Raw genomic sequence first — 121679 nt, forward strand, 5'->3', positions numbered from 1 at the left:
TTCAAGTGCGTATCAATGACATATGTAACTCTTACCGGAAATGTCTGATGCTCCAGCCACGGACTTAACGCATGACTGCTGCGTAAAAATACACACTGCCAGTAGCAGCTCACTTCTCAGGGTACGGTCTTGGGGACAAGAGTGTCGTAAGTGATGACAATTATATGAGGAAAAGCTTGATCGGGGGCTCGTCTGGCTCTACGTTTGTAAAGAAGCGCATAGGTTGCTTGGAACTCGTGAAATGCATTTCTTGGGCCCATGATTCCTTTCAAACGTCGTAGTTCGCGTACGATCGTCACTGGTAAGGCTATCAAGGCAAACAAGCAAAAAAAAAAAAAAATAAAAAAAATAAAAAATAAAAAATAAAAAATAGAGTATGCTATTTGGCAGAAGGGGTATACCTCACTGTGAAACCACCATGGGTTGTTACTGCATCCCTCTTCCCGCGCTGTCATCTCCCAAAGTGTCGTTGCATAGTTATTCACGTAGCTTAGGTGTAGAATCAGGCTCTCATTCTAATCCTTGTAAAACTGAGGCGCTCTTTCAACTTCTGGTCATTCCCCCTTGTCGAGAAACTTTATGTCTCGCGCAGCTGTGAAGAATCTTTTGTCGATATCACGCGGCCGACAGTCTTATCAGATCTTTATCACATAACAACGGAGAATGTTTGCGCGTCTCTAACCCGTGCTTTAAGTTGGTACACTGATTGCATAGGTGTATGTATGAGCAGTCTTTGCAGCTCAATCACGACATCCAAATTCACTGCCATTCTCGCAGATCAGCATGGAACAAGTCTCGGAGTTTTGAGCAATAGAGAGACTGCTAGAGAGGGACTACCCAGGACTTTGAACGTGCGAGTATGTGCCGCTGCTAGGAGGCTGTGACCTTGCCTTGTTGTTCCTTAGTTTCTTGTCGTGTGTTTATCATATCTAGGTAATGGCATCCTCAAATGACCAGTTAGTGATATTCATGACTTTTTGTGGGGCTCCAAGTGTGCAAGATGCAGCTTTTCTACCAGGCTCGAGTCTGTCGTCGGATCCCAGATGAAGCGGTGGGTCTTTGCCATTGCTCGCAGCTAATAGCGGGGTAGTGCTGCTGACCACAGCGGGTACTATGTTGAACTAGCACGCTATAAGCATACTGCAAAGTCTATATAAATGCACCTAAATGATGGAAGGCGGCCGCGTGTCTGAGCGCCTAGAAGAGAGCAGAAGCATGTTAAAGATCTCGCTGACAAAAGCGCTACCCAAATATCCACGATCCTTGCCAATTTCTGTCCTTCAGTCTTGATTGCTCCCCTCCAAGATGCTCTTCGCCTACTGTACTGCACCCAAGGGACACACAACACACACATGTTAGCACCAGCCTAGTTTCTCGATACCCACCTCCTCGAAAAAATTAAGCGCCTTTCCTGCCGCGCGACCAACGGCCTCCAGCCTATCAAGAATCCACTTCGATGCGACCAAGCGCGATGCTCAGGGCATCTGCAAGTGGCCCATGGCGCTCCTCCAGTGGCCTTCGAGTCCCAGCCCACCCTTGCGTCTCCAGCGCTTAACTCGAGCCAATGCAGTGTGATGCGGCCTCTCATTGGCCTGGGCGGACATCAACGGCGTTCGCCCGTCAAGATCAAGGTGCTATTTTCGGGCGCAAAGCTCACGACTAGCTCCTTTGGCCGGACCTGTTGGAGGCCAGCTCCACATGCTGTGTGCCTCTGGAGTGCCTCTGGAGTGCCTGTGCCTGTTTACACCAGCTGCTCGTCTCCCGCCGACTCGGCCAAGATGTCTGGCTACAGGCGCTTAGTCGACTGATTCGATGTCCAGGTTGCTCGCCGACCTCCTCCTCGCAGGCGGATCTACCGAGAGAAGAGGAGCGTTTATTATATCTGGTCTGGTAGCGCCGTTTTTCCTATTGCCCTTGCATGGTGCTTCTTCTGCCGTCTGTGCTCTTCTTGTTGTGTCTGCTCTGCTGGTCTCACGATGCGACGCTCAACCAACAGACAATGAAGCGGTAGCATCCTCTCAACGTTGGCCTCACCCTTTGGATACCCCAGGCGTTTCTTTTTTTGTCCTTTTTCGTGTCTTTTGCTCCACCTCAATTCGATACCCCTCGCCTCTTCCGTGAAGAAGGCAATTCTCGAGTACTGCGAGTGTATAGATACGCCATTCCGTGTTTGAATCATGGCTTCGCAATCAACCTCTGGCGGTGCCAGCTTCTCACTCTTCCCCAATCCTAATTTCTCCAAGCCTATGCCACGTACTGGCCAGACACCTCGGACCCGTCGTTCGGAGTCTCGTGAACGTCGAGTAGTTACACCGCAGCAGCAACTCCAAGACAGTCGTGCTCCAACGCCTGGTGCTTCGTCTTCACCAGTGCTTGCTCCTGTATCATCGCCTCAGAACGGCCGGCAGACGCCACAACAGAGGACACATACCCCTCTAGAGACCAATCATCCCCTTGAAGCAGTATCAGAGGCAGCTCTGGATCATAACCCTCCATCGACTACGAACATAGAAGAGCAGCCGCTTGATACACCCGGCGCGGACTCTAGTCGCCCCCGCCTGACCATCGAAGTTCCTAGGCGAGCAGATGCTCCCATTTTGCCACCTCAGGTATTACCAGGCAACAGCAGTAATCGGCCGCAGAATTATATCGCCAAACCTCTTCTATTATTTGACAGCCCGCCATCGTTTGCACCGCCGCCGGCAGCGCCGGCAGCATTGCGGTCCATGTTTCCAACATACAATCCTGATTTGCCCCTTGATCAACAAAACTACGGTCCAATTCAGATGAATCCTTCTGGAATGCCTAGGGCTGTTGTCAGTCGCCAGAGCTACTTCGAAGATCCCGAGGCTGCATCTGAACGTCCACCGGTCCGGAGTCCACCATACAGAGTTCCTGCTCGCCCTCAGAATCCTCCAGTCATTCCTGCCATTAGCACTACTGAACAGCTTCAAGACCTTTGGAAAGTCGCAAACGGCTGGCAAGCGTCTGGATCAGAGGGACGTGTTTATTGCTTAAAGTTGACGCAACAAAAAGATGCTCCTGTCTACACTCTTTCCTCCACCTCCCAGCCTTTTTATAGTCTTCGTTTGGATCCTACATCTGCTTCGGCCTACGTGTCACTCAGTAGGCACGACCCCAGCAAGATTTACAAGGCTCCGAAATCAGCGTCAGGCTCTCCCGCAAGTATTTTTAATGGCGTTCTAAGCGGCAACAACCGAGCCTCAGACAACAAACATTGGCAAGAAGCGTTAACTACAACCCTCGAAGAAGAATCTCGCAAGCATTCCCCAAATGATGGTCTTGCTGCCCTGCTTATGCCCTGCGCCGCGACAAAAATCGTCTTGGACAGGGCAGACGACCCTGTTACAGTTGCAGCTGCAGAGAGGGAGTGTGGCAGACTTGTATGGGATGACGATAGCGCAAGCCACTATCTAGTACATCCTGCCCTGGCAACGCCATTCTGTGTTACTGTTGAAAATTGCGCTGCCTGGTCTCGTGTCGAGTATACACTGGAACATCACGAATCACCACAGCACCTCGCCAAGCTCACACGGGATGGTGCCGGTAGTGGGTGGTTGGAAATCGATACTGGTGTTGCGTCAAAAATCGAGTCATTCTACATTGTCGACGTGGCTATTACAGCACTGCTTCTTGTCGCGGCCATGGAAGATAGGAACTCACCAAACACTGTCATCGAGGCATTCGAGGCGCCACCGGTACCGGAACCTCCTAGGCCATCAAGAAGCTTGAGCAGTGCATTGAGCCGACACCGTGACGATGAGAGCAGCAAGAAGAGTAAAAAAGACAAGAAAGATAAGAAACGCCAAAGGATGGAGCAATTCGAAATTGACATCGAGAGCCAGAATGATAGTTTAGGCAAGGGGAGCAAAAAGGCTGAAGCTGAAGATAAACTGCCCTTCCTAATACGGGTCATCGTTAAGCTGGCAAAGGGGCTATTTAACTGTTTTATATGGATACTTACAATTGGGTTTGCATGTGTCAAAGGAGTATTCAAGGTTCTTTATAAATGTGTGGGATCCAAGTATTAATACGACGATATATGATGATTTAATGATGACAATGAGCTATCAAACGCTTTGATTTAGCGTATTCGTGATCACTTTATAGATTGTACATACTGTATTTACTGTTTGAGAGTGTGAAGATGATTCTGGTATTTAAGTTTACCCAGAGATTTATTCATTTTGGTAGTAAGTGATAAGAAGCTATATATCCTCAGCCTCGTTGCAATGAAACGCGAGAACCAAACAAATCCATTTTTTAAACCCAAGCTCTATAGGCTCCAGTAGCCATGCCACAACCATGAACATGTTTCAAAAATATTCCAACCCGATATATTAACAGCGCTCACGATCAAAAGCACTCTTCACCATCACGCCAACTAACCCCCTTTACTCCCATCAAGCCCCCCCCGTCTTGCCTCTCCATTTCTCTCTCTCTCTCTCTCTCTCTCTCTCTCTCTCTCTCTTTTCTTCTCTTTTCTTTTCTTTTCTTTTTTTTTTACCTCTTCCTCTGCCTCACAACAATCTTCTTCCCCCTCCTCGTCGTGCCGCCCGACGTCGCCGTCTTGGCCATCTTGGCCTGCTGAACCTCGAGCTTGCTCTCGGCCGTCATTAGCGCTTTTACTTTCTTGCGCGAGTGCTCCAGCTTGCGCTTGAGCTCGCGGAGGTTTTCTGCCCTGTCAAACGCATCGTCCTGGTCCTCCATCTTCTGGGGCTTCTTGTCCTCGTCGATTTCTATGATTTCCTCTCGCTCGGCCTCGTCGTCTGCGAAGACGATTTTTCGGGGTGCGCCTGTTCGCCGTCTTTTTGACGCACCTGAGTCGTAGTCGTCAAAGTCATCGTCGTCGTCGTCGTCGTCGTCGTCGTCGTCTTCCTCATGCAATTGATCCAGACCTTTCATCAAGACAAACTGCTCTTCCAGTCTCGCCAGCTCCTTCACGGCAACCTGCTTCATTGTCCTTACGTATCCCAAGTCCTGTGTCTTCAGCAGCCGCACCGTGTCCATGTCCAAATCTTTATTTCCACGATCGCCTTCGACTCGGCCGTTCCAGGTCTTGCCAGTCTTGATTTTCGAGCCGGGGCCCTTGCGCGACATCATTCCAAAGTAGAATTCATCTTCGTTGCGGTCGGCGGCCTTTTCGCGGAGGGCCTTGAGTTGCTTCTTCTTCTGGTTGTAGTCTTTGGCACGTAGAGAGTAATCCTATGATATCCCGTTAGTAAATTTTCCATGAAAGAGACTGTACGAAATAATCTCGGTATTGGAGGGCCCATATGATGTGTTTTTTTTTTTTTTTGTGTTAACTCGTACCTTGTGCTTTTCGAGAAGACCGAGGCGGCGGCGCTCGAGGGGCTGCGCACGCTCCTTATGGTTGCGCCGCTGAATTGAATTTCGCAAAGAAGACATTTTTGCGATGGCTCTGTAACTGATGCTGAGAAACGAAAGAGCTCCCAGATGTTTTGGTCGTGAAGACGTCGCTGTAGTATGAAGAAAGTTGGCGCTCGGAGGTGGAAGAGCGGCAGAATTTTTGGGATTTTTGGCGGTGAGAGTGGATGTGGCTAGCGCCATGTCGCACTTGGGTGCTAAGTGACTTGGGCGAACACTTGAATAAACGGCGGTAATTCTTAACCGGAAAAATGAACAATTTCTTTTAAAACGATTTAGTTTTTTTCTCGTCAATTCATAATATTGAGTGTATATATATGTTGTCTAAATTGGGGCGCGATTGGGCATCTATTATACAAAACTTTGCGCAGCTTTTGCGCGGGTAGTCGTACAGCTCACTTACACGATTGTCTAGCTTATCAGCTGTCTACACCAGCCATCTAAACATATCCCCCCTAGCAGTCCTGAGGCTCTGGCGAATAATGTATTAGCCGTCCATCGTCTTATGAGGATTTTGAGCGAAGTTGTAGGCCATATGGGGCAAGTTGCTCGTTGCTGAGCTTGCTCGGTGACTGCACAAAGGGGTCTTCTCCCTTCATTGTCTTGGGAAACGCAATGACATCTCGGACAGTTGGTGTACCAGTCATCAGAGCAGCAAGACGATCAAATCCGAGCGCAAATCCAGCATGAGGGGGGCATCCGGAGCGAAGAGCCTCAAACAGATGAGAAAAATCCTTGATCCTCTTATCGGTCATCTTCAAAACGTCTCTCATGATAAAGTCTTGGACTTCGGCAATGTGGTTACGCACACTGCCTCCGCCAATTTCGATACCATTGAGAACCAAGTCATATGCAGCGCTCTTTGCTTCTAGAGGATCTGTGAAAAGCAACTCTAGGTCTTTCTGAGAAAGAGGTGCCGTAAAGGGGTGGTGAGAAGCAGCGATTCCCGCAGCGCCCTCCTGGCCTGGCTCGCCCTCCTCAACTGGCTTAAACATGGGGAATTCTGTCACCCAAGCGAACTGAAGCGATCCTGGCTCTCCGAGTCGTGGCGTCTCCATGTAGCCTGCCTCGACAAGTGCCTTCCACAGCAGATTTCGGATGTCTCCGATCTTAGTTGAGCCAGAATAGTATTGTCCAGCGGGCTTCTCGCGAGCCTGGAAAACAACAATATCTCCGTCATTAAGACCCTTCTTCTCAGAAAGCAAGTCTAAAACGCCTTCGTACTCAAAGCCCAGTGAAGAGAATCCGCATAGTGGCTTGCTAGAATCGTAGATAAGAATCTGAGGTTTGCCGTCGGGATTTTTTCCTAGAGAAGCGGGAAGCTCGTCCATAAACTTAGTGACAAACTTTTGCACTTCCGAAGGAGAGCAATCGTTGAGTGGGAATGCAAAGGCTTCGATTAGAGGATCGGACATGTGAGTTATCATGCTGACGAAATGGCGGAAAGGCTCAAGATCCGGAAGGGCATGTATCTGTATGGTGTTAGCTTTACGGTTACTTGATATCGTCTCGTTTTTCTTACCCTCAAAGGAATACGAAGATCTGGCTTGTCAGAGCCGTAAGCAGCAATGCTATCCGCAAAGGTAATATTTGTAAACTGATGAGCAACAGGCTGGTCTGCTGGTGGAGGGGTGGGAGGTATGTCGCCAACAACAGGAATCACCTCTCCTCGAATCTCCTTGTAGCTGTGTGCTGGCTGAAGAGCAGTCAGAGCAGCCAAGACAATATCATTGATATCCTTTTGCACCGTCTCAGCCCCGGCGAAAGCCCATTCCATGTCGAGCTAGTCAAGGTGGTCAGCACCGGGTCTCAGATTGTAGTCGTAGTATTCGCCTTACCTGTGAGAATTCGGGTTGTCGGTCAGCCCGAAGGTCTTCATCACGATAGCACCGTGCCCATTGCATATAGCGCATTATACCACTGGCCATAAGGACCTGTTTATACTGCTGCGGGCTTTGACTTAGAGCATAGGCAGTACCTTTCTGTCGTGTAGGGACAAGAAATTCTCTGGCTCCTTCTGGTGTGGATTTAAACAAGGTTGGAGTCTCTATATCCGTAAAGCCCTTTTCGAGTAAGCTTTGATTGAGCTTTCCTTTCAGCCATGATCTGAACTGGAGTCTGGCTTGCAATTCTGGGTGAAATCGAATTTGAAGATGCCTTTTTGTTGGAGGGAACTGAACTTCGGGCGTTACTATCAGATTCTTTGGGACGCTATTCAAGGCACGTATGCTGTCTAGATAGACGGTCTTCTTTGATGAGCTGTCGCTCGTATTTGACTCGGCCACATCGGCAGCCTCGTGCTGCTTTATGCGGATGAGAACGGGGCTGAAAGCAGGAACTTGGCGGAAGTCATCATGAGCTTTGTTGTCTCTCTCTGCGCTGGAGCAGATTTGAATGACTTCACCCGACGGTGTGGTGAGATCTGCGAATGAAAGGTGCTTTGAGACATTACGGCTCTTGCCTAACAGCCCCACGTAGATGTCCTCCGAGTTGAGTCCAAGTGATTCATCATTGGCCTCGTCTATTGCATGTTAGGTATTTTTCATGAAGCAAGAATTCTGCATGAACAAGAGCCTACATTTGTTCCAGAGATCTAATAAACTGGCCCGCTGTGTTGAGCTTCCCGCCTCATCTTTGGCCGTCTGTGAGTAAAATCGGCTGTTTCTGTAAATCACCTGGCGAGGAACGCTCGAAGCAAAGCCATTGGCGCACACGCAACGACGCAATGCCAGGCTACGGGAACCAACAAGAGGCCCCATTGCCTATTATCAAGCTCAAATAATCATTCAATTATACAAGAATGAGCTGCGCAAGGAAATATGGCTTGACTGATAAGATAAAAGATGAAGATGGACCTTTGTCGCGAGATGCTCAATCACCCGATAAATTTCCGGGTGCCCCACGTTCAGCGCCGACCTTTAAATCTCTGCCGACGCTGGAGCTAAACTTTTTTTCTTCTTTTCTTCTTTATCCTTCCATTCAAATAAACGTACGCCCCCCAGACTTGCAAATATCCTTGATCTGAACCGCTGCTAACTAGATATTGCAGGTGATGAGACTCCGTGCCAAAAATGATGCTGAGCCGCTTTCCTGACCTCTCAACACTCTCCCTTCGGGGCTTCAGGGTTTGGGGGTGATGGAGGGCTGGTTCCATGAAATAGGCGTTCGACACACCGACCTTGTTTTGCATCGAACGCGATGGAAAAAAGCTCTGACTTATGACGAATGGAAGGTTTTTCTTGATCATGTTTTCTTTTCTTTTCTTTTTTTGGTTAATTTCATGCCCTTTGTTTTTCGTCCTTCTCATTGATGTTCCTCGTCTCTGCATCTGCATTCCGCGGCTCGTGTATGCCCCATAATGTATTATATAATTAGTACGGAGTTCGTATCATAATAAAAACGGCGGAACTCGGTTCCTTAATTTGCTATTGAAATTCAGAATGTCTGTGCTCTCCATTAAATTACCTCTTGGCAAGTAGAAGTAATATAAACGGACCGTCTGCGCTGTAGATGCATGCTTAGATAACTGTTGCGCTCCAAATGCTTCTTCCACTAATAAAAGCTCGCGGCATGCCTCCAAATTATGCACATCGCGCCAAGCGTTAAAGCCCCCAACTGTCCTGTCCATCAAAAGTCAATTCCAACTCCCGTTAGCGAGTGACTTGCGCTCCCTGCCCAGCCACCGCCATTCCGTAGCTTCCGCCGCCCACGTGCAGCCTCGCTGGCGGTATCGCCATAACTTCAACCCCCAGCGCTTCACTTGCTAGTGCCCAGTAGCAACCGCCATCATCCTCCCACCAAACGAAACAAACCCGCGCCAGCTCCGCCCGGCTGCCGGTTCGGCTGAACTCCGTCCTGTCGCCCAACTTTCTTATCTACCGACCTGACCATTGTCGCGCAGGCCTGCGAGCCCGAAGAATCTCGAGTACCGCAGCCCCAGACGCAGTTCGCAACCATGAGCTCTTTCGAGAAGTCCGTCAAGGGGGCGACCAAGATCAAGGTGAGGGCGATTCCAGCGTTGGGCAGCAATGGCCATGACGATGGAGGATGTCATCTGAGGCTATGGAGCATCTGTCCATCTGAGGCTGGGGACAGGCAAGGCAGACCAACCAGATCGCTAACCGCTGCTCGTGTATGCAGAATGCTCCCCCCAAGACGAAGTATATCGAGCACATCCTGGTCGGCACTCACTCTGGTGAGGCTGGCATCGCCGAGGTCCTCCGCGCGCTCCAAAACCGACTGCACGACTCAACGTGGACTGTCGTCTTCAAGAGCTTGATGACGGTTCATCTCATGATCCGCGAGGGGTCTCCAGAGGCTACGCTTGCTTATCTGGCTCGGCACCGAAACATGCTGGCCATTAGCAACTTTGCAGACGGTCCGTCCCTACCAAAGCGATGAGGAGTTACAAATACAGAAGAGGACTGACACTCTCCATAGCCCAGACCCAAGGCCGGAACATCCGTCACTATGCGAATTACCTCATTGAGCGAGTGCGAGCGTATCGCGATACCAAGACCGACTGGGTTCGGGCGCCGGAATCGCGGCTGGAAAGACTCACGGTTGACAAAGGGCTGCTGCGAGAGACGGAGGTTGTTCAACACCAAATAACGGCGCTGTTGAAATGTGACGTATGTGGCATGCTGAAGCCCTCTCCCTTCTTGACGATGAATGCGAAGCTTACCCCTCCTGTAGCTGCTCGACCAGGAACCAGAGACCGAGATCACAATTGCAGTATTTCGATTATTAGTCCTTGACCTCTTGCCTCTGTTCCAAGTCTTGAACCAGGGCCTCATCAACATTCTTGGTTAGCTATGGATGCCCCTGCGATATCGCACCACCGTGTTTATTCTAACATCATCCTAGGTCACTTCTTTGAGATGTCTAAGCCGGATGCCGATAGAGCTATGGAAATCTACCGGACCTTCACCAAGCATACCGATTATGTCGTCCAGTACCTCAGTACTGCCAAACAATGGCAACACCATACTAGAGTAGAGGTTCCCAAGCTAAAGCATGCGCCCGTAAACCTAGGCCGTCAGCTCGAGGAATATCTCAACGATCCTGATTTTGAGATTCACCGAAGACAGTACTTGGCGGAACAGGAGGCGAAGAAGGGAGGCAAAACATTGAAGTCCAAGTCTACGAAGAACGGAGCCGACTTTCCCAAGGCGCCTTCTCCTGCGGCCAATAACCCTTTCCCTGCTCCCGGCAGCGCCAAGGCCGAGTCGAAGCCTCAAGCAAACAAGGGACCAGACCCCGACCTCATCGACTTCTTTGACTCGATTGAGCAGAACCAGATACCGATGCAAGTCACTGCCGCTGCCCAACAGCCTCCTATGCAAATGCCTATACAAACCCAGGGACCAGACTTGGCCTTCCAGGGGCAACCTGTTGGCCTAGGATTTCAACAAAACAATTTCGTGCAGCAGCCTACAGGATTTGCCCAGGGTAATGCGTTCCCGCAGCAAGATAATGGGTTTATGCAGCCTCCAGCACAGCTGCAACCGACCATCACTGGCTTTAGTGGCTTCGGACCACAGCAGGATTTCCAGCACAATGCCCTAGGTCCCATTCCTCAGAATACGGTTCCCAATTTCCAGCCTCCTATGCAACAACCTGTCGGTCTTCAGCCTACTGGTCTTCAGCCATCGCTCGCAGCTCCGCAGATGACCAACCCTTTCCGTCAGTCTATGCTGGTAGCGCAGCCAACGTCTTCATCTCAGCTGTCAACTCCCACGTCGAGCACGCCTACTCTCAACCGTCAATCTACGAATCCCTTTGCTCGATCGACGAATTCTCCAGGCCAAAACACGAGTCCTTTCCAGGCTCAGCCTGTGCAGCCCCAACCTACGAGCACCAACCCTTTTGCTCGTAACGTTCCCACCGAGACGCCGGTGCAACAGCAGTTTCCAGACCCGCAGCAACAGTCTTCATCGCTTGCTCCACAGCCAACTGGTGTTACCAATCCGTTCCGCCAGGGCGCTTTTGTGAACCACGCCACTGGCCTGGGCTGGCAGCATAACGCGACTCCCATTGGTGGTGGTATTGACCAGATTCAAACCGTGCCAGTGTTCCCTCGCCCTGCGCAGCAGACACCCTGGCAGCAATAAACTAGGACTGGGATATTGCTCGTTACTCTGATTTTTCCTACTACTCTTTTTTGAATCATGTAAGCTCTTGCGATCTGGGAGTCTGGATTTGTGTCATTCTTTTTCATCGCTTTTTCTTTCATGGGTCATCGTTGCTAGGGTTTTGCACTTTTTTTTACTCCAAATATCGCATTATCCAGCGAGGCGTTTATTGGCTTTTTCGTTTCTTTTGTTCAATAGGGAGAGGAGGCAGGCCTGTGGATTATTATTATTCTTATTAGTCAGAATTCTCGAGAAATCACTATAGTATGCAAATTCGGATAGTTTGTTAGGAGGGCAGAGGTGACAATTAGCACTTAGAGAGAAGGCTTTACTGAAGATGAACATGAACATGAACATGTAAAGGCCTGGGCAAACTGGGACGAGGGCGAGGCGGATTGTTATTGTTGCATGGTGGGCAGAGTTTGTCTTTGGCGATAGTGTCTTTGGCGATAGAGACGCAAAGAGTATGGTTCACAAACATTTTTGTTTATAACTAACCTCTTTATGTATTCTCTAGCCTAATATTAACATGTCTAGTATTCATCACGATTTGAAAAAAAAAAAAAAAAAAGAAATATTAAAAAAAATATTGTGAAAGACACCAGTCTTTAGACGCCGGCCTCCCTGAAAACATTTCCATTAGGATGGGATATTATGGCTTTCATCCTGTTATGTTTTCTTCCTGTTGACGCCAGAAAAATGCAACCAAAAAACACACGGATATACTCTTGAGAAATAGCAGAAGGGCTTCGAGAAATATCGTAACTGAGAGAGTCTCTCAGAACACATCATCCACGTCCATCTTTCCACCGACAGACACCGCAGCGCCAGCCTCCAAGGAAGCCGCCACCGTAGCATCTTCTCTGGTATCTTTATCGTCCTCAATGAAGACTCCCAAACCAGAGAAAGCTTCAAACAGCGCTCTCGTGAGGTACTCCTCAGAACTGTATCCGCCCACGATGTAGTCTTCCTTCGTGCGCGTAATATCAAGCCACTCGCTCTTATACTGCGATAAATTCTCGCCGGCCAAGTCGACTCTTTGCGGCGCCAGATCCAGGCCGCCAAACGGATCGTACGGCTTGTCGTCCGCCACAGGAGCTCGCTTGTCTCTCAGACCGCGAATCGACAGACCGCTGCCTCCCAATGCCGCAACGGCATCCAGCGTAGCGTCGCGTTTCTGCTGGCCTCGCTTCTTGAGCAGCACGCGATCGACCGCCTCTGCAGCATGTCCCAGCTCTGCGTTCTGCAAAGAGTTGAGCATCTCTTCGCGGAACCGAGCAGCGCTGGCCTTCTCCTCGGCGTCCTCTTGCAGTTCCTGTATGCGGCGCTGGCGAGCTGCCTCCTGCTCGGCGGCGAGGCGCTTCTGCCGTGACTCGTCCGATTCGCGGGCGAGTTTGCGATTGCGTTCGATTTCGGCCTTGTGCTGGGCCTCCCATTCGGCGAGCTGGACCTCGGCCTTTTTCCTAGCCTCGTCGCTTCCGTTGACGAGGTCGTCTGTGAGGCATTCCACCATGTAGAGATAGTCGTTGTACGCATCCAGGCTTTCAAAGTCATCCTCGGCCTTGTTAAACACCGCCGCCACTCTCCTCCTGATATCAACCTCCCGCTCGACGCCCAGGTCGCCGAAGAAGGCCGTCTTGAAGCCCCTCAGACGCAGCGTCTTGTGACATCCCGCATAGGGGCACTGGTTAGGGCCGTCCTTGAAGATACGCTCGACGCAGGTCTTGCACATGCGGTGGTAGCACTCGGTGTTGATGCGGAACTCCATGTCCTTGTTGAAGTAGCGGGTGGTTTTGCATACAGGACAGGCTTCGTCGTCGTCGACTGGCGGCAGGGGGGCCGAGATGAAGGCGGCGGAGGAGTTGTTGGAGGCATGGCGCATCGAGACGGTGCTGGTGCCGCCCGGACGAGACATTGTGCGGGAGAATGTGGTGGATTGGCTATGAGATTGTCGATGAGTGGAGGGAGATCGATCTGGAGGTTTAGGATGATTGCATGTAGAGTTCTGGAGTCGATCCGACCCCAGCGGCGACCGCGTTCTTCAAGTTCAGTCGAATGATAGTTTTTTTGCTATATCTGCTGTGGTTATATTCTGGCGCAGTCTATGTGACCAACAGCAAGTTGCAATTTGGCTTGGGGATGGCTCGTGATATGTAAGAAACAACGGCCCGTGATTCCATCCAAGGCTGACTATTCACTTTAGCTGATCAAAGCCAGCGGATAGCTTTCCGCCCTTGCATCGATGCCAAAGCTGCTAACCGTTAGAAGCCCGGCATGCCATTGGCTGCTTTTGGTTCAGCCGCCTAACGGGCCTCTCTATTAGCGCATTTGCCCCTCCACGCTTATTAGCTGGACTTCCACCCGCGTCCATTGTCTGCCATGCTTTAGGCCATTACAGTTGACGAAAAAAGAGCTGCAACGCCAAAACTTGCAAGTTACACAGCAGCGTTTTGAGCCATGGCTGACAAAGGTAAAGGATGCTACAATGCCTCTTTCTATTATAATGAGCTGCGATCTATCGCCTTCTTTATCATCCCCATCTGGTGACGACGAATAGCTAACCAGCTGTTTACAAACTACAGATCCCTCCCCCGCCGAAGAGGCTGCCGCGCGCAAGAAGGAAGCTGAGGAGCAGGCCGCACTGCCTTACAAATGGAGCCAGACCATCGGCGAGCTGGACCTGTCCTTCAACGTGCCCGGAAATTATAAATCAAGGGATCTCGTCGTCGATATCAAGAAGCTGTCCATCGTTGCGGGTGTCAAGGGACAAGAGCCTATCATCAAGGTATGCAGCATTCCTTCTTTTTATAATCCTGATATGCGCCAATCTTTCCAGGTTGCATAATATTCTTCTCCTTTGTTTCTTTCTTTCTTTCTTTCTTTCCTTTCATTTTATACGTCAAGAAACCCCGACCAAGCTATCTATATATATATACATCTGCTCATATCGAATGTCACTAATAGGGCGACCTCCCCCATGCGATCCGCGTTGACGATTCGACTTGGACTCTGTCCACCAACTCCGACGGCACCAAGGTTGTCGAGATCCACCTTGACAAGGTCAACAAGATGGAATGGTGGCCACACGTCGTTACCAGCGCGCCCACCATCGACGTCACCAAGATCCAGCCCGAAAACTCAAAGCTCTCTGACCTCGACGGCGAGACCAGGGGCATGGTTGAGAAGATGATGTTCGATCAGCGACAGAAGGAGCAAGGCCTACCCACATCAGACGAACAGAAGAAAATGGATATCCTCAAGAAGTTCCAGGAGCAGCATCCAGAGATGGACTTCAGCAAGGCCAAGATCCAGTAAGAAAACACCGAGGGAGGGTATTGTACGAAGGAAAAGAAAAAAAGAAAAAAAACAATAAAACAATAATGAATAAATGATTGCATAAAAATGAGGGGTATCATCGTGATTCAAGTGCTATGGCAGCCCGCTCTAAGAATGAGTTGAAGTCTCTGACCTGTCTGAGAATGCCGCCTGTAAAGCTGGACGAGCTGGCCTGCTCCGATATGCGAGACACAAGAAGCTCGAGATTGGCCAACTCGGCCTCCTTTTGTGCCGCGCGTGAAAGCTCTGGTGCTTCCCTGCCTTGTTCTACGGCAAGGTCTACATCATGCATGAGAGAGGATGCATCTAGACAATACTACAAAGCATATATTTGTTAGCATATATATTGGCCTTGCATAAGACTTCAACTATTCTTACCTTTGATTCTCTAGCATCAGCCTCATGCTTGATTCTGATAGCATCCATTCGGAGAGCAACCTGCTCTCTCTCAGCTTTGATACGCATAATCTCCTCGCGTAAAGCCATCTTCTCCTTTTGCACATGCCGTAGCCGCTTGCGCAAGGAGTGCCAGTGATTCAAGTGGATAGCCTTAAAATATTTTCGTTAGCATCGGTTCAGATGAGTTCACAATCATATCCATAGAAACATACATGCTGAAGGAACCGGGACTTGAGCTCTTCTCTGTAAGCCTCTATAGCTCGCGTCTTGATACGATACTCCTTCTTTTTTGCTAAATCTTCCGCACTAGCGGACACCTCCTGAAGCTGCTCTAGGGTCGTAGAGATCACCTCGTCGCAAACCTGAGCGAATACGTCGATAACGCTTTCTCCTCCGTGATTCATAAACGCCATCTCATTTTGCAGCGGATCTAGATCGTCATCCTCATTGCCGCGCTTCTTGAGGTTGACAAACCGCTGGACCGTGATTTCGATCATTCCACCATCACCTTCGCTCTGATCACTATGCCTCTTCTTTGTTCTTGCCTTCTTGGGCTGTGGCTGTTCGTTCTCATCATTGGCATTTTCTGGTTGTGCTTGAACTCGCTTTTTTGGTTTAACAGGTTTCGGTTTAGTAGTAGGTTGCTTCTGGTTAGTTGGGCTCTTGCTGGGGCGCCCGCGCTTTCGTTTGGGAGGAGTTGGTAGCACGGCTTCTTCCACTTCAGCTTCATCCTCTGTTTCTTCCTCTCTTTCTGGCCCAGACTCCGGTTCAGGTTCCAGGGCTTGTTGTCCTTCCGATTCTGGCTCAGGCTCTAGTCCAATCTCATCATTTTCGGGCTCAGACTCCGGCTCTTCTGTTTCTTCTCGTATATCCTCCAGTGGCTGGGAACCCAACTCTGGAGAGGGTTCTCGTGGTCTTCTCGTGCGTTTTGTCTTTGGAGCTTTCGGTGTTTCCTCTTCATCATATTCCTCAGCGTTCTCCTCCTCCTCTTCTTCATCTTGTAAAATTGTGCTTTCTTCAATAACCAAGTCGGCGGCCACCATTAACTCATCTTCTTCTAATTCAGCTAGTTGGGGGAAGCCATCAGAAGACAGCTCATCCGCCAGGTTGCTCGCTTCTTGGCCATATACTGTTGCAGCCGACCTCCTTGATGAGGCTGCGTCGCTACGGCGCAACTTATTCACGAGAGGAGATGAAGGCATGGGAATTCCATCATCTGATGATATCACACCCATCAGCTTAATACTAGAGCTTATGGTCTCGCTCACGGGCACGCGACGCCGCTTCCCGCTTCCTGGCGCATCTGCAGGAGACTCTGCCACCTCTTCGATCGTCTTCTCGGATCTGCGCGCCGAAGGCGATTGCAAAAGCGCAGCCGAAATGGCACCGGGGTGTGGCGGTAGATTTTCGAGCTCATCTTCGTCTTCCTCTATAATCATAGGAATGGTTGATCTTACTGAGCTTGAAGGTTGTGGTACTCGGGTTCTGCCAGCTCTAGGTGTAGGTTCGTCTTCGTCCATTTCATCGTGATCCAGCACTGGTTCGCTTGGCGCATCTGGCAGTTCGCTCGACGGGTTTATAGGTGGCTGAGGTCGGCCCCTTCGTCGTCGAGGGGTAGGGCTCGGTGCGTGCTCTGGAGAAGTTGTGGCCGTCGCATTTTTATTCAGCCTCCTTCTTTTTGCTGAATTTGTTGGGGAGTATTTAGCATTGGCGGCGGGGCTCGAGGCTGATGCGACTGATGATGCAATGGCAAGACCAGAGATGTTGAGGCTGTTGATGTCGAGGCTGAAAGATTCATCGTCTACATTGGCGCGCCTGTAAAGGAATAAGCAACTTTTCTGGCATATTTGTTTCTAATATGAAGCCTACTGAGCACCGCGAAGACGCTCATTCAGGCGATCCGCGCGGTTTTGTCGTCCTGTCGTCGTGTTAGAATGCTTCGAGATGGTGGCGCAAAGAAACATTTTTTGGAGAGCGACATGCCTGTAGCCATCGTAAAGGCAAGGGTGCAATTGCTATTGCACTAAATAGCCTTCTACATGTGGAATCTGAGAGACGCTGGTCAAGATGCTATTATGTTCTTGAGCAGACATAAATATAGGAGCTTGTGGTTATCGTGGCTTGGAAGTAAATTCAAGGTTGCGACACTCATAGATGCAAATCTGAGATGTACCGAGCCGGAGGTGCCAAAACTGGACTAGGGCAGCAGCTTGGACGCGACTGTTTCGAGACACGCGTTGATGGGCTCTGGCTGGATGGCGGGGTTTAGGCCATTCCGCATTTGAAGTTACACTCATTAGTACTGCAACTTACAGCGCTGTATGTGGGGTAAAATGCACATATAAGAAAACGCATCGAGGGTTGGGAGCATTCTCTTTCACCGCTTGAAACAAAATAACGCTAAAATAGTAATATTAAGGCGCGTATATACGTTATAGGCTTTTGATGACCCGACATTCCCTTCCAGGTTCCCAGCTGTGTGCCTGGCCCGCCGTCCATATGCCGTCAATTTATACAGGTGGACAGCTTTTAAAGATTAAACTGGTCCTATGATAGCATATACCAATAGGGCATGTTAGAGGAAAAAAGAAAAGAAGAAATCAACAATTAACGCCAACACCCATGCAATCTGTTCTGACAATTATAAATCTTGCTGTGCCTCCGCCTCTGCTGAAGGCTTGTCAATGGCAACCCATTTCATTGCTTCGTCGTCGAATCGATGGCTATATCTTATCAGCTGCGCCACCTCGGATAAAAACTAAGATTCATGACTTACTCGTGGAATTCTGTGTTTGTCAAAGCGTTCTTCCCATATTCAGCCTGCAGCATGTCTTGATAACGATAGGGGATCTTGCAGGGCACGCCCTCAAAGGTTGTGTCTCGTAGGGGGAAGACGTAGGTATCCTACGCGGCACGTTAGTCATGTATAATCACAACCGTTGATCTAAGGCTCAGCTATTTGTCATACCCGATATTCATGACCATATTTGTCGTATAAAATGCCTTCTCCTTCTTCGTGATCCAAATCATATCGTGCCGCAGTAATGTCGATGTAGAGTCCGTTCTGCATATCAATCCACCGGCCATCAATGACATTAGATTTGTCGTCTTGCTCTCGGTGTTTAAAGTACGGATTGATCTCAAGCTGGAAGTACCGGCCCTCGTCCATGCCGCCGTACTTGTAATAGTATACGGTCATGTTGTGATAAGCAGCGAGGTAGTACATGTCTGCCTCTGTGATTTGAACATCCGCATCATAGTCCCACGGCATAACCTTGAGATTAAGAATTAGTTTGTTGGTTACAATGATGACGAAAAATGGACGAGTAATAGAGTAGTAAAGATACCTTCTTCCCCCACCACCACCCAAGCAGAGTGCCATGCATCAGCCATGTTTGGACGCCCAAGTCTCTAAACGTTGCCAGATACGTCTGCACTAAGACCTTGATGGCCTCTCTCTGCTCGGGGTCTTCGAGAATTGCGCGGGTGAACCGGGCATCATAGTGGACATCGTAGCTACCAAAGATGTGTTAGACCTACATTGGATCCAAAGAAAAAGTGGTGCTGGCTGCAAAGACTTGATCGAGACACTTACGGACTCTCATCTATGAGAGAGAGGCTCTTGTTAGCATGGATGCCAGCGGCCGCCGCGTAATCTCACATCAAATCCACTCACGGAAATATTTGGGTACGGTAGCCTCGCTGGACTTTCCAGAAGGAGCAGCACTAATAGCCCATGCTAACGCTGCCCATGTGACTGCGACAACAGCATGCTTGAGGCTGATCGTACAGGGCTTCATCTGTGCTGTGGCAGATTTTGAAAGTCGTCAGTATTGCCCGGCCTCTCTTGTCTCCTCCAGAATCCCTTTTATTTTGCTCGACTGGCTCCTGGGAACTCTATAGAGCCCAACTAGCCCTCTCGTTAATTAATAGATCCAGCTCTAGAGTGGAACTGGTGCTGCTTCCGCGTCGGCAATTCGATGCCGCGAAGGGGGACTAGAATGCGGCCACTCGGCAGCGACGTTTCGGCGGCGGTAGGCCAAATTACATGGGCTGGACGCGCGTATGGACCCTATTTTGGCATCCTCAAGCGGCTAGAAATGCGGTTCCAAGTCCCTATCGGCGAGGGAAACGTCATGCCCGCTTGTTACTTGCTGCTTCTGCTTAGGAGAAACCGGAGATCGACACGATTTCACCCTTTGATGCAAAGCCCCTGGAGCTGACTGCTGAAAATTTCCATGTACTACTGCTATGGGTACAGGCGCGTGCTGTAGTGACATCACGCGACGCTGGCTTGAGATTCGAGAGCGTCTGAAAACGGGGCTTCAGAGGGTTATTGAGCTATAACCTGTGCGCTAGCGAGCCTATCTACCGGCTTTGGTGTACAATATTGCTCCATTGCAATCACTCGAGATTGAATGGCTTGCCTTTGGCTCGAGACGTAATAGTAACAGCCAATGAGGCGTATGCTAGCGCTCACTAGATTGGTACCTGTAACAGCAGCGGCTTTGCGGGGGGTTTGGACGATCAAAGATTTGCTGCAAGGAGCACGTGCGCTGTGCTTTCTTATAGGGATGCGTCCGAGCACAACAAATTCTTGGAGCGGCAGCAAAGGCACCGACCTGAGAGAGAGGCACGTTTCTGAAACGTGAAACGCACACGCACACACATTATTGCGTACCACCTTGCTTTGTGTGTGTGCTCCGTATCCCCAACAATTTTCGTTGTTTTCCCTTTGGAGAAAGGCTATATCGGAGCGGGCTGTAATATGTAACATTCCTATGTGCTGTTACTCCTGATTCCGTGCAGATAGTATTACCTGCCTCAGCAATTTTATACTTTTCACCCCAGCCTTTAGGTTTTTCTTCAGAAAGGGGATGAAAGCTTCAGTGCAGAGTATAACCCGGAAATGGCTGGAGTAAGCCAGAGCATCTAGCCCTCCTTTTATGACTAAGATGATATTGATGCATCTATCAGGGCATCGTCACTAAAGTGGGGGCGTGCGGTGCTTCCAGCGTTACAAGCGTGGCCAGGACCTGGGGTCTGACGCAAGCTTAGCCTCAGCTCCACGTTTACAGCTTCATCCTAGCATTTGATCCTAACAACAACAAGAAAACTCCCTATTTGCGATCGCTGCGATCGTCCGACTGGCTTCGATGCCTGTGTTCTTGTAACATTTATTGCTTGATTTCTTTTCTTCTTCTCCCTGTACCGTCCCTTCCTAGCTATTCCGTTCTAGAGTAGCGGCAAGGCTTGAGCTGCCGCGAGCCCGCATCATGGGAGCCTGGAATGTAAGATGGGATCCAGATCCTCCAGATCCTCGTCTTGAATGAGATGTCGCGAGAATCAAGCTGACTTATGCGACCTAGATCTTTCGCATCTTGGGCGATTGCCTCCATATGCTCTCCAAGGGCATCCTCATCTTCTCCATCCATAGAAACCGCAGTGCGGAAGGCGTTTCCCTTATCACACAAGGGCTCTACGCCATCGTCTTCTGCTCGCGATACCTCGATCTGTTCGGAGAGCGCTCGGCATGGAATGCTATATTCAAAGTCACATATATTGTCACATCATTCTATATCTTGGGTGTTATGCAATGGCTGTTCCCTCGATCTCGAGAACGTGAGATCTCCTGGAAGCTGGGAGCTATCATCCTTGGTGGCAGCCTTGCTCTGTCTCCCTTTGTCATGATGATTTTCGAAGGCAAGAGGAGATGGGGATTCCTAACTGTAGGTCTCAGTTGAAGCAAGATAAGGGAGGGGGTTTATGTGCTAATCATTATCACAGTGGATGTGGGTTTTTTCTGAGATCCTCGAATCCGTATGCGTTCTGCCGCAGCTGCTGCTGTTGAGACAGACCACAGTTCCAACCGTAATCGACTCGTTCTATCTCCTGGCGCTAGGCTCCTACCGCGCCATGTACTGCGTGAACTGGTTCGTGCGAGAAATGGACGTAAACGACCGACCGCCCGATGCTATTGCCGTCATTTTTGGCATCATTCAGACTGCCTTATACGTCGATTTTGCTTGGGTCTACTACACTAGACAGCGGGTTAAGCTCCGTGGCGGCGGTGTAGTTGACGCCGATGATCTGAACCGTGGATGGTTCCTATACCGCATCTTTGGAAAGCACGCTGCGCCTAATGACGAAGAAAGCGGCCACGGTGACTCGGGTGGTAGCCGGGCGAGATGGGGATCTCGTGGTATCTCAGTCAGTGCTGACGACAGCGTATTGGAGTCGGAGAGAGACAATCGTGATCATCACGAGGGGCTCGATGCCGCGGTGGATCCTGATGCCAGGATGCACGACCCCGATGAGCTGGCCAAGGCCATGGACGACGATGACGACGATGACGAAGAAAATACGCCTCTGCGTGCTGGGAGCTCTTCTCAGACGCACACACCACCAGGAATCCGAAGTGGGGATGAATGGGCCGACTAAAGCAGGCTCATCTAGTTTCTTGGATACCGTATCTCTTTTAAGAGGAGCAGTATAGGATCACAGTCACAATGTCAACACCGTAATCTACGGTATGGATAACATTTAACCAATTGTCTTTGTTTTAGGCAAAGCATGTTTTGGGATATCTCTTTTTTTTCTTAAGTTGGGTTTGGTTACTTGTACTGGAATCAAGGAGTAGTGAGAGGAAATTTCATGACTGGAAGATGGTTTGCTATATCTGAACTACGCACTCTAGTGGCATGAATATACACTTATGAATAAGAAATTTACGCTTCTGCGAACGACTTCGAGCCGCGGACCGTGGCATTTCTTTTACTAGCCGAAAGAAGATCCCCGGGGAATATGAGCCCTCGGCTGGATGGCAGTGGAATTGCGGGACACTCCCGGGAGTGCGGAGAACATGCAGGCATCAGACTTAGCATTTCACTAGTAGTAGCAGGCATGTGAACGTCAGATCACTTTTCCGAAGCAAATGTCACAATGCGCGGTAGAAAGCGCTCGCGTGAAAATTGAAACGCCGGGGACTTTTCGTCACCCCATATGTACACAATACTCAGTACATGAGAAAGCCCCCCCTTCTGAGAAACGAACAAACCCGAGGAGGCCCTCCTCCTTTGTCCTGCTTGGTCCAACTTGGTTCAAAAATAGCCTGAACCTGGAGAAGTGATTTTCCAACCACCGTAAATAACGCCTAGTAGTACCCAAGTAAAAATAAGACATAAAAACGTAACAGTCGCCAGAAATAAGCAAGAATGCCAACCGAGAAGCTTGAAAAGGCCGCTGAAGAAAATAGTGAAGAATAGTTCAAAGGGTCCCTCTCTTAGAAATTAAGCCGTTACCGAGCGAAACGGCGCTCAAAGGCCTCGTAAAGCTTGGGGCTGATCTCATCGCTGCTCATGCCCTCGACCTCGAGCAAGACACCCTTCTTGGCGTAGTGGTTGAGCAGCGGCTCGCTGTTCTCCTGGAACTTCTTGAAGCGTGCGCGGTAGGTCTCCTCGTTGTCATCCGGGCGCTGGACCAGGGGCTCGCCGGTAACGTCGTCGCGACCAGGAACGCGGGGCCGGTTGAAGGTTGTGTTATACACGCGGCCGGAAGGCTCGTGCACCCATCGGCCGGCAATGCGTTCGAGAAGAACGGAGAAGGGAGTCTGGATGGAAACGACAAGGTTCATGGGAACGATCTTGTCGAGGGTGACGGCCTGGGGGACGGTTCGGGGATAGCCATCCAGCATGAAAGACGCAGAAGGATCCTCTGAAGCCTGTGGAACGGCGTGCTCATCTATTTGGAAAGGCATTGAACTAAAGTGATCCATGGAGGAGGAGCTGTAGGAGCCTTCGGTAGAGGTTGCCTCGGCAGAGAGTGTCATGACCGGAGGTCGGTTTCCGTAAAGCCAGCCTCGGGATCGAAGCTCTCCTGAGATTAGACGAAGCATCAAGTCGTCAGCGACCAGGCCACCGGCTTTGATAGTGTTTTCAGCCATGATGCCTGAGGAGGGAATGATTAGCTTCCAGCAGTATGGGATAGTAATTACGAATGTTTGACTTACCGAGAGGCGTCCTGTTCTTGACATTGTGGCGGAGAAGGTCGCCTGTGCTGATGGCCTTGAGTTGAGGGAAGCGCTTCAACAGCCTCTCACTCTGCGTCCCCTTGCCCACGCCGGGCGCGCCAACTAGAATTACTCGTGCTGCTCTCCTGAGTTGCATTTCTAGGAAATTAAAGATGTCTTATTTGTCTACGTAGAGACGAGATTGGAACTGGCGAGGCGGATATGATTCTCTGAAGTCTAGAGGTTGGAGATGGCGAGGTATCAAACGTTACAGTGTTGCGCGTAAGCAACGCCGAAGACGGCCCGTCAAAGGAAAAAAAAAAAAAGAAAAAATAAAAATCTTGACGTAGAACAGCAAAAGTTAAACAGACATGTAGCCTGGCAGCACGACTACTGTATGTAAAACAAGCCGTCTACCGCAGACAAGGAACGAAAGGATATTATATATATAAGGTGACAAAGCAGAAAACAGAACGGGGAAATCGAGTGAGCGCGAGGGAAGGACGTGTTAATAATGTTGAGTGAGTTGTCGATAAAGACCCGGCCCTGCCATGGCGGGACGGGCGGGGGTCCAGCCCAGCATGTGGGAACCGAAGAAGCGCCGCACGGTGGCTGACGGCGCTGCATAGGCCGGGACAGACAGTGCGGTGACAGCCGATGGCACTTTGTGGGCGGCCAAAAGATGGTGGGCTGAATGTCTGTTTGCTAGACAGAGACAGCAGCCCCAGCGTTGGTTGAGAGCTTAGCTCCAAACTCCGGACGGGACACACGAGCCCAGAGGCGCCAGATTCGAGCCAAGGCGCCCTGGAACTGCGCCGAAAGCGAAGCGCTGACGGGGGCTCGGAGGGTTTTCGCCCTGGAACTTGCTCTGAAAGCGGTGCGCAGGCACGCCGCGGCGGGGAAGACTGACGCTGCCGCAACGTGCGCTGATGGAGGGGTCCCCCGGGCAGGGACGCTACCAGCTGCTAATAGCCGGTGTCTGCCTGTTCTCGATGCGCCGATTCTTGGGCCAGCGGACGGCTCAACAAAGCTGGGGCGGGTCTCGCCCGGGTCGCAAATCGCAACTCTTGTGCGACGAAGCGTCCGTCACGCCATTTATCCGCAGGGCAGTTGATTCAAAGCAGTAATTATCAGAGAGACGCTGTCTGCTGGCTGTGCGGACAATTCGGTCCGTGGCGGTCCGAGCCCAAAAGGGCCAAATGCCATCTGTTGGAGAGAGAGAGAGAGAGTGAAGCATGATACCAATGAGATTCCACTTCTGCTGCTTAGCGGTAGTATAAAGACGATGAGGATGCCCGTGCTTGTTTATTCGTCTGCCTTCCGGTTTCCGTTCATGGGCAACTGACTGGGCCTATAATAATTCCGAGACGACAATAGATGAGAACATGGGCTGTTTCTGCTGCTTGGCAACCCTTCGCTGTGTGGTAATTGGCCGGTTCCCATCTTGTCTGGGCTCATAACAATCGTGTTTCACTTTTGGGCTCCGGCGATCAGTCGGGCCACGATGGGAGCATTTACCGAGCAATCTCCAGCAAAAACGAGAGATGCCCGACAATCATTCTAAGGCGTGCGAGCTGCGAGGTAGAGGGGCCGAGAACAGCAATCAAGAGTACGAAGAATGAGCATCACTATGCCCTGCTGCCCCTGCTACAGAGCATAGAAATCCAGACTATGATTTGAGCATTTGCTTCTGTAAAATGGCCTTGTTAACTCCTTGCTTGCCATTTAATCTCTTGTCAATCCATATTATCTTCGGTATATGAACCAGCAATTGCATTGTTTCACGTTGCCGCACTGAACACATTGCCCGACACAGCACAGGTTCATGTACTGTACTCCAGGCAAGGAAACCCAACGCTCAGTCTGGGGAATAACCCAGAGCCATATACAGCCCAATGATGAGTTTCGTGCATATCTCCCCACAGATGACAACGTCTGCCAATGTCTACCAGCATCTGCTATTTGTAGGCCTGTAGAACGCTGCATGTTAGTAGCACCGACTGCGCCCTCGCATTCTCCTTAACCCCCGAAGCAAACGCACTCAATCTCTTGCCAGCAAAGCATACTTATGCATTACACTTTTTCCATCCCCCAAAGTCCGGCATGTCCGAGGCCGCGACACGCAAATCAGCGCTCTCGTATTATGTAATAAGGCCTCAACTCTCTGCAAGCCCGTCTCACTCAGGCACTCAGGAGATATTACGTCACGTGATCTCGCCTGCCGTATGGCTTCAGCCCAACGGCTCCACCAAATCTGCCGCTGGAAACTCTGATCCAGCCTATGGCATGCCAGCTCCCGGCCTCTTGACGTGTGGCGCACCAAAAGCAGACTGGATTGTACTCTTGTAGACCCTGGCCTGGTTCCTTCGATATTCTTTCCCTTCATCATCCCTCCTATCCGCCACATTCGACTTCAATTCATCCCCCCATTTCTCTGTTTTATATTTGTTGTGCCGGTTTTTCGTCGTCGCTGTAATCGAATCTTGTGTCTTCCTCGGTCTGTAATTCTCACATCTGCTCGCAATGAGCGCCTCATCCAGCCTCGCCCGCAGGGCTGTAGTTCGCAACCCCTTGCTTGGCCCATGTAAGTTTGTTCCATGTCTCCTTTACAGGACCGCAGTGTTTGTTGACTCTCTCCGAAGCAAGACATCTATCCAGAGGCGTTTCGCCAGCTCTCATCACCAGACATATTGCTCGACAGACCCAGATTCCCGCCTTGGCCCTGCTGGTCCCATTGCGCCAATTGGGAACCGAGCCTCATCGACCGGATGCGCCGTCTGGACCGCCCCCAGGATTCAATGCCGAGCAGGCTAAGAAGCCGCTGCCAAAGGACCCCTCGAGTGCTGCTAAGAAATCTGATGCCGATGCAAAGACAAAGGATGGATCAGTGACTGCTGCGCAAGCTGGCAAGACCGCCGATGAGGCATCATCGACAGAGCTGGCAGCTAAGAAAGACGAGAACGCTCAGCAAAAGGAGCTCACAAAGAAAAAAGAAGAGGAAGTCAAATTGACGACCTGGCAAAAAGTTAAGAAAGAAGCCCAGCATTACTGGGATGGAAGCAAGCTCCTTGCCACGGAGATTCGTATCAGCTGGAGGCTAGCACTCAAGATGGCCGCCGGCTACGAGCTTACCCGCAGGGAAAATAAGCAGCTTCAGCGCACTGTGAAAGACCTGGGCCGGCTCGTTCCCTTCTCCATCTTCATCATCGTCCCCCTGGGTGAAGCTCTGCTGCCACTGGCCTTGAAGCTCTTCCCCAACATGCTCCCCAGCACGTTTGAGGGCCAAAAATCCAAGGAGGCAAAAGCTACCCTGTTGCGGTCTACGAGGAAGGAGGTCAGCAGCTTTATTCGACAGACACTGAAAGAGACCGGCCTTCCCCTGAGCCAGGCGACAGCTCAGAAGGAAGAGTTTGCCAAGTTCTTCCGCAAGGTCAGATCTACTGGAGAAGCGCCCACTGACCAGGACGTTATCAAGGTGTGCAAGGTCTTCCGCGATGACATGACTCTGGATAACCTGTCACGGCCCCAATTGGTGTCCATGTGCCGCTACATGGGTCTCAACACCTTTGGCACAGACGCCATGCTGCGATACCAGATCCGTCATCGCATGCGTCAAATCAAGCGCGATGATAAGGCTATCGCCTATGAGGGCATTGACAGCCTAACCGTTGCAGAGCTGCAGCTGGCATGCGCTGCCCGCGGTATTCGCACACACAGCGTGTCCCCTGCTAGGATGAGGGCTGATCTGCAGACTTGGCTGGACTTGCGTCTCAAGGAGGGCGTTCCCTCTACGCTGCTGGTCCTAAGCAATGCTTACATGTACGGCCAAGGATCCGGCGAGGGCTCGAGCCAAATTGAGGCCCTTGTTGGTGTGCTCTCCTCCATCCCCGAGGAGCTCTTCCACGAGATTGAGCTGGAAGTCCACAACGCTGAGGGCGCCGCTACCAACAAACAGCGTCTTGAAGTCGTCAAAGAGCAGCAGGATCTCATTGAAGAGGAAGAGATGCAGAACAAGGAGAGCCAGACAACAGGCTTTGCCACTCCCCGTGATGTCGACGACATTGACGAGAAGGAAGAGCGACAACTGTCCGCCGCTGAGAGTGGCTTAGAGACGAAGCCAGCTGGCGAGATGGTTGATGCTGAGCTGGACCAGATCAAAGTCATTGAGTCTGAGAAGCAGAAGGCCGCTGCCAAGGAGCAAAAATAATGACAGATCATGAAACAACAAACATGTCAAGAAAAAAAGAATAAAAAAAGACCAAAAAAAAAATCGTAAAGGAGACAAATACACGGCGTACGCAATAGCGCCGGCAGTCAAACGAATTGTTATTCTTATTTCATATGTACACAATGGGCTTATTACAACATACCCGGATGGATAAGGGGTCATGTTACTAAACTAACTAACAATAAGCTGGATGATGCAAACATGGAAACTTATTTGGGCGGCGGGCGGCATAGACATCTCGACACAACCAGGAAACAACAAATAGACTACACATATCATTATAATTGCTTTACTACTATGTGCTTGATCGTGTTAATTGTTACGTGATGAATACATGACCAAATCCAAATCCAAATTCAAATCAGATAAGGAAAAAAAAAAAGGATAAAAAGTCTATAGCTACAGCAAAAGCTAAAATTATTGTGTACATACAATAGAGTGTACAAGGGAAGCATCGATATCGCAACGTGATCAGCAAAAGCGCCGCCAATCGTGAGTGGTGGCCGCGAGGCTGTTGCGTCATCATGGCCCACGCAGGTACCAACTTGGAAGGCAGCATCCAGCAGGCACCAAATCCGGGCAAGAGAAACAGATGCGGGCGCTTCAGCTTTTGCGCAGAGAAGGAAAATGGGATTTTGAAAAGCGAATTCCAAATTCTCCTACTGGATCAATGCTCCTACCAACTTGTTTCACTCGCAAATGAAGGCTTCACTTCGATGCTGATGCTATGCGCATTTCGAAAATCCCATCCCGCGTATGTACCTGAGACGGCTGTGGAACCTGGAGCATGTAGTCTATGTACCTGCTAATTGCGCGCAGCGTTCACACAGCCTCAAGAAGTCGCTGCAGCCAACTGACAGCCCACGCCTTCGCTAGCCTCGGAATCCACGCCACCTATTCTCGACTCTCGCCTTCGACATTTGCTTGCAGCTCTCCCTTACATCATTCAACCAAGCCGCACCTCTTCAGGGTCGAGAGAGCCTTGATCCAATTGTCGCAGCTCACGCTCGGGCATCTCTCTAGACTCACAGCCTCAGCCTCCATTATCCGAGCAATCACCACTCAGCCCAGCTCCCGTCAGATGCTCCAACCATGACGAGCCCCCAAGACAACGACCAGGACGACTTCTCCAACGTCACTTGGAGCGAGCATGTACATGATCAAGCAGCGCGCTCTGCAGCTGTCGCCGCTGCCGAGGGACCCGGGCGCCCCATAGAGGAGATTGGAAACAGCTCGGCGAATGCCATCGGTCGTGAGAAGCTCGAATGCACTGTTGGGTCGCCCATCAAGGAGAATGACGGCACCAAGGATGCCTTTGTCTCCTACCTCGTCACTACTCACGTACGTATACCACATTCATGATTGCGAGCGGCTATCTGCTCTGGCTCTTCTCTCATTCTCTCCCTTCTTACCCCGCCTTGAAGCTGTCGCAAGATGATGCTCTACCAGACGCTGCTGGCTAACACAATGTGCAACATGTCCTTAGTCTACATTCCCATCGTTCCAGAAAGAAGTCACAACGGTGAGGAGGCGCTTCACAGACTTTGCCTTTCTCTTCAAGCAGCTCATGCGAGACTACCCGGCCTGTGCCGTCCCACCAATCCCGGATAAGCAGCGCATGGAGTACGTCCGCGGCGATCGCTTCGGTAACGACTTCACTTCACGGCGCGCCCACTCACTGCAGCGGTTCCTGAACCGCCTATCGCTCCACCCGGTGCTGCGCAGGAGCACCATTCTGCACAGCTTCCTCGAAAGCCCCGACTGGAACGCGACAGTCAAGAGCCGCACGACTCGTGGCAGCATAGCGAGCGACCCTGGCGGTTCCAGCGGCGTTTTCGACAACTTTGCCGATACTTTCATCAACGCTTTCACCAAAGTCCACCAGCCCGATAGGCGATTCCTCGAGGTGAAGGAGAAGAGCGACAAGCTTGATGAAGACCTCGGCCATATCGAAAAGGTAATTGCCCGTGTGGCCCGCCGAGAAGGCGACCTAGAAACCGATCTTCGGGATCTAGCGGAGCAATTCCAGAAACTCATCACCCTTGAACCTGGTATCGAGTCTGCTGTCCACGCTTTTGCCGCCTCTATCGAAGATACGGCACAACACCTTCACCAGTTAAAGGACGTTACAGACCAGGACTATCTCGGATCGCTTCGCGACATGCAGGCCTTCTCTCTTGCTCTCAAGAATCTACTTAAAGCCCGAGAACAGAAGCAGCTTGACTATGAACAGCTGACAGAGTACTTAAACAAGTCCACGTCCGAACGTGACTCTCTACGTTCCGGCCACGGCGCACCAAGCGGGCCGGGCGGCTTCATCCGCGCCAAGATAGAGGACGTCCGTGGAGTGGATCACGAACAGGCCCGACGAGAGCGCACCAGGAAGCTGGAACTACGGGTCGAGGAGCTCAGCACTGAGGTCGAAAATGCTCGTGAAACCAGCCATCGGTTCGACGACGAGGTGATCCGCGAGGTTGCTGACTTTGAGCGCATCAAGCGCATCGAGATGAAGGCTCAGCTTGGCGGTCTGGCGGATGCTCATGTCAAGTTTTACGGCGACGTTGCCGAGTTGTGGGAGCGATATGTCATGGAGATGGAAAAGGAAGGCGTTGTTCCTATAGCGTGACAGTGAGCTAAGAGATGCGCGTTTAATGTGATATTGATGACAAACTATCTGGAGCGGTCTTTTTTCTCTATTTTTTTTCTTTTTTTTTTCAAGTAAAGAGGGAAGGGAAGGAGTGTGGTATAGGATCTGGTATTGAGGTATATGTGGGCGTAACGTTGAAGGGGAGGAAAATATATGCTCCTGGTGGGAAGGAGTTAGAAATAATAATGACACAGATGTCTAATAAATCAACTTCTTATTGCACCTTAGAAGTATCTTATCACAGGATATATGGCCTGGCTAAAATGGCATATAATAGTTTTGGCAGCGACACAAAGCATAACCAAGCCCCGGGCCTAAACCAGGGGCACATTCGGGACGTAGCGCACAGGAGGGCCAACATCAGCATCAATTACGCTCCTCATCCATCCATCCACGAGTAGTTCATATTATCATATACCTATTACATAGGTATGCGGATAGGTAGGTATCTACACCTTAGAAATACATATCCCTATCCAAGACAAGAAATATTGCCCAAGCATTCCATATAAAGACAGAAACCACCACAGGGGCATAACAGAGTAATTAATCGAGGACCGCCAAAAAAAAAAAAAAATTAATGGTATAATTGAAAGAAAAATACTCCGTCTAATGAATACCTAATGTTCAAAAAAAAATTCTTTTTTGTTTCATTCAAAAAAACACACAACAAGAGGGTAAGAGAAGCGCTTCTCGTCTATATTCAACTCGACAGCCTCTGTTTTTCATGGCCATCGTCATCGTCATCGTCATCGCTCTCCTCACCAACGACATAATGCTCCGGCTCATCATCGGGATTATGTCCCGCCAGCCTCTCGGCTGATCGATCTCTATACTCGTCAAACTCGTCGTCATCGTCACTGCCGCCCGCAAAGGCATCGTAGAGCTCTCCGCCACGAGTCCGGCGCGTCTTCTTGCCTCCATTGGCGCCCTTCTCGGCGCTGTTAAGGCCTTCAGTCTCTTCCTCGTCGAGAAGTTCAAATTCGTAGTTGTTACGGGGGTTGTTGCGAAGGCGGCGGCGGCGCGCAACCCAGAGGTAGACGCCCAGGCCGCAGCAAAATGCGACAATCAAGCCAAGGGCGGCGTAGATCCAGATCTTAGCCTTGGTTCCGAATGTAGGAAGCCAGGAGACCCATGAAGATGGGCTAGTCGAACTGGATGCTTGGGCAGATTCAGTACCGGTAGTGACCTCGTGCTCAGTGTCTGATGGCTTTTCATCGGCAGAGGTTTCTTGGGGTTTGGTCGATGATTCTGTAGGCTGTGCCCCAGGTTTCGTTGGGCGCACAGGGTGGTCTGTAGGGTTGGCGGTGACAGCCGATTTGGTTGTGCTTGGCGCTGCGATCGATTTGGTAGAGGCCGCTCCCGAAACGGTGGACTGAATCACATCATGGTCGGCATCATCATCCTCGGACGGCATGGGTAAGATCTTGGCCTTGCTGGCATCAATGCTCTCGCCCCAAAGCTTCAGGTGCCAGTCGATAAATTTGCCCTTTTCGTTGTTCACTTCCGTGTCTCGGACAATAACAGTCCATCTTCCAACACCACTCTCGCCCCTGGGGAAAAAAATGGATTAGCACCAAACGATTTATCTTGCCAATGTTTGTGAAAGAAACGGGGAAGCTTACCAATGGGCAACGGACATAAATGTCCAGTCATCGTAACCGCCTTTAAAGTTGTCCCCTTTGCGAGAAACAGAAATGTGGCTGATAACGTTGTCAGGGCTGACCAAATCCACGCTCAAATCGCCACGGCGAGTGTGTTCGACGTTCATGGTGACAGTGACATGCTCCAGACGAGCCAAGTTGGCTTCTTTGAGCATATCAGCAGTCACATCAAAGCTCATTGCCAGCCCATCTTTGCCTTCAGGAATGTCCTTTTTGACATGCAGCCAAGGTGAAAAGTACCAGGCCTGAGGCTTCACCTTCTGCCATGTCTTGGACCTCTCAACGAGACCGTATGAGTCGACTTTGCCGTAGCCAAAAGTGTGGCTAAATTGTCTCCCAGCAGAAGTGGTCTGCCACTCGGCGTCTGTCTCGTCGTCCAATTTGATAGCAGTATCCATGGCAAGGTATTGCATGTCTCGCCAAGTCAGGTCTGGGCGAACTTGCATGACCAGGGCAAAGATACCCGCCGCAAGCGGTGCCGCGGCTGATGTGCCTCCATGAGCTCCATAGCAGGCGTTTTCCCCAACATCAGTTGTGTGCTGTATATGGTAAGCCACTAAAACCGGGTTGGAAAGAAAAGAAGGGAAAGAAAACTTACTATACCGTCGCCGCCGCCACTACTGTAAGTAACAACGAGCAAGGCGGAGCAGTGTTCCGAGTAATACGGGTGCTGGCCAGCACGATCAACCGCACCGACTGTAATACTGAAGATTGAATTTGTATATCCGTCAAAGTTGCAGTTGTCGCCGCTCGCTGCACCGTTACCGCTGGCGAAAACATAGATGGAACCAAGGCCACCCCGGCCCTCCTGAATACCCTTGAGCATGGCTCGTCGAATCAGAACATCAGGGGCTTCCATGGATCTGCCATCGTCTGGAGGTCCCCAGGAACAGGAGTAGATTTGATTATCCTGAAATTTGTAGATCATGGCCTCAGCTTCATCCGCATCACTAATAGGGCTGCTCAGAATTCGGATGCCTGCAATCTTGGAGTCGTAGGCAACGCCGAGACCGCATACGTCGTTGCGGACTGCAGAGATCTCGCCAGCGCATCTGGTGCCGTGTTTGTCGTCTGACAATACCGGTTTAGGTTCCGGGTCGTTGTCATTGAAATCCCAAGAGCCTTCGGCGAAATAATTGTCCTTTAGGTCTCGGCTGTACATATCCAGACCGTCATCGATCACAGCGACTGTTGCATTCTTTCCAGTAATGCCCTCGAGCCAGAGCCCAGTAACATTGACATCATGGCCAACCTGCACCGTATTGTATAGATGCCACTGCTCTGTAAAAGTCGGATCGGCGATGCCCAGGTCTCTCATGAGGTTTGTTTGAGCGAGGACCGCCGAATCGTCAGGCTTTTGATTTTGAGGAAGGCGGGGAAGCACATTGTCCCTGGGCGGGATAACTCTCTTCTGCAGACGGCTACGAGCTTCTTGCTTGGTTGTCAAGAGGACTCCATCCAGGATGTCGTACCCGCCAACGTCTCGTTTCCTCCTTTTGCGCTCTCGTACCTCATCCTTGACGATATCTCGATCGTGCTTCTCGGCGCGAAATACGTGGTGGTCGGTGAGCTCTCCGAGCTGGCCTTCGTGTGTTAATCCAAGGCGAGCCGCAATATCGCTGGGCTGTGTTGACCGGTCGAGATGCAGCACATAGTAGTCGTTCTTGGTGTAATCCCTGGCAATCCTGGTAGCCTGTGACACGGCCACCAGGCCAGCGATTCCTAGCACGGAAGCGACTCTCATGGCGGCGCAAAGAGGGCAAGGCGCTCACGGAGCTGCCGGCGCAAAGAAAGGGATGTGACGCGAGTTGAAAGGGAAAAGTGGCTGAAGTTATGAACTCATGGAGTCCTTTTTTTGGGGGGGTGGGTTGTTTATTTGCTTATAGGTCGGGCGGAAGATTTAAACACGATCTGCAAAATGCTTGTCAGTGATTTTAAAAAAGTCGAGTTGCCAAGTCTAGCTCTTGGGTGACGAATGAATGGCAGTTCAGGAGTCGCAGTCGTCGCAACTCGCCACATTGGAGAAGCGACTCGGAACGGCACTCCCGAAGCACCGCCTTGCAGTAACAGGTGGCCAATCACAAGGAGGACCAAAAGACGCCAAATGTGAGACTCACCCAGATATGCGGACCTGCAATGCAATGCACGTCTCTGTATTCTCCCGGCGGTCAGAAATCAGCAGCAACCAAATCAGTAAAGATATAAAGACGTGCAAAAGAAGAGCATGAAGCGACTGGGAAAGTTTGGAGATGCCAGTTGTCGTGGCCGTTCTGTTGAAAACGCATTGAATAGGCACCTAAACTTACCTAGGACGACGCCAACTCTTTCGCGCAAGTACAGGTACAAGCGGCCCCTCAAGCCCCCCGCTGCTATTCCGCTACATTCCATACCAGACCTTCATTCTTTCTCCGTACCACTACCAACTGCGAAGTAGGGGGTCGCACTAGCAGGCCTAGATGCCGCGCCACTAACGCAGCTTTAGCAGGTCGGCCTGGGGTCACTGTCGAAGACGCAGGCAGTGCAAGGGGCGCGCCGCCTGTACCTCGTACATGGATTACGACGATGCGGAGTGGGTTTGGCTATCCTGAAGCCTAGAGCAGCCGTAGCCGATACTTGTGGCATAGGCTCCTGTTTTTTATTGATTTGCGGAGCAATAAACGAGACTGCCTGGACTAATAGTGTAGTATTATGTGCTGCACACGAGAACTATTGCCTGCCAATTAGGAAAGACCCCGTTTCAGTGTCTCAATTGAGAAGTTGAGCTTGAACGGAGCAGTCTATTACTTTTGGGCTTATTAGTGACACGTAGCCGCATCTGATGCTTGCTCTCTAAACTTTAGCACCAGCTTATAGCCATGACGTGCGTCATTCTCCATCCAGAAGCATACAAAAGTGCTGCTAGCATCTCCAAAAGGCTTATTGCCTTGCCTTCACGTCAGCATCAACACTTTGTTAAAGCAAGAATAGCAACAGCGTGAGATCCAAAAACTGTCTGCGGGCTAAATTCAACAAGTAGTACTACATATACAAAATAACCATTATCCTATCCTCTCCCATCACTACACTCCATCGTCAACACTGCGTCGTACCCGTCATGCCTTGTCGTCAACCACCGCAGTAAGCGTCAGTGTTTGCGCAAAAAATCTCCTTCATAGAGCAGCGTGCTTATGGCAGTAAAATATCCTATTAGTCAACCTCAATTCAATGGGCGCCTCTTCAGAAGCGACAATAAGCACCACAGCAAACAATATGGGCAACGCTAGCTAAATGTTCTTAGTTGCCATCCCACCAACGACGCACAGACAAAACCCTTTGCTTGCCACAAACCGAAACCAAAATGATCAGCTTCCGCTGTTTTAAAAATTCTCGCTTAAAAAAAAATTAAATTTTTTTTTTTGATATGATTATATAACTCATAGCAAAGATTGTCAAAGCTCAAGCTACGCTGCAGCCACTTACCTTACCTATATAGTCGCCCTTCTCTCCGTCCACTTCATAAAGTGTTCCAAGGCCAGCCTCCGGCCATGAAGGCCGCAAAATGCCAACCCGGTCTTGGCGCCGCCGAAGAGCTCGAACCGGGCCGGCAGAGAAGATTGCGACATCCGACCCTCCGGAGACACGCCGACGGATTGGGTTCTTCTTAATTTTGAAAACCCCAGTCTCTGGAGCTATGCTGCTCCATGGCGCAGGGCGAGTCGCAGCGCCGAAGCCGGAGGGCAATCCAAGGCCAGAGCAGACCCGCTTTGGAGCCATTCTCTCGACTCATGGGCAGATCTTTAATTGAAAGATGCTATACCCCAGAGTTCAGTCCGATACGGAAGAACACGGAGAGGAAAAGACAAATGATTCACTAGAGAAGACAGTTTTTGTGTGCGTGAAAGAATATGCGTGAAACGAGAATTCAGATTTTCCCTTATGCGGTATCATAAAAAGGCCCTAACTTTTTTTTAAACTAACACAACATGCCTCGTCACTCCAGATCTCCCAGGATCGTTGCCGAGTGTCCAAGATGCAGGTACCAAAAAAAATGACATTTTACCCCAAAATGTTTCCCCCCCACAACACCATTCTTAAACCCACAACGCACGACTCGCGCTGCTTATTTCTGGTTCTCGGGTCGCAGAGAGCTGTGAAAGAAAGTGAAAATGTTAGCCATGGTGACCTTAAGTGAATGAGATGTAATGTAGTCTTGTGTATGTATGTCACTTACCGAACGGCCTTGCCGGCTCTCCAGATCTCCAGCTCTCGGATCTCCTTCATCTCAGCCTCGTATCTCTCGCGGTAGTCGGGCTGGCTGTTGTACTCGAGGGATCGCTTGGTCTCGGAGCCATCCTTGACGGAGTCGTACAGGCTGTTGAAGACGGGCTTCAGGGCGTCCTTGAACTTGGGGGTCCAGTCAATGGCACCACGTCGGGCGGTGGTGGAGCAGGCCTCGAACATCCAGTCCATGCCGTTGGCACCAATCAGAGGGTACAAGCTCTGAGTGGCCTCCTCGACGGTCTCGTTGAAGGCCTCGCTGGGGCTGTGTCCACGCTCACGGAGAACCTCGTACTGAGCAAGGAACATGCCGTGGATACCACCCATCAGGCAGCCACGCTCACCGTAGAGGTCAGAGTAGACCTCCTTCTCAAAGGTGGTCTTGTACAGGTAGCCGGAGCCGATGGCAACACCAAGGGCAACAGCCTTCTCCTCAGCCTTGCCGCTGACATCCTGGTAGACGGCGAATGAGGAGTTGATACCACGGCCCTCACGGAAGAGGGAGCGGACAGTTCGGCCAGAGCCCTTGGGAGCGCAAAGGATGACGTCAATGTTCTTGGGGACGTCAACCTTGGTGAGGTCCTTGAAGACGGGGGAGAAACCGTGAGAGAAGTACAGGGTCTGCGGCAGACAGCCGAGTTAGTCGCAACTTTAACAATGGCACGCCACTAATTGGGAGGCTGCCATGCGAGTGAGTGAGGGGGAGGGGCAGGCTAGCCACATACCTTGCCCTCAGTCAGTTGGGGCTTGATGGAGGGCCAAGTCTCGGACTGGGCGGCATCACTGAGGAGGTTCATGACGATGGTACCACGGGTGATGGCATCGTCGACCTCGAAGAGGTTCTTGCCAGGAACCCAGCCATCCTGGATGGCGTCGTTCCATGACTTGCCGTTCTTTCGGACACCAACAATAACGTTGAGGCCGTTGTCGCGGAGGTTAAGTCCCTGGCCGTGACCCTGGGAGCCGTAGCCGATGAGGGCGAGGGTGTCGTTCTTGAAGTACTCCTGCAGGCAATGGTGGTCAGTTTGTGCGCCTCACATAAATAAATCACCATTGAATGAAGTGGAGCAGTAGACATGTGAGAAGAAGAAGTGGGCATCCATGACTCCTCGGGGGCTATCTCATGTTTCAATTACTCACCAGAAGCTTCTCCTGGGGCCAGTCGGCACGCTCTACAATACAGCCAATTGTCAGCTCAGACCTCTCCATCTCATAAAGCTCCCGCGCGCAGAAGCAATGTCGCACTTACCGTAGACGTCCTCCTTGACGCCCGCGAAGTCAATGGTCTTGACACCACGGACCTGCTGCTGAGACAGACCAGCCAGAGCCGGGCGAGCAGCAGCGACGGCGCGAGTGGCGCTGCGAGCAACAGTGTATGAGCGCTGGGCCACACGAGGGGCAATCAGCTGTCGGGCAATTGGTGCCCGCAGGGTCTTGGAGAAAGCTTTTGAGGCCATTGTGAGGAGGGATCTGGTGTGTGAGAAGGATGAAGAGGGAAGAAAAAAAAAGAAAAGAAAAAAAGAGGAAGTAAGAAAGTTTATTTAGAAGAGAGCAGATGAGCAACAGATCGTCTACCTTTTGAATGGGTGGGTGGGGGAAAAGCCGCAGTGGCAGCAGCCCGATCTCGGTCGTGCCAATTGCGCCAGCTCCAGCAGCTTTGTGTCGAAACGGAGGTGCCCCCTGTCCCACACATGTGAAAAAAAGAGGCTTGCGCCGTGCTTTGCGCCGTGCTTTGCGCCGTGCTTTGCGCCTAGCTTGCCAAGGGTTTATCAAAAATCGCAGTCAGTGCGATGAGTAACAGCGGCAATGGCTAGCCTTGCTTTGCGTTGGAGTTCCGACGGTGGGACCCTTGGTGCGAGCGAGCGAGGCCTCAGCTTACTGTACCAAGACGCATGTCCTGTATTAGTACTAGGTAGTGTGCTGTGTGCAGCACGTCGTAACATTGCGGCAGGATCCTAATACGCAGTAGGTACTATTACGCCCACGGCCAATTGGTCAGCCATATTGATGGTGCTTTCTGTGCAATGCGTGGGTTGAGAGCGTTGATCTGCTGCTGAGCTTGGAAAACCACGAAGCTGTCCAGAACTCTCCTGGGCTGCTGCCGACTGCACTCTCGCACCGCCCGAGGTGACGCATCCGATGAGCGCTTGCAGCGCCCACTGCTCCGTAAGGCTCCAGCAGCGTGGAGCTCGTGCCCCACCTCAACCGCCGAAATCTGGCTTCTGCTGCCCTGTCCAATGGAACGTTTCTCATTACTTGAAGCCATTGACCTCTATCCATGATGATATATTCTCTACAATCCAAAGGGGAGGCTTCTCTACCTCTGCATCTTCTCCTGTCTTCTTTCGTCAGAGCCGCTCTCTCGAAAATCACCTTGCATATGCCCTTGGCCATCTCCAAAAAGGCTCCACGTCTCATTGTAGTCAGGCTCCGGTCGTGATCCGGAGAATCACCAGCCGCAGTATGCAACTACAGATGCCGGAATACTACATCCTAGCCTCTGGTATATTATATACTATCATGTACTTATTATCACTAAACGTACTACATACTGCTAATATGCTCTCCCTGCCTTTGCCTGCGGGCTACGTAGGCGAATGCATGTACACAGAGCTATCCAAGTAGCCAACCACGTAGACGCTTTTTCTAGGTAGCCACTACCTATTGCTGCATTGCATTGCATGCAATCAATGTCTTGAGCCACGCAACGGTCGTGGAGTGCCGGAATTGCTCAGGTTTCAAATTGCGTCGCACCGCGTACTAGGACTTTGCATATGCCCTACAGGATATGCTCGGGCTATTTCGGAATGGCATTCAGACAATATTGTCGCTTCAGCCAAAGTGGTAAGCTCTTCCGGAGTGTGTCTCCTTTGTATAGTATAAAGCAAATCATCTTTGAGCAACCGAGTCTGCAAGGGAGTGTGAGCATCAGCTTACACATCTATGTACCACACCTCAACTGTTTAGCGGCCGATCGGATGGAGGCCAACTTCAGTTCAGGGCAGGAAGCTAGTAGCGTTAAAACTGGCCATCAGTATCAACATATCGATATGCCCAAGTGCTATTTCTACCTGCACTAAAGGGCGTAACATAGCGTATCGCCATGACTCGTATATAAATCATAGGGTAGGGTAATCCACCACTTCCTGTTAATTCCTCACAACAAAAGATCAATCAGCTGGCTATTCTACCCAAAATACCAACTCCTACTCAACCTCATATTACGCAATGAACGCCATGTATTTCTATGCTAAGTGCTATGGACTTAATGAAAGGTAGTATATAGATAAGTTGAACCCCATAGCTAGGTCTCGCCAAGAAAGAAAGCATTGGGCACCATGTTCTCCTTGGTTCAAACACCAGCGGAAGCTGAGGCGTGGAAGCGCCATATCTCCAATATAGGAAAAATGGATATCGGACGATATATGTCCTTTATATGGTATGTCGGGTGTTCTCGTTGTCGTCTCGCCCATCCTCTTTTCACGACCCCCCCCCCCCCCCCTTTCCTCTCAAAAACTTCACGTCTATTTCAGTACCCGGTCATATGTAGTACCCTTAATAGTTCCTCCACTCATGGCCGTTCGTACGTTTCTCTTGAAGCCTTCTCGGTTGCTTCGCAGGTCATCAGCAGCCTCTTTGTTCAACGGATCTGAAGCATTGGGTTCTAAGAACAAGAACTGTAATTTTCATCAAGTCAGCCTCATAGCTCGTACTCGATATCCCACTCTCCCGCTCTATGGGCGGCCAAGAGCAGAAGCGCATGTGCCGGTTCTTACCTGCAGTCCCACGATGACAGCATTCAGATTCAACACTGGCTTCCAGTCCTCCCGCAGAATGTTCAAGCAAACTTTACCTTCCAGGTCGATATTAGGGTGGTAGATCTTTTCCATGCATCGTACTTTCGGGGGCTCGTGGGGGAAGTTCTGGTTGATGGCGAAGTCGAAGGTGAATCTTGCCCCTCGGTACATACCCTCGTCCGGCTCGATACTCAGGATAAAGTTGAGGATGTTGTCAGGATCCGGGAAATCCGTTCTCATCGTGGCGCCGAGTGATAGTTCTGATAAATCTGCATTTCGGTTGTAAATGGCTCTCTGTTAGCTACCCTGTCATGTAATAGCAGAGTGAGGTCGGGAGGGTATTTGGGGGGGGCTTACCTTTCTGCACTCGCAGCTGCGCCGCCGTCACCTTCTTCCTCTTTCCCCCAGCGGCCTGACCTTCAGCATTCTCAGCTTCTTTTTGCTTTTTTTTCTATAACTATACGTTAGGAATCTCCGTGGCAGAATATAAGCAGGGCGCGTGCCTAGTACCATAGACCATATGTTCAACATCGTGGGCTGTTGGAATGTCGCCGGTGAGACCGATATCCTGAAATGGCTAGCCGCACGAATAGAAAAGGACGAAAGAAATGAAAATGCTTTTGATGAGCAAGAGAAAAACAGAGCCTCGACCGCCGATTTAGAGGAGGACCAAGTCTTTCCGTTTGCGCGCAAAAGTGATGTTTTGGACAAGAGGAAAAGCAACCGTTCATCGGCGGGGACCGATGTTGCCTTGCTGGAGACGAGATGCTGTCACACAATTGCGATAAGATAAGACCCTACTCCATAATTTTAGATGCGTAGGTAATCTGACGCGGCCGGAGTTTATGCGGCGACAAAACGTGGAGAGCGCATATTACATAGAGAACGAAATGAACACAGTCAGATCATTAATCATTGAATAGATAGATTTCCTTGTTTCCTCTCTAATATCCTTTCTCTCTACTCAGTAGGCGCACCGCAAAAATTTCTTCCAAACTATCTGCAAAACTTTTTTTTTTCGTCTCAGGTCGCCTATTCCATCCCGTGTGAACAAAGAAACATGCTAAAAACATTAATGCCTTAATAACGTTACAAGCCAAGGTATATCTGTATATGAAATAATTTGTCTACTAGGCAACCCGTATATTCCTGTAAAACCACAGCCGCAAACTCTCAATCGGGGTCGCAAACGACCTTTTAATTTATCTTCTAGCGAAGCAGCACATAAGACCCGTCTTACCCAGGAACCAGAGGAACCCGATGAAGCGGACGAGAGACAGCACGGCGGTAGCATACAGAAGGAACTTGAAGAAACTGGCAGTGCGGCTGGAGGCAGATCCCTATAGTAGTTGTTAGTTATCAGAAGCATTATAGGAGAGGTCGTATCAAAGAAGCTACTTACCACAAAGCCGACTTGGCTAAAGCTGTCGGTAGTGACACCGATGATCAGAACAATGTTGGTAAACAACCAAGAAACGACCAGACCGGTACGGAAAGACTTGTAACCGTCTTCCACGTCCTTCTTCTCAATCTCTTCCTCCTCCTTGAAGGGAGCCAGGGCTCGTCGCACAGTCTGTTCGAACTGACTGTCGATATCCTCTTGCTCCTTTTCAATTTCTTCGACAACCACTTCGTTCTTCTCGCCCTTCTGGACATTGGCAGACGGAAGAGCTTCAGCCTTATCGGAACCCTTGGTACCCCAAGACACATCGTGCCAGTTGTTGAAAGCATAGACCATGAGAATGTTGATGTAGGTCGACATGAGCAACAGATAGTGGGGGAAAGAGTGGAACATGTGCCAGGGATCGAGATACAAGAAAGAAGCAATGAAGTAAAGACCGTAAATGGTAATCAGGGCGATAATAATGACACCTGCGGCACTCGCACCGAAGAAGAAACTCTTGACAAAGTCTTCACCGTTGTCAAAGTTGATCTGCTCGTCGAGGGGTGTCTTGAACGCGCTGACGACCAAGAAGACGGAAAGAACCAAAATGTAACCCTGAATCAAAGCAAAGACCATGAAAGAAGCAATATAGGTGAACTTGGAACCCTTCGGTCTGTTACCCAGAGCGAGGATGAACTGCAAGATGACGAATGCAAGATAAATGTATTTCAGAAGCGTGTTGACAATGGGTGTCGCGGTATCTCCAAATGGGAAAGCGTGATGCTCATTGGTGCTGTTAGACGGAATAGAAGGAGTACCGACAAGGTCCATAATGACAGTGGTGGTAAGATAGTAAGAAGCCAGGGAGAACCAAGAGAAGATGACGTTGAGGAAGTTGTAAATAAGCTGGATGTGCAAGAAGAACATGCGGATGATGTTGTGACCACTCTTGTACATTCGACCGAAGTGCATCAGCGAATACAGAGAGGCAGCAAACGAACCGTTGAGCCAACGACGACGCTGACTGATGAATTCGGCAGCACCTTCTGGAACATCAGTCTCACCCTTGGCAGCCTTGATGTAGGTCAAGTGCCATTTCTGGCCAGCTTTGGCGACCAGCTCGAAACAAAGAATACGATCTTCGGCCAAAAACATGTTCTTCTTGAAAATGTTCATGCCGTCGATACCCTTCTTACCAAGAATCTTGGACAGCGTGTGATCACCATGGAAATACTGCTCCAGAGGGCGTCCCATGATAGCTCGGAAACGATAGGCAGAGAAGGCACCGGGCAACACAGAGACGTAGCCGAAAGAACTCTCAAGGGGCTTGTCAAGAATATTTGAAATCTTGTACTCAAAGTTCTGCACGGCGACCAGGGGGTTGAGCAGCTTCTTGCCGCCCTTACCCAACATGGCGTGAATCTCACCACAAGCACCACCAAGATCCTTGTCGTTGTAGAAGCCCTCCCACAAAGCCAGCAGCGAACGAGGGCTGGGCTTGGTACCGGCATCAAGAAGAATACAGACTTCGGGGTTCAAAATTCGGCCAAAGGCGTTGAACAGCCAACGATGGGAGTTGATCTTCTTGGTGTTCTGCTGTTTCAAGCAGAAGATGAACTGAACAGGGGGCAGGTTTTGCGCATTGTCAGCAGAAGGTCGGATGAGCTGCTGGTTGGGCGTGACGGAAAGCTGACTGGTGTACTCAAAAATGTGAGCGACGGTTTCCTTGCCGTCGACATCCTTCTTGACGACACCATCCTGGTACACACCAATGGTGGCGAGCACGTCCAGGGTGTTCTTGTCAGCCTTGTCGATACCGTCAAAGACGAAGCAGACGACAATCTTCTGCCAGGCGGGACCTCCCTTGTTCCAGAAAGTCGACTTCTTGAGGTTGACGATGTCTCGGATGTTTTGCATCACACCGTGCAGAGTTCTGGCAAGCAGAACCTTATCTTCGTTGTAGTACGTAATGGCAATAAGAAGCTCCGTGTGACGGTTATACATTCGCGGCCGCAAATCGTAACCGTTCTTCAAGGTGAAGTCATTGGGATCACAAGTGGCGGCCGTGTATCGCATCTTGATAAACTCCTCGTTGCCGCCTTCGACATCGCGGTACTTGGGCTCAACCGCGTTCTTGATGGCACTGGGCACCGGGTAGTCGATACTCAAAACGGAGCCCTGGACAAGCTTGACCTTTCTGGTGTTGTAACGCTTCAGACCGCCACCAGCGGGCTGCTGCTGTCGCTGAACCCAGCTGTCGTCATCGTTATCATGGACAGTTGAGGCAGGGCGGGGGAAATCGTATCCCGGGCCCTGGCCGTACTGGTTGTAGCCATTGTCGCTGCCCAAGCCAGGAGTGCCGATGGGTGATGCTCCAGGGGCATAAGACTCGGTGAGACTGTAAGCTGAGACAGGACGGTCGGGAGGAGTCCCGGCACCAAGGCGATCATGCTCGTAGCCATGCGCGCCGGGCTCGTTCAGCAGATATCGTCCAGCTTCTTCCTCTTGCTCGTGGGGGGGCAAGTGATACTAGAGAAAGAGGAAAGCGTTAGCCAAACCTTGCTTGACCTAATCTCGACGTCGTCCTTGGGCCTTGTTTTGGTGGCTACTCACGCTACTGCCTGAGGGAAGATCCTGTAGCGGGTGTCCCCCGCCTTGGCCACCGCCGGCACCGTTGTATGCCATGATGGTCCTATTTCTAAAATGGTATCAAGACGACGGCTGTGAAAATTGTAATGCTAACGAGCGTCTTCGGTGGATTGTTTGTTGTTCGTAAATCGTGTCTAGTTGGCTCGCGTATGTCCCGACGGGCAAGGTACAATGGGGGGACGAAAAAAATAGGGGACCCCAAAGAGAGAGAGAGGGACAAGAAAAATCTATTGAGCTCAATGCCAGCTTTGTTTGCGGAAAGCAACCCGACCCCTAACGATACGAGCAATGAGGCACCAGCCTCGAACGATGGGACTGAAGGTTGGGGAAGATGGAAGAGCGAGAGTTGACGACGAAGCCTGGTGGGCTGAAAAGAATAATAAGGGGAGGGAAAGGCTCTCGCGAACGATTCAGGAGATGCCCCAAGTGCTGCGTGCTTCTAGGATCTTGTTTCGGACAGTACGAAATGCATACAGTGCCCGGCCTCTGGAGCGATGGCCCAGAATAGGGGAGACTAGACGCTAAGGGGCCTCGAGGGGGGAGCTGAGCCACCGCACCTGCACTGTACAAGACTTCTCAAACAACAGGCGAGCATATTCGCTGGGCATCCTTTGGGCTAGGCCGCCTTATCAGCCCCGAGTTAGCGTCTGCGGTGAGACAGCCGCAGCGAACACTCGCTGTAAGACAGAGAAAACCAGCGCTGGAGCTCGAGGAGAACGGCCGGAGGCAGCAGAGTATCACCTGTCGTCATCACGTTGCCCCTCCCTTTTATGCAGGAGGGTCCAGCAGCTTCTCGCGTTGCATTTGCCTGCACCTCCAGAAACAAGATTTCCTTGTTGCTGGACACCCACATTCCAACTCATGGCTCTCGCCACAAAGCCGCCGGAAATTTCCAGCTGTCGAGGCTGCCCAGATGCTGAAAGAGCTCCCCTATGCTCGCATGAGCCGCAAAAGTGTCAAAATCTCGTATGGCTGTGGGCAAAAAACAAGGCGGTATCCGCTTTTGAAAGCCCGGCCCTGCAATAGCACCAGATGCTGACATCCAATCCCTGGAGCGCGGCTGACTGCGTCCCACTGTCTGCTGGAGAGCGACGTACAGTGGCTGGCACTGTACACTCTCGGCTGGGCTCACTAATAAGCGTGCGCTCCTTATTGCAGCCACAGCAGTTGAAGAAGCTATATTTTGCGTATATTAGCATCATTCCGGCTTCTATATTGCATTGATTCCATCTCAATATCACTCCCTCCGTAACCGATATTCCTCATCCGTGCCCCATGCTTCATGCTCCATGCTCCCTCATTCGCGTGCTCGGGAGCACAGCGATCCGCTAGCCAGCCCGTAGGGCTCTTCTCATCTCATCACGACAAGGCCGTCCTGATCGCTACCAAAAATAGCACAAGCCAACCTAGGCTGAGGCCAATGAGATCTGTGCGTCCGCAGCACTGTGGAGGCGGTGCAGCCACAGTCCGTTTCTGTTAGACTTGCGTTCTACGCGTTAATGGCAAGGCTTTCTGCTGATCTTATTTTTATACCGCGCTTACAGTGCGAGATGCCTGGGCGCCGAAGACGCTAGCTCATGGCTAAGCACAGGCCTGCTGAGGCTTTGCTGTAGGCACATGCTTTGTAAAGTTTGCGTGCCCGTCTTCTAAAATATCCTTTGATCTACTGGAGATGGAGCCAGACTCCGCATCATTGTACAGTAGGTAGCACGGCAAAGCCCGTCGTTTTATGAGTAATCATCCACTGGTGATGTGGCAGACAATGGCTTCGGTGCGGTGCCCTGCGTTGATGCCGGATCTCAAAGGCGTCGATGCCCGGCACCTCTCCCAGGAACCTGCAATAAGGCATTTTCCGCCTCCCGCAACCTAGGAGCCACATGCCAGCTAATATTAATCTGCCAGTCTGGGCGATTAGGTAGATTCAATTTGCGCCGGCCCCACTGATAATTCTGTGGACGCTCCAATCCACCAGCACCCTACGCACATACGAACCTATGTATGTAGGTACTGTACAATAGAGACGCGATATCACAGTCAATACCCGTGATGCGCGAATAGGCCATTCGCAGAATACTACCTACTAGCACTGGCCTATTCAGAGGCCCAGCCGGGCCACAGGTGGATGCCCTGTCCGTGCCAGATGCGATTCTGCATCGTCACCCTCGCTATCTGAGGATAATGTCTTGCGCCTATCGGCCAGCCCCATGCCTGGCGTTGCGTATCACGCACTCCGAACGTCCAATCGCCACCTTGCGAAAAAGTCCTCAGTTTCTCGTACGGAGAATCTCTGGACGCCAGAGTGGGAGGCGGTGCGTCTGTGTCGCTAAACCCCTTTTGGCCGGGTTTGCCCCACTAAGGGATCGAGATGAAATTTGCCAACCGCAGACAAGATTTGTTCTCCTGAATTGCATGTACGGAGTTAGGAGTATTAGGGAGTACGTGTCTGTGCCTGGCAAAGAGCGGTCTTCACAACAACCTCACGCCCGCGCGCTTCTTGCATAGTCTTCATTTCTTCTCTTATTCTAGAAGAAGCCTCTCGTTTGACCCATCTTCCTTTTCTCCCTTCCGACGCAGATCGCGCCATCTCCGCCCCCAGAGAATTTCGCGTGGAACCCACCCTTAGCGACTCTGTCAAGCCAGCCTCTCGTTTCACTCTCGTCTTCACCCTCACCCTCACTCTCATTACCGTTCCCTGTATCATTCCTCATCGCCTGGCTGTCTGAGCGTCTGTAGCGTTGGTCCTCACAATGTCAGACAAAAAGAACGACGATTATAGCCACCGGGACGCCGAGATGGGCGACGGCAGCAAGGTCGAGACGGCCTACTCTCGCTCGCCCTCGCCTCGAATGGCTGCACCAACTGGCTTTAGCTTGTCCAAGATCGACAACAGCCCGGGGGCATCTGTGCTGGGTTACTGCTTGGCTTCCATCAGTATGACTGTCGTCAATAAATATGTTGTGTCGGGCTCCTCATGGAACATGAACTTTTTATATCTTGCTATTCAGGTAAATAATCCCCCCTGCCATCCCCTAATCCCCTTTTTGTTTTTGGCATTTCTTTTCCTTCGAAAAATGACCATTTGCTAACTATCAAATAGTCCATTGTGTGTTGTGTTGCTATTCAGGCTTGCAAGCAGGCCGGTCTTATTACCAACCTTTCTGCATTTGACGTTGAGAAGGGCAAAAAATGTCAGCTCTTGTTGTTTGATATGTTGATTTACAGAGTTGCTAATTTTGTACAGGGTTCCCAATTTCTGTTCTGTTGGTTGGTATGATTTATACTGGCGCCAAGGCTCTTCAGTACCTCTCTGTGCCTGTGTACACCATCTTCAAGAACTTGACCATTATTGTTATCGCCTACGGAGAGGTGCTCTGGTTTGGTGGAAGCGTCAGCCCAACTATTCTCCTCTCCTTTGGCTTGATTGTTTTCAGTTCCATCGTTGCCGCCTGGGCTGATGCCGATGCTGCTGGACGTTCATCAAAGGCCTCTCAATCCCTTGCCACCCTGCAAGTCGGCTACACCTGGATGGCCCTGAATGTATTCTGCCAGGCTGCCTTTGTTCTCGGTATGCGCAAGGTCATTAAGAAGATGGGTTTCAAGGACTGGGACAGTGAGTGTTTTCTTTTTCCTAGATACATACGCCGAGATATGATAACAAATGCTGACTATCCTCGTACAGCCATGTTCTACAACAACTTTTTGACCATTCCGGTCCTGATTGTTGGCTCTCTTCTGCTCGAGGACTGGTCTGCTGATAACCTGGCTCGAAACTTCCCCGCGGAGACTCGAAACAGTCTCATCATCGGTATGATCTACTCTGGTCTGTGTGCCATCTTCATTTCATACTCGTCTGCCTGGTGCATTCGTGTAACTTCCTCTACCACTTATTCGATGGTGGGAGCCCTGAACAAGCTTCCTATCGCTGTCAGTGGACTTATTTTCTTCGATGCCCCCGTTACTTTTGGCAGCGTGTCTGCCATTATCATTGGTTTCTTCAGTGGTCTTGTGTATGCCTGGGGCAAGATTCGCCAGACGGAGAAGGCCAAGATGTCGCTTCCAGTGACCAAGCCTGTCATGAGTGCCAGTTCTCAGAGCAACAACGACGCATCAAACGCGTAAAGCTCTGAAATCAATAGACAAAAAAGACCGACGGTGATGGAAAAGGATGGTATAGGATGGGCAGTGGAGTTTGAGTATTTATGCTACCATTGGGAAGTTATAGATTTTTGTGGGATTGTACTCTAGATATATCCAGCCAACGTGCGAAGAGGTCAAGATTTAATGATGGCAGTGTTCTTGTCATGATAATTACGATTCTTTTTTTTTTCAAGACATTTTAAGACATGATCAATTTTCTCCCGTGTAAAGAAAAACCAGTTCAGGAGTAGCCGGTGGAAGGAAAAGGCTTCCTCGCGTCAGAATGCCACTTGATAAGATAGGTGCTACTAATCCAATTAAACTTCACAGAGACCAGTCTTCGTACCTACGAGTATAGCAAGAGCCGGTGAGCATTATGCAAACGCTTCAGATCGGATAAACAACTACGACGATTACGCCCAAGAGTGCCTAATATGGTATATCTGTAACAAGCTTGTTCCAAAAGCGCGCATTCTCCGCTGCAATCAGGACATTGCCCATGTTCCAGAACGAAGGATCTGCACGATTCCATCTGGTCATATTTTAGAGTTGCAATTCTTCGTACTGCCGGCCCACGTAATTCGTGTCTATCTGCAGGGCTTACCTACTATGTACTGATGTATAACATGAGACTGCTAACTACTAAGATTTGCGGTGAGATTGACTCTGGACGCGAATTTGCAGGGCGAAGATAACAATCCAATCATGCTTGGCCTTAGTGCATATATACTTCGTATTCCGTACTCTGTATATGGAATGAATACTCTATACCTTACCTGGTAGGTAGGCGACGATAAGTCCACGAGTAATACTACTTGCACGTGCGAAACGTGCGCGTCTCTAGGCCACACCACCCTTGCTCGAGGACCGTTCATTTTACGAGTTGTCATGCTCAACCATGGCGGGGAGCGAGCGTGATTTGCTGGCATCGGCAAATTGTTAATTTACGGGGAACAAAACTTGCTGTAAGTGTGGCATCTTAGCTTGGAGCCAAAGTAAGCAAGGGATTGACGGAGGGAAGAAGAAAAAAAAAAAGCCAAGAAAACAGCTTCTTTTTCTCTTCCTGATTTCTCTTTCCTGGTGGATCCTTTCACTAGGAAGATGCCTGCTGCTTGCCCTATAGCGATTGTCTCTTTCTTATCCCGTACTGTGCCACTGCAGCGTTCGCATCGAGAAATCTCGCGCAAGCAGGCCAATAGACGAGAAGTCATTGGATCCGAGGGCGGCTGGGCTGAATCAGTGGAAAACGTCTTTCGTCCCACGGGGGCTGCGAGGCGCTGCAGGTAGCGGAGTCGCAGGTTGCACCGGGCGGTTCATCCACTGACACGCGAGATCTCTTCGTCTTTTTTTTGCCTACAGTATTTCTGCCTCTGTTATTTTACCTGAGGCCCAGGTTCCCAGCTGCAAGGCTCGTTTGGAGGGATAGCCGGCGGCAACAAGCAGCGAATTGACCGCATTACGTGTCGACGGAGCAGAAAAATGAATCAAATACGGAGTACATGCCACTTGCGTATACGTACTCTCTTCACCCTGGACACCCACTACGGGCTCCGTACAGTAGAGACACAGCACGGCAGTAGCGGATCGAGTGTCAAATCATGGCGGCGAGCCTCTGGGTGTACAGTACATGCAATTAGAGAAAACTCGTTAGCACGCCCAGCCAGCGCATTGTCGCGAATCTTATTGCAGCGAAATGTATGCAAGCCAAAAATCCACAACGTCGCAGCGGCCAGGCATTAGCGGACGGAAAACAAGCAGGCAAGGTCCACCCTCGTTGTGGAATGGACCGAGTGCTAGTACAGAGTCAAGATAGTGCTCGTCGCAGTGCGACTCGGGCTAACAGCTACTAGCAGGTGGTAAACAATAGTGGCGCTGCAATGGGGGAGCGGAGGCCACGGTGCGATCCCACAGTGCCCGGACGGTCCCTCCCAGCGGTGCGGCGCCCCACCGCGCGCAGCTCCCGCGGCCACTCAGCGCCGCTCCAGCGCCTCCCACAGCCCCTGGCACCGGTCCAAAACAGCCCAAAACAAGAGGCTGTTAGAGGGCCCGCCGGCACAAGATGCACTGTGCGCGGGCGCTGCGAAACGCAGGCGGCTAGGCCCCAAGCGGCTCTAGCTCCCTGACGCTGCCCCTGGCGCCAGAAACGCCCCCCCATGGCCAAACCGGGGGGCCCATCTTTCTGCGTTCTTTGCTTTGCAGCAGCATTCAGAAGGGCAAGCTTGGCGGGCAGGGCCCTGTAGAAGCTCGTGGTGCAGCGTGTCGCTCTGCCGTCCGCCCCAGCCAGCGCAGGTCCTTCTTTCGCTTCTCGCCCAATCCTCCACTGCGCCCTCTTTTCTCGCCTTGTCGAACGACAATCAGCACAGAAAACACCGAGCGTGCAACGAACCCGGAAAGCAGCTGCAAGTCTTCTCTTCCGTTCGTTTTCTTCATCCTCGACTGTCGCCAAGGCCGATTATGTCGTTCTATTCGTCTTGATCCAGCATCTTATTGTTTACCACTCACGCTCGCTTTTTTTTTTTTAAATACCTTTTTGTTCTTTAATTTTTTGGATTCGTTTGTTTGAGCTAGACTCAGTCCACTCCTTTCTTCCAATTTCCCGCGGTCTTTCAACTTCTACCTACGCTACGAGACAAAGTGCTCGTTTCCTTTGGCCGAAGACAGCTACTCGAATATTATCACGAAGGAGAAAAGAAAAGAAAAGAAAAGAAAAGAAAAAAAATATCAAAATATTAAAAAGTCCGGACATCCAAGAGCTTCCTGTCGACCAGTATTGTCTGCTGCATTTGCTCGACGCCCTATCGTTAACGAATCCGATCTGAACGACCCTATCTTGTCACTGTGAATCACCGAGCGCTACTATTTTGCGTATTGCCACAAAGGAATCGCCCAAGATGGACGCGACCTCGTATCTCGTTGCGAGGGACATTTCGGAACTGCATGAAGGTGAGGGATCTCAGAGGCATGGACGCATGCTGCTCTCCTATTACGGCTACTAATGTCTATCCCAGTGATGAAACTGGTCCCAAGATCAGGCGACTGCGTTAAGTGCGATGACACGTCCAAGCTTCAATGCCCTTCTTGCGCTTCCAATGAGAGCTGTCAGTTTACAGTTCCGCTCGATTGCACGCAATGTCCTACGTCCTTCTGCGCGCCGAATGATACGCCCTCGACCAGCAGCGGAAAAGGTGGCGGCAGCGGCGGCCCAAGCGCAGGCCCTATCGCTGGTGGTGTCATCGGTGGTCTTGCTGCCATTGCCATCATCACTTACCTTGTGTGGAGATTCCTAATCAAGCCCAAGAGACAAAACACCCAAGCGGTCTATGGCGCCGAAGAGGGCGCTCCTGAAGGCAGCGAAAAGAATGGCAACCGAGTTACGCGCCGCGGATCGACACATACTGTCCATTCCATTGCCTCGACCGTTCTCACCCGCGCTTCCAACATTATCCAAATCGCCTACATTCCCGGCGTCACCAACCGAGCCACTCCTACGTCGCCCAATGTTCTGGTCCCCCCTGTTCCGCCGATTCCCATGCATCATACCGAAGGATACCGCGATTCTGAGGCTGATCCTCACTTCTTTGTTCCCGGCAACTTGCGAGACTCGACATACTCCGGTATCTCTGCCTTTTCGGACCGAACTTCATTTGCTCCTCCTCGCTCTAGCGTTGCATCTACCATCTTTGGTGGTGGCAAGCAGCAAGTCCTGACTCCTGCCCAGACCGGTATGCGTGCCAAGCCGACAATGGTGAGCGTCAAGTCTGGTTCAAGCGCCCCCAACACTCCTCCTATTCCCAACATCGACTTCGACAAGTTCAATGCTTCCAAGCACCTACGACCTACGAGTGCGGCAAGCAACTTTAGCGTTGGATCTACTTTCCTTAACAGTGCCAACACCGTTACCCAAGCTCGCGCACAGGTTGTCAAAGTGGGAGGCTCTGGACTGAGAATGGTGGAGATTGCCTCCAAGCCTGAGGCTAACACATCCTCCACAACACTCGGCAACAAGTCACCAGAGACAACAACAGACAGCGTGACTCCACCTACGAGCCAAGGAGATTCATCAAAGGAAGACCAGGGTCCGTTCTCTGATCCTCCAGAGGGTGATTCCAGCCCCAAGATCTCCGTTGAAGCCCCCTCTTCGCCCAGCAGAGAAAGGGCGGCCACCAAAGAGGGTGAGCACACAGGCTCTCAGAAGCGTGACACCAGCCCTTTTGGTGATGAGCATGAAGCTAAGGATTAATTAAATCCAACCTGAGGGCCTTTTATATATGTTGATTCACACGAGTCAATGACGAGCGTGGTGAGGGGGGGTTTTTCTTTGTCTCCCTCTTTATTTTTTCTTTTTCTATACTTTTCGTGTTATACTTTTTTGGAGACCCCTGCTTTCTTCAGCGACGAGAGAATATCTTAGTTACGGGTTTATGGCGTCTTTTTTTATATGGGGACAAAATGTCGCAGGGATTGATATGACAGATGGCGGCATGGATTTTGAAGCAACAAATGGTGACATCTTTTTGTGTGCTCGATTTTATTTATTACTATTTTGAATAGAAAACATGACTTGCTTGGCAATTGTGCTCTATATGTGTGTATGTGTGAGAGAGAGAGAGAGTGGGAGAGAGAGAGTACGTGTGTGTGTATGTGTGTTCAAATTCAATATGCCAAGCTTGGTTTCTCGTAGATGAACTTAGCATTTAGACTTGTGAGTTAGTGCTGGAGCTCGTTGTAAGCCAAGATGCCGATTGTAAAGTAGCAGGGACAACTCCGGAGCAATAATCCTCGGACTTGCCCGACTTCAATCTAAAAGCAAAGTGCGGAGAGGTTGATTATAGACAAAAGAGGCGTTGCACGTCAAAACTAGGTAGTTGGTAAGCCGACTATGGCCGATAGGCTGCTCAAGTCTCTGAATCTGTCTGGCCCCTTGCGTTAAGACGACTTATAGGACGCCACCACGCTGCGCGTCAAGACTATTCAACGCCCCTTGCGGGGTTTAGATCATGGCATACATAGATGGGCAGCTAAATCGCCCTCAAGCAGTCTATAACTCTTTAGCGTTTCAAAAACGTAAGAATAAGATGCCATGTCTCGAAAGACGCCGACATGCTTCAAAGTGGCTTCAGAAACCGTTAGATGGCGTGTGAGTTTTGTGCAAGAGAGCGGGGTGGGCAAGTAAAAATTAGTTTTTGACGTTTTGCCTAGAACAAACAAAAAAAAAAAAAAGAGGTACGTCTCTTTTTTTTGTTGTTTTTTATCTGCCCACATCCAGCCTTTGTCTTATAGGTCAGCAATTAGTTTTTTGTTGTTGGTTGAGACTGGAACTTTTGTTATCACTCTGCACGGGAGGGATTTTAGTTGCTTCAGCTAAACTCGGTTGACGTTGCCGGGTTGGCGTGGTAATTGTCAATTTAGCTTTTTTGGGGGATTTTTTTTACCAGCAAAAAAAGAATATGAATTTCTACATCTTGAAAAAAATGAAATGTGTGTATTCTAGTTGTCCAAAAAAAGAGAAATGTTCCATCAATCAGGAACGCATACAAAGAGTGGAGATTGCTCAATAACAAAGAACACTAGAACCAAAAAAAGTGCCATTCCGCGTAATGATACACCACCACAAACCACACTACAGCCACTGGAAGAAGGAGAAGAACAAGAGGGTATATGAGAATAGCAGTAACCGAATGACATTTGTTATCTGCAATTGGTCAAGGAAGAGAAAATCAGTAGTAGTTCCACACACACCACCTGTCGTCTTGTTATCCCGCGTCCAAGAAGCTTAGTCGCTCTCTAGTGATGGCTAGTTGTAGGGCCGTTGTTGATGGCGGAGTGGCCGAGCCACGCGGATCGAACCACGACCGTTTATAGAAAGCGAGGCTATGTTTTTTCTTCTTCTCTCTCTCTCCTTGGGGAAAGACAAAATGAGCCGTCGTGAGAAACTAGGATTCAAAATAGTATTGTTGCCGTGCCCCGTCTTTTCGTATTTATCAAGCCATCATGAGTTTTGATCCGCAAACTCTATTGGCCAATGGCAGCACTTCCACATGTGCTAGGTAGCTCGATAGTCAGCTAAAGCTATACGACGGCATGTTTGTATGTAGCTGCCTGGCATGTACCTACATCTGCATAAAACAACCTTGAATCAACAAAATTGCCCGTGAAAATAAGCAATGCCAGTCACTCTCTCCACAAATAAATTCCCGTCGGAACCCTCTGCCGTGCACATCCCTACTCCAGTGATCGTCTCTCTCCCTAAACGCCACCTTGTGGTCACATTGGCCTTGTCGACGGTCTTTGCTGTAGATCAAAACGCTAATTGGTGCTCCAGTTTTCGCCCTACTTAGTTCGCCAGTCCATAGTTGTGACACATTAGAAGCTCAAACGCCCGGCACCGTAACTAGGTGAACCTATCCTTTTCCTGGGGAGCAGTGGGGGAGACTTATCAAGTGTCAGAATGGCACGCACAGGTAGCGATATACACCGCATGGTTACATCATTGCGGGTTATTACGGGTTTCGAATACTTCACATGCACAGATAGGTAGAGAGATCAGCTATGAGAATATGACGAGTGACATCCGGTTATGTCAATTGTAGGTGCTGCTAGGTAGGATGTAGCCCGAGGGCAAAGCGCAAATACAGCCTTGCAACAGCCCGCCAATTGTCCCAGTGAGTTCCGCCGCGTCTTCAAAAAATAACATCAATGCAGTTTGGACTTTTTCTTCTTGCTTTTCCCCTCTTGGGCCAAAGTGGCGTAGGCCTATCCCAAATCTCGCTCTTGTTTACAAAAGAAAATCGAAAAAGGAGAGAGAGAAATAGGAAAATTCGAACTTCTGACTGAAGAAAAAAAAAGGAATTGTAGCTTCTAGCATCCAGCATTCCCTTCTTCCGTACAATTTCGTCTAGAAACCAGATATAAGGATAATAAAAGGGAGAAAAAAAAAAGCAAAGAGAATCAACACAATATGGGATAATAACAGGAATAACATAGTAAATAAGAAAAATGACAGATCCAACAAGATATCGCTATCAACACCCCTCCCATGACATGTGCCCAAGACGTATACGGTGATGTACTTTTTGTAACCCAAAATTTGAAAAGGGAGTAGCAGAGATGGAAACTGTCGGAGCAGGAAAGGAAAAAAGAAATCAGACTCAACCAAAGACTCCTGGAACACCCACACGACCATCCATTCCAGATCTGTGGGGAAACGAACGCAAAATAGAGTAGGAATTGGTGATGATGCAGGGAGAGATAAGAGGTGCCGCCGGCGTTGGAGACAGCAATTGGCGTTGATCGGTGCGTGTCAAATCGTCAGGTAAAGCCAGAGGACAAAAAGAAATGAGTTTATTGCTCCCAAAAAAAATTCATCAAAGAGCCGCGTTCAGCTTGTCCAGTAACGGTATAAATGTATTGGAAATCCAGCGCCGCAGGATGATGCCGCCAGTTTGATTTGTATGTGTGCGTCTGTGCGTGCACATGTCTTACGCCATGCGCCAATTCGAGGAGCCGTAAGTTTTAAAATAAAGATGCGTTTTCTTTCTCTTTTTCTTTCTTTCCAAAAGTGCCGTCGTAATCATATAAAAATACTGAAAGCTCGTGCAACAGCGGGGGGAAGGGTTAAAAACAGAGCACCAGCTCTTGCTGCTGCGGAGTTAACCTCGCGTCAACCCCGATCCATTCTATTCCATCGAAGGAGAGACACCTAGTGGAGGTGATGTCAAGTTCAACAAGTAGATAAAAGCATCAAAGAACACAAAAAAAACCGAAAGCATGCAGAATCAAGCGCGCGTTATCCAACATGGCCCAGCCCTCAAGATGTATCGGAAGTTGGAAGATGATACCAATGAAGCTGCTCATAACACAATGCACTTGGACTTGCTCTTGCCACCGCCGCGCCCGTACTTGTGTGAATCTCGGCCTCCTCCGCCTACATCGCCATTGCTTGTTCGAGTTCGGCCGCTTGAGCCCGCCGGGGGTCGTGAAGCCTGCTGGCGTTGTCGGCGTAGAATCCTCACGACATCGTAGAAAGCCTTTTCTACGTTGATGCAATTCTTAGCCGAGGCCTCAACAAACTCACAGCCCAGCTCCCGAGCCAAAGCATGTCCCTCTTGGGTCGATACCTCGCGCTCGGTGACTCTGTCGCTCTTGTTGCCGACAAGCATGATGGGTACAGGCAGCTGCGAGTTGGTGGCAGAAAGAGGAGAGCCGGGGTATGACGGTGAAGAAGCTACCGACTCCTTGACGCGCTGTATCTGGTGGTGAAACCGCTTGATGCGAGTAAAGGATGAGCGGGATGCGATGCTGTAGACCAGCACAAAGCCTTCGCCATCGCGAATCCATTGATCTCGCAGCGCTGTGTACTCTTCCTGGCCGGCCGTATCGAGCACCTCAAGCATGCAGGGCTGGCCATCAATGACAACCTGTTTGCGGTACGAATCCTCAATTGTCGGGTCGTACTGTTGGCATCAACCGTTAGCTAAAACGTGCCTCTCTCTGTAGACGACTCCCCCATTGTTTCTGCCCCTCTTCCATTCCCGCCACCGCTCAGCCCAACGAATGGGCCAGGAGAGGGGGGAGGAATTGGGGACGCTGCTTCTTCCATGACTTTTACTGCTCGCTGCAGTGAGGAAAAAGGGCTAGGTATTTCATGCTTACCGTCTCGACGAAATGCTGCAGACAAAGCTGGATGGTCAAGGCCGTCTTGCCAACACCACCATCTCCCAGCACCACCAGTTTGTACAGTACCATTCTGCCCGCCATGATGGGCGCAAGTTAAGTGGTCGAGCGGCCGAGCTAAGACAAGCAATCCTAGGGTTTTCGCCGGCGATTCCAAAAGGGCCCGCTAGCGGCGCTGCGAAAGGAGGAGGGGGACGGAGATGAGCAGCAAAAGCAGTGAAAAGGACGAAGCAGCAACTCGAGGGCCGAACGCAAGAGTCTGGGCGCAGCACGGCGACGGTGCAATGGTTGAGGAGATGCGGTGCGAGCGGTGCAAAGCAATTGGGATCAGAGGGAGTAGTTTGGGGAGGGATGTTTGTGTCAGTTCTAGCACGGCCAAAAAGACGAAGATGCTCTGAGCGACCTTGGAGCTGGTCGAGTGGACTTTGGTGGAGAAGCAGGTGTGGATTTTGGGCGGGTCCGGCTTTGGATTTGGGATAAGAAGAGGCTTGCTGATAGGGGGCTCTGGAGGCGGTTACGGGAGAGCGGTTTAAAGAGGGACGCGGCCGTTCGCAGGGAAAATGGAGGCACAGACAGGCTAGCAGGCCTAGTAACGGCATGGAGGCAATGCCATATGCAGCATGCAGCCTGTACGCATGCACGTTCGGGGCATGTACTTTGCACAGAGCAGCAATGGTTGGAGAGCGTGAAGCGCCGGCCGGCGTGGGCATGTACTATACTTGTTGATGTAGCAGTACTCGCTGCGCATCGTGCCTTGGGTGTACCTGTAGGTAGAGCGCACAAAGTTTCTCTGGTGCGGAGAGCATCGAGGTCTAGGACGTTTGAGCCTAGTGGGAGGTGCTTGCGTGTAGCGTGAAGTGAGGCGAGGAGCAACAGCCTGCCGGCCACCAAGTACAGGTACTGCAGTATTCTTGAAGGGGGAGCACGCATTGGGTTGACGCTTCAGCGAGACCAGGCAGAAGAATGCCGCAGCACAATTAGCAGTGCCAAGCTGGTCCTAGCAGCACCGTCTGCGCTGAATAGCAGCGCCTTAGCTGCCAGTTAGTGGCAGCCGGAACACCAGAGCTGCGCGCCCCCAGGCCCTGCCCCAGGCCAGCTAAGCCCTTCTGGGCGGCACAACCCAGCCAACCCACGCAGCGGCTTCGCTCGCACAGGCACTCGTACAGGTACATACAGACATACAAGTACTGTAGCATGCTCGTACAGGGCCGACGACACGCAGCAGCACAGGCATCTGCTCTGTCCAATGATCCCCTATTTTTCTCTTCTCCCCTACAGGGCCTGTCTGCAGCCTGCGTCCGCCGAGCAGCGCAGGGCTTTCACAGCCAGCAAGGCATGGGTTGAGCTTGGAGCTTGCGGCCCCGACAACCCTGCGGCCAAAGCGTCTGGGGCGGATGTGCTTGTCTCGCTGCTGTCTGTGGGCGCCGCGCACAAGTATAACCCAGACCCTGGATGATAGCGACGGGTACCTAAGAGATACTTCGCAACTAGGCCTGCACCGCAGAAAATTAGCGGCCAGATTATGTCAGAGCGCTGCAGCAAGGGAATCATCGGCATGTCTCAAGCAGCACGAGCGAGCACATATACGAGCAACCTGTCGGCCGCATATGCCACCTGTATACCCTTGCGAAATGCTTTTTGGCATTGTAATACAGGGCCTGCGTGTCATGATCATGATATGGAGTACCTATCTACCTACCTACCTAGATATTCAATTCACTATATGTATGTATTTTAACAGGCTGCAGATGCATCGAGATAAAAGTCCGAGCCGAAGACGAAGCATGTACTGCATTGTAGCACCCAAGCACGGGCCCAGTAGTAGCTCCAAACGGTGCTACCCAAGAGGTACCCTCGAGGTAGAGAGCAGTACCGCCGCTGCCATGAGACGCTGGGCTTCGCAGTACCTGCCTTGGACGCCGTGAAATGATTCAATTTCCAAGCCAATTTGCTTTGTAGGGTCCACGAAGACATCCGTGACTTGGTTAAAACACAAGGCTCTGCTAGGCTGCGCAGGCACCAGGTATGAGCGGAAATAAACCGAGCAGAGGTGCTAACATGCAGTAATACTGCTGATAGGATCAATACCCTTTCATTAGTGCTGGCCCAACGGGTGCGTACGGCAAATCCAGATCGAAACAACCCTATCCAGCCACATCTGTTGGGCAGCATTTCCTTCTTTTTCCTCGCTGGGGGTTGGCCTTCAACTCGCAACTCTCCAACTCCCTAGCCATACCAGTATTAGCCAACCGCCATCAACCGGCACGCCCAGCTATCGGCGCCAGTGGCTTCCATGGCCTGACGCAGCCGAGCCAGTCGGAAGCATCTGATGCCATAGATCCAGCAAGGCCGCCATCACACGAGCACGACATGTGCCAACCTTGCGGGGGCCGCATCCCAGCCCTCGCAAAGCTGGTTGGAATTCTGCAAACTTGGCGAGCCATCTCGTCCTTCTCCCTCATCCGGGGCGACCCGATGCCTCTGGCCATCAACCAGCGCCTCTCCCTTGCCTGGGCCCGTCACAAGCGTCGATATCGGCGCAGCGATGCTGCATCCGTAGCGCGCTGCGGCTGCGGAAGCGACGCGCTCTAGGAGCATGGCAGCAGGATATCCCCAGCATCGCCAGCGAGCCTCTGAGAAGCTATCGATCTGCAGCGCCGGCTGGGCTAGCGGTCGGCACCGCAGTTTCACAGGCTCGGCTGTCCGCTGAGCGTCGACTATTCTACTCTTAGGTCCTAGTCAACCAGAGCGCTAGCCATCCTTTGTCCGCCATACTTGGCCATGCTCCAAGCCCTGAGATCCCAGCATGGCCGCTACGAGATGTATGAGCAAGGACCACGATATCAATGGTCTGATTCTTTGTCGTCTGCCCCCATATTATCCTCGTACTAATGCGGAATCCGGCCCATTGCTAGCATCTGCAGCCAGAAGCTAAAGAGTCAAAAGGGAAAAGGGCTGAAAGAACAGAGGAAGATGGTGGGCAGCTATCTGGTCACGGAGTCAAGGACAGACAGATTCCAATGGCATTCAAGAGCGTTTGGGCTCGGCAGCATCTCGTTCGGCAATCATCCCTACCCACGCCGAGCGTTTCTGCTTACAAGCCCAGAGTGCGTGCCTAAACATCTCTGTATCGCGTATTTATGCACCAGGCCGTGCGTCAACGGGGGGCCACACAGGACGAACCCCCCGCAGAGTAAGCTGAGGACGCAGTCTCCTCGTGCATCCTGCCATAATCAGTCTGCCGCCTGCTGCCTCTCCTGTGTGATGACAGCTGCGACGTCCCTGCTCTAGCAATGCCCGCCTACCAATTCGTCAGCTTCTTACACGCGCTAGCCCTGGCAGATGTTGATGCTTGGCGCTCTCCCCAGACCGAAGGCTGAAGGCTCGCCACAATCCGACCCATATTATGAGGAGTCCACCATAGTGTACATCACTGCAGCAAGCCGGTACGGGATAAGAAGCTAGGGCACTCGGCGTGGAGAGATCGATCAACGCGAGCGAAACGTGGACTGCCCCGAGCCACGGATGCCAAAGGGCAAGGCCACGGCCAGTGACATTTCCCATGCTTTGTCTCCGAGAGGCGGCAACGGCGTCCAATGCGTCCAATGCTCCCCCCAACGATCCATCGCATGTTGCGTGGGATACTAGTCTAACTTTGTTGAGGACATCGACCCGCCGCGGTAGGCCACAGACTGCATGCGTTCAACTCTCACGGCCGACCCGCCGCATGGCACAATGCATTGATGGACATGATGATGATGCTCTACTACATACAGCCTGTGTGTAACTTGCGGCTGCTGGTAGTAATACGGCATATCGGGCAGCACCTCTGCGCTCTCATCCTACTCTCTCTTCCGCCAACGCCTGTCTGAAGCCAATGGCATATCGGCACTAGTCAGATTTGCATAGCCTTATGATTCCAAGTCACGCCCGTCGGGGATTATATTCCATCTCTCGCTTACAGCCATGGATCCAACAGTATTTGCCACTCCAGGCTTGTACATTCGAAGCAACAGCTCCCCAGTGGTAGTCGACGGACCTTTGGCCCTGTGACGGCGCTTTACTCGCTCAAGGATAAGCTACGACCATTAGTACGACTTACACAAAGCATGTGTCTTCTGGTCTGATTACCTAGCTGCTGTAGTACTGCGTCAGCGCGGGGAAGCATGTCGCTCGGTCAAGGAATTCTTTCCCCTTCCACGCAACACGTTGCAGCATGCATATAATGCTTGTTACAGACGCAGCTATATACGCAGCTCGGTATGTCGGTATGTCGGCCTTTGCCGGTGTCTTGTTTAGCTTAACCGCCGTCGCCTTTCCTGCATACCGGCACGCAGGTGACGCTTACGCGCGAGCAACACCTGATCCTGAATGCCAGCCAGACTCAACCAAGCCGGGCGCCAAGATGTATTGGTGAGCACGCATGGTACGTGTGCCACCGCCAAATACATTGTAATAAGCCATCGCCGGAGCAGTGTACGTGGCGGACAATCTAATCAGCCGGTCGGCACAATACGACTCTTAAATCCTTGTATCACCGCGAAGTAACCGCGAGATGCGAGAGACAAAAAGAAGCTGCATGAGAGATTGATCCACCAGGGAACTTTCCGGGGGCACTTGCAATTGACTCGTGTCTGCTGTCTTGGCGTCACGTTTGGCTCAGCTGCATCGGCCATGGTATCCGAACGAACCCTGCCGTTTCTGCTTTCTTTCAGCCCCACGAATCAAGATTGTATCCTGTAGCCTCGGGTACTCCCGAATTGAGGATTATCAGCACACAGTATGAGATGAAGTGGCTCAGCTGGCGCTGTGTTTATCTCAGCTCGCACAACTTATGGCTACGCACGACTTGGACACACGCTCATGAGATGAAGCATCAGCTCAACGTGAGTAGTGAGTTTAGCCCGAAGCGTCAATTAAAGCTGAAAGAGTGTGGCCTCTCAGATTTTCTTGTAAAGTTGCATCTAGTATTAGTGCTCCCCCATCATTGCTGTAGTTGGTTGTAACGACTTTCTTTAAGCCCATGACGTAGAGATGTATCCGCGTATGTAGCATGAAGCACTACGGGTCTATGGATGGCTGTGAACTCACTTCACACTGGACATGTTTCCTAAAGCTTGGGTCTCATGAGATATGCTGCTTTGAGTTTTCTCTTAGCTGAGTAATTGGTGGTTGAGGTGACTTTGATTGCAATATTGCGTGATACTTACAATCACATCATCTATTCTATTGTTTCACATTTTGCCTTGGCGCTATAGAGAAATCAATACAGTCTCGGCAGCAGTATTTGGCGGTGTCTTTGACTGTTATCAAAGTAGGTAATTGTAGAGGTTTTATTTATGAATACAGTCACTATAAGTTCAATATAAGCCGCAAAGGGCTAGTGCAAGAAAGAGCTGTACTCAGCCCCAACTTCAGTGACGACATATCATTGAAAGTAGTTGTCTCAAGCAAAACATACATCTCTGTGCCAATATCTAGACCACTCAGTTTATCCACTCTTCTCATTGCTGTTATACGACATAAGAGTGTTTAAGTAAATATCACAAACTCTGCTCTTCAACCTCATGACTCATCTACAGCCGATATCCGAGTCAATCAGAAACAGTTCCAGGCCAAGTATATACAGCCCATTGTCTCCTTTCCAATTCACCTTTCTTACTTTCCATCATAAGTGCCATCACTACTACTCCAATTCACCCAGCTTCGTCGCCACAGTCAAGAACCCATTCTCCTCTTCCGTGACCCACATATCCGTCCACCCCTTCGCCTCCTTATACCTCTCCTCCTCCGGCCCCCAAGCCTCCTCCTGATTCCTCTCAACGTAAATCGTCCTCAGGCCACAACCTCTCGCGGCCTGAAGATCTCCCAAGTGCGCCGCCACCAGGGCAACCTCCTCCGGCTGCAATCCGAGTGCCTGCACGGCGCCAAGATACGTTGCCGGGTTGGGCTTGTACGCCTTGAACGTCTCGGCACAGAAGATGTTGTGGAAAGTAAGCCCGCCAAAGTCGTTCAGATCACGCAGCAGGCTGGTGTTTCCGTTTGACAGAGTTCCAAGGGTGTATTTGCGGCTCAGCTCCGCGAGACCATCGGGAGAATCAGGCCATGGGGTGAGTCTATGCCAGACCAAGCTCAGGGATTCAAGCTCCGTCTCCGTGAATAATCCATCGAGGTCCCATTTCTTGAGAAGCTCGACAAGACTATCGTATTGGTGTTGATCAATGCTCTTCCAGGGGTCCGTTTCTGGGTTAAAAGATCTCGTAAATGCGCTATATGCGTTATGCCACTCTTGTACAAACCTGTCCCAGTCTGGCTGGGTGAGACCATCGAGGCGGGTTTTCAGGGCAGCTGGTAGGACATTCTCGGATGAGAGTTTGCGGAATACTCGAAGGGAGATTTCATCGGTGATGGAGGAGCGCCAATCAACGGTAGTGCCGAAGATGTCAAAGAGGAGAGCTTTGACGTTGGTGAGGGGGGAGACTACCGATGGCATGGTTTCTTTTTTCTTGATTGGCCTGTCTAGAGCCGATGTGTTAGCTGTATATTTGTATATGTGAATCTTTAAAATTAGACTTACTGTAATTGTGGTGTATTTAAAGGAAATGCTGAATGTTTTTTTGCTCAATACATTGCAAGTTCTCAGTGACTCAACTGAGAACCATCGCCGAGGTTAAGGCTTAGATCTACAAGATCACATGATTAGATGTCGCCATTCGGTGAAATGGAAAGCTTCATCACAAAGCCAGTGGATGAGTCATAAAGATTAAATAGATGATTTTATATGTTATTATACGGAGGATGCAGGCATGTGAAAGTCAGCGTAGTGAATGTCGGATAATCTTTTGAATTGAGCTGTAGGGTAGTACACAATGAGACGGAAGATGGCGATTCGGCATCTGGGCGCCATTATTTTATGAATATAGATATATGCTAGAATGTACACTAATCAGCCTATGGAGAGTTTCCGTAAGAATATTTTCAAGCTAGGCGTGCTGCAATAGTGCTGAGAGATTGAGACTGTATGAGTTTTTCAGAGCAGGAGTTTGCATCGCGGTGTATGAGTGAGATACAACTTACTGCATACAGTGTATGATTACTCCATCTTTCAGTAGAACACTAGTTGTCAATTTATACAATAGCATGGTAATGTTATGGTATATATTTGGTATAATTTATGCTTTGGATTCCTCCATTTGGAGAAGCAGACAAATATTACGCCAGTGATTGTCACAGCCGTATGGTACCACATAGCAGTGCACCACAATTCATACCATGAACTACGCAACTGTATTTGGCTCATAATTTCACATGCGTATAAAATCTCGTTGGCAGACATATCCATCACATGGTCAATCAACAAAGTACTAAGCGCTTACTTTGAATAAGCTACTACTACTATAAAATGCCTCCCCTGTGTATGTATCTTATATTTCTTTCAAATACTAATAAGTTGCCATTATATGAACAGATTATTAGCAGGGTAGCATTCCGGTCGAGATAATACGAGGTACGAAATAACAATTTGATTACCATTAGTGGGCAGTCTTACTCCGTGCATGCTGATCTGCTCGGGAGACTGATCCGCGAGCACAGACTCCTTACTAGTGTAAATAGAATCGCCTGCGCAAGGACCAGCACTTCATATACTCGAAACGCTCGCCATCGTAACACCGTTAGACTCAGGAATGTCAAAGCTACATTGACTTTAATTAAGCTATTCAAGTAGCTTGATAGTACTAGTCGTTCTGACTAGTGGGAGCTTGTCATCAAATGATTGACGGCGTACATGTCACGAAGACCTGTCACTGGTAACCCCTGTTCTAAATTTGCCACCAAGCGTCCTCTCTTTGGTAGTGAACGTCATGGAGAAAGAAACCTTATGGTGTTGGTTGCTAGCTTGTGATACTTCAAACTTGCGAAAAATTGCGAAGCGGGCTTCACGTGTGTGGCCAACACGTTACTGAGGGAGCTGAGATACATACAATCCCTGCTATTCTAAAGGCCGAGGCACGACATATTCGCGGCCCTTTTTGCTTCCTTAAATAGAAGATTCTCCTCAGTGCCGTTACACATGTCGTGTGACTGTGATAGTGATGGCCAGGTATCGAATCCTTGGTGTGTCCCAAAGCACGTGCAGCAACGACGGAATAACGGAGAATGAGAGAATACAGTATAACCACCGGTGGGCTTGTTATCTAGGACAATGACGAAAAGCGTTATCATAGAGTACCTGCTACCTGTACTAAGCCAAAAAAAAAAAAAAAAAAAAAAAAAAAAAAGAGATTATGCGGAGGAGTCGACGATTATCTTGGTAATTGACTTAGGTAGCCGAACAAAGCTTTGAAGAGATCCGTGTTGTTTGGAATTATGGGTATTCTAGGGAGTAGCTGTGTCCCCGGAAATACTCTAGCCGTCTTCCAGCTGGCATCATAACTGCTGTATACAGTAAGATAAAAATACATCCAAGAAGACCCCCTTTAGGAGACACGGATGGACGGCCCGGAACGATGGTAGCGACTTCGTAATGTGTGGCTGAATCCCTGTCGATCCAATGGTCTTGCAATAAAACATCAATTGAGACAACAGGATGCATCGGCTGGATAAAATTATAGCATTTGATAATGCTCCTCTGGTCAACTACCGTTGCGCACATGCAGTTTACTTTTCCGCATGCTACTCCAAGATGCCACGCCAAGCGCTTGGTGATAGTTTGAATCTGCTCCGTATCATTGGCGCGAGAAGATAGCACTGCCTTAGTAGTCACAAGTGTACTGTTCAAGAACTGTGAAACTGGGGAGTGATGTGAGCTGTGCTCTGTTGTACTACTTCAATGAGCTTGTTAGATTTAGCTTTGCGTGGGGATCACAGGTATACGGCCTTCAGCTAATGCTGATCTTGCTGCCTGCTATGATCTGGATATCCCTGGGGCGTTTAAGAAATCAATAGTTCATCGACTTGGCGGCGGAGCATTTTGCAGATTCTTACTATGTACGTCTCCCCGAAGACTTGACTTTGACCTTGCTGCTCTGTCAATATCAATAGCCCTGCCGACTCGCTAGAGACTTATCACACTTGGCTAGGGAGCCGCGTGAGATTCAGCCGCTCACAAGCTTCTTGTGCTTGCCAATTCTTTTCAGCTGCAATTAGTACTGACGTATCTAACAGTGCTAGGCCGCCCAGAATCGGAGTGGAGTATTAAGCGGAGAAATTGCAGGAGCATGGCAATCGCCCTATCACCCATCACATCTCAGGCTAACCTGAGGGAGCGAGTTGGACTAGCACGAAGAGAGCTGATGGGGTGGTGCCGGCATATTACTCGTAGGCAAAGTGGAGTGGCCGTAGTCAAATCGGGACATGTTTTCTAATGAGAACTTCTCAAGGATAATTGCTCGTACGAGTAGATTTTCAGCTGTAGTCGGATGGTCTGTTGAGCCAATCAATTAGTGGTCAGAGAGGCTTTTAGCTGATAACATGAGGTCTAAATCCAGCTATAGCCAACAGCAAATGCTAAATAAAGTAAAACGGCTCAAGAGGGCGATGATCGTCGCCCGCTGTGGAGAGTGCCCGGCTGCTCACCAGTTTTCGACAATGGCCTGGTCTAGATTTCACAGCCCTTGCGACGCAGTAAGTGAAATAGCAGCTTTCAATTTCCGATATTGCTTATCGTCTCCTTTTCCGTGATTGCATAGCAAAGTGAGATGATTTAAAATGCTATCGAGCTGCTTTGAGTAAGTAATAGAGGTCGCGGCCGTTGCATTGGAAATATCCCAATATTATGCATGGAGCAGTGCTCATATCCTTCTCCCAACATTCTCATGGCCACGGAAACCAACCCTCTTCATGGGTAACCTAGCTGTCAGACAATCAAAGAAGCATCTGCACTCGTATCTGTCTTGCCATAGGCTTGATTGTGTCGGTCATGCCGACCCCGATGAACAGGCGGGCGACAAAAAGAAAATCTCCAATAATCGCCCCTTGTCTTCTCTAATTAATTGAGCGATACGGAGTAAGGTTGGCTCCCCTGAAAGAGCGCGAGGACCGTGCTGGCTCTGCCAAGCTCGGCCCGCTTCCTAGGCCAGCATAGCGTCGGGGACTGGTGGATGGCAGAGCAGAATCGACGACGACGGCCCTGGTCCCGATTAATTTCCAGAGCAGCCAAGGGAGGCCAGCTAAAGCAAATGAGCCAACCTGGATAACTCCGTACCCCATACTAGGGTGTTGTGTAGGCACGTGTACTTGCAGGATCTGCCAGTAGTGCAGCAGCATTCCCATAGACAGCATTCCCCATAACGAGTAGTGCCTTAATGCCTGCGCGGAACACTGGAAGCTGAGCCTGCAGGACGATGCAAGGTACGCGTGCAGGTGTCGAACGAGCATAGCCGAGCACCAGCATGGTGGGAGGCACGGTAATTAGCCCGGCATAAGTACTCGTACTCTATTGCGACTGTACTGCTATGGTTCGCTTATTGGCACGTTGGCAGGCAGAGTCTCATCAGTAGTGTGGGCGACCCAGGCGAAGCGTACCCCGAATAGGGGGGAAAGAATAAGGCAGCCATACTCTGCTTTATGGGGGTGCTGATTATGATGACGATGATGATGGCTCTCGGGCCCCGATGGCGACTGAATAGCGAGACTAACTTTGGGACTTTGGACCAACAGCTGCGAATTCTCCCATCATTTCCTAGAAAAGAAATATGAGTAGCGATTGTCCGCCGTCCATCGCGCCAAGCAGTGCTCCGTCTGTGGCATCATCCTTGGGCTCTCCTTCGCTGTACGAGTGCCGAATATTCGCTCTAGCCAGGATACTCTTCCTAGCTACGCACACAACTTCGGATAATGTCCTGAAGGTGGCCCTGACAGGGATCCCACCAGGTGATACTACCGGTAGCCTTGCATATGTGATATTGCCGTGCATCCACACACAAACGTGCTAGCTTATGTACTCCGTACTTCAATACTGGTAAGATCCAGTCTATGATGTTGCCATCCACTTTTCCAAGGGCTCTTTTCGTATGCTTTGTTGTGTTATTCGGCGCGGGGGTGGGTAGCGTTCGCGACTTTTCCTGTTACGAGTATTGTGCTATGTTATCTGAAGACTGTTGGCTCTTTACACAAATGAACGCTGTGTAATATCCCGCACAAGGTAAAGGTACCCCCCGGGTGCTGGTGAGAGTCACTTGCCCTTCAGCAGCGCGCCATTCGAAAGCTGCTGTATCATATTATTCAGTCTTGCGCTGGACAATGGTGAAACGATCAAAAGCCACAAGCTATTAGCCCGATCCTACGCTTTGCGGCCGGGAAGAAAACGCCACCGCGCCACCTGCCAGCACTAGTAGCAGCAAAAATGGTGCATTTAGCTGAAGAGGAAACCTGACAGGACAGCGAGCTACTATTAGAATTTGTATTAGCCACTCGTATGGAGCATGTCTAGTGGGCGTTTTTGGTGGTGACTGACGACCGCTAATCAGGGCCGGGAGTAGGAGCTTAGGCCATCGCGGATGAGAGAACCGACAGAGACAGCCCCTGGCAGAGTGTGCAGGTAGAGGACGCAGGGTTGCAGGGTTGCAGGGGCAGCGTGAAGAGCACAAAGAAGAAAGTCCTCCCTAATTGAGGTTCCTAGGAGGGACGAACATGGCCGCTGCGGCAGATTTGGGGTTGGCTCTTGGCGGTGCATATCGGACGTTTAGACGTCAACAGCTTATGGTGGTGTGCATCTGCCACCACACACAACGGCGCGCGACGAATTCTCGAAAAAAGAGAAAGCTCTGGGTTCTGTATGCCCCCCTGCGGAATTCTAGATTCTGGTTATGATAGAGTCGGGGTGCACAAGCTTCGTCGAAGCTGCATAGAAAGCCCCCCATCTGCAGGTCTCAGCCAAGAGCCGTCAGCTTGGGCGCTTGTCCAGACGCCAGTTGATCAAATTACCTCGACTGCTAGCATGTCCATAGAGAATATTAGTCCCCGTATGCGGCGTAGTGCTCGTAGACTTCCCACTGCCCGGCCCCCATGCAACCAAGCTTCCAGCGTCCTGGGATCGCCTCAATCACCGGCCCACATGGCCAGAGACGACCCCGATCGCGCGTCAACCAACGAGGCAAAGTGGATGTGGACAATTTATACTCCCTGCCTCCTACTCTTTCGGCACCCCGGCGGGATACCTCGTCATTATCTTTTCGTCTCGCCGTCTCCTGTTCTGCGTCCGTCGTCGTTATCGTCGTCGGTCGTGTCGTGCTTGTTGGCCCCGAGCGATAATCTTCAGCCTCAACAATCACACAGCTCTGAGGGAGATTGTCTGGGTCAGAAGCTGTTTTGTCTCTGCTTTTCTTTTTTTTTCGGCCTCAATGGATTAATTGCACCCGACAACTTGTCCGCCAAGCCTCTCTAGGCAACTCTGCTTCTTTCCTTCCTTTTTCCTTCCCTTGCGTCTTTGTGTCTTTAGGTGAGTTCAAGTGGCAGGAACGAGCAGCGCCCTTGTACAGCCAACCCGCCTGCCTTACAAACTCCCTACCGAGGTACCTGTGGAAATACAAAGCTGATATTTTCAGCTCTGTTCTCTTAATTTTGATTTAGATCACCGCATTTCCGCGTCATCGCTGTCGAAACTCTTCCTTGACACTCGCCGCCTCCTTTGTGTTTCATTCGAAGTCGCTTTCGCTTTCGCCTTGATCAGTTGGCCGGACCCTCTTCCAAGAAGCCATCACTTATTCTAACTTACGACAAACATTCAATTCTTCAGCTTTGAATCGGATTTTCTAACAACTATTCCACGAATTTTCTCTTACCTTACGGATTGCATATCTTATATCTAAATCAGCGCAAACCCAGCATCATCGACGGTTTCTTACAGCGAGGAAGTTTAGGCGCAATTGTATTAGACAACGTTGCCACCAGTGTGGCTAGAGCAATTACCCATTGAATATATCTCCGCGGGGCCTGGCGCGCCGTAAAATAACAGCAAGAGAGGAGAAAAAGAAGTCTGGTGCTGAGTTATTTCGTCGTGTAAGTCAAACCCCCTGTTTTAGTTGTACCCGAGCCGCCCTATGCCGATATGTCTCAGGACAGACAAAAAGCGGCTGTCGTTTATATCCACACACGCTGACATCTTTATTTAAGGACGCTTGTCTCTGGTTAAGCTGAGGCTGGACGAGATAACTGGCCCCTGAAGACAGTTCTTGGCTGCAGGAAGTGCCTTTTCATCCATGAAAAGGGCTGCTATTACACGGGGTTGCTACTCATCATACAGGCTTATTATAGTCTTGGAGCGTCTGTTCTAGCCGCTTGGTATTAAGAACTGTATGAGTCATTGAGAAATCGCCTTTTGACTTGGCTCGACTTAGTCAAAATGACGGCCTGGCAGACAGACGATGAGTATATGAATGCGCAGGGCGCAGTCTCACTGCCTCCACGAGAGTACGTTCCTTATAGAACGCCCTCGACTCGATCAAGAAAGTCGCGACGTTCGGCACGCTCAATCACCCCACCAGCAAAGAAGAAGATATCGCCGTCTAGAAATGGGAACGCTTCCAAACGTTCGTCAAGAGATATCACAACCGATGAACAAATTAGTATTCTCGATCCGCGGCGCTTCACTCCTACTCTACACGCCAACTTGGTGTCTGAAATTTTGTCACTACGAAGAGACCAGGAAGAGAAAACCAGAGTAATTGAGAGCCTCGAAAGTACGCTCCAGACAAGCAGAGAAGAACAAGAGGCGCTACAGAACAGTATCAACGCATCGACCAAAGAGACGCGTTCGCTACAGCGACAGTTATCTTTACTAGAGGGTGGAACTTCCTCGGCATTGGGCGACCTTTCACGAGAAAGGGATGAAGCTGTCGATTCTGCAGCCGATATTAAAAAGCGCTTAGAAGCTGCTCAGAAGAAAATTCGTAACCAAGAGGAAGACTCCCAACGAGTTCATGATCAATGGGCTGAAGAAAAGGAGAATTGGGAAGATGAAAAACGCAAATATGAGCGGCGAATTCATGTGGCGGAAAGCCGCCTCAAAATAGTGCTTGATGAAGTAGAGGCCTACCAGGCTAATCACGTACAGGGAGCCGCTCAACATGGCAATGGGCACGAGAGTGAAGGTGAAGACAGTGGCAGAGAAAATGATGCAGCTAGTGTCAGAACAATGAGCCTCACGAGTAGCATTCGGTACTCTCTGGCTAACGGACCTGGCTTCTCTCTCAATGGGTTTTCCCTGGCAGATGAGCTCAAGTTCGATGATACTGATGAACAGACCGATATTGACGGACGCGAGAGCGTCTTCTCGAGCCCACGAGTCGCGAGCCCACGACAACACCGCCGAACATTTAGTCGTGAGAGCGTCATTAGCAAGCTCCATCGGAAGAATAAGAGCATCGACAGCGTGAAGCGTGCTGGTAGCGTCGCACGTGGTAGGATTTTTATGAATCAGTCAGTTCTAGAGGCGCTCGAGGGCGAGGATGAAGAAACAGAAGGAGAAGATTCTCGTCCCGCCCTTGCTGCCGCCCCCGTTATAAAGCCATCATACGCTGACGCTGGAGTTCAATCCACGCCTGCCTCCAAGTACTTATACAATAACGCTGGAGTCCAGTGCTCTCCTGTTTCCGAGCACAAGTACAGCGATGCAAGCGTTCAATGCTGTCCTGCTCCGGCTCCTACTCCGGCTCCCAAGCCTTTACGTATTGACACAGGAATTCAATACTCACCTGTTTCCGAGCCTTCATATAGCGATGCGGGGATTCAATCCTCTCCTGCTTCTGAAAACTCATATACCGACACAGGAATTCAATATTCTCCTATTTCTGAATACTCATGCACCGATGCGGGAGCTCAATATTCTGCACCACCCTCCCCTATGTTGGAGGTTGTAGAACCTATTGAGCCGGAGCCTGTTATCTTGGAAGCAGTTGATAAGAAACCGGAGCCAAAGACTCCTCCGCGTTCATCCGAAGTCGAAGCAAATCAACGAAAGAAGCGTGTTAGCCTACCTCTTAGTATCGAACCACCCGCTTTGCTCCAGCGCATGGTATCATCTGCTTCCCAAACAGTTGAGGTTCCCCTAACACCTCCAAAGACGCCAAATTCGCAGCACGCCGTTCCCGAGCCTTCACCTACTGAAGTCAAAATGCCAAAGGCTGGGCCAAAGATGGTAACTTCGTCTACACAAACTGAGGCTCCTGCTCCTGCAGTACCGCCTATGCCGCTACCCCCATTAGAGACACGCATTCCGAGTATCAGTATCCAACCACCAACCAGTCGACCTGCGTCGCCGCATTCACCCAAGTTACCTCAATATTTCAAAGACATCGGCTGCCAAGTTAATATCCCTATTAAAGTGGACACAGTTGATTCTTGCTCCCAGACGGAGGCAATCCAAATCGACAAGAGGCGGCTGGCTAATTTACCAGCACATCTTCAGCCCTCTTCTATCACCTCTCGGCCCACCTCCCCTCATCCGTCAGGTGTTGCTGTTCTCGACAAGAGTCCTCTTCTTGGCACTGTACCTCCTCGAAATCCTCGACGATTGGAAAGCAGCCGGTACAGTACCGAACTTCCATCTTCCCCTATCAGCATCTCGATGGATGGCCCAGATCTGCACGAGTTCAATGATGATCTTCTCCTGTCCAACCCACACGCTCCGATAATACCACCTCGTCGATTCAGCAGCCTCTTCTCTGGCTTTTACACTGATTCAGACGAGATTGACGAATTTGGAGAGCTAGACTTTAGTGATTCTGAGTACCGAACAGCTTTGACGGCTCCTAGACCTCCATCTAACTTGAGCCGGACGGGAAAGCGAAGTTCTGTGGGCACAGTAGCGACCTCACCGGATCAGCATTCCAAACGTTCTGGCAGGACGTCTGCAAGATCGGTAAGGAGTGACCTGTATAGTGTTGAAGAAGGTGATGCTAGATCCGGCAGGTCGAGCAGGGCCACGGAGAAGTCGCCGGCCCCTGCTGCAAGTGCATCGAGCCGCAACAACGCTATGCGCAATGCCGCCATGGCTCAGACTGGTATGGTGAACTACCCTACCATTGTTGAGCCTAAGAACCCACCGCCGTTTCCTATCCCAGCCCGAGCGAGTTCACGGAAGCCCTCACGGCAGCCATCTATCAGTACTAGCATTCCAAGTGATGGACGCAGTACCCCATCAAATACTAGTTGGCATCGTCGAAGCGGTAGTCGCACTTATCAGGTCAATAACGTTCGCCGTGTCCGTTCTGCAAATAATCTGCCACGGCATGAACGCCATCATAGGACAGGCAGCCGAACACCACCGTTGTCACCATCAACTGAAGCTCCTGATAGCCCTGGTCTCCCCCCCTTGCCTCGAAATGACATCACTACGCCGCGTAACCGCGAAGACAGCAGTTATAGAAGACATCGACATCAACCATCCAACACTACCGTTGTGACTGCCAACACAGAAGCCGCGTCCCAGACAAGCTCACAATCCCCGGGAGTGGTGGATGCGATTGCCCAGACTATGGTTGGAGAATGGATGTTCAAATATGTCCGCAGGAGGAAATCGTTTGGTGTTGGGGATAGTGCGCATAAAGACGAGACTAGCAACGATAGACACAAGCGATGGGTTTGGATAGCACCGTATGAGAGAGCGATTCTATGGAGCAGCAAACAACCGTCTTCTGGTAGTGCTCTGTTAGGGAAGACGGGGCGCAAACTGGCGATCCAGTCGGTACTGGACGTCAAGGATGACAATCCCTCGCCTAGGGGCATTACTACACCTATCTTTAACAGATCAATCTTGATTCTCACACCGCAGAGAGCCCTCAAGTTCACAGCTTCCACAGCAGAGAGACATTACCTCTGGCTGACGGCCTTATCATTCCTGGCCCATTCTTACCAGGCAGTCCCTGACGTTATATCTCCCCAACCCCAGCAACACCTTTCAGTTAAACAGCGGCCACTTCCCAATTTTGAACCACCGCGTCCTACCAAGCTGACAAGAGGGGGGATCCGAGATTCTATTCGGCTAGCCAAAGGCCGGGCCGTTGCGCCAAAGACTGAGCTGACGAGCATGCCCAGCATTCCTGATGTCCCGACACTGAGGATGGGCGATGTAGCTAGCTTTCGAGTGGCAGAATCCGTATCAGGGCCCGGACACGCTAGGGAAATCTCGGTGGACGCTGCCGAGCCACCTATGATACGTCGCTTCAATAATGAGCGTACAGGCCATAACCAGACGCATCACGGACGCAAGCGAAGCAATACGGGAGGCAACGTTCACCCGCCGCTATCCTTCCGAGGCTTCTCGCCAGCTCTGGGTGAGAGCAGCCACCATTCTGCGAACAGCACAGCTGGCGCTAGCATTGATACCGCTGGTTCTTCTGATATCTACCCCTCTCAGGCATCTACCATCGGAAGCTGGGGTATTGCTCAAACTTCCATGTCGGCAGTATCGTCGCAAGGCAATTTCTTTGATGCAATCGGTACTGTGCGAATGGAAGCATTCATTAGCCCTCATGCTCACCAACAATACGAGGGGTACCAAGACGATGACTATAGATCTCTTGCACGGAAGAAGAGCAAAGAATTCCGCCGACGTACCAGCCGGCATCGGCGCCGAGCCCAAATGTCCAGGAGCGCGCGAGGATCTGATGAGTTCTTCAGTGGAAGCAAGACTGCGGGAGAGGAAGACTTTTTCCAAGACGATCCTTTCAGCGGGTTTTAAACTTCTTGAAGAAAGAGAACAAAATCAAACTAGTAAAACATGAAAACGATCACTAATCACACTCCTTCAACCGATTTTATATATCACCGATTCGCCTATAACGGATCAAGCAACACCACGACGGGATACCCTGTTTTTTTTTTTTTTTTTTTGTAGCATACACACTAATTTTGCTTCAAGCCTTGTATTGATACGAATTACCGTCATTGCCGCTCTAATTCACATATTCGATTTTCCCTTGCTGTTTATATCATTCTTCTCATATACGGTGCGCGGCGCTGGCTTTTCTTTTCTCGAATATATATGTATTTTTTTTTCTTTGTCGGTGGATGGATGATGAGGAGGACGAGAAGAGTCCGCAATATATACAAAACGGGTATACACAAAACAAACAGAGCAATTTCCACCATGATCTTATGCTGCTAGAGGCATGTTTGGTCTGGACATGGTAATAGAGATTTGAAGATTAGCTGTATGGCTAGACAGGATGCCTTGTCGATGGGTCGATTGGGCAGCTACTCTCTGGGAACACAGAAAACCGAGAAATAGCGTTAGAAGATGGTCCAAATTGAGTATAATATGCTCATTATATCAGAAGAAGAAGAAGTAAAAAAAAAAAAAGAAATTCATTGATCTGTATATCGAAAGTGATATTGGCATAGTTGATTTGCTGCTAACTTGTAGCATCTACCTCGAGGTTTGCTTAGATCTCCACATGCCGGGAATGATGGTAACCCCGCCAAAGGAACTGAAAAAAATAGTTGGGTTGGATATTGAACTTTGGAACTTGACCCCGCCATCAACACTTTTGCCGCAAGTAGGTTTTGCTTTCAAGCGTCTCTTATGAAATTTGCTGAGTTTATGTAATTTGTCGCGAATGTAAAGAATTTGAAAGGCACTAGAAAAGAAAGACATAAAAGGAGGAGAGACACGAATATGGAGGGCGAGACGTTGGAACAAATGCAGGCGCGGCACCGGCGTGAGCTGAAGGACGTCCAGGGAAGAATCACAAGCAAGAAGAAGAACGCTACCAAGAAGACGCGCAAAGGCGTCAATGACGAATGCGCCGAGATGGAACGTCAGCTAAGAGAGAAGCAAGCTTCCGAAGTCGCAGTCTTGAGCGGAGAAGTCGAGGAAGATCTTGAGGAAGAGGAGCAGGAACGGAACGACGAGACGCCCAGCGGGACAGAAGTGCTGGAAAATGCGGCCGCGAAGCTCAATATTGAAGAGAACAGCGGCGATGCTCAACAGCAGCAACAGCCTGGAAAGAAGCGAAATCGACAAAAGGAGCGCCTCGCGCGCCGTGCCGCCGAGCAAGAAGCCGCCATGCTGAGCGCCGAACAGGAAGCCTCGTCCATGACAGACCACCGCGCGCGCGAAAGTACATACATGAAGAACACATTTGCAGCGAACAAACTCACCGAGAAGGACATCCAGCCGGACGGACACTGCTTGTTCTCGGCGCTGGCGGACCAGCTCTCTCACAACGGCATCCCTCTGGGCGGTGATGGCGACAAGGCAGAGCCTGCGTATAAGACGATACGGAAAACAGCGACGGGATACATGGTGGAGCACGCAGATGACTTTGCGCCTTTTTTGGAGGAGGATTTCGAGGGCTACGTGAAGAAGATGAGAGACACGGCGGAATGGGGCGGACAGCTCGAGCTGATGGCTGTGGCGAGGCGGTACGGCGTTGAGATTAAGGTGATCCAAGATGGGAGGACAGAGAATATCAGCGGCAAAGAGGGAGAGGAAGAGGGAGACGAGGCGAAGACCTTGTGGCTGGCGTACTATCGACATGGATATGGGCTTGGAGAGCATTACAACTCCTTGAGAAGGGCGACGACAACAACGACGGCGGGAACCACAGCGGACTGAGGATGATGGCGAGACTGATAATGGTACACCGAGCCTTTCATTTACTTGATGTTTGTTTCCCAGGTCTGCCGGGACTTGTTACTTCCCTTTGTTCCACCAACTTTGTGGTAGATGGGAGTTTATAGGCGCCAGACTCCTTTTCCTTTGGACCTTACTACCGCCATTTTTTTTCCACTTTTATACTGCTACTACTACTACTATATACGGAAACCTCAGCACCACTAGCACCGTCGCTACCGGGACCACACGGAGATAAAGTCCCTGACACTCCCATCCTCATTCAAGCCCGCCTTATGTGTCCGCGGCGGCTTCACAAGACACACGCGATGCAGCGCATCTGGGTGAGGCTGTTTAGGAGTGGTGCTCGACTTGACGTTGCCGTCATCGGTGTATTCGACGGGCTCGCCGGGATTAGCCAGGAGGGCCTCGTAGACTTCGGGCCAGACGCCCCAGGGCGGACCCTGCAGCGAGAGAGGCTTCCCGGAGGGAAACTCGAGGCAGATGAGTTGGCCGCTGGGGGCGAGCAGTTGAGACATGCGCTTTGCCCACTTGGGGCGCTCGGAAGGTTGTAGGGCGCAGAGGAACTGGCGGAGAGCGAAGGAGAGGATATGGTGTTAGCTAATCTGCCACAAAAAAAAGGGGGGAAGAGACAAAAGCTTCCTCATCCCTTGTAGAGGCGAAAATTAAAAAAAAAAAAAAACAACATCAAAAGGCCACTCTTTTTGCTCACCGTGTAATCGTATATCAGATCAAACTTTTGCGTGCCCTCGCTGCCCACTCCGCCCTCCCACTCGTCGCCAAAGAAGTCGCCCGAGACCCATGTCACGCGACCGCACTCCATGCCCTCCTCAGCTGACTTGTATCTGCCATCCTCGAGCGCCTTCTTCTGGTTCTCCCGGGCGGCACCAAGCGCGCGATGGCTGTAGTCCAGGCCGACGACGTCGTACCCCAGCGAGCTCAGCAGCAGCACGTCGTGGCCGAGGCCGCAGCCCGGGATCAGCGCCGAGCGGCGGACGACGTGGCCGGTGGTGTCGCGGAGGGGGTTGCCGCGCGGGTCGCGCTCGAGGGAGGGCGGGATCAGGTCGGTGCGCTGGGCGAGCAGGTCGGCGAGGGCGAGGGACGGGCCGGCGCGGTCCCAGGGCGTGAAGGACTCTGCGTAGAGGGCGTCCCAGGCGTCGTTGTGGGCGGAGACTGGTTTGGAGGCGAAGTGGTCGCGGAGCTTGGTGGGAGTAGAGGTGGCCATTGCTGTGCGGCGGGCTGTGAATGAAGGGAATGGAGGAGCAGTCTGGGATGGGAAATATGTTAGATATATGTATATATATATATATATATATATAAGTAGGTAAGTATAGAGTGGGTATGTGTATGTAGGTAGCTTTGAGGCTGGGCTTTGGCTTTGGGGGGAGGAAGTGAGGCTACGAGTAGTCGCATCGTATCATCGCATCATAGAGGGGCAGGCTTTTGAACTTACGGCAAAGAAAGGGTCTAACAGCCACGAGGCTGATGATGATTCAAACACAAACAGGATAGATAGGTATCCAAAAAGAAAGACACCAATTCTAGTTCCTGCTTACATTAACCTGGAAAAACAAGAGAGAGAAGGCGAGCGAAGCGAATGCGTTGGTGTCTTTTTACGAGGTTGAAGCATGACGATGGGGGCTCCTTTATTGGTGGCAGCAAAGCTTAGCTTAGTTAGAAGTCTTACTGCGCAATACTTTCTGGCAGCTGAGTTTAAGCCGTAGGTGGGGCGGGATCTCGGCGCATGGGATTCTTCGGAGCTGGGGAAATGGGCTCCTGTATTACTAGGGGGGCTTCAAAATCAGCCAAATCCCCGTGCATGCTCCACATAGCACGGGGGGTACGCTGATAAGGAAAATGTTCGATGATCGGGAAAAAAATAAAGATACCTAGCTTTATAGTGAAAATCCTATATAAAATTAAGTACCTATGTTTTATTGCATACCTTCATTATTTTAAAATTTCAACCCCTCCAAAGTATACCTATATCGCTATCAACGAATAATAACGTTATAACATGCTGCGCTTAACACCGCGTTATTGACATTTAATAACATTCCAAGGAAGCCTGATCGCCGGGCTATCCTAGATTCAACAGCTTTGATGAGTTATTTCTATTATCTTCATCGCGAGCTTCGTTTTTGCCGGTCTTTTGAAGACGAGCCGCCGGTGCCTTGGCCACAGACCTACGATCCTGAGATTGTTCAAGAAGCGGTGCATTTTACAGTTATAAATGCAGAAAAACGGGCTCAAAATCAATCTAAGCTCTTGTTTAAAGTTGACGGCATAGAAATTATAGGGGAAGATGTTCTAGATGAGCCTGACGAAGGTTTTGAACGAATAAAGGATGAACGCGACGGCCTCTAGCTTGAATTTCGCGTCAACTTCGTGATAGTCTCATAATATCCTCCTAGGTTGACTTCAGCGGGTCCCTTATAGAAATACTGAAGTAATCTTAATAACGAAGGTATTTATTTCCTCATATAATTTAGCAGGGCGCCTATGTATCTAATTTTTCCCGATCATCGAACATTTTCCTTATCAGCGTACCCCCCGTGCTATGTGGAGCATGCACGGGGATTTGGCTGATTTTGAAGCCCCCCTAGTAGTCTAGGGGCGGGGGGGGTTTCGCATGGGGTTTTTGTTCTTGTAAGTAAGAACTACCAATTGGCGTGGACCTATATAGGTATCTATAACATAATACAAGGATAGAATAATACATGTATAATAATTATTATTATTATTTTTTTTTTTTTTTACAAAAAAAAAGCCTCGATTTTTACTCAACTTGCGGATATTGCTGGAAGCCAAGGCACATGTACCTGACACACAAACGTAGTATTTTCGAGAGCCGCAGCGGAATACGGAGTACAGTGGTATCATTATGCGGTCCGCGTATCGATAACGTTCGGCCCAAAAAAAACAGTTGGTAATCTACTACCGAAATAGGCCTAGTACAGACGCGGAGCATAACTCGGTACAAGCCTGGCCCGCGAGCCGAGGTATGCTGTGGGATGACATCCTCAAGACCTTGATGACCAGCTTACCTGTATTCTAATATTCTTTGCTATTTACATCTCTGATATCACTTGTTTGACGTCTAACCAACTCAATCGAATAGTAGAACAATCCGTGTATCACTCATATATCAGATAAGGCAGTCATCATGGATGTCAACAATCTATTCAGCGTCAAGGTACTGTCTGCCATCCATCCCTCCCCATCACCGAATGTCTATTCCATACAGATGGACTTACCAGCTTAATTCGCAGGGCAAAGTCGTCCTCGTCACCGGAGGCAAGTCTCCTTTGAACCACTCCCCCCCCAAAATGCTTTTCCAAACCCCAGCCCCCATCAAACTAACCTCTTCCTCTCTCTCTCTCTCTCCAGGCGCCAAAGGCATCGGCCGCATGATCGCCCAAGGCTTCGTCGAAAACGGCGCCAAAGTCTACCTCAACGGCCGCGACGCCCCGGCCTGCACCTCCGCCGCCGCCGAACTGACCTCGCTCGCGCGCAACGGCGGCTCCGCGCACGCCCTGCCCGGCGACCTCCAGGACCTCGCCCAGGTGCAGGACCTCGTGAAGCGCCTCACCGACCTCGAGCCCGCCGGCCTGCACGTGCTGGTCAACAACGCCGGCGCGGCCTGGGGCGCCGACGTCGACTCGTACCCGGACCACGCGTGGAACAAGGTCCTGACGCTCAACCTGCACCGAGTCTTCACCTTGACGCAGCTGTGCCTGCCGCTGCTGGAAAAGGTCGCCTCGCAGGACGACCCGGCCCGCGTGATCCACATCGGGAGCATCGACGGCATCCGCGTGCCGACCGTGTCCAACATTGCCTACGCGGCGAGCAAGGCCGGCCTGCATCACATGTCGAGCGTGCTGGCCAAGGAGCTGGGGCCGCGCTACATCACCAGCAACGTGCTGGCGTGCGGACCGTTTGCGACTAAGATGATGAGGGCGACGCTGGACTCTGTGGGGGAGTATATTCGAAGCGAGCTGCCGTTGAGGAGGATTGGCACGCCGGAGGATGTGGCGGGTGCCAGTTTGTTCCTGGCAAGTCGAGCAGGGTGAGTCTTTTTGTTTCCTGCTTCTTTTTGCTTTTCGCTCTTGTGAACTGGGGTTTGATGTCGGTTGGCTAATCCCGATGGTCCATATAGTGCATTCTGCAATGGCGCTTTGATCCGTATCGATGGAGGCGCATCTAATGTGGCCAAGCTATAAATATGATGTGTAGCACAGTCACATTTGTTTTATTACTCTTACTACCACCAAGCGTTTTGCTTTACAGGCGCTACATATTCGTCACGTAGATGAAAGGAGAAGGACCAAGAAAAAGGGTATTTATGAGGCGTACATGATTGCCTCGTTTAGTCTCATTACTATCAAGATACGGGTATTTCTAGCTCAGTGTATATATTTATATGCCCGGAACAAAAGGGAAAAAAAACCAAGAGAAAAATCAAGACTTGAACATCTGTGCGCGAGGCTTCTTCTTCCAACTTAGACCAACACCATCCCATCCAGCTGATAGAGCTTTAATAACCAAATAAATGACATCCCAAGGATTGAGCGTGTATAAAGATCTGACGCCTGATCTCCGTTGCAAATGTAGTAAAAAAGGAAAAGAAAAGGAAAAAAGGAAAAGAAAAAGGGTGTTGGGGGGGGAGGCGATATAAGACGACCTTGAGATTGGTGGTCATATTCATATTTCCCGGTTGTGCTTGAAAATGGCCGGTCTGGCAGATCGCATCGCATTATTGCCGTGACTGAGAGGCCAAGAAAGCCAAGCCCAGATTGCGAGTCTTATTCAAAATCCGTTGATAGGAATCCATTCATAGCCACGAAGCTAGTCGCCAATCTCAACGCGCCCGATGGTACATTCTCCATCAGATGCCGACATCCTCGAAGTCGCGCACCATGACTGCGACCTGCGCGCGTTTGGCAGCCTCGGCGATGAGGGTAAAGTCCTTCAGGAAGGGCTCGGTTGAAGGGGCCTTGACCTGGATGGGGGCAGGGACCATGGCGGCGGCTGAGCTGTTGGGAGACGGCCTTGTTGATGAGGCGGTCGATGAGGAGGCGTTTGTGGAAGAAGAAGGGTCCATGGCTGTGGAGTGAGGTGGAGATGATGTTATAGGAGTCGTTGCGAGATGCGGGAGTTGTAGGAGAATGCTGGTTGGCGGTGTATCAGACAGCCGATGGTAGAGCAAGTGATGGCGAGTATCTCGACACGATGATGCGAGAAGTCCGGGGGATCTGCGCTCTTCTTTCTGCGGGTGAAATTCCACAAAAGGGGAAATTATGGTGCTGACGATTTCGGATATCGATGGCCAAGGCGGATAGAAGCGACGGTTGTTTGTAAATGCCGGAGAGGACGGTCTCTGATGAATTCAGCCGTCGCGCGTGTGTGTGCGTGAGGTTGGTTAATGGTGGGGCTGCTGCAAGCAAAGTGTGTGGACCGAGATCTGGAATGGCCCTTTTCGGCACTTGTTGCAAGGAGAGAAGGCCGAGCGATGGAAGAAGAAAGTAAAGATGGGAAAAGAATATCGAGGGGATAGTGAGCCAGAGAGACGAAAAGAGGACCGAGCACGAGAAAGCGGATAAGCACTCCTTTTTATCTATTCGGCGGAATAAACGAAAGGGCTGTTGGAGGAGAGAGTCTAGATTTGCCGGTCCTCGTTGTGGGGGGGAACTTCTCTTACATATGACGACAGCGAAGCCACTAGGCCGGAGTACGTCTTTATGGGGGATCGCTGGGGGAAGGGACAAGTACCTTTTTTTTTTATGAGAGGACTCGGGAAAAAGGGACTTTTGGGGGAGGGAAGCAATCGATTTGGCCCGGGATTGCCTCGGCATGTACCGCCGCGTGATGCGACGATTCGTGCAGAACGAGCTCGGGATTTTTATTTTTATTTTTACTTGCATTTTAAATTGACTGTCCTTCCGGTAGTTGTGATGGTGGTGATGGTGGTGTATTGCGACGTCGTGACTGCTCACCCGCTGCATTCTTGTTCCATGTACTTTGTCGACAGAAGGCATCTACTAACATGCCAAGAAGCCCGGGTCCAAGTACCAGAGAGACAAGGCGAAACTGGCCAAACCCCACGTCTCGGGCGATCCAGCACATCAATCTACATCCTCAAACGCGAGAGTCTCGGCGACGAACAAGTACCTCTTAAAGCCTCCAGAGACAGCCCCCGCCGCAGTGGGGGAAAGTGGTTCGACGCCGTGGCGCATCAGCATCTGTATGTATTTTTGTATCTCCCATTGTGTAGCGTGTACAGTACGGCGGGATGTACAGTTAGAAGAATCTGATGGTTACTTCTTCTTGGTTGCTGCGGCTGCTGCTACCCTCAATATAAAAACATCAGACGTTGCACGTCAAAAGAGCTCACAAGATCGAATGAGAGGCGGCCACATTGTGCTGCTTCCTGCATGGGTGATGCCGCTGCTGCTGCACCAGAAACGGCAATGCTACACACCCAGGAGAGAGACAAGCAGAAGGAGATCGGATTTACCGATCCGAGGCGCGGAGCTGCACAGCCAACAGCCAAAAAGGATAAAAAAAGCCAAGGACTAGGCAGAAGCATTTCCCACTCTGCCTTCAGCTTTAGCACTTGCCTAGTCGTGGTTTGTTCCGTAGGTCGGATCGGCTAAAACGCGAAAATGCATTTGGCGGCCCAGATCTGCACCTGTCTCGGACTGATTCCAGGGTCCTTCCTTGGCCCTGGTCTGGCAGGTTTTATTGCATTAGCATGTACTAGGTAGTAGGTGGGCTCCATGCTGCAGTATGCTCCATGTTCTGCGCTGGGCAGTTTGCTGCGCTGTCTGTCGAGCCATGCACGTGCATTGTACTCTTTGGCGCCAAGTGCGGCATAAAGGTACATATACATGCCTTGAGCTACAGGTATCAATGCCATACACGTATTGGAATCTGCATCACCCATGCCGTTTGGAAGCAGACGAGCACCAGAAAGGGACGCTCGTCACATTTCCAAGCAACCAGACTCTTTTCTTCTTCTACGGGCAACCAAGGAGCGGTGAAGACGATATCACTTTTGACCACTTTCCGATGCGAGAGTGGAGGGGGAACACCATTAGTCTAAAGATGGGCTCTCTTCTTTATCTAGGGCCGATTGCGAATTGCGAGAGCGCAAAGATGGGTGGGAAATTAGCCAAGGAAAAAAAAAAAAAAAAAAAAAAAAAAACACCCGACACATGCGTTACGACTCGTGCGTTTTCGCTCTCTCCCCTCTTGCATCGTTGCATGATATTACGGGCTGCTGCAAGTTTAGCAGTGGGTTTTGCGCTAGGCTACACCACCTGATTCTGCTGCCGCGTTGGACGCATCCGGTGCTGATTGATTGAAGCCAGCACCGCAGCAGAGATGCCATGTAAAGGCACATACGCAGACACCAAAAGGATTAAGCCTTGTATGTACCTATGCAAGAGGAACGACGCGTTGCCGTTCTGTGCTGCTCGCCATCAGCCACCAGATTGCCAAATAAAGAATCCCGGTGTTTCCCAAAAGAGCACTGCAGGACCCTGAGCCCCGTCTTTTCCTGCGGCCCCGCTTTTCTTTTCTTTCTGCCCCACGTTCTGTTCTTCAAACCAGAACGTCACTACGTACATTCAAAGTTTCTTTTTTCTTTTCTTCCGAGATTTCTCCCGAATTACGCCAATGGCTTCCAGAAGGCCACTCTAGTTTCTTTCCGTTCCACACACCCCCTTCCAGATACTCGGTTTCACAGAACGTATCAGAACCAAACTTCGAATAGAACTGGTGCGAAATCGCAGCAAAAAAAGCAAAAGGGCCGAACAACCAAACGCAACCCCCCCTGCTCAATCCTCCTCCCAAACCCCCAAGTTCATATCGCCCTCTCTTCCCCCTCCGCCACATGGCCGCCGTCGCCGGCCCCAATTCTCGCCCCGGCTGGTTCGCCGTGCCGGCCCCCGTCCGCGAGCTGTTCAAGCTGTTTCCCTTGACGACCCTCCCCGCCGATCCTCTGCCCGAACGAGCCCCCGAAAGAGCGCGGCCGCGGCCTCGTCTGTATGTCTTTGCAAGGAGCGAGGAGGAAGCTCGAGGCGGACGGCCGAGCTTCAATCCTCAGTGCTTGAAGTGGCAGGTAAGGTCCATCTGATTTAAAGAGTTTGATGTAATCCATTGCCATTATAAAACGGGAACAAGGCAATGGCATATTGAATTCTAAGATACATTGCACCATTATGTTTTACCCTTCGCTAACTTGACGTCTCGCAGACCTTCCTTCGCATAGCCGGCGTTGAAGTCGACATCATCCCATCCAACAACCATGCCTCCCCCTCCGGCGCATTGCCTTTCCTCCTCCCCCAACAACACCACCATCACCATCATCAACATTGTCAACGACGGAGTCGCAACCTGCTCCAGCACCTCTCAACAGCAATCTAAAACCAACAATACCTCTCACGGGCAGCAAGATCGAGCGCTACGCCAAAGACCACTCCTCCCACGAAATACCCTCCGACCCCTCCACTTCTCGCATCGAAGCCTACGAAGCACTCCTATCACAGAGTCTTCGTCCCGCATGGGTATGTCAAACTCATCCCCCCCTCTTCTCTCTTGTAAACCAACCACCCAGCCAACGCAGCTAACAACAAACCTCGTCTAGCTATACACCCTCTACCTCGACCCTCTCAACACCACCCTCCTCTCAACTCTCTACCTCCCCCCCTCGCCAATCCTCCAACTCCCCTCCCTCCACACCCTCCGCAACGCCGCCACCGCCGAGATCCTCAAGACCACCCGCTCCGCCATCATTTCCCCCCTCCAGCTCCTCTCCGACGCCACCGACGCCCTGCGCTCGCTCTCAGCCCTCCTCTCCGACGACGAGTGGTTCTTTGGCAGCTCCGAACCAGGCCTGTTCGACGCAGAGGTCTTTGCTTACACTCACTTGATCCTGGATCCAGAGTTTGGCTGGGCGGATGATAATTCGCTGACAAAGTGCTTGGCAAAGTTTGGTAACTTGGTTGAGCATAGGAGAAGGCTTTATGAGAGCTGTTGGCCGGAATCTCAGGGAGAAAAATAGAAAGGAATAGATCCAGTTAGAACACAGCTCCGCAATGATTCGGTAGAACAAGCAAATGAATGCCTCATCTCGTAAAGCATATATATATATATATATATATATATATATATATATATTCAGTGACAAAGTATAACTCCCAATTGCGTCAATTGTATCTAAGGCGCTTTACATTTCTTTCTTCAAAGAAAGACTCCAATCTCTCTAATCATTACAACACATATACACACGCGCGTACACATACATATTGCTTAACAAAAATATATTTAGCCGCTCAAACCAACCCCTTGCCATTAGTCAACACGATGCTATTACTGTACAGCAATCCATCACATTCAGCTCAGTACATATCCAAGTGTCTTACATGCCCACAGGAGAGAAAATGATTGTTATCACAGCCAATTCATTAGTTTGACCCCGTCCCTAATATTTCCATTTGACTTGACTTTGAACGCACCGCGTCCGCTTAACCGCCCATTTCCCTATTAAATCTAAAATACCACCCCTTAAATAAATAAACAAGGTAGGATAGGAAGGAGAGAAGGGATAAAGGTATTAAAAGAGAGTGGGAGTCAGTAAGTGCGTATGTGATGAAGAGGTAGGAAATCCTAGCGCCAAAACTCCAAGACACGATTAAACCCAGAGAGAAGAGGAGAATACAAAATGGAGGAGTGAACAGAAGGGCCAAAAATCGCTGCGTCTATGCACATCCCGGGCAGAGGAATGGCGATAGCATAGTCTCTTCACACCTGTGGAAACTGTTGAATGCTATCTACCACGTCCTGTAGCGACACAAACGCACCGGGACCACCATCCTTTCGCAAGTCTTCAAGCAGCACGCTAGTCTGCGCATACAACGTTTCCAGTGATGCTCGGGATGACTTTCCGAGTGATGCTGAAATTTTTCAATACATATTAGAAATCTGTCCATGAATCAAAGAGAGGGTTCGGGTTCAGACTCACATAAAATGGCAGAATTCAGCTCCTCAGCAACCGTCACTCGGCCCTTTTCTTCCAGCAGGTGGCTAACTTGTGGCTCTTTGAGCGGGTTCTTGTATGCCACGAGCGCCCAAATCTCGTTCAATGCTTTACCAATCTCCTTCCTCGAATCGCCGGCATATTCTCCCTGCAGAGACTGGCCGTATTTGAGCATTTTGTTTTCCAACTTGGTCAGTTCCGCTCTGTGGTCCCCGCCGTCAGTCTCCATGTTGTCTCCCCAGCCGTGGCTGCCATTCAGATCCAGGTCCATCTCTTGGTCGCCACCTCTTTTGCCGTCGTATTTTATGCTCAGCTCAGCAGCCTTTCGCACCATCTCGATGAACTTGCGGCACCGTAATTTGAAATACACCTGCTCGTTATCTTGGAGGACCTGAGGATAGTACATGTCGGTGTACTTGAGTGCCTGGTCTATTTCTCCGTCAAGAATCGCTTGCCGAATTCCTAATCATCATGTCAGAGTGAAGTGCCGATATACAAAAGAGCGGAATCAAACTTACGCTGTCGATTATTTGCATCCTCATCATCCTTGATATTGACACCGTCCACCGTTACGTCCGGATTCAAATTCAGGGCCTCCTTTTGCAGCTTCATATCCTCTGCAAAAGCACGCGCCGTCTCCACATAGCCATCGTGTTGAAGGAACTGCAATACCAAGGTTTGGATGAGATCCGTCTCATTCATACCTGGCTCAAGATGTGAAGTATCTGTCCTTTGAATGGCTCTCTGGATGCTCTCGCGTTGTTCCTGTCACAGCCCATGTTAATAAATCTTCATACAATCGCGAGACTGTAATGGAAAGGAACCAAAGTTTGTATGCATACATTCATCAAGTCGTCAATATTGTAGACAAACGGTTCCTGTCCGAAGTTGACCAATATTTCCTCGCCCTGCTTTTTCAGACTGACAGACGGATATAGCTTGTGTCTGGGAATATCCTGAACTGCGAATCCTGTTTTTGTCATACCTCTTGTTAGCAAATCATTGAACATGGGTAGCTTCATGTACGCCCTCTCGCAATTGCCTACCTAGCATATGTCCATTTTTGGTCCAGAATGCCGTGTGGTCTCGAAAGTTGACTCCGCAACCGATAACGTCACCAGTCGTAAAAGAGGGCCCATAACTTCGGCCGATATTTTGACCTGTGAAGCACCGGCCGTCATCCCCATGATAACCCCAAGACTCTGGTTCCCAGCCTACAGGCCGCGACAATGATGCGGTCTTAGTTGAAAATCCGATCGCAATGGTTGTACTAGTGCCACGGTTAGTTGGTAACCTTATGAGTTGATGGCTGCCCTTGATAGGGCTGCTACATACTCATCTTGTTTACCAGAAATAATGTGTACTTCGTAATAATATATCCCACATTGCGGAGGCATGAAATGGTCCGCCCGAATGGCGCTAGCCTCATGGTCGCGCTCGTGATGGTTCTTGGGTCCTGAGAATTTGAGCCCCAGCATATTTGGCATCACCTCTATTGAAGTCCACATATCTGCTGTGTTCCAGTGCCTAGGAAGGGGCGCTAGACTGTCGCCGTCATCAAACGGTGCTCTTTCCAGGACGGTATGCAGCATGCCTCTGTGTGCGCCACCAGGCAGCGGTGTCGTGCTGAGACTTGAGGCGCTGATATCTTGCCCATTCCCCTTGGTCCGCTTCACTTCTTTCTGAGCTTCCAGCTTCTTGTTGTATGCTTCCTCCAACTTTTGAACGTATGTCGATCCCTTTAGATACGATGGCACGAAGAATCTGTCGTCGTCTACTGTGGCGCTCGTAGGCTCTGAGGCAAAGAAGTCGAAAGCTCGAGAAAAAGACGGTAAGCTGCCGCCAGGGGTCCTCCATACGTTGGCCGTATCGCCCTGTGCCGCCGCATAGTCCATCTCAGTCGAGTTTGCGGCCGGCGCGGGCCCTAGACGTAGCGTAGGATCGAGAACCAAGTCACCGTTGGCGTCTAGCACGGATGTTCGGGCAGGGTGCGTATAGAAGTTGTAACCGCCTCCTTCGCCGGGAGGAGCGGAGGTGTGAGTCGCTGTGTATTGATGTTCTTGAAATTCGAGGGATTCAGCAGACGATTCCGAGTCTGTGAAGCCAGATGAGCCATGCGGTTCCGGACTGGACATGATAGGGCAGGAGAGATGGAGATGGAAGAACAAGCAAAGCAAACGCTTCAAGGGGAAGAGATTGGAGAGTCGTGCCTGGCAAGCGAGCAGTTCAGTTACTGAAGCTTATTGGAAGCTCCAGTCAAACGCGCCACTCGTTCCAGGTCCGGTCTCCTCCCGATACAGGTAGCTGGAGGGATGAAACGACGCCGGGGACGCAAACCAACGGTTGTTGACGGTATTTGTGCACAGATGGAAGTGAATGTCGACAGGCTGGTTTGGCATATAACAAGAAACAAGACGCAGAAGTGAAAGTCGGCAGATGAGATATGCCGTGACGATGCCGTGCAGCTCGCTCTGCGTATCGAGGGAGGGGAATCGGCGTTGAAAGCGGGCCGATGAGCTCGTGGCAACAGCCGTCAACCGAGTGGGCGCCGGCAGCTCAGAAAGCGACAATGAGGGCAGCAATGGCAGGCACAGCTACGCCGACAAGGCAAGACTGTGCAGCAAAAGATCACGGTGACAGCCCGGGTCAATCAGCTCGCAGGCGTTGCTGTTGGGCGCCCGTAATGAGGTGTCGTGCTGGTGGGTGTCGTAGTTGTCATTGACGGGTGGAGAAGTCGATGCTGGCACTAGCACGCTGCTCTGCTGCGCGATAGCACTTATCGCTCCCTATCGCTGCGGCCATCACGGGTTCTGTAGGGAGCAAAAGGTGGAGCAGCGCCGAGCCTGGAACAGCGAATTTCTGGCGCCGCTGATCAGATGTTTTACGTCAAGAGCACTCACTGAGCTTTGCAGGACGTCCATCACGGGACAACCTGGGCCTGGCGGCCAAATGGAATGCTTTCAGCGCGCTTATTGCTTGTTTTCCATTTGCCTCGGGCGGGTTGATTTGATTGCCCCCTACAGCAGCAGCCAAACATGCCACTTTCTGATCAACGTCGCATGCGCTTCTGAAGTGACATTTCAAGCTGCCATGCTTCTTACCTGGCACTGGAACTGTAACAAGAAAACCTGAGGGGCAAGGGACACATACCCGAGGCGGCATGTGCGTTACAAAGGCGTAAGCCAAGGGGCACGGATTATAATGGCTATTACGACAACCTACTGTGCAGTGCCTCTAAGCATTAGTAGTTGATGAGAGTGTCTTGCATCTTCATGTCCAAACTCGTAGATGTACCGTCCACGCTGCAATCAAGCTTATAACAAGCAAGGCGTAATGTACCTAGCACTAACCGCACAACTGCCGTCCAATTCGGCATAGCCCACTTACCTATATAATGACTAAGCTGCTCCAGGTCGACGATGTGCCCAACTTCAGCAGTACCGCGCGACAACACCTGGGCCTTCATCAACGGGTCAAATACTAATATCCTCATCGCCCAACTGCGTTACAGCAATCTAAATCTGTACGTTCATCCCTGCTCAGGTTGTAGCGCCGTGTGGGGGAATGAGCGAGCAAAAGCCAACCAGCCGCCAATGGCTAAAACGAAAATAAGGGCCAGGAAAAAAAGTATAAGTCTGATAAAATGTGATGGCCGCTTGGGGCTAAACGAGTAATGCGGCAAACCAGGGAACACTGCTACGACGCCACCGCGAGGAGAGCTGGAGCCAAGAATGTACAAACCACTGTCGATAAATGGCTCACCCTCCGCGCGCAAAGTAAGCTGTCATCCAGAGCAGGGAACCGAGATTACCTAGTAGGATGAGGCTGGCCCATCTGCCGCGCAATCTGGCAATGCAGATTTGGAAACAACGGGGTAGACGGTTAATAGAAATAATTTCACAGAGTCGATGTGCAGTGGCTTTGACTGCGATGATGCAGGTCCAGTTGTGTGAAAAGGGCTGTGCTGCTGCTGCGCTACTGTTCCAAATCCGAGACATTCATTAGACTGCACAGGCAGGGCTATTCACAAGGCACGCGCAATGTAGCACAGCATCTGCTCTGCATAGGTTGGGCATCACCCCAAAATCAAGAAAAGATGTCTCTATCGCCTCTCATCATCGGCATGCACTTGGAAGTAATGGCAAACAAATACCACACCTAATATAAAACACAGCAATAAAGCAAAAAATTGTATTGCCCCGGCTGGCCAACCATGCCAACCTGTCTACTCTGAAACCCTGAGTATACCGTTACATACATACAATTACGCCGACAATGATCCCGATACTCCAGCTTGCGCAATCCTTCGATGACCGGCAGTTCGATCCCTCCCGCCAACGCCCAGCGACAACTTGCCGTCGCCTTGTAAAAGACACGATATTATCATGTTACCCGAGTTTCCATCCTCGGAGCCGATGAAGCAAAATGCAGATAACCTAAGCCCAATTTTTTTCTAGGTTTGGAACGTAATAAGAAATAGATAAGAGAAAAGAAAGAAAGAAAGAAAGAAAGAAAGAAAGAAAGAAAGAAAGAAAGAAAGAAAGAAAGAAAGAAAGAAAAAAAAAAACACTTGCATCGTGGGATGCAAAACGATGGAAGAGACAGCTTGATGCAAGATGCTATGATGCGGTGGCTACAGCAATAGGTGCTGGTGATGAGGCCTGGATGCTGGGCGCGCTTTGCATCTCGACATCAGGGCCGCTGTTGCTGTTAGAAACACTGTTGTCCTTGGACATGCTGTTGGCTTCGTTTCCATTTTCCTTGTTCTCTTTGTTGCTACCTTCGGCTGAGGGGACAGCCGAGTCTTCGGTGCCAGAGTCGGGAACGGTTCGCGGAGGCGCAGTCCATCGTGGTATCTCCCAGACAACTCCAGTGAAGCTCTTGAGTCTGAAGCCACCCTTGGCCCATTTTCGGCAAGGCTTGCCAGAACGGTCGAGGGCGCGAAGGCCTGCGTTGATGGCTCCCTGATTGGCCTTGGGACCGAGTTTGTGGGCAGTAGGGCGAGCTGCTGCACTGCTGTGGTCGATAGTACCGTCCTCCCTGTACGGAGCAGTTTGATTAGCATACTGTTCAAATAGTCTAGGTTGTTACATGTATAAAGAAGAAGAAGAAGAAGAAGAAAAAGAAAAAGAAAAAGAAAAAGAGAGCACATGGATACTTACAATCGAGGTTTCTTCTTAGGGCCCGGCTTGCCTCTTGGCTTGGGGACTCCATCAATGGTGCCATTTGCAGCAGCCGCAGATCGCTTCACTCCTTTCTTCTTCGCTCCGTCAGCGGGAGGTCCCATTGGCGTAGGAGCAGGTGTGGTTTCGGCGGCCGGTGTGGCAGCATTGGAGTCGGATGCATTGTCTCCATTCGAGATGGTAGATACAACCAGCGCGTTCGGGCTAGCCGGCGACTCTTTGATCTGCGAATCCTCCTTGGAGAGCTTTGACTCTGGGGATTGAGATGCTTCTTTGACAGACACGGAAGGGAAGATATCGCGTAGCAGTTCCGGCGATACGCTGAGAGTGACGAGCAGCCCGTGTTTGGTTGCCGACTTGCGGCGGCCATCAGCTGCCTTGGGAGGAGCCATCGCGTCTTGGTCGAAGAATTTTTTTTTTTCTTTCCCGTCTCAAGAGTAGTAGGCAAGCAAGTCAGTGGTTAGATATTTGGCCGTGCCAACGGTGCTGGCGCTCAAGCGGCCCAACGACGGTATGATGGGCGACGGCGATGCAGGGTTTTGCGTTGGCAATGGCACGGTGGCAGAGCGACGCTGACGGTGCACGGTGGTGATGGCGGAGCGCTGGTGGTGATGGAGAAGAGCAAAAAATGAGGATGACGGGAAGGCCGCGCAAGTTTTTTGGCGGTGCTCTGAACCACGGGCGATGGGCTAATACCTAATGCTGGTGGTGATCCGGCGTGGTGGTCAGGGGGTCTGGGGGCCTTGCGTGGAGCAGCAAGCAGAGAGGCAACTCTGGAACTCTGGACTATATTAGCAGGTCGGCGGTGATAGTGTCATGTCATGAGCGCTGGTGCATCGCGGGCGAAGAGTTGCGGAGAGGCGAGGGGAGAAAAAGAGGCGGGAGGCGGAGGGATTTTCATTTTCTGGGGTGTTGTCTCGTAAGGTTCGGGGCCTTGGTCTCATCCTCATTTTTTTTTTTTTTCGGGCCAGAAGGGCGGCGGCGCACAACGTAAAAAATCGGGCAGCCCAGAGGTTTCTTGTTCGTAGCTGGCGCAGATGGGCCAGCAGGACCGTGACGCTCCAACACAAAGGGCGAGGGGTGGAAGATTCAGGCCGCGCTTAGGATCCATCCCGATATGGACTAGCGCACGCAGTGCTCCAATCCGAAAGGGGCCCTTTTTCGAAGAAAGCTGTCCCAAGTGGCTTTTATTTTCGCATTATTTGGGCATCCGGCTGGCCAATCAAGGGCTAGTCTGGCTAGCCCTGCGACGGACTTGGGAAGGTTTGGCTCGCACCCGTCTGATAGGCGGGCTGTCATTTAGGTAAGCAGTAGCTGGGGACATTCCTTTGTACCCGCAACCTGGTGGATTAGCCTCAACATGCGGCATGCTCAAGTATTAGATACAAATCATCCAGTCACAAGCCGAGGGCTTTGAGATTTGAGGAGCCGTGAGTGTTTTGGCTTCCTTTTTCACTTCTTTCTCACCCACGAGCCAATTTCTAATTACCCGAAGGCGGCACCCCATTGGCAATCAAACTTGGCTTCCGGTTTCGGTGGCAATTACAGCAGTTGACGCTCCCAAGGCGACAGCAATTCTCATCAAGCGTCGAAATAGCAACCTCCAACATGCAAAGTAGCATTTGGGAATAGACGGCTTCATGGCATTGATCGTGATGAATTTGATCAACACTATTCACTGCAATTACGAACAGCGGTCGCAACGCTTATGATGTCCTAAGCGAGTAACCTGCGCCATTCCTGACTATTGAGGCCCATTTGCCTCCATACAGTGTTTTTTCTCCATCTACATGTGCTTTAATTTGCGTAGATCGTCTTCAGGGCTGCGGCCGAAGCTGTGGATACCAAGTTGTGCCAGCCCTTGATGACTTCATCAGTTCTACTGGCTTCTACTGCTGCACAGCCCGAGCTTACCGAAGGCATCTCATCTGACCCCCTTGCATCCGAACGCAAATTACAAGGCACTTCAATGTCATCTAATGGGCTGAATAATTTACAAATTTTGGTCTCTCAGGTCAAGCAAGAAACTCGAATTTTTTGCATCTGTATTTCTTCTACTGATATGGGATCATCCCACCAAGTTGGCGCACAATCGTCCATCGATAGCATAATGAGCGAGTCGCTGATGTAAAATATTAAATGAACGGTGATTAGACATGACTTCACAGCCTTCCTACCATCCATTCAATCGAACAAATGACCTCACCAAGGTCACCTGAATCTGAACAAGACTGTACAATGTAGCCAATATTATCGAAATACTCTCTGAAAAATAGTTGAATGTACTTGGAGCGGCGTCCACTGTGTTTGTTTCTCAGTTCAAGCATCCTGCACGGTCTCAGATGAAGGTGAGATTCGTTATACCTAGATGCAATTTGGACTGGAATACTGAAATTCTCCATCATCGCGGAACTTCTACACACATCTAGGTAATTCTTACTCCAAGGCCTGTTGCGCATGGGGATCTTAGGTTTCAGTTTTGGAATAGATAGGCAAACTTGAGGAATTGCAACTGATGAATTAAGCCTTCGTGCCGAGCAACATACCGTCATGTTTAGTTGGACGTAACATCACGTAGCATCACTTGAATTTATATTACCATGACAAACTCAATCGGATACTATCTCTGTCGTTTTATATATTTGGAGTGGTTAATGGAAGTGATCTATGGAAGAATAGCGAGAATCGAGAACAGCAATCATCTCGCACCCACCAGCCAGTGTATGGTCCATTCGAGAGAGGACGTACCATCATAATTCCATCTGAGACATTGTCTATCGATTAAACTAAACCAATTATGTAGAATCTCGTGGCAAAGCACATTTAATTCGGTATAGAGCGTTAATCTCAATGCAAGTGCAGCATCAACTTCGTGTCCAATATATGCTCAAAAAACGGGCTGCTTTCCTACCCTCTTTAGCCTATCTTGTCTAGAAAACCTCTTTATTCACAAATAAATTGAGCTTGCAAGAGGTGATTGTTTCATCCTGTGTCCCGTTATAAGTAACTGGAATTCGGCAGCCACGCAACAAAAATCGCCGTCGCCATCGCAGCCGCTGGAATGTGTTGCTCCTTACAACGACCCACCTCCTTCGCCATATATATCTTGATGAATATTCTCCGTGAATTCTTTCTGCCCCCAAATTGATCAAAATCATTCATCCATTATTTACTTCCATCTTCGAGTGATATTGTAACATTTTTTTTCACAGTCGTAATCGTCATCATCATCATCATCATCATCATGGTTCTTCTTGAACATCTCCCCCTTCTCGGGCTCGCTTTGGGTCTTGCACACCACCACCACTATCACGGGAGAGTATCTCATAGTCAACCAGCTCAGTTAAATCACGCTACCGTCCCCCAGATTTCTGATGGTTCATCTCAACTCCATCAGGTTCCTCCCAAATTGATTGCCACCCGGGCGTCAGATGAGAGCAATGAGACTACAATCCAAATTACCCAAACCCATTTACAGGGCATCTTGGACAGAATCAAATCTCTTGAAGAAGAGATCGCCGGTATGATGGCATCCAGAGCTAACTCTTCTCTAGATTCTTCTTCCACTCCCGTTCAACACTCCTCCCAGGACCCCGATGATATCGAGTTTTCCAAGGCCACCATGGCGGCAATGAAGCCTGCGAGGCCACAACAAGAAACAAATACTACCCCAGGAGGCAAGCCTTCCTTGACCTAGCAGGGCTGCCATAGTTCAACCACTAATCAACTTATTGGTAGCTGCCATCGGGGGTTTGTTCAAAGAGGCTTCTGTCAACTTGGATGATTCAGATATATTAACCGAGACGTCCACAATAACAGTCACCTCAACGACTCGTATCACGCGCTTGGTCACCATAGCGCCGACGACGATAGTTACATTGACCACAATTTCAACCAATTCTGCGAATGTAAGTTTTAGAAATCGCTTTTTAGGAGACTGTTGATGCGAACCCTCATCAGGAAAGCAAATCCAAGGCTTTGATTCCCTTTTCCAGTGACAAGGTTGCTGCGATTCCTCCAAAAACCACGTTGGCAAATGCTGCTCGACCTTCCAGCTCGTCATCACCAGCAAGTTTTAAAACAGAGCTAAAGCAGCCAACACTAATACAGCCAACAACCACCTCTCTCAGCTCTAATACTTCGATGACCTTTCATCGAGCATCGCCTCCGGTGATGTCGAGCGGATTCATGACTGTGCGGAGGGCTGCCAGATCTGTATGAAGATGATAGATGAATGGCTTGTACGATTGCTTATAGGATAAACTGGGTCGGTTCAGGATAAAGGAGGCGTTAAAGGCGGTCACATATTTGTCCATCATACTTGACTACACGAATACAGTCAATTTCTATTACTTCTTGTTTGTTTTTGCAATGCGTGCTTACTCCACAGATCCCAGAGAGAAAACTCAGCCACCCTGGAACGCCCCATTTTCTCCCACCTTTTGCTATCCAGCAACAAAGTTCAACGAACGAATCACATCTTTTCCATTAATCAACGTTTCCCCAACCCAGTCCCCAACTGGTCCGACCCTGGTTCAAATCAAACATGTAGAGCGCCACGGAGGGCGCACGGGGGCTGCACGGAGGGGAGCCCGCTTCTCAAGATACCTAGGGTTTCGTGCTGCATCAGCCCAGGCTCTTTGTACCTGGCTTATTAGAGAGAACAAGGGCCGGGTCCGATTTCGTTGCGTGGCCGGAATGATTCCGGCCAATGGTCCAGTAAAAAGGCCGGGCAGTATCGGTAGCCTGTGGGGCGAATCCTCCCCCAAACCGGCCCCTCCCCCACAATGGACGAGACTGTCTTACTCCAAGATAGGCGGGCAGAGACGGCATACGGTAACAGATGCTGCAGGGCCTTATCAGGACCCTCGCGGTGAGTGTCTCACAAATGCTCCCGGGCTGCCCCTGGAAGATAGAGATGGCGATAACAACTACTTTCCGTTGCAAATGCTCCTATGCCATTGTTATTGACCTACGGAGAGATAACTGTTTTCGTGATACTATAAGCAAGTGGTACTGAAAGACAGTATGCGTGTAAGCTGAGCACACACGGTATAGCTCGCCTTTGCTTCGTCCTCTTGGTCATGCTACCCCCTTTCTCGCCCGGTTGACTATGTTGGGACATTAGATAACGGGTTTCCATTTGTTTCTGTTACGTGAAGTCTTCGCATTAGCCTCCGGACACCTTCCTCTAACGGAGACAAGGGCTGTCTCGACCCGCCTATACTGCCCGTGCATCGTGACCTCATCCCCACCGAGTGGCCGGAATCCATTCCGGCCACCGGGTACTTAGGCGGCGGCGCGGACCCGGACTGACGATGATTGTCCCCCGATTCTCTCAGACTTCACAGAGCAAGTTTCCTCTTTGCCACCTGCCCTTTCTACCACTCCTTGGCATCTCAGCCCCTGAAGACTGCCACCCAGCCATCCCATCCTCCCGGCACTTACACACTTACACGCACTCCAAGCCATATCATATCATATCTTGATACCAACACATCCCTCATATTCACAATGGGTTCCATGGGCACCAGCGTACCTCCATTCGAGGTCCTCACAGATGCTCGTCCTGATGACAACTCCCTCCCTGCCTTCTTGGTGTCCACCACCAGAGGCTTCCTCCCTCGTGCAGACCCTATTGCCACTCTGCCCAAGGAGTTTGATGCGTTAGAGTCTATCCTCCAGCGTATGCCCGTCAAGACTCTGTCTGGCGAGCCAGGTCTTCTTGCCCACAGCAAGCTCGGTGAAGAAGTTGACAACAACTTCCCTGATCTCACTGATGCAATGGACCTGTATAAGGGAAACCTCCCCCTGATGAATGCCCTCTACCGAGATTACTCGTTCCTTGCTTCTGCGTATCTTCTTGAGCCTTGTCATGAACGGTTCGTCAAGGGCGAAGGCTATGGCTTAGGACGCCAGACTCTTCCCAAGAACATTGCTCGCCCTATCGCTCGATGTGCTGAGCTGTAAGTTATTAGTCATTACCCTTTGGTGAAATATTCGAGGCTGACCTCTTCTCTTCTTACAGCACCGGCTTTATGCCTTTCATGGAGTATGCTGGATCTTATGCGCTCTACAACTACCGTCTTGAGGATCCCGCAAAGGGCTTGGAGTATGATAACATTCGTCTCATTCGTGCCTTTGAACATGGCCTTGACCCAACTTCATCCGAGGCCGGCTTCGTTCTTGTCCACATTGACATGGTCAAGAACTCGGGCCCCTTGGTTGCGGCCACTATGCGCTGCTTAGAAGAAGCTTCCAAGGCCTCTACTAACCCCGACCCAGTCGAGGGGCGTAGATCCTTCAATGAAGGCCTCTCTGATATCGTCACGGCGATGAAGAAGATCAACTCTGTCATGGAGACCATGTGGGGAAAGTCTCGTCCCAGAGACTACACCAGCTTCCGCACCTTCATCTTCGGTATCACTGGCCAATCCATGTTCCCCAATGGTGTCGTCTATGAAGGTCTCTTTGACAACAAGCCCCAGTCGTTCCGAGGTGAATCTGGCGCCAATGACTCCATGGTGCCCCTCATGGACAACTTCCTTCAGCTTCCCCTGCCCAACACCCCTCTGACGGCTATCCTGACGGACTTCCGTGAGTACCGTCCCAGCAACCACAAAACCTTCTTGCAGTACGTCAAGGGCCGCTCTCTAGAGCTGGATCTCAAGGACTATGCTCTGGGCAACAAGATTGAGCCCACCTCGGAGGAAGAGAAGGATTTGCTCCGCCAGACTTGCAGCCTATGGATCCAGGTTCTCAACGAGGTGCGAGACTTCCGCTGGCGCCACTGGTGCTTCGCCAGGGAGTACATCTTGAAGCAGACATCCCACCCAACCGCCACCGGTGGCAGCCCCATTGTCACTTGGCTTCCTAACCAGCTGGAGGCGGTGCTGGCAGAGATGGTGAATGTGCATGATCTGTCCAAGGCCAAGCACCAGAAGGGCTTGGGCACGGTTGCCGAGGATATCATGGAGGCAGCGCTGCGGCAGAGGGACACCCTGCGGAAGGAGGTTGACAAGTTCTGCGCCGACCGCGGTGTCGCGAGGGAGAACTGATGGATTGAATCATCTCATTTGGCAAACAAAAAATTGGGAGGAGAGAAAATCTCCAGTAAGGAAAATCGGACTATACCAGAGTGGATTTAACGCGCTTTCTCATGTATGAGGCTCTTGGGATGATGTATGATAAGACCGTTTTTGGTAGCCCTTTCTTAGTAAGGTGTCTATTAGTAGTAACAATGTTTGATTGTTCGCAAGCGCCCGAGACAATGCATTTTTGATTAGATGCTCGTGACTTGCGCGTGTAAGCACTTGCGCCCAAGCCGCCTAACTGCACTGCACTTGTTCCCAAACAAACCTAGAACCGTCTACACCAATATATTGTTTAGTCTTGACGATGTGATCCGCAGAATTTCTCCCATCTGCCAAAGGATTCGTCTCGTGAGCACGGCCAAGGGCTGCCTCGGAGCAAAGAGGGGACAGACGCCGTTCATGCACAGTAAATGAAATCGCATCCACAAGGCCCCGATCCATCCACTCACCAACCAGCCTTTGCCGGTTTGCCCAACAGCCAAGACACCGCTCACGCTCTTGAGGGAAAGGCCGAATGCCGTGTATTCAGCAACCAAATGTCAGCTCACGCACAATTTGCCCGAAGGCTGAGCGAGTACGTCGGTTCGGTCATTAGGAACAGCTGAGGATGATTATCCTGCGCCGCGCATCCGCTCCTGTATTCAGTGTTATCTGCATTCATGCATGTATGGATACGGTGTGTGCTCGGTGGCCATGCGGCGCCATTGTGCCTCTCTTCTTGGACGGTTGGACGGTTGGACGGCAGCAGATGGGATGTCACTTGTTTTTTACATTGTGCCCTTCTGGATGAGGATGTACAGCCCGGATGGGGTCGCATGGTGCAGGGGTGAGTGCGGATGGGGGCATTTGGGGTTCTTTAGTTCGCCGCTGTTGCCAGTTAATCCCTGCACGAAAGACACAAGGCTGTGATTCAGTTGGTGCGATGAGATTTCGCTGTTTTCTTTTTCTCTTCCTCCATCTCGTTTCTTTTCCACGCAGATACGCGACAGAGCTCTTGCTGGGGAAATCCGAGCGGCAGTAGATGGGAGAAGGGAAAAGGATGCAACTGTCGCCGCCCAGCCACGATTGAAGATGAGGTTCCTCTTCGTGCTCTCGCTCTCCGGCCTCGCTACCGCCAGCGCCGCCCGGGATAGATTCGCTGCTCTGCCAATTATACCAGAAGGGTTGACGCCGCGATATGTTTTCGATAGGTCACAACCGCTCTTGAAGCGCGATGGAATCTGCGGTGACAACCACCACAGCTGTAAGGCGACAACCCCTCTTCTTCTACGTCCAATGCTATATGCGATTGATATCAGCATCACTTACACACCATATTATACACGCGTTGATCGCCGCTAATACTAACTTTGTTCACTAGGCCTCGATATCGGCCACGGTGATGCCTGCTGCGATAATGACAGCTACTGCTTTTTAAACACATCTTTCGAGCCAAAATGCTGCGAAATCGGCCAGACTTGCGCTCCCAACAACCCTTGTCCTGCCTCTGCCGTACGCTGCACCGTCACAACCACCCTCACATTAACCCACACTTCTTCGCCCACACAAACTCGCGCAAAGGAAACCACTATAACGAGCAAATCCACGTCCGTCATTACAGGATGCTGTGGGCGCTCCTGTCCTAGGACGAGCCAGTACCTTTGCGCCAAGACACTTGGCGGCGAGTGCTGCCCATTCGATACCAACTGCGAGGCGGACGGGAACTGCGTCTTCACAAAGACAAAGCCTCCGCCGGGCCTGACTCCTGCTGCAACCGGCAGCTGCACTACAAGCCAGTTTAGATGCTCCGACGGCAACGGGTGCTGCAACAACGGAGCGACGTGCACTTCGTTCAGCGGGTCGGCGTACTGCTCCACCGCTACCGGCGGTCCTACAAGCACCCTCGTCGCGCCCAGTGACGGTGGCTCATCTTCTTCTGGAGGGCTCTCTGCCGGAGCCGAAGCGGGTATTGCTGTCGGAAGCGTGGTTGGAGGTGGCCTTATTGTCGCGGCAGCCGTGTGGTATTTGTTCAGAAGACGGAGAGCGGCGGCGGCGGCGAATCACGTATACAATCCGGCTGATCCACAGCCCAGAGATGTCAATGGAGATGCAGCAGCTCCAAGTGGCCCTACCATGAGTACCGCGCCGGCGACGCCTCGAACCTGGCGGCAGCGCTGGACAATGGCATCGTCGCTTACCCCCTCGGGGGCTGTAACTGACGCCGGGACAATAAGGTCTCCGTCGTCGGCCCCAGACCCCGTCGAGATTGGGTCGGAAGCGCTGTCAGAAGTGGCCGGCTCGGAGGTTATGACGCCCAAATCTGAAATCACCGGTTTTGCCTTGACAGGACTTCGAACACCGGAGACAATAGATGGTCGATTTGAATTGGGTGGAACGGAAATGGCCTGGCCGCAACCCTCGCCAGCTAGTCCCGAACCCAGTCCCCAACCGGAGGAGCAGAAACGAGATTCAAAGTCAAATTCATCACGATAACTGAAGGGAGTATTTGCCAGTTGGTCTAGTTCAAGGAGGAAAACGGAGTTATCTTTTTTTAGAAAGTTTATATGCCATTTCTATTGAGTCAACGCCTAGCCTGATAATACACGATACCGCCCAAATTCATATGTCGAAAAAGATGCCCCCTTTCAGCGAAAAAGTGAAGAAAACCAAATAGATCCTTGCATATGTTTCCTTCATGCTTACAGTCGTTTGATGTAAGTGACTGTAAATTTCCGCCTAACGCTGCGCATCTCACACTTAATCGAGAGGCTAACTCGGGGAAGCAAAAGAGAGACAAGAAAGTAAAGTGTTTGAAGATTAGAAAAAGCTTCATTGAACTGTTGGCACAGATCAATGAATAAGAAGAAGAAGAAGAAGAAGAAGAAGAAGAAGAAGAAGAAGAAGAAGAAGAAGAAGAAGAAGAAGAAGAAGAAGAAGAAGAAATGCCCTGAACGTTCCTATCATCCACTCGTTACTTTTGTATGCCGGTACCGGCTCAGCATACGATACCACCGAATGGCGCGCAGTTTCTCAGATCCTTGACCAAGTCTTCCACGCTACTAAGGTGGCGACTCAGAAGTTGCTGTTTCTCTGCCGTGGTCAAAGTTGTAACCCCGCTGCTATTGGCACGCTTGCGTCCGTTTCTAGCATCGACGTGGAATGCGCCAGAAAGCTTCGAAGGGCTGCGCTGGAACACAGACTCTCGCTGGTCAGCTCGAGGGGCGGAGGGTGTCTCGGGCATAAGGTAGAAGTAGAGGAATTCGACGAGCTTTAGCTTGACCTCACGAGAGGTTGATCGAGATTTGAAGAGAGAGGTAACAGTAAGCAGGCCATCAAGCCCTTCGAAGGTGCGTGTGTTGTTCGGAGTGTCGATGAGAGCGACTACCAGGGTCAGGAGGGTAGCTGACTGGATCGCGGGGCAGTTATATGGTTCGAGAAGATCTAATAAGAGCTGGCCAAAAGAGTAAGTTTGTGTTCGCCATAATGGCCGTTAGGGATGTCTCTTACATTCATATTCTGCTCTCGCGCAAACAGAGATTTGCTCGGAGGATGCAGCAGGGTGACGCCTTGGATGAGGTCCAGTGCACTGAGAATGAGCAAGTCATTCTGACCATCACTACCCTTGGCCATGAGCCGATCTAGTGTGCCTACCAAGCGCATAGCAACGTTCCATTCGAATCCCTCCTGCAGCTTGAAGAACTCTCGAAATGCCGGGTCTTGGGTGAGCTGGGCGAGATCTTTGCGAGGAGCTGTGCCGGATGCATCTTCGTAGTCGTCAGGCGCTGTCGAGGATACAGAAGTAGACCGTGCTCGGCCTGAAGACCCGTTGGATAGGCAGATCTGTGCTAGAAGACCCTCTACTTGGCGCAAGCCCTTGCGGATTTTGGGTCCATCATATGACGAAAGATTATCGAAAGCGAGTGACAAGAGAGCTTCCATTGGTGGCAAAGACTTGAAAGCCTCGGCGATTGATAGCGGCAGGTAAACACTGTGTGGTTAAGCAACTGATCTCTTTTCCTGCAGTAAGAAAAGAAGCGATAAAACAACAAATTAATAAAAGAGAGAAAGAAAAAAACAGCCCTTTTAGTTTGGCAGCTTTCTTTAGTGGGCGGGGAGGTGGGATGAACTTTGCTTTTAGATGAAAAAGAAAATATCGAGTGGGCAAAAAAAGAAGATGGCTCCTGGCAGACTGGATGGATGCCTGTGCGCGCGCAAAGATGTTAATACAAGACCAGAACAAAGAAATAAAGCATTGACTGCATGGGGGTATCAAAAGGCGACTTGGTGACAAAAACAAAACATGGAAAAGAGAGTTAAAGTAAAGAAGATCAGGGGAGGATGAGAAATGCGTTCTACGGCAATGACAAAAGTTGACTGCCAGGAAGCTCCCAGCGAGCCGGTTTTGGAATTAGGTGTTGCTGGTCGTCCATTTCCCCGGCAACCATGAAAGGGAGCCGCTGCGGCATGCTAAATTGTAGGCGGAGAGGCAGACGTTTAGTGGCTACAGGCAGCTTGATAGCGCGCGAGCTCCACTGGGATGTCCCACGGCATAGGCTGTCATAGGCTGTCATAGGCTGCTAGCGCTGCGCGGGACCGCCGAGAAAGCCTGGCCAGACCCTGAAATCACCGGAGTGCTTGCAGCACGGTCGCTGCAAGCCATTTAACGATTGGACAGGATCCCTGAACCCAGCATGATTCGATATCCGCTGTCTCAAAGCTCAACCCACGGGACTGGAAATTGCACTGGCATTGGCGACTGGGATGTTTGCTGATTCACCAATTATATGCCCAAGGCAAGAATGGCGATGATGCCATCGACATTACGGAGTAGTCCTATCAAACACCTTGCCAAGCTCCAACGCTCAATTGGCCTCTTTTTCTTCCAAGGCAGGATTACTACTTACTATCAACATATATGTGGACATCCAGGCCGCCCGCTGCTAACTAAAAGGAGCAGCCGACAAGAGTGGAGGCTATTTTTTAAAGCAAGCAGAGACTCTCCCAACGACAGAGCAGCGATCTCGAGAGCTGGCATGGAACCCAAAGATCTCGCAGCAGCTGAAATCCATCCTCCACCCCTCGCTTTCCCGGTCATGATCCTCTTCCTTGTCTAATCCATGGTTTTCCGCACCGCTGACCAAACGAGAGATTTTCCTTCGAAGAACCAACAATTCTGCTACAGAAAGAGCATTCAGTTCGCAGACATTGCGTCGGAAAAGACGGCGAAATGGATACGAATCGTTCATCTATACGTTTTTGGAGTGCTGGAACCGTCATCCTTGAGGTGAATTTTGGCGACAGGAGCGGCTGATGAAGTATAAGGCAGCGTAATGCAGCACACCTCGACCAGTCAACCCAGGCCGGTAACTTTGCCATCTGGCGAGCGCGAGCCCCAACGTCAGCTCAAGAAGCCGGCTATCATATCGTTCGACGTAATGGGCATTCTTATCAATATTACGTGTCTACTCTCACACGCCATCGCCGCTGTCACAGGCCTTAGTGCAGGCAGGAAGGCTCGGTAAACCTATCGCCAAGTCACGAGGCGCCGCCAAACGGCAGTCAGGCGATTGATTAAGGGCCAAACATGCAGGCAACCTTGCTTCTTGAGGCTAACCTCTGCACAAAACATCGAATCGGGCATCCTAATCCGATGGAAGGCGGCGTCGATCTGAAATGCCGCAAGAAAATGTTCAAACTTTCTCCATCGTGCCCCTCAACCAGTAGAAACCCCGCTGCGGTGCAGATACGACAGCTATCAAACATCCAGGGTTTTGTCACCGAAAGTACTTCGCACGAAGTATAATACACGGCATGTTGCGCTGCGTTTTGGGAGCGATGGTGTCTCAAACTGCCCCGCGATATCCACACCTTAGCTGCGGCGCCACTTTCACGTGTACTGTACTCAGAAACACAGCTTCAGCCACACATCGACAGCAGAGATGCCTTCCGACATCAACATCTCTCCCAACGCCCTCCCTCCGATAACCTCTAGCAGCGGCCTGCACTCTCAAGCCCAGCGCCAGGATTTTGGATTTGCCAACGCTCTCGGCTCGTCCCTCTCGCCTCTCAACCCCTTAGGTCCCGGCGGCCGCGGACCCCTAATCGAAAGCGAGGCTGAGCGGCTAGGCAAACATTCCGGATCAGGGAAGCTCTCAGGACACTCAGGAAAGAGGTCTTTGCACCCTGAGCCACCACCGCGAAGGAGCAGCAAGAGGGTAAATCGCGGTGTGCTCAGCATGCAGCACCAAAACAATCCGGGGCCGCCCCCCGACCCCTCGCGGTTTGCCAGCGAAGACTTCGATTTCAGCCGTCGAGGAACGTGGAATGACGACAAGGAGAGGATTGTAAGGGGTCCGTTTGACTACGTCGTCAGCCACCCGGGCAAAGATTTCCGTGCCCAGCTCATCTCCTCGTTTAATGCCTTCCTCGATGTCCCCCCCGCGAGCCTCGCAATTATCACAAAGGTTGTGGGCATGCTTCACGAGTCCTCCCTCCTCGTCGACGACGTCCAAGATTCATCCGAGCTCCGCCGCGGCTTCCCCGTCGCCCACAACATCTTCGGCGTAGCTCAAACCATCAACTCAGCCAACTACATATACTTTGCTGCCTTGCAGGAGCTCGTCAAGCTCGGCAACCAGAATGTCATTCCACTGTTTGCCGAGGAGCTCCTCAATCTACACCGCGGCCAGGGCATGGATCTGTTCTGGAGAGATACTCTCACGTGCCCGACCGAAGATGACTACCTAGAGATGGTAGGGAACAAAACGGGTGGCCTGTTCCGCCTCGGCATCAAGCTGATGCAGGCAGAATCGAGCACCAACGTCGACCTTGTACCTCTCATCAACCTCGTCGGCCTCATCTTCCAGATCCGCGACGATTATATGAATCTTTCTTCAAGCGAATACAGCCATAACAAGGGCATGTGCGAGGACCTGACGGAAGGCAAATTCTCTTTCCCTGTCATTCACAGCATTCGCGCCGATCCCGTAGATCTGCAGTTGATCAGCATACTGAAGCAAAAGACCACGGACGAGCAGGTTAAACGCTACGCTGTCTCCTTCATGGAGTCCAAGGGTAGCTTCGACTATACCCGGAAGGTGGTCGAAACTCTCATCGAGAGGGCGCGCAAGCTGGTCGAGGAGCTGGACGACGGGTCCGGAAAGGCCGCTGGCATCCACAAGATTCTGGATAAGATGGTCATATCGTCATGAAACCCGAGATGGCTTCATCATTTCTTTCTAGATGAGTGGCAGAGCCGAGGGTAGGTTTAACGATTCACGTAATGAAGCCAGGGAATAACTTCCATTGCATCTGTACCAAAGCGAAATGAACTATCATTATCTCCTTTTGTTTATTTTTGTTGGCGTTTTGTTCTTCTCTATATAGTATAGATCAGATACTGCGCATCTAGTAAGCGGTAACATTAGCCTGAGACAAGTCATCGCACGTGCAGCAAATATACTGTTAAAAGATGCCAGTTATTGTTCATCTCGTGCAATTTTCTTTTCTTTTCTTTTTTTTTTTTTTTTGTTATATATGAGCTTGAATATGCCTACAACTATGCTATAAACAAAGTCAAAATGCTCAACTCCCGGACACGTAATTGACACGCTGGCAATAGCCCTGAAGAATACCTAGTAAGATCATGGCAATTACTGAGCTTCCATATTTTACTCATTGGCGCGAGAAAAGTCTACCGTTTTCCGCAGATGAACACTTAAAAACTGTGAGCATGTTTTCTGGACTTTCAGTTTCTGAGGTGGTACTAATACGCTAACCAAATGAATAGCTTCTTCTGGATTTAATCCTACGAATGTGGGAGAATCCTCTTGCTATCGACAATACGGATTCTATCATGCGATTATTCTGTCTTGAGAACCAATAGGTGTGGTGTATGCAACTCGAGGAAAAGATACTGCTCAGAAGGATAGTCGTGCAGTATGTACGATTTAGTCATTTAGTCCTCGGGCAATAAAATTCATACAATACTCTCTCCTGTCTTTGAAATGTTCAGTTATAGTTATATTAGCCGTGCTTAGAGCATAACGGCAGCTAGGAGTTTACTACCTCCCAGGTATAATACGGGTGGTTCTGTAGGCTCGAATAATGCCGGTGTTAATCTCTTCATGTAACCAATCTCATTTCTCTGTAGCAACTACACGACTCTATGAAACGAGACAAGTTCTTACTCAGCGGCTACGAGCGTCACGTGCCCAAAGAGCTCGCCGCCTGTACTCTGTCAATCTGTGTAGAGGCTTTTCTTCCTTGTGAGATCTGGTTATGGATTGCAAAAGCGGGTACCGCCATTAATCGGGCATCTGCCTTGCTTAAGCGCCCACTTCATTGCGCTCATATGTCTCCGCATATAATACGAAGTACGTATACGAGTTACACGTATCATGAAGAAATGACTTCTGTTTCGGTGGCGCTGGGGAAAGCAAAAAGGAGAAGTGCCGGGGTATTTTTCCTATCTGGCTACTTGTCTCTTCGTTTTATCTCGCCTATCATTTGACCAACTCCACACTTTAACCCCTCCATCTAATAGCATTAATCTAATATGGTATTACAGAACATGGCGATGAGACGTTTTACCAGAGGGAATCGGAAATAAAGAAGCGAATCTGAGGCGTTTCACTGCCTGTGCGCCTTGCTCGGTTGGTCATCAGGTGCAGGTCATGCGGTTCGTTGTCGTCGTCTGTTATTTGTCATATACTTGGGCATGGCGCATCTTGATTCGCCACGTCTTACATATGAAGCCACCGACATTTGAGGGCTTCGCTTTTTTCCATCCATACACGATACTTTTTTCTGATACCAACAAAGTACATCACTAACGTATACTGCTTTGCAACTACAAGTATGCGCGGTGTACTTCTACCTAGTAACTACCTACAGGTAGGTAATAGGCAATTTGCGTTGCCAACGCCGTTGTTGCAGTTGCAGCTGCATGAATCAGCTCTAGATATTTGTTGATGTGCCGCGGCCCAATTAGGCAATGCCCTTTAGTCGCTGGGTCTCCGTTTTCTGCCTGTCCCCATTTCTCAATGCGCCAATGAGGTTGTTTTTGAGCGCACAAAGTGGTGCCATGATTGGCTGCAGAGCGTCAGATCTTGCAGGCGCATAGAGTGGTGCAGGCTGCAGTGCCCCGTTGCTAGGACGGAAGCTCTCAAGTGGTGATTCCCTATTCCTTCACTCATCATCTCCATTGTTGGGTATTGTTACTTGGGTGTTGAGTGCTTACGGGCCTCATTGGGTTGCAATCTGCTACTATTCTGTCGTTCTATTCGTGTTGATGGAAACTGTTGGAGATCAGCAGATAGATTGTTTGCCGATTGGTCTTCCCACCTCTTGACCCCATTCGTCACAACGGATAGTGTGCAGGTTAGCCACGGTGACCAACTAGTATACAGCGACTGACATGTTCTCTGGACTTGGACTTCATACAGAGTGCGGAGAACAGATATCGGAATGCCGCTGCCACGATATTTTCAGATCACAAGGCTTGCCCGTTGCTCCATAAGCATCCACCAAGCTGTCAAGCCTTTGCTGCACAGTTGTGTCATCGGTCCGCCACGTATCGTCAAGATGGAGCCGTAGCAACGGCCGACTTCAATCCACGGCGTCTAAAACCGTCGTCGTGCATGTAGTAGCTCTTTGCGGTGAGAGTAGACCTGCATCTTACCTGGACCGGCTCCATAAATAAATACAGGGTGGACATGCCCATTACTCGTAGCAGCAGCTATTGTCAGGGTTTCAATGTCAGCGGCGCAATTTGCTCATGCATCATGTCGCCAGCTCCGCGGCTAAACCTTCCATCCTTCTTGAAGCAATTGCAAGCCACATGGAGCTGTTGAATCAATGCTGGAGGTTCAATTGGAGAGAGATATTCTGGTGGTGCCAAGTGAGCAAGCTGTCAAGCCTCTTTTTAGCGGCCGCTGGCTAGCGCTTTCGGATTCCCCAGAATGGATAGCTGATGAATCGCCATCTCGGGTGCGTTCTGGAGTGTATGTCCGTGTGGGTGTGGCGCCGCTACGCCACAAGTGAGATCATCGCTTGCCGCTGCGCGTCACATGCTAAGCTTAACCTCGACCTCTCGTGTTGGTATCGTGCCATCACCAACAACGCATCACATCAACAGCATGAGAGCGCACTGAAAGTAGCATTGCCGCTGGCTAGCTCTTCATATGCCATGGATGATTTCGCGGTAGAATTACTAGCAGCCAGGCGCGATGAATCGCCAGAACGGCCGCCAGAGCCGAAGGCGCCTTCGGAACTAGATCCATCAACGGCGTCACCGCAGCGATCTGGTTTGCGAAGCGGCCTTGCAGCCCTCCGAGAGAAGGCGAACATCCAAGACCGCCTGGTAGAAAAGTCTGTATAGCCAAGATAGCAAAAGGGACCGCAGGGGACGCAGTGCTGATGTTGGATGTGTAGATTACTTCAACAAGTCATTCCAGCCGAAGACGATCATGGGCCCGATGTTCCCATATCGGCAGACGGTGCGGCATTCCCGCAACGACCTGGCTTCAATCTCACCACGATGTCCAATAATTTTCGCCGATTCAACGCCCGAATCGGAGTCGTTTTCAAGTTTCAGGCTCGAATGACCCGCATTATGTGTTGGCGCAAGCCGTCGCACACGCTATCTCTGCTCGCCACCTACACCTTCGTCTGTCTCGACCCATATCTCCTCTTCGTCTTACCCATTGTCGGGATTCTCCTAGGCGCATTCATACCAGGATTCCTAGCGCGGCATCCCGCGCCCCCAAAAGGCACTCTATCTAGCGAACAGAGTATGGGTTATTCACCAAAGGGGCCTCCTCTAGCGCCGGCGGCGACGGTACGCCCTGCAAAGGAGCTGAGCAAGGACTTCTTCCGGAATATGGGCGATTTGCAGAACTGCATGGAGGACTTTACTCAGGGACACGATATGGTGGTGTCGTTGCTGGTACCCATTAGCAATTTCAGCAACGAGGCGCTATCATCGGCCGTGTTCCTTTTCCTCTGCGCCGCGGGCATCTCCATGACCATCGCAGCACACATCATTCCCTGGAGATTTGTCTTTCTAATAGGCGGATGGGCCGCCATCTGCTCAGGACACCCTGCTGTCTCCCGTCTGCTGGTGGAAACCCGCGAGGAGCACATCCAGCCGCGAGAGGAAAAAGCAAAGACGTGGATGGACGACTGGATTGCTACTGATGTTATCCTTGACTCGGCACCGGAGACACGCGAAGTAGAGATTTTTGAACTACAAAAAGCATCTGGGGCAGGTGAGTGGGAAGCCTGGCTCTTTTGCCCGTCGCCCTATGACCCTCTGTCTCAGCCTCGCATCGCTGGAGAGCGGCCACGTGGCACGCGCTTCTTTGAGGATGTGATGCCACCAGAAGGATGGGAGTGGAGCGAGAAGAAGTGGGCTTTGGATCTCTGGAGCAGGGACTGGGTTGAAGAGCGTATCATTACGGGAGTGGAAGTTGAAACGGAAGGAGAGCGGTGGGTGTACGATATTTACAACGAGCGCGAGGAGCGCACTGGCGTGGCCGATCAGCCCGAGAAGGGAAGCTTCAAAGGTGTATCGATGCCGCATACAAGCTGGGAAGAGGGAGATGATGGCACGGGTAAGAAAGGAGAATGGAGGCGGAGGCGATGGGTGAGGTTGGTGAAAAGAAAAGTGTCTGCAGCTGCACCTGGATCATGATGCAGCACTAGTTTAAATGGGATATGGTAGCATTTTCGTTGTATTCTGTTTTATATATATATATATATATATATATCATGCACTTAATCAAAGGATATCAATGACAACAAACGTATAAACCACGGCCCCTGTGAAGCTGAAGAAGCATCGTATGTGGTTCAACGCCATGGTGGCAACATGAAGTAAATTAGCACACAGAGCATGCTCTTCGTGTTGCCCTCACCTGCAAATGCTGGAAAGTACAAAAGAAAAGCAATTAGTATTACATTGCATCTACTGTTTGACATTTCTCCCGGGAAAGTAGTAAATTAGCGGGGGGGTAATTAATTATTGGACAAGGGAAATCGTGGTAAAACAGATCGTGAAATAAAATGGGACGGGAGCTGAAATTGACAGAAATCCGTTTCATGCTCCTCATTTTATAAAATGGAGTTTGATGCAGAAGCATGTACGGTCGTATCTGGGATGGGCCTGGAGTAATTTAGTACCCGGCACGTACCCGTAAAACAGCCAAATGCAATTTGGTATTTTCTGGGCAATGCGACTTTGGCAGCCGCCGCCGCCTCCAAAACCAAAGATACAGATGCAGCTGGTGGTGTCAAGACGGCAAGCATTTTGGGGCTTCTGGACGAGGCAACGCCGCTGGAATGGCCTGGCGAAAGCAGCCGCCGCGTTGTACCGGTACTTGCGCAGCCCAGGCCTTCCCCTCGCGCCGCGGCCTTCCCTCCGCACAAGGCGGCGCGCGTGCTCCACCGCGCGAGGTACCGGGACCTCCCCACCCACACCCTTCTCTGTGGTTGCCCGTCCAAGCTCCAGCCGCTAAGTGGCCACCGCGCCCCAGTGGGCCTGGCCGACCTTGGTAGCAGGCTGCTAGTGCGGTGGCAGCGCGAGCGTTCCTAGGCCTACTGGCAGTAGGTGCTGCCGCCGGTACGGCCACTGGCGCTGGCGCTGTCGACGGCCCCAACGTCCACTGAAAGTGTGCAACCCCCGATTCACGCAAAACAACGTCGTCGTCTAGCAAGCCGCCCCTTTCGGTTTTTTTCTTCCCTCTCGCTTCACGCATCGCCGTCGGCAATCCAGACATCTTGGGAGGCAGGCCGCTGCCGTTGGCGTCTCGCGAGCTTCGACCAGACCCGCGCTTGCCTCGCAGCCACAGCCCCGACGAGCACAGGCCCCGGGTCGGAATGAGGTAGCTATTCGATCGCTCTCAGCTCCCTGACCGGACTGAGGCTTGACGCTGCTCCCAGCGAAACGACCCTCTTTGTGTGTACGCAGGTGCACACCCACATCGCCCGCTCCCATTCGCGACGCTGCTTACTCTATGACCTTAAAGCACAAGACGCCCGCTGGGCCCCGACCGGCAAACACGTCTTCTCGCCTGTAAGAATCTTCGACCTTCCCACCCAGCGCCAAGAGAAGAAGGGGAAAAAAATAATAAAAAAAAATTGAAAAAATAAATAAAAACAAAAATAACAGAGAGAGACTCTTGGACCCGGCCATTACTTCTCCGCTGGGGGGAGAATGAAATAGAGGCCGGATAGAGGACGAAGAAGAGTGCTGACCTGATGCCATGGCAATTACAGATCCTACAGCAGACCTGCTAGTCGTGTACCGACGGCAACCTCGAGGAGCAACAGCTCAATCTCGAATTCTCCAATGCTCAGCACTGCTTCTTCCAACAACCACTCTCATTTCTCCTACGGCCGAAATGGACAGGCAAGCCAGACAGAACAAACAATCACCTCTACCGGCTCTTACGATTTCCTACCCTCTGTGAGCTTCGACGACTTCCATACCAGCATCGAATCCGCGGCATCTAGCGGCGAATTCAGGCCGAACAAATATCCTTCCCCAGCAGCGTCACGCAGTGACGTTGAATCTTCGTTAAGCATGGCCGACAGGAGATTGTCCGACAGGACGGCTGTCAACCCCAATGGCAGTGCCACGCGCGTGGGTGTTTCAGCCTCGTCCTCTCGGGCCACCAGATCGGGGTCCATCCTCCACAGGCCAAGCGCGTCGAGGCAGAATAGCGCCTCGTCAATCTCAACCACGTCCGGCTCCATCGATGCCTCCACAGCAACTATTGGGGTGCGCACTCGTCGCCAGAGCCAGTATCCGCCTGTTTCTGGCTCAGGTGCCGCTTCCAAACCCCCTCGAAAATCTATTGGCCCCGGCGTCGTTGCCGACGCGGAAACAGTGACGCGGAGCGCCTCCAAACGCCGTCCCAGCCTCTTCTCCGAAAAGACTAGCGACATGACGAGGACTTCTCTCGACATGGGCGGCGATACTACCCGCGGCTTTACCACCACTACCAGGAGCGTCAAGGCCAAATCCGTGGTACAGGCTTCTCCGATGGTCAGCCAAACAAACATCCTAACCAGTACTTCGCTCACTCCTGAGCAACATCGAAATACTTCCAAATCACCGCTTCCTGGAGGCGCAGGTTTAACGCCATCCTCAGGAGGGCGACGGGCATCCATCATGCCTACCGGTCATGCTTCTCATGCTACCGGACTAGGCGCCCGAACCATAAGCCCAACTGACACTAGAAGAATGAAGCGTATGTCCATGATGCCACAATCTACGAGTTCGAATCAAGTTTCAAATGCACCACCGCCTCCGCCAGTTTCGATGGAGACGCGAGCCGCCTCCAGGTCACCATCAATGATTCCGAGAAAGGCGTCGGCTACACCATCCTCGTCTAGGACAACGCCAGATATTAGTAGAAAATCATACAGCTCAGGTCTCTCCGTTGGATCTACTGTTAGCTTCAACACCGTGAGGACATCAACTGGCTCTTTACAGCCGCGCTTACCACAGCCGGCGTCTGTTTCTCGACTACCAGCTCCCAAACATGCTACAAGCCATGGCTCCCTACCCTCGGGCGATGAAGAAGATGTACCCCCTGTTCCTGCAATTCCCAAAGCTTTTGAATCTCCAAAGGATACCCCCCCAGCTGAAACATACTTTTTGGCCAAGAAGAAGTCTAGCCTTGGGACTCTCGACAGCATCAGTATTAATCTCAACAGCAGCAACTCTACCACCAATGTTTCAGCGCCAACTCAAGTAGAAACTGTCAAATTACAACGCAAGCCGAGCGTCAAGACCGCTCAGCATGCACCTGCAGCGCCGCCGAACAACGACAAGAAGAGCGGGCCGAACAAGAAGAGCCTGGAACCTCTGCGGCTGCCGCCCTTGAATCTTCTTCCATTGAGCATACCCACCGCAGCCAAGGTGGCTGCATTGCAGGAAAATGGCAAAGATAATCGAAACATGAGCCCGCCAGCCTCGCGACAGCTCCCCAAGACGCCGACGACACCAATGACGGCGTCGAAAAGTTCCTTTTTTGCAAAATCGCGATATGATGATGCTATGGAGCCAATGCCGTCCATTAGAAGCAGTACTTCAGCACATCGATCCCACCACCGCCGAACCCCAAGCATACCGGATGCGACGACATCTTCCACGGATTCTTCGCTTGTTTTCAAAGATTTGGACACCAAATCCAGCATGTCACCGTTCTTATCTTCGTCTCTCCCCAAAAACGAACCCGCGAATGGATTCCTGAAGCGTTCAAAAACCGGTTCTGATCACACCCGCGTCAATCGGACGCTTTTTGATGAAAAGGCGCCTCAAAAGCCTGCTGGACCACGCCCACCACATACAGAAAAGCCTGTTCCCAAATCCCCTCCGCCGGCTCCACCTACTGAGCAGCCTCAAACACCGTCCTCAATGAGTACGCTGAGGAGAAAGCTGAGCTTGTCTTGGAAAAAGGGTAACTCGAAGGGAGGTATTGTCCCACCCCAAGATGTCGTAGACAAGGCGCAGAGTCTGAAACAGGAGAGCATACCGCCTCCTCGCATACCCGCATCTGCCACATTGAATTCTCTCCCGACCGCGAAGCATTTTGGGCCTACTGCATCTGTTCCTCACGGACTTGCTGAGACGAAGAGAAGAAAGAGCTCTGCCACTAGCTTGAACAATGCTTACCTCTCCCACGATCGAACCAAGAGTGACCCCTGGAGCGCTAAGAAGGATGTCACTGCGGCCGATCCTACAACCATGCCACCAGCTCGTCACCCCTCTGTCATGGCCAAACTCATGAGACCAAAGACAGCTTCCAGTGCTATGCCCAGTGCTACTTCATATACTGCCGAAATTGACAAGGACGATGTTATTGCGGAAGAGGAAATGCGTAAACTGGGATCTCGACGCAAAGAGACGGAAATTGCGGCTAGGACCCTCGATGCCTTGAAAAGGAGAGCCTCGCCCAAAGAGCGGGTTGGTCCTCACGAGGCAATTCGCATTGCCATGCTCAACATTTATGAACGGGGTGAGATTATTGATTACAATGACGTGTATTTCTGCGGCACTCAGAATGCCAATAAGGTGGTGGGTGATCTTTCATCGGATGCCCCGAACTTTGGCTACGATGATGAACGTGGAGATTACTCAATTGTGATTGGTGACCACCTCGCATATCGGTATGAGGTCATTGATGTCCTCGGAAAGGGAAGCTTTGGTCAGGTTGTCCGGTGTATTGACCACAAACTTGGAGTTCTCGTCGCCGTCAAGATTATCAGGAACAAGAAGAGGTTTCATCAGCAAGCCCTTGTTGAAGTTAACATCCTACAAAAGCTTCGCGAGTGGGTGAGTATTAATGGGCGACATGCCCCCCCTCAGACCCAGTTGAGTATAAGTGAGCTAGCTAGCCAACTAACATTTTGTACAGGATCCTCACAACAGGCACAGCATGGTGAACTTCACTCAAAGCTTTTACTTCCGTGGCCATCTTTGCATATCTACGGAACTTTTGGACATGAATCTTTATGAATTCATCAAGGCCCACTCCTTTAGAGGATTCTCTTTGCGCATCATCAGGCGCTTCACGAAGCAGATCCTCAGTTCCCTGATTATACTGAAGCAGAAGAAGGTAATTCACTGCGATCTTAAACCAGAAAACATTCTGCTGCGTCACCCGCTCCACGCCGAAATCAAAGTCATCGACTTTGGCTCGAGCTGTTTTGAAAGCGAAAAGGTTTATACTTATATTCAATCTCGATTCTATCGGTCACCCGAAGTCATATTAGGCATGACGTATGGTCTGCCTATTGATATGTGGAGTGTGGGATGTATCCTCGCTGAGCTGTACACTGGTGTTCCCATTTTCCCTGGTGAGAACGAGCAGGAACAGCTGGCATGCATCATGGAGGTCTTTGGTCCTCCCGAGAAGCACCTCATTGAAAAGAGCACAAGAAAGAAGCTCTTTTTCGATTCCATGGGCAAACCCCGGTTGACAGTCTCCTCCAAAGGCCGCAGACGACGCCCATCGTCCAAGACTTTACAGCAGGTGTTGAAGTGTGATGATGAGGCGTTCCTGGATTTCGTTGCCCGATGCCTCAGATGGGACCCTGACCGCCGATTGAAACCTGAGGATGCCGTCAGGCATGAATTCATCACCGGAATCAAGGTGCCCACTCCAACTCCTCGCTTACCGATGCGTGAAGCATCCCCAGTAAAACGCTACAACACGATATCAGTATCTCGTCCTTTACCTGATCCGCCTGGTATTTCAAGCAAGGCAAGCGTGGGTGCCAGCCCCGGAAAGCCAATTCCCGCGGCTGCGCGTAGAGCTTCAGGGGCTACGGCCGCTACAACGGCAAGTCTAAACAGGCGGACGAGTGCTGGAGGCATGGCGGGAGGTATGACGGGCATGGCTGGTTCATCAAGCTCCAGCAATCTGCCACGGGCCGCAGGCCGGATTATGAGCGGAACGCGGGATATCGCTGCCGCGGGCGCAACTGCGGCTATGAATCGACGACCTTAGGACCAATTTTTCGACTAACTCGAAAGAAAGTGTACGAACTATAACATATTGGGAGTTTAAGAGGGTCATTGGCATTTTATTTTGATGATCATCATGACTCATTGGTTATTCGCTGGCTTGATTTTGTTTTTAATTTCCCTTTTCTTTGCATTGGGGCTAGACGAGATGATACACAACCTCTTTTGTTCTTTCTCGGCCGACTAGACGAGCCGCTGTTTCTATCTTGGTATTTTCCCCTTGTGCGTGGATGAAATGAAGGAGACGGAAGAAAAGGGGAAAGACAAGGAGATGGGAAAAGGCTATGCTGGGATTTAGTGCGGCTATCGAAAGTGGTTGGTCGAGGGAGTGAGTGTATTACCAAAGATATCTCACACACACCATAAAAAGGAGGCTTTTGTCTTGTCTTGTCTAGTCTAGCGTTTTTACGTGCTTACTTGCAAGGGGTTTTTTTTTCATGGCGTGCCATGGTGTATGATGTTTTTCTCTTGTTTAAGCCACATGTTTATTTTGCCATTATACCTTTATTCCCCCCCCTTATTCCCCAGGACCTCCTATTAATTTCTTTGCTATTTTGAAAGCCTTTTTTATACACCAATTGCAACACAACAAGACAAAACGACGACCCAGTCGAGAAGGAAAAAAAATGGACGTAAATTAGGTTACATACTGGACTGGCAAGATATCACACCAGTCACATTTTGTTTCAATGCGTGTTTCGTTCACTATCTCGTTTTTCTCACACTGTTGCATTTTCTTTTTTCTTTTTCTACTTTGGCATGTGATACTCCCTCCTTGCCATATCGTTCTTCAGTCGTTCCCCCCTTGATTTTTTTTCCCCTCTTTCTTTCTTTTGTGGTAATTCCCCTTTTTGGAGCTATTTCCGAATGCTACTTATTGCATTGGAGTTTCATGATATAGTAATTAGACAGATTAGAGAGAAAAGAGAAGAGTTTTAGAAACCTAAAAAAAAAAAAAAGAAGAAGAAGAAGAAGAAGAAGAAGAAGAGAAAAGATGGTGTTTTTTTATTCCCTCTCTCTTTCTCTCATTTACGCTTTAATAAAGAAACCAAAAACAAGTATGCTAAATAAGCGGATACTGGGAAGAAAAAGAAACGCCAATTCCTCTAGGTATACCATATGTGTCCTCTACGATTTGTCAAACTGTTTGACATCATGAAAGAAATAAAATGATCAGTAAACTCAAGCACGAAAATGTATGCAACATTCGATTTTAGAAATGACGGCCATAAAAAAAGTTAAATGAGCTGAAAAGACTTTAATCTTGCTGTAATTTACGTCTCGGCCAATCAAAACATGTCTTCTCTTTGGCTGACGTGTAATAAAACGCAAACGTTCTTCGCAAAAATTCCCCATTTGGACAATGGAGAGTAAAATCGAGAATGACTTCTTCTCTCTTCTCTTCTTTTCCTTTTCAGCTTTGCCATAGGTGCGACGCTTGTCCATATGACTCTTTCTCCTGATGACTTGGGATATTACATGCAGATGAAAGAAGAGAAGAGAGAGCCAATCAGAAACGTGAAATGGGCTATTCATAGCCAGGCTTGCGGAAGAAGCCTAGAGCAAGCGGGAAAATGTGGGTGCCCATAGGGCTGATTTGGTGGAGCAGATGCGACGGCCTAGAATTTCATGGAAGTATGTTGAAACAAGGGGAGTACAGGAAGAAGATCGTTTGTCGTATGGAGAACTAATAGGTACTAGGCCTAGGTAGTAAGTATTTGAGAATGCGTGGATGTGTATCGGAATACTACACAGATTAGTATGCTTACGAGGGATGATTACGACGGTGGGGGGAATTGGAGGGCTTGTGCGTAATTTTTGTTGGCGAGTAGACATGTCTAAATGCGAGTCAAGGCGCGCATTCTCTAACAAGCTGAAATGCAGCTAATCGAAGTGCAATGATACAATTCGTCTCTACAATATCTGAGTGCTCCGTCTGAGGCCTCCACTGCATGCAGCCAGCAACGGACCCGGATAGCGCCTGCTTGTAAGACGAACTATGGGTATGGCTGTTCTAGCTCAAGGAACGGCACGCAGCAAGCCAATTTTGGCAACAAAAACGAGTAAGGAATAGCAAGAGTTAAAAAGTGCTGGTAAAGTTATGGCCTACTTTGGCAATGGCCAGTGAGTTAGGCGAGATGGCGGAGATAGGCGAGCGCATGCATACAAGAGAAGTAGCCAATGTTTCAAAGGTCGACATGTAAGGCGTACAAAAGAATAAAAGAGCCGAGGAGGAGGGGGGGTGTAGGGCATCTATGGCTGGTCAGATTAAGCGCCCGAGTTCATTTCAGAAAGGTGATTGAATCCGGAAGCTAGCGAAATCCCAAAACCGTCATCTTGAGCTCGATTTCTGATGTGCAACCGCTACGGGAGATCAATGTTTCGGCTAGCTGCTGCGGAAGTTGAGCCGCGGTCAGTAAGAACAACCATACCTAAAAAAAAGGGGGGGCCAGCCCAAATTGGGGTTTATTTTTCATAGGAGAATGAGGCTCATTCGTCCCCTAAAAAAAACCATGGATCTGCTAGGGCATTGGCATGGGATGAGAAGAAAACGGCAAGGGGGGTGTATCGAAGAAAAACCATGATGCGGGATAGCGGGTCAAGTGCTCGCTGCTGCTGCAGGGGAGTTTGCTAGGGTTGGGAGCATGCAGAGTGCAGCCTTAGACGCAAGAGCCAAGCAACGAGAGCCTTGCAGCGATAGCATACTGTACTAGATGTCGAGAGCTGGTTGGAGTTGAGGTACCAAGAGTTTGAAAGGCAAGGATCATCACCAGATATGCTGACAAACTCCGGCATTTTACAAATGCCACAGAGCGTGATTCTCCCATGCCTTGGTCATAATAATAGCCAGCATCCTTCACTGTAGATGGCGCGGCGCGGGGGCCAACGGCTGCCTGGTGAATCGAATACCTATTATGGGGAAACAGTTGTTGGTATCTCGGAAACAGAGCTCCTGGAAGACCGATGAGAGTGCGTGTGTGCCTGTTTATTTTTCCTTTTTTGGCTCCTGTGGCGACTGACGTGTCTGCCGACGAAGATTTGAGAATCAAGGCGGCATGGAATCCTTCGCAGAGCTGGAATCCACGAGTCATCCCTCGCCCTCTGCAGACTTCGGAGCCCGCGATTCACCTGGCGAACGATTGCGACGATCCCGCCGCTCTGTTTCGTCGCCGTTTTGATTTGGCGTGGCCGGCAACTCCGGGGCGGATACCGGATGCGGACATGGACGGGCGACGGGGGTTCGAAAAGCGGGCCAGTCCAGCAAGCCACAGTGAGAGGCGCAGCGAAGATGGGGCGTCGACGACCGGATTGCCAGTCACCGCTGCGCTTGCTTGCTAATGATTGATTATCGAGTAGAGGCGTGTGCAGCAGTGCCGGGAATGAATTAGCAATGCACAGAACGTCGTGGAACAGAAGAGTGCTTAGCTGCGCAAGGGCTACACGCTCGAAGGGCTGCTTGGCTTTGATAGCGCGGCAGGGGAACAAAGCATGAGCATGGAGATGACGACGCTGGGCCGAGTCACGCGCAGGTCGCTTTGGGAGCAGGGCTAGTCGCCAGTAGATACACTTTTGCAAGCGAGGAATGACAGGCCTCATGAGGTCATATGGACGACCGCGCGCAAGGTGAAGCAAAAAAAGAAAAGAGGATGGTCGTATCGTGCTCATCACGACCGCAGCCTGGAGCAGGTGATGTTCGCTTTGGGATTTAGAGGGCGGCGGGTGCCCGTCCGCGCCCAGGCGAAGCTCTCGGATCGCAGCATCTGCAGCGGCATATCGAGCATCGCAGAGTGGTGAGAGAGGAGCAGGCCCGAAGCCGATCGATTTCACCAGCCCATCTTCTGCTCTGTGTTCTGCCTGCCTGGGCAGTCCCCGCTGCTCCCCGGCCTGCTAGTCCAGCATCTAGAACCGGCCCCGTTATTGTTTTCGCTGACGGCGGTTTTCTGACTAGACTACTGCTTCACGAAGAGAATCTCGGAGTGTTCCTCGGCTGTTCAGGCCATCTCACTCATCAGCTCGTTCTCTTCTCCACCAATGAACGGCTTGAAGCGCGCCTGTCGCTTAACTGCCTGCAATCCTCCCTGCCATGTTTCATACACATCCAAGCCTTAGCATCAATTATCCCGATCAGCGAATGGAAATTGTGGCGGGCTGACAGCTGTCGGTCCCCAGCCCCTCCGGGCCGGTCCCACTGTATAGACACCAATTCCCTCCCGAGACATGTTGGAATAGGGAATTTAGTGTTGAACTTGACAAAGCCACCTAGATACTGAATTCACAAGAACCAAGGGCGTACCAGTTATCCATCTCTTTCTCTCCTTTTTTTTTTTTTAAATATATATATATATATATAATAAATAAAAAATCGAAAAGTAAAAAGTAAAAAGTAAAAAGAGAGACATGCGTTCCTCTGTTGTCAACAGCCGATGAAATGACTTATTGTTGAGTCTGGTAGCTCCAAACCCTGTCTGTTCTTCATAGGCGCCTTGTGCCGCGGACTGAGAACTATTTTTACTTCAGTGTCGGGGGCAGCATCTGATAAAGTCTATGCAAGGAAAGGCGTATTTCGCGTAGAGAGGAGGCCCCCAGAAAACCAGCATGGGTAAGGAAAGATTAAGGTAGGAACCAAAATGGCAGATGAAACGGAAGGGAGGGTAGCGATACCAAGGCCTTGGGTTTGGCCTAACAGACGATCTAATAGTGTGGTTCCTATATTTGGCATCAGCCTGCCAGGGGCCCCCTGTTCATCTCCCAGAGTCAAAGTCGTCATCCGTTCGACCGTTGCACGATCGCCCGTCAGCGGTGATACGATAGATCTCAAACTGCTGCGCAGTATACGGAACACATGGTATGTAGCATGCATTTCTTGCTCTTCTTTTTTTCGACGCGTACCTACCTAGGCAGTTGGTGATGTTTCGGGGTACAAGCGTAGGGCCCTGCTCTTGGCGCCTTTCAGCCAGACTCACCATGCCACCATATGACCGAGCACCGATTGCTCACACGCTTCACGTGCATGTATGAGTCTTTCGCTACCGTATCACCGCCTCCCGCGGCCCCCAAAATGCATGTCTTAGACAAGGCAGTATAATCCGCATGTATGTGCGCTACCTCGGCCAAAGCATCATGGTGGTGGTGGTGTCTGTAAGCTGCTCCACGCCGCCGCGGGGTGGTGGAGGTAGTGGTGTAAACAAAGGTTGTGTTTCAGGCACCAGGCCCTTGGGATCTGGTGGTGTATACTTATTGGTGCAAAAGTGAGAGGTCCTTTTTTTTAACCAGCCGATGCGTGCAGGTAAGCTTAACCAATTACATCGTACCGCGATATACTACTTAGACAGCTGGGCTTAAGCGATGGAGTTTCCTGTGCGTATGTGCCTGGCGGTGGGTTGCCAGGGAACACGTGAGATTGAGTGCCGGCTGCCTCCGCATTTTCTTACGGCGCACGCGCCTTGTCCTTAGCCGTCTTTTCGGGATGACTATACTGGCTTGTATCTCTGAGGAGGGACCACGGGGGAAAACAAAATGGAACAAGAAGGTCCATGGCGGCCG

General features: G+C 50.6%; 41 protein-coding genes across 42 annotated transcripts; 20 read left to right on the top strand and 21 right to left on the bottom strand.

The window, feature by feature from the left end:
* Positions 1–1716: 1716 nt before the first annotated feature.
* On the top strand, positions 1717–4118 carry TrAFT101_005969 (uncharacterized protein). Its single transcript, XM_024908182.2, has one exon. The coding sequence runs from the start codon at positions 2178–2180 to the stop codon at positions 4050–4052; it is 1875 nt and encodes a 624-aa protein (XP_024760488.2). The 5' UTR covers positions 1717–2177; the 3' UTR covers positions 4053–4118.
* A 52-nt stretch (positions 4119–4170) lies between these two features.
* Positions 4171–5485, bottom strand: TrAFT101_005970 (uncharacterized protein). Its single transcript, XM_024901927.2, has 2 exons — positions 5335–5485; positions 4171–5226 (listed from the first exon to the last, which is right to left on the bottom strand). The coding sequence occupies exons 1-2, from the start codon at positions 5428–5430 to the stop codon at positions 4525–4527; spliced, it is 798 nt and encodes a 265-aa protein (XP_024760489.2). The 5' UTR covers positions 5431–5485; the 3' UTR covers positions 4171–4524.
* Positions 5486–5610: 125 nt separating this feature from the next.
* On the bottom strand, positions 5611–8250 carry TrAFT101_005971 (uncharacterized protein). Its single transcript, XM_024901928.2, has 4 exons — positions 7988–8250; positions 7248–7930; positions 6932–7192; positions 5611–6881 (listed from the first exon to the last, which is right to left on the bottom strand). The coding sequence occupies exons 1-4, from the start codon at positions 8166–8168 to the stop codon at positions 5913–5915; spliced, it is 2094 nt and encodes a 697-aa protein (XP_024760490.1). The 5' UTR covers positions 8169–8250; the 3' UTR covers positions 5611–5912.
* A 621-nt stretch (positions 8251–8871) lies between these two features.
* TrAFT101_005972 (uncharacterized protein) lies at positions 8872–12087 on the top strand. Its single transcript, XM_024900287.2, has 5 exons — positions 8872–9409; positions 9550–9787; positions 9850–10040; positions 10105–10216; positions 10276–12087. Exons 1-5 carry the CDS (start codon positions 9365–9367, stop codon positions 11520–11522), a joined length of 1833 nt encoding a protein of 610 aa, XP_024760491.1. The 5' UTR covers positions 8872–9364; the 3' UTR covers positions 11523–12087.
* TrAFT101_005973 (uncharacterized protein) lies at positions 12015–13740 on the bottom strand. The gene has a single exon (XM_024908183.2). It carries the CDS (start codon positions 13456–13458, stop codon positions 12322–12324), a length of 1137 nt encoding a protein of 378 aa, XP_024760492.1. The 5' UTR covers positions 13459–13740; the 3' UTR covers positions 12015–12321.
* Positions 13741–13925: 185 nt separating this feature from the next.
* Positions 13926–15257, top strand: TrAFT101_005974 (uncharacterized protein). Its single transcript, XM_024908184.2, has 3 exons — positions 13926–14013; positions 14126–14328; positions 14508–15257. Exons 1-3 carry the CDS (start codon positions 14001–14003, stop codon positions 14856–14858), a joined length of 567 nt encoding a protein of 188 aa, XP_024760493.1. The 5' UTR covers positions 13926–14000; the 3' UTR covers positions 14859–15257.
* TrAFT101_005975 (uncharacterized protein) lies at positions 14132–17433 on the bottom strand. The gene is made up of 5 exons (XM_024900148.2): positions 17262–17433; positions 17148–17196; positions 15491–17093; positions 15258–15428; positions 14132–15195 (listed from the first exon to the last, which is right to left on the bottom strand). Exons 1-5 carry the CDS (start codon positions 17269–17271, stop codon positions 14956–14958), a joined length of 2073 nt encoding a protein of 690 aa, XP_024760494.2. The 5' UTR covers positions 17272–17433; the 3' UTR covers positions 14132–14955.
* Positions 17434–17656: 223 nt separating this feature from the next.
* On the bottom strand, positions 17657–20052 carry TrAFT101_005976 (uncharacterized protein). Of its 2 annotated transcripts, XM_024906722.2 has the most exons (6): positions 18955–20052; positions 18874–18883; positions 18626–18794; positions 18247–18552; positions 18055–18182; positions 17698–18001 (listed from the first exon to the last, which is right to left on the bottom strand). In XM_024906722.2, exons 1-6 carry the CDS (start codon positions 19076–19078, stop codon positions 17920–17922), a joined length of 819 nt encoding a protein of 272 aa, XP_024760495.1. In that variant the 5' UTR covers positions 19079–20052; the 3' UTR covers positions 17698–17919. The 2 variants fall into 2 exon arrangements, with proteins under 2 accessions (XP_065983739.1, XP_024760495.1); XM_066127626.1 differs by lacking the exon at positions 18874–18883 and having other exon boundaries at positions 17657–18001; positions 18955–19173.
* TrAFT101_005977 (uncharacterized protein) lies at positions 19902–22310 on the top strand. Its single transcript, XM_024909846.2, has 3 exons — positions 19902–20569; positions 20648–21007; positions 21066–22310. The coding sequence occupies exons 1-3, from the start codon at positions 20555–20557 to the stop codon at positions 21717–21719; spliced, it is 1029 nt and encodes a 342-aa protein (XP_024760496.1). The 5' UTR covers positions 19902–20554; the 3' UTR covers positions 21720–22310.
* Positions 22311–22575: 265 nt separating this feature from the next.
* On the bottom strand, positions 22576–23443 carry TrAFT101_005978 (uncharacterized protein; the record flags this gene model as incomplete). The annotated part of the gene is made up of 2 exons (XM_024909847.2): positions 22576–23225; positions 23287–23443. 2 exons carry the CDS (start codon positions 23441–23443, stop codon positions 22576–22578), a joined length of 807 nt encoding a protein of 268 aa, XP_024760497.1.
* Positions 23444–25647: 2204 nt separating this feature from the next.
* On the top strand, positions 25648–27786 carry TrAFT101_005979 (uncharacterized protein). Its single transcript, XM_024902544.2, has 2 exons — positions 25648–25870; positions 25929–27786. The coding sequence occupies exons 1-2, from the start codon at positions 25810–25812 to the stop codon at positions 27491–27493; spliced, it is 1626 nt and encodes a 541-aa protein (XP_024760498.2). The 5' UTR covers positions 25648–25809; the 3' UTR covers positions 27494–27786.
* Positions 27787–28106: 320 nt separating this feature from the next.
* ATG24 (Sorting nexin-4) lies at positions 28107–30451 on the top strand. Its single transcript, XM_024908185.2, has 3 exons — positions 28107–28268; positions 28334–28855; positions 29001–30451. The coding sequence occupies exons 2-3, from the start codon at positions 28607–28609 to the stop codon at positions 30138–30140; spliced, it is 1389 nt and encodes a 462-aa protein (XP_024760499.2). The 5' UTR covers positions 28107–28268; positions 28334–28606; the 3' UTR covers positions 30141–30451.
* TrAFT101_005981 (uncharacterized protein) lies at positions 30383–34036 on the bottom strand. Its single transcript, XM_024910631.2, has 4 exons — positions 33943–34036; positions 32424–33736; positions 31787–32364; positions 30383–31714 (listed from the first exon to the last, which is right to left on the bottom strand). The coding sequence occupies exons 2-4, from the start codon at positions 33567–33569 to the stop codon at positions 30865–30867; spliced, it is 2574 nt and encodes an 857-aa protein (XP_024760500.1). The 5' UTR covers positions 33570–33736; positions 33943–34036; the 3' UTR covers positions 30383–30864.
* A 1062-nt stretch (positions 34037–35098) lies between these two features.
* TrAFT101_005982 (uncharacterized protein) lies at positions 35099–35578 on the bottom strand (the record flags this gene model as incomplete). The annotated part of the gene is made up of 2 exons (XM_066127627.1): positions 35099–35140; positions 35285–35578. 2 exons carry the CDS (start codon positions 35576–35578, stop codon positions 35099–35101), a joined length of 336 nt encoding a protein of 111 aa, XP_065983740.1.
* Positions 35579–35710: 132 nt separating this feature from the next.
* ILV2_2 (Acetolactate synthase, mitochondrial) lies at positions 35711–38269 on the bottom strand. The gene is made up of 5 exons (XM_024906723.2): positions 37332–38269; positions 37223–37254; positions 36808–37086; positions 36036–36703; positions 35711–35952 (listed from the first exon to the last, which is right to left on the bottom strand). Exons 1-5 carry the CDS (start codon positions 37537–37539, stop codon positions 35925–35927), a joined length of 1215 nt encoding a protein of 404 aa, XP_024760501.1. The 5' UTR covers positions 37540–38269; the 3' UTR covers positions 35711–35924.
* Positions 38270–39313: 1044 nt separating this feature from the next.
* Positions 39314–40602, bottom strand: UBC12 (NEDD8-conjugating protein ubc12). The gene is made up of 4 exons (XM_024902545.2): positions 40390–40602; positions 40237–40330; positions 39859–40148; positions 39314–39759 (listed from the first exon to the last, which is right to left on the bottom strand). The coding sequence occupies exons 1-4, from the start codon at positions 40408–40410 to the stop codon at positions 39607–39609; spliced, it is 558 nt and encodes a 185-aa protein (XP_024760502.1). The 5' UTR covers positions 40411–40602; the 3' UTR covers positions 39314–39606.
* Positions 40603–40774: 172 nt separating this feature from the next.
* On the bottom strand, positions 40775–44638 carry CHS1 (Chitin synthase, class 1). The gene is made up of 3 exons (XM_024900194.2): positions 43877–44638; positions 41282–43792; positions 40775–41219 (listed from the first exon to the last, which is right to left on the bottom strand). The coding sequence occupies exons 1-3, from the start codon at positions 43946–43948 to the stop codon at positions 41082–41084; spliced, it is 2721 nt and encodes a 906-aa protein (XP_024760503.1). The 5' UTR covers positions 43949–44638; the 3' UTR covers positions 40775–41081.
* A 377-nt stretch (positions 44639–45015) lies between these two features.
* On the bottom strand, positions 45016–45558 carry TrAFT101_005986 (uncharacterized protein). Its single transcript, XM_066127628.1, has 2 exons — positions 45455–45558; positions 45016–45393 (listed from the first exon to the last, which is right to left on the bottom strand). Exons 1-2 carry the CDS (start codon positions 45529–45531, stop codon positions 45264–45266), a joined length of 207 nt encoding a protein of 68 aa, XP_065983741.1. The 5' UTR covers positions 45532–45558; the 3' UTR covers positions 45016–45263.
* A 340-nt stretch (positions 45559–45898) lies between these two features.
* Positions 45899–48275, top strand: VRG4 (GDP-mannose transporter into the lumen of the Golgi). The gene is made up of 4 exons (XM_024900238.2): positions 45899–46917; positions 47010–47100; positions 47154–47522; positions 47592–48275. The coding sequence occupies exons 1-4, from the start codon at positions 46660–46662 to the stop codon at positions 48029–48031; spliced, it is 1158 nt and encodes a 385-aa protein (XP_024760504.2). The 5' UTR covers positions 45899–46659; the 3' UTR covers positions 48032–48275.
* A 1993-nt stretch (positions 48276–50268) lies between these two features.
* TrAFT101_005988 (uncharacterized protein) lies at positions 50269–52680 on the top strand. Its single transcript, XM_024909848.2, has 2 exons — positions 50269–50992; positions 51058–52680. Exons 1-2 carry the CDS (start codon positions 50941–50943, stop codon positions 52287–52289), a joined length of 1284 nt encoding a protein of 427 aa, XP_024760505.2. The 5' UTR covers positions 50269–50940; the 3' UTR covers positions 52290–52680.
* Positions 52681–55899: 3219 nt separating this feature from the next.
* On the bottom strand, positions 55900–56806 carry RAS2 (Ras GTPase ras2; the record flags this gene model as incomplete). The annotated part of the gene is made up of 2 exons (XM_024903933.2): positions 55900–56502; positions 56702–56806. The coding sequence occupies 2 exons, from the start codon at positions 56804–56806 to the stop codon at positions 55900–55902; spliced, it is 708 nt and encodes a 235-aa protein (XP_024760506.1).
* A 2023-nt stretch (positions 56807–58829) lies between these two features.
* On the bottom strand, positions 58830–59483 carry TrAFT101_005990 (uncharacterized protein). The gene has a single exon (XM_066127629.1). It carries the CDS (start codon positions 59318–59320, stop codon positions 59078–59080), a length of 243 nt encoding a protein of 80 aa, XP_065983742.1. The 5' UTR covers positions 59321–59483; the 3' UTR covers positions 58830–59077.
* Positions 59484–62134: 2651 nt separating this feature from the next.
* On the bottom strand, positions 62135–63339 carry TrAFT101_005991 (uncharacterized protein). The gene is made up of 2 exons (XM_024908186.2): positions 63300–63339; positions 62135–63241 (listed from the first exon to the last, which is right to left on the bottom strand). The coding sequence occupies exon 2, from the start codon at positions 63213–63215 to the stop codon at positions 62409–62411; it is 807 nt and encodes a 268-aa protein (XP_024760507.2). The 5' UTR covers positions 63216–63241; positions 63300–63339; the 3' UTR covers positions 62135–62408.
* A 6725-nt stretch (positions 63340–70064) lies between these two features.
* Positions 70065–75003, top strand: TrAFT101_005992 (uncharacterized protein; the record flags this gene model as incomplete). Its single annotated transcript, XM_066127630.1, has 1 exon — positions 70065–75003. One exon carries the CDS (start codon positions 70065–70067, stop codon positions 74400–74402), a length of 4338 nt encoding a protein of 1445 aa, XP_065983743.1. The 3' UTR covers positions 74403–75003.
* A 205-nt stretch (positions 75004–75208) lies between these two features.
* TrAFT101_005993 (uncharacterized protein) lies at positions 75209–76408 on the top strand. The gene has a single exon (XM_024900210.2). The coding sequence runs from the start codon at positions 75339–75341 to the stop codon at positions 76278–76280; it is 942 nt and encodes a 313-aa protein (XP_024760509.2). The 5' UTR covers positions 75209–75338; the 3' UTR covers positions 76281–76408.
* Positions 76409–76478: 70 nt separating this feature from the next.
* TrAFT101_005994 (uncharacterized protein) lies at positions 76479–77936 on the bottom strand. The gene is made up of 3 exons (XM_024900250.2): positions 77752–77936; positions 77011–77565; positions 76479–76864 (listed from the first exon to the last, which is right to left on the bottom strand). The coding sequence occupies exons 2-3, from the start codon at positions 77521–77523 to the stop codon at positions 76514–76516; spliced, it is 864 nt and encodes a 287-aa protein (XP_024760510.1). The 5' UTR covers positions 77524–77565; positions 77752–77936; the 3' UTR covers positions 76479–76513.
* A 1391-nt stretch (positions 77937–79327) lies between these two features.
* TrAFT101_005995 (uncharacterized protein) lies at positions 79328–80732 on the top strand. Its single transcript, XM_024903934.2, has 4 exons — positions 79328–79494; positions 79571–79595; positions 79689–80367; positions 80458–80732. The coding sequence occupies exons 1-4, from the start codon at positions 79465–79467 to the stop codon at positions 80519–80521; spliced, it is 798 nt and encodes a 265-aa protein (XP_024760511.2). The 5' UTR covers positions 79328–79464; the 3' UTR covers positions 80522–80732.
* Positions 80733–81186: 454 nt separating this feature from the next.
* TrAFT101_005996 (uncharacterized protein) lies at positions 81187–81402 on the bottom strand (the record flags this gene model as incomplete). Its single annotated transcript, XM_024900203.2, has 1 exon — positions 81187–81402. One exon carries the CDS (start codon positions 81400–81402, stop codon positions 81187–81189), a length of 216 nt encoding a protein of 71 aa, XP_024760514.1.
* Positions 81403–84195: 2793 nt separating this feature from the next.
* TrAFT101_005997 (uncharacterized protein) lies at positions 84196–84728 on the top strand (the record flags this gene model as incomplete). Its single annotated transcript, XM_024902546.2, has 2 exons — positions 84196–84423; positions 84558–84728. 2 exons carry the CDS (start codon positions 84196–84198, stop codon positions 84726–84728), a joined length of 399 nt encoding a protein of 132 aa, XP_024760516.2.
* Positions 84729–85146: 418 nt separating this feature from the next.
* TrAFT101_005998 (uncharacterized protein) lies at positions 85147–85608 on the bottom strand (the record flags this gene model as incomplete). Its single annotated transcript, XM_066127631.1, has 2 exons — positions 85147–85334; positions 85593–85608. 2 exons carry the CDS (start codon positions 85606–85608, stop codon positions 85147–85149), a joined length of 204 nt encoding a protein of 67 aa, XP_065983744.1.
* Positions 85609–85629: 21 nt separating this feature from the next.
* TrAFT101_005999 (uncharacterized protein) lies at positions 85630–89253 on the bottom strand. The gene is made up of 6 exons (XM_024900281.2): positions 87676–89253; positions 87387–87610; positions 87183–87310; positions 86859–87105; positions 86326–86802; positions 85630–86257 (listed from the first exon to the last, which is right to left on the bottom strand). The coding sequence occupies exons 1-6, from the start codon at positions 88473–88475 to the stop codon at positions 86106–86108; spliced, it is 2028 nt and encodes a 675-aa protein (XP_024760517.1). The 5' UTR covers positions 88476–89253; the 3' UTR covers positions 85630–86105.
* Positions 89254–90511: 1258 nt separating this feature from the next.
* On the bottom strand, positions 90512–92572 carry TrAFT101_006000 (uncharacterized protein). The gene is made up of 2 exons (XM_024909850.2): positions 91503–92572; positions 90512–91380 (listed from the first exon to the last, which is right to left on the bottom strand). Exons 1-2 carry the CDS (start codon positions 91913–91915, stop codon positions 90960–90962), a joined length of 834 nt encoding a protein of 277 aa, XP_024760519.1. The 5' UTR covers positions 91916–92572; the 3' UTR covers positions 90512–90959.
* Positions 92573–94667: 2095 nt separating this feature from the next.
* TrAFT101_006001 (uncharacterized protein) lies at positions 94668–95862 on the top strand. The gene is made up of 3 exons (XM_066127632.1): positions 94668–95200; positions 95262–95431; positions 95484–95862. Exons 1-3 carry the CDS (start codon positions 94768–94770, stop codon positions 95742–95744), a joined length of 864 nt encoding a protein of 287 aa, XP_065983745.1. The 5' UTR covers positions 94668–94767; the 3' UTR covers positions 95745–95862.
* A 1175-nt stretch (positions 95863–97037) lies between these two features.
* On the top strand, positions 97038–98581 carry TrAFT101_006002 (uncharacterized protein; the record flags this gene model as incomplete). The annotated part of the gene is made up of 2 exons (XM_024900191.2): positions 97038–97489; positions 97552–98581. The coding sequence occupies 2 exons, from the start codon at positions 97038–97040 to the stop codon at positions 98579–98581; spliced, it is 1482 nt and encodes a 493-aa protein (XP_024760522.2).
* A 1107-nt stretch (positions 98582–99688) lies between these two features.
* On the top strand, positions 99689–101089 carry TrAFT101_006003 (uncharacterized protein; the record flags this gene model as incomplete). The annotated part of the gene is made up of 2 exons (XM_024909851.1): positions 99689–99860; positions 99978–101089. The coding sequence occupies 2 exons, from the start codon at positions 99689–99691 to the stop codon at positions 101087–101089; spliced, it is 1284 nt and encodes a 427-aa protein (XP_024760523.1).
* A 12-nt stretch (positions 101090–101101) lies between these two features.
* On the bottom strand, positions 101102–103318 carry TrAFT101_006004 (uncharacterized protein). The gene is made up of 2 exons (XM_024909852.2): positions 102104–103318; positions 101102–102047 (listed from the first exon to the last, which is right to left on the bottom strand). Exons 1-2 carry the CDS (start codon positions 102533–102535, stop codon positions 101592–101594), a joined length of 888 nt encoding a protein of 295 aa, XP_024760524.1. The 5' UTR covers positions 102536–103318; the 3' UTR covers positions 101102–101591.
* A 62-nt stretch (positions 103319–103380) lies between these two features.
* On the top strand, positions 103381–103710 carry TrAFT101_006005 (uncharacterized protein; the record flags this gene model as incomplete). The annotated part of the gene is made up of 1 exon (XM_066127633.1): positions 103381–103710. The coding sequence occupies one exon, from the start codon at positions 103381–103383 to the stop codon at positions 103708–103710; it is 330 nt and encodes a 109-aa protein (XP_065983746.1).
* An 825-nt stretch (positions 103711–104535) lies between these two features.
* Positions 104536–105807, top strand: TrAFT101_006006 (uncharacterized protein; the record flags this gene model as incomplete). The annotated part of the gene is made up of 1 exon (XM_024909853.2): positions 104536–105807. The coding sequence occupies one exon, from the start codon at positions 104536–104538 to the stop codon at positions 105805–105807; it is 1272 nt and encodes a 423-aa protein (XP_024760526.2).
* Positions 105808–108367: 2560 nt separating this feature from the next.
* Positions 108368–110399, top strand: TrAFT101_006007 (uncharacterized protein). The gene is made up of 2 exons (XM_024900276.2): positions 108368–108967; positions 109031–110399. Exons 1-2 carry the CDS (start codon positions 108570–108572, stop codon positions 110289–110291), a joined length of 1659 nt encoding a protein of 552 aa, XP_024760527.2. The 5' UTR covers positions 108368–108569; the 3' UTR covers positions 110292–110399.
* Positions 110400–111285: 886 nt separating this feature from the next.
* On the top strand, positions 111286–117352 carry TrAFT101_006008 (uncharacterized protein). The gene is made up of 3 exons (XM_024900272.2): positions 111286–111671; positions 111875–114941; positions 115024–117352. Exons 1-3 carry the CDS (start codon positions 111613–111615, stop codon positions 116116–116118), a joined length of 4221 nt encoding a protein of 1406 aa, XP_024760529.2. The 5' UTR covers positions 111286–111612; the 3' UTR covers positions 116119–117352.
* A 1698-nt stretch (positions 117353–119050) lies between these two features.
* TrAFT101_006009 (uncharacterized protein) lies at positions 119051–119474 on the top strand (the record flags this gene model as incomplete). The annotated part of the gene is made up of 2 exons (XM_024903936.1): positions 119051–119105; positions 119173–119474. 2 exons carry the CDS (start codon positions 119051–119053, stop codon positions 119472–119474), a joined length of 357 nt encoding a protein of 118 aa, XP_024760530.1.
* Positions 119475–121679: the final 2205 nt, after the last annotated feature.

Source organism: Trichoderma asperellum, chromosome 3 (genome assembly GCF_020647865.1).
Source record: "Trichoderma asperellum chromosome 3, complete sequence".
Taxonomy (NCBI): domain Eukaryota; kingdom Fungi; phylum Ascomycota; class Sordariomycetes; order Hypocreales; family Hypocreaceae; genus Trichoderma; species Trichoderma asperellum.

Excerpts from the sequence above, each read along its gene's own strand:
- TrAFT101_006000 (XM_024909850.2), bottom strand. The coding sequence starts at position 91,915 with ATGGCTCCTCCCAAGGCAGCTGATGGCCGCCGCAAGTCGGCAACCAAA. Across the intron at positions 91,381-91,502 it reads CCTAAGAAGAAACCTCGATT|GGAGGACGGTACTATCGACC; the intron begins GTAAGTATCCAT and ends TGCTCCGTACAG.
- TrAFT101_006004 (XM_024909852.2), bottom strand. The coding sequence starts at position 102,535 with ATGGAAGCTCTCTTGTCACTCGCTTTCGATAATCTTTCGTCATATGAT. Across the intron at positions 102,048-102,103 it reads CGCGAGAGCAGAATATGAAT|CTCTTATTAGATCTTCTCGA; the intron begins GTAAGAGACATC and ends TCTTTTGGCCAG.
- TrAFT101_005969 (XM_024908182.2), top strand. The coding sequence starts at position 2,178 with ATGGCTTCGCAATCAACCTCTGGCGGTGCCAGCTTCTCACTCTTCCCC.
- CHS1 (XM_024900194.2), bottom strand. The coding sequence starts at position 43,948 with ATGGCATACAACGGTGCCGGCGGTGGCCAAGGCGGGGGACACCCGCTA. Across the intron at positions 43,793-43,876 it reads ATCTTCCCTCAGGCAGTAGC|TATCACTTGCCCCCCCACGA; the intron begins GTGAGTAGCCAC and ends CTCTTTCTCTAG. Across the intron at positions 41,220-41,281 it reads TTAGCCAAGTCGGCTTTGTG|GGATCTGCCTCCAGCCGCAC; the intron begins GTAAGTAGCTTC and ends CAACTACTATAG.
- TrAFT101_005999 (XM_024900281.2), bottom strand. The coding sequence starts at position 88,475 with ATGTCCAGTCCGGAACCGCATGGCTCATCTGGCTTCACAGACTCGGAA. Across the intron at positions 87,311-87,386 it reads CAAAAATGGACATATGCTAG|GATTCGCAGTTCAGGATATT; the intron begins GTAGGCAATTGC and ends TGACAAAAACAG. Across the intron at positions 86,803-86,858 it reads GGATGCAAATAATCGACAGC|GAATTCGGCAAGCGATTCTT; the intron begins GTAAGTTTGATT and ends CATGATGATTAG.
- TrAFT101_005988 (XM_024909848.2), top strand. The coding sequence starts at position 50,941 with ATGGACGCGACCTCGTATCTCGTTGCGAGGGACATTTCGGAACTGCAT. Across the intron at positions 50,993-51,057 it reads CATTTCGGAACTGCATGAAG|TGATGAAACTGGTCCCAAGA; the intron begins GTGAGGGATCTC and ends TGTCTATCCCAG.
- TrAFT101_005975 (XM_024900148.2), bottom strand. Across the intron at positions 17,094-17,147 it reads GAGCGTCTTCGCGGTGCTCA|GCGCGCCAATGTAGACGATG; the intron begins GTAGGCTTCATA and ends ATTCCTTTACAG. Across the intron at positions 15,196-15,257 it reads CTGATGCTAGAGAATCAAAG|TATTGTCTAGATGCATCCTC; the intron begins GTAAGAATAGTT and ends TATGCTTTGTAG.
- TrAFT101_005990 (XM_066127629.1), bottom strand. The coding sequence starts at position 59,320 with ATGCTCCTAGAGCGCGTCGCTTCCGCAGCCGCAGCGCGCTACGGATGC.
- TrAFT101_005974 (XM_024908184.2), top strand. Across the intron at positions 14,329-14,507 it reads GACAAGAGCCTATCATCAAG|GGCGACCTCCCCCATGCGAT; the intron begins GTATGCAGCATT and ends TGTCACTAATAG.
- TrAFT101_005976 (XM_024906722.2), bottom strand. The coding sequence starts at position 19,078 with ATGAAGCCCTGTACGATCAGCCTCAAGCATGCTGTTGTCGCAGTCACA. Across the intron at positions 18,553-18,625 it reads GGTGGTGGTGGGGGAAGAAG|GTTATGCCGTGGGACTATGA; the intron begins GTATCTTTACTA and ends CTTAATCTCAAG. Across the intron at positions 18,183-18,246 it reads AATATGGTCATGAATATCGG|GATACCTACGTCTTCCCCCT; the intron begins GTATGACAAATA and ends CGTGCCGCGTAG.
- ILV2_2 (XM_024906723.2), bottom strand. The coding sequence starts at position 37,539 with ATGGCCTCAAAAGCTTTCTCCAAGACCCTGCGGGCACCAATTGCCCGA. Across the intron at positions 36,704-36,807 it reads CCCAACTGACTGAGGGCAAG|ACCCTGTACTTCTCTCACGG; the intron begins GTATGTGGCTAG and ends TGTCTGCCGCAG. Across the intron at positions 35,953-36,035 it reads AGAGCCGGCAAGGCCGTTCG|CTCTCTGCGACCCGAGAACC; the intron begins GTAAGTGACATA and ends TTTCTTTCACAG.
- TrAFT101_005977 (XM_024909846.2), top strand. Across the intron at positions 21,008-21,065 it reads GGAGATGGGGATTCCTAACT|TGGATGTGGGTTTTTTCTGA; the intron begins GTAGGTCTCAGT and ends TCATTATCACAG.
- TrAFT101_005979 (XM_024902544.2), top strand. The coding sequence starts at position 25,810 with ATGAGCGCCTCATCCAGCCTCGCCCGCAGGGCTGTAGTTCGCAACCCC. Across the intron at positions 25,871-25,928 it reads CAACCCCTTGCTTGGCCCAT|CAAGACATCTATCCAGAGGC; the intron begins GTAAGTTTGTTC and ends CTCTCTCCGAAG.
- VRG4 (XM_024900238.2), top strand. The coding sequence starts at position 46,660 with ATGTCAGACAAAAAGAACGACGATTATAGCCACCGGGACGCCGAGATG. Across the intron at positions 46,918-47,009 it reads TTTTATATCTTGCTATTCAG|TCCATTGTGTGTTGTGTTGC; the intron begins GTAAATAATCCC and ends ACTATCAAATAG. Across the intron at positions 47,101-47,153 it reads CGTTGAGAAGGGCAAAAAAT|GGTTCCCAATTTCTGTTCTG; the intron begins GTCAGCTCTTGT and ends AATTTTGTACAG.
- TrAFT101_005973 (XM_024908183.2), bottom strand. The coding sequence starts at position 13,458 with ATGTCTCGTCCGGGCGGCACCAGCACCGTCTCGATGCGCCATGCCTCC.
- TrAFT101_005981 (XM_024910631.2), bottom strand. The coding sequence starts at position 33,569 with ATGAGAGTCGCTTCCGTGCTAGGAATCGCTGGCCTGGTGGCCGTGTCA. Across the intron at positions 32,365-32,423 it reads GTGGCGGCGGCGACGGTATA|CACACAACTGATGTTGGGGA; the intron begins GTAAGTTTTCTT and ends TACCATATACAG. Across the intron at positions 31,715-31,786 it reads TTTATGTCCGTTGCCCATTG|GGGCGAGAGTGGTGTTGGAA; the intron begins GTAAGCTTCCCC and ends TTTTTTCCCCAG.
- UBC12 (XM_024902545.2), bottom strand. The coding sequence starts at position 40,410 with ATGTTGAACATATGGTCTATG. Across the intron at positions 40,149-40,236 it reads GCAGCTGCGAGTGCAGAAAG|ATTTATCAGAACTATCACTC; the intron begins GTAAGCCCCCCC and ends ACCGAAATGCAG. Across the intron at positions 39,760-39,858 it reads CTGTCATCGTGGGACTGCAG|TTCTTGTTCTTAGAACCCAA; the intron begins GTAAGAACCGGC and ends TGAAAATTACAG.
- TrAFT101_006001 (XM_066127632.1), top strand. The coding sequence starts at position 94,768 with ATGGTTCTTCTTGAACATCTCCCCCTTCTCGGGCTCGCTTTGGGTCTT. Across the intron at positions 95,201-95,261 it reads AACAAATACTACCCCAGGAG|CTGCCATCGGGGGTTTGTTC; the intron begins GCAAGCCTTCCT and ends ACTTATTGGTAG. Across the intron at positions 95,432-95,483 it reads TTTCAACCAATTCTGCGAAT|GAAAGCAAATCCAAGGCTTT; the intron begins GTAAGTTTTAGA and ends AACCCTCATCAG.
- TrAFT101_005995 (XM_024903934.2), top strand. The coding sequence starts at position 79,465 with ATGGATGTCAACAATCTATTCAGCGTCAAG. Across the intron at positions 79,596-79,688 it reads AGTCGTCCTCGTCACCGGAG|GCGCCAAAGGCATCGGCCGC; the intron begins GCAAGTCTCCTT and ends CTCTCTCTCCAG. Across the intron at positions 80,368-80,457 it reads TTCCTGGCAAGTCGAGCAGG|TGCATTCTGCAATGGCGCTT; the intron begins GTGAGTCTTTTT and ends TGGTCCATATAG.
- TrAFT101_005993 (XM_024900210.2), top strand. The coding sequence starts at position 75,339 with ATGGAGGGCGAGACGTTGGAACAAATGCAGGCGCGGCACCGGCGTGAG.
- TrAFT101_005991 (XM_024908186.2), bottom strand. The coding sequence starts at position 63,215 with ATGCCATCGGTAGTCTCCCCCCTCACCAACGTCAAAGCTCTCCTCTTT.
- TrAFT101_005970 (XM_024901927.2), bottom strand. The coding sequence starts at position 5,430 with ATGTCTTCTTTGCGAAATTCAATTCAGCGGCGCAACCATAAGGAGCGT. Across the intron at positions 5,227-5,334 it reads GTCTTCTCGAAAAGCACAAG|GATTACTCTCTACGTGCCAA; the intron begins GTACGAGTTAAC and ends GGGATATCATAG.
- TrAFT101_005994 (XM_024900250.2), bottom strand. The coding sequence starts at position 77,523 with ATGGCCACCTCTACTCCCACCAAGCTCCGCGACCACTTCGCCTCCAAA. Across the intron at positions 76,865-77,010 it reads ATCTGATATACGATTACACG|TTCCTCTGCGCCCTACAACC; the intron begins GTGAGCAAAAAG and ends GCTCTCCGCCAG.
- ATG24 (XM_024908185.2), top strand. The coding sequence starts at position 28,607 with ATGACGAGCCCCCAAGACAACGACCAGGACGACTTCTCCAACGTCACT. Across the intron at positions 28,856-29,000 it reads CCTACCTCGTCACTACTCAC|TCTACATTCCCATCGTTCCA; the intron begins GTACGTATACCA and ends ACATGTCCTTAG.
- TrAFT101_005986 (XM_066127628.1), bottom strand. The coding sequence starts at position 45,531 with ATGTGCCTACAGCAAAGCCTCAGCAGGCCTGTGCTTAGCCATGAGCTA. Across the intron at positions 45,394-45,454 it reads GCGCCCAGGCATCTCGCACT|TCTAACAGAAACGGACTGTG; the intron begins GTAAGCGCGGTA and ends GTAGAACGCAAG.
- TrAFT101_006008 (XM_024900272.2), top strand. The coding sequence starts at position 111,613 with ATGACCTTAAAGCACAAGACGCCCGCTGGGCCCCGACCGGCAAACACG. Across the intron at positions 111,672-111,874 it reads GCAAACACGTCTTCTCGCCT|ATCCTACAGCAGACCTGCTA; the intron begins GTAAGAATCTTC and ends TGGCAATTACAG. Across the intron at positions 114,942-115,023 it reads TACAAAAGCTTCGCGAGTGG|GATCCTCACAACAGGCACAG; the intron begins GTGAGTATTAAT and ends CATTTTGTACAG.
- TrAFT101_005971 (XM_024901928.2), bottom strand. The coding sequence starts at position 8,168 with ATGGGGCCTCTTGTTGGTTCCCGTAGCCTGGCATTGCGTCGTTGCGTG. Across the intron at positions 7,193-7,247 it reads GACAACCCGAATTCTCACAG|CTCGACATGGAATGGGCTTT; the intron begins GTAAGGCGAATA and ends CACCTTGACTAG. Across the intron at positions 6,882-6,931 it reads ATCTTCGTATTCCTTTGAGG|ATACATGCCCTTCCGGATCT; the intron begins GTAAGAAAAACG and ends AACACCATACAG.
- TrAFT101_005972 (XM_024900287.2), top strand. The coding sequence starts at position 9,365 with ATGAGCTCTTTCGAGAAGTCCGTCAAGGGGGCGACCAAGATCAAG. Across the intron at positions 9,788-9,849 it reads CATTAGCAACTTTGCAGACG|CCCAGACCCAAGGCCGGAAC; the intron begins GTCCGTCCCTAC and ends CACTCTCCATAG. Across the intron at positions 10,217-10,275 it reads GGGCCTCATCAACATTCTTG|GTCACTTCTTTGAGATGTCT; the intron begins GTTAGCTATGGA and ends ACATCATCCTAG.
- TrAFT101_006007 (XM_024900276.2), top strand. The coding sequence starts at position 108,570 with ATGAATCGCCATCTCGGGTGCGTTCTGGAGTGTATGTCCGTGTGGGTG. Across the intron at positions 108,968-109,030 it reads CAAGACCGCCTGGTAGAAAA|ATTACTTCAACAAGTCATTC; the intron begins GTCTGTATAGCC and ends TTGGATGTGTAG.